Source organism: Hylobates moloch, unplaced genomic scaffold (genome assembly GCF_009828535.3).
Source record: "Hylobates moloch isolate HMO894 unplaced genomic scaffold, HMol_V3 SCAFFOLD_14, whole genome shotgun sequence".
In the NCBI taxonomy this organism is placed as follows: domain Eukaryota; kingdom Metazoa; phylum Chordata; class Mammalia; order Primates; family Hylobatidae; genus Hylobates; species Hylobates moloch.
Window position 1 is genome coordinate 45352717 of NW_026652289.1, and position 118661 is coordinate 45471377.

At 46.3% G+C, this 118661-nt stretch overlaps 1 protein-coding gene and 1 long non-coding RNA gene across 3 annotated transcripts; one reads left to right on the plus strand and one right to left on the minus strand.

Moving 5' to 3' along the window:
- Positions 1-8518: 8518 nt before the first annotated feature.
- HOMER2 (homer scaffold protein 2) lies at positions 8519-108753 on the minus strand. Of its 2 annotated transcripts, none has more exons than XM_032176104.2 (9): positions 108561-108753; positions 46342-46498; positions 34666-34797; positions 23603-23695; positions 18538-18644; positions 14120-14276; positions 11613-11723; positions 10621-10701; positions 8519-9435 (listed from the first exon to the last, which is right to left on the minus strand). In XM_032176104.2, the coding sequence occupies exons 1-9, from the start codon at positions 108563-108565 to the stop codon at positions 9247-9249; spliced, it is 1032 nt and encodes a 343-aa protein (XP_032031995.1). In that variant the 5' UTR covers positions 108566-108753; the 3' UTR covers positions 8519-9246. The 2 variants fall into 2 exon arrangements, with proteins under 2 accessions (XP_032031995.1, XP_058283317.1); XM_058427334.1 differs by lacking the exon at positions 108561-108753 and adding an exon at positions 108041-108163.
- On the plus strand, positions 46450-67806 carry LOC131381125 (uncharacterized). Its single transcript, XR_009209608.1, has 3 exons — positions 46450-46519; positions 53269-53315; positions 66289-67806. It is a non-coding gene; the product is annotated as an uncharacterized LOC131381125 (long non-coding RNA).
- Positions 108754-118661: the final 9908 nt, after the last annotated feature.

Below are 118661 nucleotides of genomic sequence, written 5' to 3' on the forward strand. Positions count from 1 at the left end.
TTTTTTTTTTTTTTTTTTTTTTTGAGAAAGGGTCTTGCTCTGTGTCCCAGGCATGCTCCTGGCTCACTGCAGCTTCGGCCTCCAGGGCTCAAGTGATCCTACTGCTTCAGCCTCCTGAGTAGCTGGGACTACAGGCGCACACCACCATGCCTAGCTAATTTTTGGTAGAGACTATGTTGCCCAGGCTGATTGTGAACTCCTGGGCTCAAGCGATCCTCCTGCCTCAGCCTCCCGAAGTGCTGGGATGTATAGGCATGAGCCACTGTGCTTAGCCAGGAAAATTTAAATTGCCAAAAACTTACAGAATAGAAATAAAGTTTGAAGAAAATAATGAGCATGAAAAAAATGGAAAAAAAACAAAAAAACAAAAAACCATATTTCCTAAAAAGGCACTAGATTTGGACAGTTTCATACATGTTATAAAAACTTCAAAGAGCAAAAAATTCTAAATGTTTAAATGTTTCCAGGGCATAGAAAAACAGAGCTTCCCATGTTCTTTTTAATTTTTTTAAGAAGCTAACAAACACCAATAACTGACAAAGAAAGCAGAAAAAAAAATACACAACTATTCATCTTATTTAGGTATGAAAAATTCCATAATAAAATGAGAAAACCAAATCCAAAAGAATTTCACAATTTAAAGCTCTTATTTTTATTATACAAGTAATACACGATCTTTGTAGAAAAATTAGAAAGTACAGGTAAGAAACACAAAAATCTACTGTGGACCAACCAATCATAAATAACCACTGTTAACATTGAAAGGAGATGTATATTAAAAGAACAATATACTATGACTACATCAGATTTTTGTAGAAATGCAGAGATGTCTTAACATTAGCAAATCTATTAAAATGATTCATCTAAAGTCATAATAGAGAAAAGCCAGTTGATCATCTTGACAGATGTGGAAAAAAGCCATTTAATAAAACCCCAACATCCATTACTGATAATATTTTCATCAAACTAGAAATAGAGGGCATAAGCTTAATGTATAATTGAAATATTAAGATTATTTTACACTAAGAGTCAAATTTATAGTTTTGGAGAAACACTCTTCTAAGTAAAAAATATATATATATATATAAAATAATGTATAATATCAGCACAATTATGTAAGTGTATTTTAACATAGTTCTAAAAGTACCGGTCAATGTGATGAGTTGAGAAAGTGAAATAAGATTACAAATATGGGAATAAAATTATCAACCTACCCAGAACTATTACCCAACTGAAAAAGGCAAAAGAAATTAACAACAGCAAAACCTTTAGAATAATTCAGTAACTGGCTAGTTACAAAATAAATAACGAATCGCCAAGTTAAACTATTATACAACCACACACTACTCTCTTATGCAGAGGTAAGAATGAGGTAGATTGATGTGTACTGACATAGGAAGATCTATTACAAAGAGAAAAATGCTAACAGCAGAAGGGTTGTCTTTTATGGTCAAAGAGCTAAAACACACTTTAGGAAAAAATTGATGAATATCCATCAACTGTTGACTGTTTTTCTTGGGGGAAAGAGATTTTAATTATGGGGGACTTTAATTTTCTACATTATGTTTTTAAATAATGTTTACACTTAACATAAGTTTTATTTAATGTTTTAAGTCATAAAAGCGATAGATTTAATTTTCATTTTTTAAAGTGGTGGGAAAAGATCTCATTTACAATAGTAACCACACTAAAAAAATCACCTATACTAGAAAAGATAGGCTGAGAGACATAAAACATTATAAATTTACTGAAATGAAAGGTTAAATATTATAAAGATGTTAGTCCTCTTGTGTAAAATATGTAAATTTTACTCAATCCAATTTCTAATTTTTCTAAATGTTACAAAATTATCTCAAATTTCTTTTGGAAGGTTGTTTTTTTTTTTTTTTTGAGACAGAGTCTCACTCCGTCGCCCAGGCTGGAGTGCAGTGGTGCTATCTCAGCTCACTGCAACCTCCGCCTCCTGGGTTCACTGCCTCAGCCTCCCAAGTAGCTGAGATTACAGGTGCCCATCACCACAGCCAACTAATTTTTTTTTTTTTTTTTTTGGTATTTTTAGTAGAGACGGGGTTTCGCCATGTTGTCCAGGCTGGTCTCGAACTCCTGACCTCAGGTGATCCATCCACCTTGGCCTCCCAAAGTACTGGGATTACGGGCGTGAGCCACTGTGCCCGGCATGCACAATATACTAGGCAAGTTTTTAAAAAGTTTAATGGAGATGTTTAGTCCAAAACTATGGCGATCCAAACAATGTGGTACCAGTGCTAGAATGTGCAGGAAGATAACAACCCATAATAAAGAGTTCATAGCACACTCGAGGCCAGGGTGCTTATCCTGGCACCCAACAGAAGGGCTAGGTGTATGGTAAAAATGGGATTTCATATAGAATACAGAAAGGATAGACTTCCCAATAAACAGTGTTGGGGTAATTTAAAAAATACATTCCAGATAGATCAGAGGTTTTTAAAATTTTTTTAGAGACAGGGTCTTGCTCTGTTCCCCAGGCTGGAGTGCGCCGGTGCCATCAAAGCTCACTGTAACCTCAAATGCCTGGACTCAAGTGATCCTCCCACCTTGGCGACCCAAAGTATTGAGATTACAGGCATGAGTCACCACGCCCAGCCAGATCAGAGATTCAACTGTTTAGAAAGAAATAATAAAAGTACAAGAATAAGACAGTGGTGAATATTTATACAACCTTGCAATCAGAATTGGAAAGACCTCGCCGGGCTTGGTGGCTCACACCTGCAATCCCAGCACTTTGGGAGGCCGAGGTGTGTGGATTGCCTGAGCTCAAGTTCGAGACCAGCCTAGGCAACATGGCGAAACCCATCTCTACTAAAAATACAAAAAGTTACCTGGGCATGGTGACATGCACTTGTAGTCCCAGCTACTTGGGAGGCTGAGACACGAGAATTGCTTGAACCCGGGAGGCGCAGGTTGCAGTGAGCCGAGATCACGCCACAGCACTCCAGCCTGGGGGCCAGGTTGGACCCCGTCTCAAAAAAAAAAAAAAAAAAAAAGAATTGGAAAGACCTGCCTAAGCATGACAGCGTGGGTAGCAACCATTTAAAAAAAAAAAAAAGTAACAGATAAACTTGACTAAAAGGTGTTTTTTTAATGTCTAAACATTTTTAAAAAGCCATACATGCAACTTAAAATTTTGTTTTACAATGTTTATGAAACAAACCTCTTAGAAATCAATGATACTGCTGAACACCTTAAAGGGTTACATTTTAACCCAAAAAAATGTTTTTTAGCTCTCTGTTCCCAGGGTAACTCCAGTGTTAAAGAGGAAGCAGTACACACTCACACACTGTGGGAGTATAATTGGGGCTGTCTTTCTGGAAGGCAATTTGAGGCAATACATATTAAAAGTCCTAAAAATGTGCATACTTTTTTATTGTTGCAACAGGGTATGTTATGCTGCAGTTAACCAATTAACCCTGAAATCCCAGTGGTTAACACCTAAGGTTTATTTTTTTTATTCATGCTACATGTCCATGCAGGATGGCAGGTTAGGGTAACATGAAGGGAGAAGGGGGCTGTTCCACATAGTCACTCAGGGATCCAGGCTTGACAGAGGCTCTGTCCCTGGGACATCAGCATTTGCTGAGGGAAGGGAAGACAGACACTGCGGAACTACTCATGGGCATTTCAGTCTCTGCCTGGAGCTTCATATGTCACCTCTGCTCACATTTCATTGGCCAGAATTAGTCACAGGACCCTGAATAGAGTACAAGGGGGATGGAGGGTGAAGTCCTGTATGCCTCAGAAGGAAAGGAGCCACAGATAGGGAGGCACGTACTTTTGAGCCAGTAATAACTTCAGAAAATTACCCTAAGTCAATATTCTGAAAAGTTCGCAAGGATGTTAGAAGAACTTATGTCCTTGACTACAACAGTAAAAAAATTGGAAACAACCTAAGTATCCAAGGTACAACCTACATAGAGGTTAAAAATAATGTAATTACATATTTACTGATATAGAAATCTATTCACAATATAGCGTTAAAAGGGATAAAAGTTATAAAACAGTATGTATAATATGATTATATTTCATGGAAAAAGTAATAAAACACACACAGATGCATAGAAAAAAAGTCTGAAAAGATAAAAACCAAAATGTTAACAGTGGTTATAATTAGATGGTGTAATAACAGGTGATTGGTTTTTTTCCCACTCATCTGGAATTTCTTTAAAAAAAAGTATTATTTATGTACCAAAAAAGCATTTAAAAAGGGAAACAAAAAAACAGTACTCTTGGGAGAGTTCACTTATCCACTCCACTCTTCTCATTAAACTCTTATATTTGACGCAAGGAATGTCTTCTTGCCTGTCACATCATAAGACGCTGCTCTCACAACTGATGTAAAGTTGGGACTTCCTATTAAAAGCAGTACAAGAGGGTAAAAACAATAGCACAGCCCCACAACTGTGAATCATCAGTCCTGCCCATCACTCGCCAAAACATACACCACTTGGGACTCTGCCATGGTTTGTGGGCTCCTGCCAGGTGCCCTGGGGGTCTCTGGGGCCCAGAGACCCTTTGCCGCAAGACTCTGCACTGTCAAAGAGAGTAGGGCACTGTACAATTCCACTTCAAACAAAAGATCCACAAACTCTTCTTCCGGTAAATGGATTCCAGAACATAGAACATCACCACCAGAAATAGAAAATAAAGTCTCCTCTTAGGTATACATATTTTTCATTAAAAACTCTTCCTTAGTGTTTCTCCCACTTCCCCTTTTGCCGTTTCTTCACAAACACACACATACACATGCGTGCGCACACACACAGTCCTAAGTTCACTAGAACATTTCATCCAGCTCAAAATTCTTACCAAAGCCACCTTCCTGCCTGGGTAGTGTTTAAAGCCAAACTAGAAAACCCATATTCTTGAGATCGGTACATGGAAGAGGCATGTAAGTAACACACATTTCTAGACTAGACAGGAGTCCCTCTCCATGCCGAAACCCCCATCATCTCCAGAATATATACTGTTTCTTTGGGGAAGCCATGTACTCAGAAGTTAGGGTCCTTTGAAGGCATGCATATCATTTAAAAATATACATGGACATTGATCTTGCAAGCTTCTAGCTTGCAAGTGCTTCAAAATCTAGTGATGTCTCAAGGCAATGAATGAATTTAGCTTCTAGAAGGATGAATGGAACAAACAATCCACTTCTGGATATTAGCAAAGACCAGTGGCTGGCTCCCTCTTTTGAGTGCCTGTGCTAAGTCACATCACGTCTGCCTTCTTCCCAAAGGTGCACCTGGCCACACGTGAGGTCCCACCATAAGGTCCCCAGCACGTCCTGTGGTTGGCTCTCATCCAAAATTGTCCCTGGTTTCTACAGAGAAGGAGACTTTTCTAAAGAAAAAGAGCCCTGTTAAAATAGGCAGATCATGATGTTTCTGGGAGGCATATTCACTGTCTTATGTTCCACCCTTTTCTTGATGTTTTGCATCAAATGTAGTCCACAGCAGGCAGGCACCTGTCCACCACCATGAAGGCTGTGCTCATGGGGCCTGCAGGCTGGAGACCAACTGCCCTCTGTGCACAGTCTTCCTGGGTGTTGATCAGGTCCCATTCAAGCTGCTCCCACCACTTAGCAAGGCTGCTCCCTCCCCAGAAAGCCAGAAAGGAGTGCATCTCCAGGAAGGGGCGGGCAGTGGACAGGCCATCCCTAGCCAGAACTCTGTTTCCATTCCTGAGATCTTAGGGCCTCCCACTTGTTTTGAACATACTGCTCTGCCTCCACTAAAGCCATCAATAAAGAACTCAGGGTGTGTTTGTTTTCCATAGAACTGGCCTCACAGGCAGAGGCATCATTTTCACCAACTTTCTTGGAAAGGTTCCTGCCAAACCAGAATCATTCCAAAGTGGAACTTACCGTTTATAACGAACATTCCTAAATGTCATTCGGATTCACATCTTTGTAAACTGTCCTTTGCTGTGGACACATATTAAAATAATATAATTGTAATATGCTTTTATCAGGATATAAGAGAATTATTTTCTCTTGGCACCCACAGGTCACCAAAGGGACTAGAGTGGCATGGCTCAAAAGATACTGCCTCAAGGTCCAGGAGACCTGGATGCAGAGTCCACGCTGCTGGTCACTGCTGGGTGACCCTGGGCATGTCACTTTCTCTGTCTCTACTTCCCATCTGTAAAATGCAGGTGACAGTCTCTGCCTTGTTCTCTCACCCAATTAAAGTCTAATGTGATGGCAGGCAGGAGAAATGAAACTGAGGGGCCACACAAGTTCGAGGTCTTGTGTGGATACTGGTTCTCTTTCCCTCCAAGGCCTGACCACACTGTCCCAACCTGTTGCTCTGGTGGTTTTACGTTCCCCGGGCGGCATTAGGAAGGCTTCCTTGCCACTCCCAACTTTAAAATGCATCCAGCTGGGGGTCTTGACTGGAATGAAAGGTTATTTTTAAAGATCCTCTTGGTTAAAGGGTTCCAAGTTTTAGTTGATCTCTTTTAGACACCAGGTTTCATGGAGGCAGAAGGAAAGCTTATCAAGGTATAGCAGCCAGTCTTGGAAACACCAAAATCAGGAGACCTCGTTTGCAAACTGAAAATGCAGTCCTGGCCCTGCAGCTTCCAGGCAGCACAAGCGGCTGCGATGCTCACGAGTGAATGGCTTACGTTCTGCCTGAGTCTGGCATAAGGTTATGACAACAGTACTGAGACTGGGCTGGATGTCAAAATAAACGAGGGCATGTCACACCAGCTCAAGGGAACACCGTCCAGGTTGCTCCAGGGCCATTATTTTAAAAGCAAGTCAATGAAAAGACACTAAGATGTTCAGAGAAAAGCAGAAGGAATGGAAAGTTCAGTGCTTTTATAAAAGCTGTTGTGCTTTCATGGCCAAGCCCAACCTACCTTTCCCTTTAAGGGAGTCCCTACTACTCTTAGCTCCGGGCCACAGCAGCTGTAGAGCTGGACACACAGCAGGAGGAATCCAAGTTCCTCACCTGCTGCCCACAGGATGCTCACCACACTGTTCAGTGGTTGGTGAGCTGGGATCATGGGTCTCGACTGCACAGCAGCCCACTGTGGAAATGGCTCTTCCAACATTTTCTACACCTCCACTTCTGGGGTTTTCTAAAGTCACTGCTATCAGAATGCACAAGTGGCTTTAGTAACTATTCTATGCATATGTCACCTGAGCATTCTCTTGTCAGTCAAGAGGGCTCTTTCTAGATTCATAAGTCACCTGATAGAGGCAGAGGTCATCTGAAGACCCAAGTGGAAGGTGTTTGGAACCCAGTGTCTGCTGCTCCCAGGCAGCCACACACCCAGCCTGCTGCTGGGCAGACCAGACTGGCTTGAGAATCCCCTTATCCTGCTGCTGGGCCACGGGCTGACTCATAGCCAGCTCGGCTCTCTGATCTCCTGGTGCAGCCAGTAGGGAGCTGCTACCAACTGTCCTGAGAGCCATCGGGAGCTCTGGGAAAAGGGCAGGGCCAGCAGCAGACTAGCCCGAATCACAAAGATGGCTGGCCACGCTTTCCACCTCCTGTCTGCCAAGAGCCCTGTGTACTCAACCAAAGCCCCCACTCACCCTGCGGGAGCTCCTCTAAAAGTGCCTTGGTGCTCCAGATCCCCAGCCTTCCCTTCTATCCACATCCCAAACAAGACTCCCCAACTCAGAGAGGTGTTTCCGTGAGGGGAAGGGAAGGAGAGCAGGAGGACTCATGTGTTCACCCTGGGGCCCAGGACACCTGCGTGCAGACCCCATCTCCCTCCTTCCTTGGTTTGTTTGCTCATTAATCCAAATTCAGCAGGGAGAAACTCTAACCGTGTCCATGGGAGAAGGTTTCTAGAAGGAGTAGTCCTCTTAGGTGGTTCTCAAAGGGGTAAGGGGGCACCAAAGCCTCCCCCTTGCTCAAGGCATTTAGAGATGTGTGGGGCCAGGGATTCAAGACATATTGCCACACACGGGCAATCTGCCAGGGCAGGATGCCAACAGCACCCACAGGCCCGCTGGCCCCACTGAGCAGCTCTGTGAGAGAGGAGAGGTTTATGGCTGCAGTCCCTTCCCTAGGAGAAACTGAGAAAAGCAGGAGGCAGAGCTGGGTGGAACACATCTGTCATGAGGGCCAAGGCTTGTCGGCTGAGCCGCTCTCTCCTCCCCACCCCGAAATGCCTGCGATTTCTTCCCAGTTGTCCAGACCCACAAAATAATCCTACCCTAGGTCCCAAGCCCTGGCCAGCCCCTATACCTGGAATCCCTGGGTCACCATTCCTAGGGGAGAAGGTGATTCAAGGGTCTGGAGAGCCCCAGGGGCAGAGCATCACGGATGGGCTCCAGGGGCCTGAGACCAGCTCCTGCTACTTCCCCTTCTCCCTCCCTGCCCCAGGGCCACCCGAGCCCCAGCTTGGGTTTGACCGGACAGTGGCATTCATGTCTGATAACTACCCAGCACAGCAAAGATGGTGCATCATTCGATAGGGTCCCAGCTCTGCTGTGGGATTTGATTAAAACACTAAATTCTGTGTACACATTTAATTGAACAAATATTTATTAAGCACCTACTTTGTGCCAGACATTGTGCTAGGCACCCTCACTGTGTGCTGTTCCCACAGCACAATCATCTGCTCAGAAATTAAAACCAAGAAAAGGAACACTGTTGCAACCATACAAACTGGGGGGCAGGGGGGCAGTATCGTGGATGCAGGCAACTCCCGGGCCAGAAAATGCACCCACCAGAAGCTTGTTTTCCATCTCTCAGTAAGTTTCCACTAAACAGTTGTTTTAAAGCCTCTCAATGTTGACAGAGAGGAATGTTGTTCTCTCTGTGCCCCCCGGGGCTGGTGCCTGGTGGACATTCAAATACTCTGAATGTTATTTGATAAAAGGAGCCTGATGGCTTGGTGTAAAGAATATCAATATTTGGATTAGAAAATGCGTGTTTTCAGTTCATATGGTTGCAACAGCCCTTATGAAAGATATAAACATCCCTGCCCTGACTGCATAAATGTTGAAGGTAGACCTAGTTCTGGATTCCTGAGTCAGAATCTTCCAGTTGTCCACAACCTCACAAGGCCAGAGAAGCGAGAGGAGATTTCTATTCTGGAAAGGTGTGAGTGGACGGCACAACTGGTTTGGAAACACGACAAACTGCGCCTGCGTTTACAGAAGCAATGCACACAGAAGAATGTCCTAGAGCTATCTGGTCTCGCACACACGCTTGGGACTCACGGGCAGGGCCTGGGCCTCAGCCAGCCCTAGTTATCGGTGCCCAGCTTGGAGAGGCCTCGGCGGAAGTCATGCAGGTCGTCAATCTTCCCGTCCAGCACCTCCAGGAAGCTCTTCAACTCCACCTTCAGGTGGCGCTGTCGGTATTTGCTCTCCTCTATGTCTGTCTTTAAGGAACGCACTTTGTCTTCCAGGTTTTGATTGTCTCTCTCTGCCGCCTGGCAAAGCAAAAGGGAGAAGGGTCTGGAAAACTGAGTGACGAGAGTCATCCTTCAAAACCTGCTACAGCTGAACCAACCATTCTCCATCCAACCTGAGGGCCTCGGCCAGGGCTTAAGCTGCCTAGAGACATGCTACCCCAGCACAGAAGCCTGTGACAAGACATCAGAAGGGAAGCAGCAGGCACTTCAGTGACCTCCTGCTTTCCTGCCTGCTCTCGCACAGAGGGACCAACACCCGGCCTGAAAACCCAAGACCCAACAAAGCAGGCAGAACGCAGAGTCCTGCCTGAGGGAGACCTCACACGGGGCCCAGCACGGAAAGTCTGAAATCCCCGTCTGCGTGGCTAGCAGAGATCACATTTCAGTTCCATCCTAAGAGACAGAACAGATGGGAGAGTGGCTCGTTCCCCTGGTCCCACAGAGAGGCGTGGCCTCCTCAGCCCCAGGCCAGCCTCTGGCCCTCGGAGAGGAAGGACTGGCCATGCCAATGACTCAGGGACAGCCAGTCTGTGCACCCTCTGATGCTGTTACCATGGAGATGTTCTGTGGCGCTGGGCCCCACAAGCCTACAGAGGCACATCTAGGTAAATCACAAGCAGGTTCCCAAAGACAGGACAGCTGTGAGTCCTTAAATGAGCCATAAGCCTTGAACTCTTCATATCAAATAAGAGCTTTATGTTGAGGGAATAAACGGAGACTTTTCTGAACATGTGCACAGGAACCAGTTACCAATTCCAGGGTCATGTAACTGCATGAAGCGCCGTGTGTGTATCAGAGGACCTGTAGGGAAGAGGCCCTCCAAGGTGGAGGAAGCCCTGAAAATCCTCATTTTAGTGATCAGAAATCTGAGGATACGGAGGAAGGCCTGCCGGCACTGGCAGGGGAGTGGCTGAGGTGGCCCCACACCCTGACCCTGGGCTCTCAGGCCACCCACCCTGCTCCTCACCCCCACCGGGGTTCTGCAAGGAAACAGTTGTCTACACTGTGGTGATGCACAGGAACCTTCATAGAACTGGAAAAACCAAAAGACAAACGCTGCTGAGTCTGCCCCGAGGGCAGGGGTGGATGCGGTGCCATCTGGCATGCAGTTAGTGTGAAAGTGATAGGAAGCAGGAAAATGAGTACCATGACATTTGTGCCTTCTCGTCTGAGCCAGGACGGCTGTGCCTCCCACCCACGTACCTCTAGCTTCTCAGAGACATATTCACACTCTGACATGAGCTGAGGTATGATTTCACTTTGTTTTCGGAGATCTTTCAGCTCCTACGTGAAAGAAATTTGAGACAGAACATGAAAGCAAGTCAGATAAAATATATTCTTGAAAATCACCAACGTGTGCACGCTCGCGGAAGTAGCTTTGGGAACCTGTCCTGTTTGCATAGACAGTGATAGTGACCACGCGAATACTTCATCTCAGGGAATTTCAAGGGCGAAGTGTGTCACACGCCTTGTCACACACACCACACATCACAAGGCAGATGTTTTTCCGATTTCTGTTTTACAAGTGGAGGAAGTGAGACCTAGAGAGTTTGGTAACATGCGCACGGCCTCCAACATGTGTGCACTTAACTGTCTGCCCCCTAGAAAATAAATGACTGTAGGCCAGGCATGGTGGCGGCGAGTGCAGGTGGCTGGCGCCGGCAGCTGGGCTGAGGTGTGGTGGGCACATGTGTGTGGTGCTCTCATGGCGTGTGTCTACAGTCCCAGCTACACAGGAGGCTGACGTGGGCGGAATGCTTCAGCCCAGTTCAAGACCAGCCTGGGCAACATAGTGAGACTCCATCTTAAATAAAATAAATACATTTTAAATTTTTTTTAAAAAGAAAATAAGTGGTTACATCATGGGTCTCTAGTGGCATTAATTTGGCAGCAAAACAGCAAAACTCAACTTCTGAGGACAGACGACAAACGCATCTCAGTGTCTTGTGAAATGTTGAACTCCCTTGTGGATCTGCACAACCAGCTATAGAATAGGGGTAACGGGGAGGCGGCAGAGGTCATGGGGAGGCCTTTGCTCCAGCCTGTCTGCACCTTGCTGTGGCTCCCAGCTCTCTCTCCATGCTGCTATCCAGGCAGCTGCCAGGGCCAGTCACAGGCCCCAAGACACCTGCTGTGTGCCACCCCGCAAGGCCAAGAGGACGCCAAGGGGCCCTGCTCGGAGCACCATTACTCACTGTCTCCTTTTCTCGGAGCTCTGCCTCCAGCTCCTCAATCCTCCTCTTCAGCTGCGTGTTCTTCTCCTTCTCTCTGTTGATCTCACTGCATTGTTCTTCCAGCTCATCAATCTTCAATATACACCACACAGGAAAGCAGGGATGCCAGCTTACGTTAGTCATTAAGCAAGAGATCACCACAGCTACGCTTCTATTTTCTTTTAAAATAAATCCTAAACTAATCCACTTACAAGTTTTTCTTTGTGGCTATGAACAAACCCCATGCAGCTCCATCATGGGGCTGCCTGCGCCGCTTGCATGGGACCTGCTTTGCACATGATGCCTTACAGAGGCATCTTACCAGCAGAGCCAAATAAGTAATAAAGCCTGCCTTCAAGATGCTCTGGGCTTCTGGTTTCCTCTCATGGCCGTGAAGAATAGATACAGATTTGCTTTAAGGACCCATCACAAGCAACGGCCAAGCGTTCCCTGAATTGACCTGCTTTTCCCCAGAATAATTGTTACACCACTGTAATCATGTCCTGCATTATTCTGTTTCATCTCAATGGTTTAAGCCAGCAGGGTAGAAAATCAAGCAACCTCATGGTACAGTGGCTGCTGAAAAGGGAAGCAATGACATTTCGAACATTATAAATCAAGGTGACCTTCCCCTGGGGATGCACGTGGAAGGGGCCTGGCCTGTGGGCCTCTTCCCCAAGGCTGAATGGCAAATCCCTACATCGCATATTTCCCTCCTTCCCAAGGCTGACCCCACAAAACAGTTACCTGTGTGGAACAGGGGTGCAAGGGCCTGGTACTCTCACACTGCCATTGAATGCTGGGGGCCAAAACGTGTGTGCAGAGTGGACAGCAGGCGTGGACCCCACATGCAATACAAAAGCACTGTAGTGATGAAGTCCCCCAGAACAGGCAGGAGCAGTCCTTCATATGAAGGGCACCGAGGACACTTCCCAGAGGCAGCCTGCACCAAGCCTTGGGGTCCGAACTCCCAGCCCCTGCTGCTGCTGGAAACCACACCAACTTCCGCCTCCAACCCTGGGAGGCAAGCTTGTGACATGTCGACCCAGGGAGGTCGACACGCCTCCAAGGGAGCGAGTTGTGCATGATGCTCTTCCTCCACTCCCCCCGCACTGCTGCTGGCTATCAGACTGAGACCAAAGTGAGAAACTCAGCTCTTTTCTTGAAAATGCAAGAAAGGGCAATCGATCCCTCTGGCAGGCAGATCTGCCAGGCCTCAGGTGGGAATGTGCAAAGTCAGCAACTGGCCTGGTGCCCAACCGTCAGCACTGAGATGAAAAAATGACACAAGACACTTTTATGTGGCATTAGCATGAAAGTAAGACAGTGTGACAGAGGGCTGGGATGCAGGGGCCCTCCAGGTTGGGCAGGGCAGGGCAGAAAAGGGGGTCAAGGGGGAGTGAACACCAATCTAAATGGGACCTGTCCCCCTAAAACCCTGCACTGACAGAGCATACTCCAAAGCCTATGTGTTTACAGTGGGAGGATTAACCACCATCAAAACAAGGTTAGCAGAGAAAACTCAAGACCTCAATGGGGGGTCTCTGGCCACCCCAAAAGCACCTTATGAACTAGAGTGTGACTAATGACAGGGAAGCTTACAGGTGCATTTTCAAACAAATCAAAATGCCAGGATGTCAAGGTCAGAGAGTAGAGGGCGTACAACAGGTCAGCACCTGTCTACCCTCCTCACACCTCAAGCACCGTAATTCTTTTCTCAACTCCAAATTTACATGTTTAGAAACAATAATGTGAATGGAAGCAGGACTTCCAAGCAGGCGCAGCTCACCATCTCCCAAGTCTGTTTCTCACCTACCCTCTGGGTCCCCTTCCTCCACGGAGGGTCACTGAACCACAGAAATGCTGAGGGAGGGCACTCTGCGAGAGACAGGGCTGACACCTCCAGTTTGTCTTCTCCTCAGTAAGAGGAATTATAAAACTTGGTTCAGAAAAGGTAACGAGTCTGGCCAGGTGCAATGGTTCACACCTGTAAATCCTGGCACTTTGGGAGGCTGAGGGGGGTGGATCACCTGAGGCCAGGAGTTTGAGACCAGCCTGGCCAACATGGTGAAACCCTGTCTCTACTAAAAATACAAAAATTAGCCAGGCACGGAGGCAGGCGCCTCTAATCCCAGCTACCTGGGAGACTGAGGCAAGAGAATCACTTGAACCTGGGAGACAGGAGGCTACAGTGAGCTGAGATCGCGCCACTGCACTCCAGCCTGGGTGACAGAGTGAGACTCCATCTCAAAAAAAAAAAGAAAGAAAATAAAACCAGAAAAGGTAATGGGTCAGTTATGTACGTGGTTAAATTCCTACTAAGAAAGGCAAGGAGGGGGAGGGACGTTCCCATGGGAGAGGCAGCAAGTCTTTCTCTGGCCATGGGGATAAGGGCAAAGTTGGGGGTGGAGAAAAAGGGTTGTGGGTGCCCCCATCTCCCACTGCCCACACCAGCTGGCCTCGGGGCTCACTGCACCCACCGCACCCACCTTGTTGCGGAGCCGGTCGTTCTCGTCGCGGCAGATGGAGAACTGCCTCTTCCACTGCTCCACACTGGCTGCCGACTCCTGCAGCGCTGTGGTCAGCCGGGCATTGCTCTCCCGAAGGGTCTGCAGCTCGATCTCCCATTTCTTCACGTTGGCTGCGCTGCAGGACGGGGATGGGCGGTGACAACAGGGTGGGTGCTGTCCCATCTGGCTGCGCCTCCGCCCGCCTGGGGAAGGGGACTCCGCCACCCCTCAGCACACCCCTGGGGGGGTCCACGCCCTCTCCCCACAGTGAGCTGGCAGGTGGGTCTGGCTGCCCTGATCCAGGGCCAGGAGGGACTGGCCCCTCTCTCTGGTGTGAACATGTCATCCTGTGGTCTATTTTCTTAAAGAATCACCTTAGAAGAGAACACAATTCTTGGGCCGGAAGCGGTGGCTCACGCCTGTAATCCTAACACTTTCGGAGGCCAAGGCGGGTGGCTCCCTAGGTCAAGAGATCGAGACCATCCTGGCCAACATGGTGAAAATCTGTCTCTACTAAAAATACAAAAAAATTAGCTGGGCATGGTGGCGGGCGCCTGTAGTCCCAGCTACTCAGGAGGCTGAGGCAGGAGAATCGCTTGAACCCGGTAGGTGGAGGTTGCAGTGAGCCGAGATCACGCCACTGCACTCCAGCCTGGCAACAGAGCGAGACTCCATCTCAAAAAAAAAAAAAAAAAAAGGAAAGAAAACAAAACACAATTCTTCATGAATGAAGAGACAAAGCAGCTAGGCATGAGGGCTGCAGGGCAGGCAAGGCCCACCCCCTCCTCCTTACTGGCTACCCTGCTCCCTCCTGAAAGGAGTTTCATGGTGGACCGGGTGACCTTCAAGAATCGTATGAAAGCCATGGACACCTCCAGGACGCTGGGTTTAAACAAGCAAGAAGCCAACAGCTTGGCTCAGGGCAATAATGGTCCCACTGTAACCTGTGCCTCCTCAGAGCCTTTGAAGGAATCCAGATCTGAGGGTCTGGGGCTTGGAGACAGGAGACAGTGACTGGGAATCAGTGCCCTGGGGGCACAACAGGGGTTCTGAAGGGAGCCCTGGCTGGCCCATATCCCCCCTGGGGTGTGAGGAGACCAGGTATCTGAGGGACACCTCTGCTGTCACCACAAAGGCCTCATGTTTCATCTGATTCTACGTGCTTGGTGAGGAGGATGTTTAAAACAAAACCAAACTGGAATCAGGTTCCCCTCATTGTTCTCTTCTGACCCTCCTTCAATGTCCTTGCTAGGGAGCCCACACATCTGTGGCGCTGAATGTGACTGGAGGTGACAGGGCAGAGCTGCACGTGACAAGCCCATGGGGAGGTTCTGCCTGGCTGAGAGTGCTCTTTCTAAAGGCTCTCCCTAATTTTTTAAGTAAATACAATGGGGTGTCCAAACAGATGTGTTATCTTTTATCCCACAACCTCGAGGACCTCGAGGACTTGGAAAATATGTACTTTCACTTTCAAACACCACTGACTGAAGAAATAATAAAATGTTCTTATCTGGTGAATTCTAGAGTTGATGACTGAGAGTTTAAACTAATTTAGGGAAATAGCTTCCTGCCCATTCTTGTAGTACCTCACTTGCTCATTAAACTCGGATTTGAAAACATTTATTTTTAGGGGTGAAACATTTTCACCCAGGCAGCCCACTGTGACTTAAACAACCAAAAATAACTCTCAGTTGGGTGTGGTGGCTCACACCTATAATCCCAGCACTTTGGGAGGCCAAGAAGGGAGGATAACTTGGTAAGCCCGGGAGTTTGAGACCAGCCTGGGCAATATAGCAAGACCTCATCTCTACAAAAATAAAAATAAAAATAAAAATCAGCCAGGTGTGGCAGCGTGCACCTGTAGTCCCAGCTACTTGGGAGGCTGAGGCAGGGGGATCACTTGTGCCCAGGAGTTCAAGGCTGTAGTAAGCTATGATCACACCACTGCACTACAGCTGGGGTCACAGAGACTCTGCCTCAAAAAATAAATAAATAAATAAATAAAGCTCTCACAGTTGCCTGATGAGTAAGAAAAGAGACTGGTCACAGTTCTGTCCTTTGAAGTACCTGACAAAGAGTCACAGTCCAGAGGCAGGTGGTTGGAGCTGAGGGTCACATGTGCTTTCTGGAATTCCTAGGTCAGATCACAGCTGGGACAGCTGAGCTGGAGAGGTGGGTGCCAACTCTGTGGCAGCTCTAGCTGTGGAAGGGAACAGGCTGCCTCTGGTAGGCTCCTGAAGACACTGTGAGTGCAGCCTTGAGTGGAACACGGGCCGACTGAGGTGATGGAAAGTTTACCAGCCATGTGACCTTGGGCAAGGAGTCACTTTGTCACTTGGAATTCAGTTTCCTCATCTGTAAAATGGGGGGAATTTCAAAATGACAGCTTCTCTTATGGACCGAATGCTTGAGACCTCCCTAAATTCATATGTTGAAACCCTACCCCTAATGTGATGGTCTTAGGAGGCTGGGGGTGGGGGGCGGTGGGTGTTGAGAGGTGACTAGGATTAGGTGAGGGCGTGAGGATGGAATCCTTATGAATGGGATCCAGGTCTTTACAAGAGTCCTCAGAGAGCTCACCTCCTCTCCCCACCTGTGAAGACACAGGGAGAAGACTGTGGTCTCTGAACCAGGAAGCAGGCCCTCACCAACACCAAATCTGCCAGTGCCTTAATCTTGGACTTTCTAGCCTCCAGAACTGTGAGAAATAAAGGTTTGTTGTTTAAGCCACCCAGTTCATGGTATTTTGTTATAGCAGCCTGAGCTAAAACAGCTTCTAAGATGATACAGCTTTTTTTTTTTTTTTTTTTGAGATGGAGTCTTGCTCTGTCGACCAGGCTGGAGTGCAGTGGCATGATCTTGGCTCACTGCAAGCTCCGCCTCCCGGGTTCAAGTGATTCTCCTGCCTCAGCCTTCTGAGTAGCTGGGATTACAGGCATGTAACACTGTGCCCGGCTAATTTTTATATTTTTAGTAGAGATGGGGTTTCACCATGTTGCCCAGGCTGGTCTCAAACTCCTGACCTCAAGTGATCCACCCACCTCAGCCTCCCAAAGCATTGGGATTATAGGCATGTACCACCACGCCCGGCCAATACAGATCTTAAATGGGCAACTCTGAGGAGAGGGGCTTCTTGGTCTCAGGGAGACTGGGGAAAGCCTGCTGAACCCCTACCCCTGGCCAGCAGAAAGCGCTGGGTGTGCTCATGGCACCGCCCTACACCACGAAGCCCAGCCCAGCCTGTGGGGAATGCTCCACATTCTCAAGATACAAAATCATAAGCACGGCTCATCCAGTAAATTAAAATCTTACTGATATCATTATGGGGATTGTGTTACATTTATAGATCAATTTAGGAGAAACTGATACTTTTAAAATATCAAGGCTTTTTGCCACTTCCCAACAGAATGTCTATTTATTAAACAATTATTTTATAAACCTTGAAATCATTTTAAAGTTTGCTTCACATAGATCTTGTATATTTAAGTTTATTTCTATATAGTTTATGGTTCTAGTTCATATTGTAAAGGATCTCTTCTTCAAATATATATTCCACATGACTTTTTTATATATAGGTGACTGAGTTTTGTATGATTTCATATTTTAATAGTTTATGTTTTCACATGCGTTTCTCAGATGTTGAAAATTCTTTTTTTTTTTTTTTTTTTTTTGGGACAAGAGTCTCACTCTGTCATCCAGGCTGGAGTGTGGTGGTGCAATCTCAGCTCACTGCAGCCTCTGCCACCTCCCAGGCTCAAGCAATCCTCCCAACTGAGCCTCCAGAGTAGCTAGGACTACAGGTAAACACCAACATAGCTCGCTAGTTTTTAAAATATTTTTTCTAGAGACAGGATTTCATCATGTTCCCCAGGCTGGTCTCGAACTCCTAGGCTCAAGTGATCCGCCTGCCTTGGCCTCTCAAAGTGTTGGGATTACAGGCAGGAGCCACCATGCCTGGCCAAGAGTCAATGTTATAGATAAATAAATGATAAATTTGGCTCCTCAAAAACAAAACAAAGCACAAGCACAGGGGTGCATCCACACACACACCCGCTCTCCACACGTGTACACTCAATCACACACACTCTAACACACACACTCTGATACTACCACATTCACGCACATTCGCCCTCTCTCCACACACTTACATACTCACCATCTCTCTCACACGTACACACTGTCTATTTCCCACACACACACAAAGGGATGCTGATGTGGTTGGCCAGAGCAGGACCACAAAGCCAGCTGGCCTTCCTTTCACCAGGAGACAAGAGTGGATGCTCCAAGCAGGTCCCAGTTTTCTCTCCCAATTTCCTGAAACCCTGTCCAGCAAGAAAGGCTTCTAGGGAAGTGCTGAAGGTGGAGAAAATAGGATCTGGACTTTAAAACAGCCTTACCTCTGCGTCAAGGCAATCTTCAGCTTGTCATTCTCAGACTTCAGGTGTGTGTTGGCTGGACCGGCGTGAGAGGCCTTTTCATCGTCCGTCCCATTGACACTGGATGCCTGAGTAGAAGATGGGGTTTCACACCCAGATTCCTGGCCAAAGTGAATTATCTTCACACATTATTGCTTGTCCGCACATCGGCAGCAAGTTAGGCATAATAAGAAACTATTTACGAGTGTGGAAGAACCAACTCATCCAACCAGAATGCAGCAAAGACAAACAAGTTTTGTTTTGTTTTTTTTAAATAAACAAAAAAGAAAACAAAACCTAACAAAGACTATCAAGACAAAGAAAAAGGCACTGAAGAGACCACGTGGAGTTCATAAAGTCTGTGTGCTTTACTGACAAGGGAACACCTGGGCCAGTGCTCAGAGCCTTTTTACTTATGCCTTATGGAGAAACCTACCAAACTTGGGAGACCTGGTCTCCTGAAATACCACAGGGCAGAAGCCACAAGGGAGGAGGGACTGTTAGAAACAAGGAATGAAAAAGCACATATTAGAAAAGAAGACAACTTAAATATCTTGGGGCTATGGAGAGTTAGATCAACACATTCATTAAAGAAACAAGAACCAGGTCCTGATGTTTCCCTCCCCCACTACTTAGTGTTGTTATAAATATGTTCAAGTGTTTTCTGTAAGTCATACCACGTAGAGGTGAAATCTCATCTGGTGCTAGATAAGACCTTAGAAAGATCTTATTTAGCCTCAAATAAGCACATGGACAAAGGAAGAAACTAGAAGAGAATGGTGTATAAATCCAAGTTTCAATTTCTGAATTAAAAAAAAAAATGCTGTGAACAAAATTCAAATGAAACAAAAACCCAGGGGTGGGGAGGGGGTGGGAATATATGCAGCAGTACATATGAAAAACAAAATGTTGGCTGGGTGTGGTGGCTCACGCCTGTAATCCCAGCACTTTGGGAGGCTGAGGCAGGCAGATCACCTGAGGCCGGGAGTTTGACACCAGCCTGGCCAACATGGTGAAACCCTGTCTCTACTAAAAATACAAAAGTTAGCTAGGTGTGGTGGCATGCACCTGTAGTCACAGCTACTCGGGAGGCTGAGGCAGGACCCGGGAGGTGGAGGTTGCAGTGAGCTGAGATCGTGCCACTGCACTCCAGCCTGGGCAACAAGAGGGAAACTCTATCTCAAAAGAAAAAAAAGAAAAAAAATGTTGATATCTTTCCTATATTGACAAGCTCTTAGAGTCCTCATCTTTTAGAGCTACATGCTGAAATATTTATGGATGAAATGAAACATCTGGGATTTGCTTTAAAATATTGGGGGGGGGGGTGGAAAATGAGTAGGTGCATAGATTAAACAACTGGTCATAATTTCCTAATTGTTAAAGCTGACCTATGGGTACAGGAAGGTCCATTATACAATTATGCCTAGATTTGCATATGTTCAAAATTTTTTGTGTTTAAAAATAAAGCTCTTGAAAATCAATACCATAAAAGATGAACACCTTAACTTAAAAAGGGGGTAGGTAATTGATATTTACAAAAGAAGAAAAGCATACAATCGATAAACATAAAAATATTTAATCTCACTAGTAAAGAAATACAAAATGAAGGCCAGGCGTGGTGGCTCACACCTGTAATCCCAGCACTTTGGGAGGCCAAGATAGGCAGATCACTTGAGGTCAAGAGTTCAAGACTAGCCTGGCCAATATGGTGAAACCCTGTCTCTACTAAAATTACAAAAATTGGGCGCCTGTAATCCCAGCTAATGGGGAAGCTGAGGCAGGAGGATCCCTTGAACCTGGGTGGCAGAGGTTGCGGTGAGCCGAGATCACGCCACTGCACTCCAGCCTAGGTGAGACAGCGAGACTCTGTCTCAAAGACAGAAGATGAGAGAGAAAGAGAGAGAGAGAGAGAAAGGAAAGAAAGAAAACAAAAGAGAAAAAAGAAAAGAAAGACTTTTCATCTGTCAAATTAACAAAGCTTTGCTGATGAGGGCGAGGGAAGAAAAAGCCTTATTCACTGCAGGTGGGAATTAGAATGGTATATTTCTGCAGGCTAAGTTTGTGGTATGCATCAAAAGCTTTAAGAACATCTACACCTTTAACCCAGTATCTCCATTTCAAGAAGTTATGCAGGAACCACCAAATGCACAAAGATATGCAAGAACAGTCATCACAGTGTTATTTATATTAGTGAAAAATTAGAAATGTAGATGTCCCAAATTATAGGTTAACCGAATAAGCTGTGATACCAACACTAGAATGCTGTCCAGTCATTAAAACAGTTTTGAAAATGAATAATCATGACATAAAGTTAAAAGGTATAATATAAAATATATACTGGAAAACTATGTTAGAAAGATACACACCAAAACACTAACAAAATATCTTCAAGTGGTGAGAAGATAGATGATTTTTATTTCCTTCTTTATAGTATGGTACATTTTTCCTTTATACAATAAACATGTATTGCATTTATAGTCACAAAACAGCCCCACATTAAGCGTTTTTGTAATTAGGCTGCTTAAATATCCAACTATTTTGAAAACTTAATCAAAGTGTTCATACTCTAAGAGATTCAGGAAACCAAGTAGTTGTGTGATTACTAATTTTAAAAAACATACAAGGGCCGGGTGCAGTGGCTCACGCCTGTAATCCCAGCACTATGGGAGGCGGAGGCAGGCAGATCACCTGACATAAGTTTGAGATCAGCCTGGGCCAACATGGTGAAACCCCATCTCTACTAAAAATACAAAAAAATTAGCCGGGTGTGGTGGCACATGCTCGTAATCCCAGCTAGAGAGGCTGAGGCAGGAGAATCCCTTGAACTTGGAAGGCAGAGGTTGCAGTAAGTAGAGGTTACAGCAAGCTGAGACTGCACCACTGCACTCCAGCCTGGGCAACAGATTGAGTCTCTGTCTTAAAAAAAACAAAACAAAACAAAACAAAAAACAGTTTTTCTCTTTTTTTTTTTTTTTTAATAGAGATGGGGTTTCGCCATATTCCTAGGCTGGTCTCGAACTCATGAGCTCAGGTGATCCACTGGCCTCGGCTTCCCAAAGTGCTGAGATTACAGGTGTGAGCCACCGTACCCAGCCTTAAAAAAATACATACAATAACCTCTATACCTGGGGAAGTATCAGGAAGGGTAAATACAGCTAAAGATTAGAAACAAAAAGTCATTCCTAAGTAATACATACACATTAAATAACATCTTATTAGGTATACATGTATTTTTAAGGTTTAAAATACTTAGCTTATGCCTGTAGTCCCAGCTACTTGGGAGGCCAAGGCAGGGGGACTACTTGAGCCCAGGGGCAGCATAGCAAGACTCCGTCTCAAATAAATAAAACAAACTTTTGAGAGGGGGTAAACATTAAAACAAAATCTTATCTAGAGAAATTCAGATATTAAACTCAAAGATATCACTGTACTATGCGGTATTCTGAAAAAGATAGTATATTAGAAACTTTCTAGACCATGGACAATTTCAGATGCTGAATTTCACAGATCCTCAGAGATTAATCAAATAATGGTATCACTTAGATTATATTAAAGATTATTTAGAAAGATTCGGGAAAGTTCCTGTCTACCTGAAATCGAATTCACGTGCATTTCCATAGGTCCGTGTGGGCATATTTTATATGATGAGGCCAGAACAAGGTATTGGGAAGATAACTCAAGGCAGACATAGGTTCTGCCTTTGTGAAACATCCTGAGCCACACCAAATCTCCTGTCCCAAGGGTCGGCCACAGCGCTGACAAACCCAAGGTCCCTCTCAGCATTCTCTCCCCTCCTCTCTGAGCACCGACATATTGGGCATACTCCCTCCTGGGGTTCAGCGATGCTGGAATTTCTTCCTCCCTGTCTTCTTTGCTGGCTCCCATTTCATAACTGGGCCTATTTCCCAGGGCTCCAGCGTCTGCCCTCCTCTCTCCACTGCTTCTTTGTGCACCAGAGGCTGCAGCTACTGCCCCTGTGAGGCTGACAGTCAAGTCTAGACCATCGATCTTGACTGCTCAAGATGCCCAGGCCTCCTGGTTCTCTTCCTGCATGCTGTCCTCATTTACAACCCCCTCCCCAGGCTTCCCTGGCCCAGCTATTCTCTCCTTCACAGCCCCCTCGACAATCTTTCTGCCCTCAGTCCCTCCCTGCCTGCCTTACCATCTGCAAGCAAGCCGACCCTTTCAGGTGAAATCCAAATCAACAGGCACAACACACTTCCAGCGTCCACCAACTACTCAAGAATAATTAAACAAATAGCTAATAAATAATAAATTACCCAGTAATGAAGAATTCTAGGTCTTCACAGTATCTACAAGCACATCCCCACGCCTCCCACAGCATGCCTTAGCCACCACCAGGCAGACTCCTGGCTATCTTGCTAGTACATCACACTTACCACTGGCCCTAAGTCTTCTCTCCTGAAGTCTCCCTTTCCCTGGCTTTCTACATATAACCCTGTCACTAGGTCAAGACTCCCCCCACCACCACATATACTAATCTAGACATCAGGAAAGTGGGTGTGTTGATTTCAGGTCAAAATAGGTCCTTTTCAGTCAATCATCACACTTTAGACAGACTATTCAATTCCTGGCCAAGCCAGATCTCCTCTGTTAAGACAGAGCTGTTGGAATAACATCTTCTACCTGACCTCTGTTAAAACCGGAGATGAACCCAAGGGCTGTCTGACATCAAGTCTCTCTCTTGTGGGCACAAGGTACCCTACATAGAAACTCACCTCCCAGCACAGCCAGGAGACATGCTGCCTCGCCACTGGCATTTAAACAGTGACCACAGAATGTCTCTCTGGGGCCAGGATGTGCATTAACTCGAATCTCATCAACCATTTTCTGTCAGAAATACAGTACCACATCCTAAAAAATTCAAGAGTCTCATAAAAACATGTCACTGTGATCAGGCTAATAGTTGAAAAAGCCTTCAAAATGACCTATTGTCAAAATTCCCTATTTCTGGCCAGAAGTGACAAGGAACAAAGAGTCCCTATCACCAACCCCCTGGGATTTACTTCATAGACAAATGTCTTACTTGGGAATGATTACTTGAGGTCTCGATTTTCTCCTGCGTCTTGTCTTTGGCTATCTTGGCAGCTTCTTTCACCTCCTGGAATTTCTCTGCAAACTGAACATGAAGAATAGTTATTAAGGCTTTTATTAACCTCACTCATGGCTGGTATTCAGAACCCACCTTTATTTATTTTGCATCCATTTTAGGCCCATACATTCTGTATAAATCCAGAAGAATTTTACTTGCTATTAAATGAATATAAGGATGTATATTCCAGTAAACAGCACTGGGCAAGGTCAGTTCTGAACCCATATCTAAGCCACTGAAGCTAGTTTGATGGTGATGTATTAAATATAAACTAATACAAAAATAGCAAATGAAATTTGGCTATACCACAAAAGAAATCCACGGAAAACTTCATAATCCATACCGAAAAGATCCAAAACGTCTTAGTGTAATTTTTTGTAGATGAATACTAAGTATTTAGGAGTGAAATGTCTTGATGCTTACAGTTTAAAGTACTTCAAAAACAATAAAAGAGATGAAGAAATGTGGTAAAATGTTAACAACTATTAAATCTAGGTGATGTGTATATGGATGTTCGTTATACTATGCCCTCTACTTTTTATTAATATCTTAATAGTTCCATAATAAAATAATTCTTCAAGTCCTGGGACAATCATATCACTCACTAGCATATTGTCACTGACAAGGTGGCCAATTTTAATTAGAAAATTCATCGTTTTAACAGAGAATAGCCTGTGATAATGCTGGTATGTATTACAAAGTAAGAGCTAAATATAGTTGCAGACAAAACAAACAAAAACTATCAAGTTGCAAGGCTACCAACAATTCTGCAGGTTTTATTGAGAACTCACTTCTCAGCACAGGCTATCCTCTGAGTATCTTCACAATGCCAACAACAGTGGTCTACTTTAGGAAACCTTGCCAGATAACAGATGTAGGTGAACCTAGCATGCTAGGGTAAACAGCAAAGGTCAGTCTTTCTGTTCTGGCCTGTGTTGCAGGCCCTGTCAATAAAGCCACAGCTGGGGAGGCTTCATATTTAACTATTGCAATGCTGGCAGAGGAAAATCACATTACCTGTTGCTTAAAACATGAAGTCCGGCAGGGATGAACAAAGCCTCCCTCACCTTTTCTTTTTGGGGACCTCTTAAGGAAAAACATCATTATCATGAACTCCTTTGTGGCAGGGTCCACATCTTTCCTCTTTGCACCCTCCTCCCACACCTGGCAGAAAGCAGGGACAGTACAAATAAGTTTGTTCAGTGAATAAACAAGTTCTAGGCTTGCACAGCCCTGTTCACTTTAGGAAAAAAAATCATGTAAAAGACTTGGTTCCTGTCTTCAAAGGAGCTCCAAGTCTACCTAACAAAAAGATTTTGTTTACATTCAAACACGTGAGAATCAAAAAGAAAATTTCAGACAGTAAGCTTAAAATATAATGAGATAGGATAAGCCCTATGATATGGTTTAGCTGTGTCCCCAAGCTTTGGCAGGATCCCCATGCTGTGTGCAGTCTACAGACTTGGTGATCTGCATCCCAGCTCCTCCAGCTGTGACTAGGAGGGGCCAACGGACAGCTCGGGCCATGGCTTCAAAGGGTGCAAGCCCAAAGCCTTGGCAGCTTCCACATGGTGTTGGGCCTGCAGGTACACAGAAGTCAAGAATTGAGGTTTGGGAACCTCTGCCTAGATTTCAGAGGATGTATGGAAATGTCCGGATGTCCAGGCAGAAGTTTGCTACAGGGGTGGGGCTCTCATGGAGAACTCTGCTAGGGCAGTGCAGAAGGGACATGTGGGGTCGAAGCCCTCCACAGAGTCCCCACTGGGGCACTGTCTAGTGGAGCTGTGAGAAGAGGGCCACCGTCTTCCAGACCCCAGAATGGTAGATCAACCAACAGTTTGCACCATGTGCCTGGATAAAGCCACAGACATTCAATGCCAGCCCGTGAAAGCAGCCAGGAGGGAGGCTGTACCCTGCAAAGCCACAGAGGCAGAGATGCCCAAGACCATAGGAGCCCACCTCTTGCATCAGCGTGACCTAGCTGTGAGACATGGAGTAAAAGGAGATCATTTGGAACTTTAAGATTTGACTGCCCTGCTGGATTTTGGACTTGCATGGGGCCTGCAGCCCCTTTGTTTTGGTCAATTTCTCCCATTTGGAATAGGTGTATTTACCTAATGCCTCTACCCCCATTGTACTTCGGAAGTAACTTTATTTTTTATTTTACTGGCTCACAGGCAGAAGGGACTTGCCTTGTCTCAGATGAGACTGGACTGTGGACTTTTGAGTTAATGCTGAAATGAGTTAAGACCTTGGGAGACTGTTGGGAAGCCATGACTGGTTTTGAAATGTGATGACATGAGATTTGGGAGGGGATGGAAAGATATGGTTTGGCTCTGTGTCTCCACCCAAATCTCATCTTGAATTGTAACTCCCACAATTCCCACATGTCATGGGAAGAACCTGGTGGGAGGTAACCGAATCATCAGGATGGGTCTCTCCCGTGCTGTTCATATGATAGTGAGTAAGTCTCAGGAGATCTGATGGTTTTAAAAACGAGTTTCCCCACATAAGCTCCCTTCTCTCATCTGCCATGTGAGACATGCTTTTCACCTTCCACCATGATTGTGAGGCCTTCCCAGCCACGTGGAACTGTAAGTCCAATAAGCCTGTTTCTTTTGTAAATTGCACAGTCTTGAGTATATCTTCATCAGCAGTGTGAAAATGGACTAATATACCCTATCAGATACATTTTAAATAAATAATCATTTTTAAAGGTGTGGTATTAGTAGATGCATGATGGAACAGAATAAACAGGTGAGAAATGGGCCTCACCTTTTATATAAAAAATTAGCTTATGACTAAGGGGGAAACAGAAATTAATGAGGAAGATTATTCAACATATAACTGAGATAACTTTGGTAGATTGAGGGAAATGAATTTAAATCCCACAAACCTGTAGCATGATAAATTACTGATGAGTTAAAGGGGCAAGAAAAAGAAAATCAGACTTCAAAAAATCAGGATGCTTCTGAAGAAAAAAAAATTCTGGATGCAAACAGAACTGAGCATGTATCAAGCTTCTGCTTGAGAGGTGGGTGGATAATTTTCTAAAGCTGGAAGAAATTTCTTAAAACCCACAAAAGTGACAGACTTCACTACATAATAATTTAAAGCTTTTGAATATAAAAGGAAAAAAAAAACTAAACAAGAAGGGAAACAACAGCCTTGGGAAAATATCTATAGCTAAGCTAGTACAACAGAAAAAGGGCTATTTTCTTTAGTATGGCAAGAGTTTGTACAAACTGAAAAGTATGAAAAGCCCAGTAGATAAATGGCAAAATTCAGGAATAAAAAATGCAATAACAACTTATAGAAAACACCATTCAGCCTTGTTGGAAATGTAAATCAAAATAATGAGGTACTATTGGTTGCCTGTGAAATGAGCAAGCCCTAAAGACAATTAGATTCCCTGTGCTGGCAAGATATTTCTGGTAGTGTTGTGTATTGGTGCAGCCCCACTGAGAAACTATTTGGAAATATGTCTTGTTAGTGAAAAAAAACATTCATACCTACTGACCCAGTGATACTGCTTCCAGGAAACTATTCTGCAAAAGTAATTGAGAATATGGGGGAAAAAAGGCCCTCAATACCAAGATGTTAGTTCCAGCATTGTCTACAAATATGGAACACTGGAAACAACCCAGTGGGCCCTAGGAGAATGACAGAAACTTCCTCTCAAAGCCTCCAGCTAGCAGAAGAAAAGTGCCAGTCATGAGAGCCGCCTAGTAATTGTCCTTTGGTGAAAAATCGCCTCCCTCCAAGTCTTGCATTTTCTAATATTTCCCCCTTATTCTTAAAAAATATATATATATGCTTGTAAATTTGGAAAATACAATTTGGAAAAAAATATTTTTTTCATATGATTGTTGGCTGCATGTATGTCTTCTTTTGAAAAGTGTCTGTTCATGGCCTTTGCTCACTTTTTAATGGTTTTTAAAATTATTGTTGTTGTAAACTTAAGTTCCTTATAGATGCTGGATATTAGACCTTTGCCAAATGCACAGTTTGCAAAAATGTTCTCCCATTCTGTAGGTTGTCTGTTTATTCTTTTGATAGTCTCTTTTGCTGTACAGAAGCTCTTTAGGTTAATTAGATCCCGTTTGTCACTTATAAGTAGGAGCTAAATGATGAGAACACATGGACATATAGAGAGAAACAACACACACAGAGGCCTATTGGAGAGTAGAGGGTGAGAGGAGGGAGATGATCTGGAAAAATATATATTTTTAAACTTTTAAGTTACATAAGGTATATATATATATAACTTATTTATAATATATATGATATATATATATATATATATTTTCCTTTTCAGACTGAATCTTGCTCTATCGCCCATGCTGGAGTACAGTGGTACAATCTTGGCTCACTGCAACATCCACGTCCTGGGCTCAGGTGATTCTCCTGCCTCAGCCTCCTACTGAGTAGCTGGGATTACAGACATGTGCCACCACGCCCAGCTAATTTTGTATTTTTAGTAGAGACGGGGCTTCACCATGTTGGCCAGGCTAGTCTCAAACTCCTGACCTCGGGTGATTCGCCTGTCTCGGCCTCCCAAAGTGCTAGGATTACAGGCATGAGCCACCGTGCCCAACTATATATGTATATATTTAGACCTACGGTCCCATTGAGGTAGGAGGCAGGACTCAACTCTGGACCAGACGGAAGACTGGTTAATGGGCTCACCAGAGCCATGACAGTTTACTCATTCCCTGGCAATGACCTAGAAGTTACCACACTTTTTTTGGAAATGTCTGAATAACCTGCCCCTTAATTTGCACGTAATTAAAAGTAGGTATAAGTGCGACCACAGAACTGCCCCATAGCTGCTCCTCTCGACACACTGCCTACAGGGTAGCCCTGCTCTGCAGGAGCAGCCACAGAGCTATAACACTGCCACCTCAATAAAGCTGTTTTCTTCTACCACCAACTCACCCCACAATTCCCTCCTGGGCAAAGCCAAGAACCCTCCCAGTTGGAGCCCCAATTTATGAGCTCCCCTGCCCTGCAACACCATCATCCAAGATAAGAACAAACCACATAATCTTCTGATATTTTTCTGTCTGTATATATGCATTCATCACCTACATTTCTTTTAAAATAGATTATATATCTCATTTTATGGCCTCTTTTGAAATAAACAATATGATATTAATACTTCCATGCAATTATATGATCTTCTACTAAACATCTTTTTTTTTTTTTTTTTTTGAGACAGAGTCTCACTCTGTCACCCAGGCTGGAGTGTAGTGGCGTGATCTTGCTCACTGCAACCTCTGCCTCCCGGGTTCAAGTGATTATCCTGTTGCAGCCTCCCGAGTAGCTGGGATTATAGGTGCCTGCCACCACACCTGGCTAATTTTTGTATTTTTAGTGGAGACAGGGTTTCACAATGTTGGCCAGGCTGGTCTCGAACTCCTGACCTCAGGTGATCCACCCTCCTGGGCCTCCCAAAATGCTCAGATTACAGGCGTGAGCCATCACGCCCAGCCTCTATTACACATCTTGATCGCTACATATTACCCTGAAGGATACACTGCAGTTTAACCAATTTCCTACTACTGGATGTTAGGGCTTTTAAATTTTTTTTCTGTTATAAATGACACTGCAATCTTTGTACTGATATCCTTATACTCAGTTACAATTGTTTCCTTCGAATAGATTCTTGTCAATGAAATCCACGGATCAAAGGATATTCAAATTGCAAAGGTTTTTAAAATGTATTGCAAAATTCTCACATCTTCATTAAGGTCATTTTTTGGTACTTATGAAAATTGTGGTAATAATTTTAAACAAAATCATTATCATGATAGAAAATGAAACCATTACTGTTTGATTTCATTTGTGGCTTCTTTTGGCCTTAGCCATTGAAGACCTGAGGCAAACACTACTATTTGTTTATTCAAAATCTGTTTCTTTTCCCGTAGCTTAACAGAATCTCAAGTTTTTCTAGAGCAGGAAATTTCCTAGGTGCTAGAGAATGAAAGCTAGTCTAAGCCAATCATGGAAATCTGTTTCCCTGGTTTTTGGTGGGGTGGGGGAATGGGCTAGGGACTCAGCATTGATAATGGGGCCCAAGAAGTCTGCCAGAGCAGGGGGTTGCTGTGGTACCAGCCTCTTCCTCCTCCTTCTCGCCAAGAATGCAGGTGTGATGGGTAGAGCTTGAGAAGCCATCTTATCACCACAAAGGAAAGGCCAATAAAAGAAAAAAGAAACAAATGAAATCCATGCAGATCGTCAGACCCAACATCATGGAGCCACTGTACCAGCAACCACCTGCCTCAGGACTTCTCCTTCAAGTGAGAAGAAATTATCCCATGTATTTAAGCACTGTGATGAGGTTACCTGTTACTTGCAGCCAAAAGCATTCTACCTAAAACATGTCAAAATAATTATTAATATCCTCCATTTTAAAAATTAGCTGTTAAATCAGGACCCAGAAAGGGAGGAGATAAAACAATGTTCTTACAACGATACTGAGTGAATAAAGTGACTATATGGGGACAGATTTGAATTACACATGAAATCACCGAAATGGGTCAAAAGCAAATGCCATGCATGTATTGGCATTTGGCCAGATCAACCACAGTGCACTGGCAATGCCATCCTAGGTCGCTCCCCCTTAAGGGCAGAATGTGTTTCCTTCTGTCTGTAACGAATAAGATGGAACCAAACTTAGAACAGTGACAACTCGAGGTCAAATGCCAGAAAGAAACTAAACTTTAACCACTGGCTCCTTCTTACATTTGTTCCTCCTTCTGTCTCCTTTCATAAGCTCTTCTCTTATCAGCACATGCAAGTCCCTTTTCAATTTCCTTCAGTAGGCTGGGGTTTTATGTCCTCTGCAGTGGGTGGACAGACGAGTCCCAGTTTACTTCTGAGAAAACACAGCTTCTACTATTTTTGGACGGCCTATCTAAAGAGCAGGAAATTGCCCTGTAATAATACTTTTTGGACTGTGGTTGGGAAATAGTCCTTATAATGGAGCAGTTAAGACCAAGGCATCTATTTTCTTTCTGGGGGGTAGAGAGGGAAGTGTATAAAGTGTTCTTAGATGAAAGTGTCCACACTGGTGTTCCTTTCTCTAGCCTAGTTATAGTGCTTGATTACCATTCCCCTACAGGGCTGTGGGTGGCTGTTCTGGGAAGTCAGGAATACTCAGCCTGGCTGTCCCCTCAGCACATGCCTTGGGAGCCCTCGAGGCCAAGTTCCTCTGTGCTAGCTGTCACTTGTTGAGATGGCCAGACTCACTTCATGATAATTTATCAGTGTGTGGTTAATCATTTCCTTCAGAGCAGGGGAAGAAGTTGATTTGAAACATTTGGACAAAGGGGTTATCTGAGGGCTTCTTTGACAAGTCTTTGTGACGATGGAGGTTGTGGGCACAGAGCAGAACTCCAGCACTGCACCAGAGGCTGAGTGGCTTGGGAGGATGGTACACTCCTCCTTAATGATAGGACATTTTCTTCTGTCTGGGAAAAATTAGAGGTGGCCATCCCTGGAAGCTGGCACAGCTCAAGGTCTCTTCAGTTCTCAGAGAGGCACAGAGCATTTAACTTGGACAACGTGTTCTGGTTTTCATGGCGAGTTCTCCCTGCTGTCGATTCTTTTCATAGAAACCTTCCCCCTTCCCACCTAGCTGTTTGGGTTCCTTTAAAGATTGAAGAAATTGTTCCAGGCAGCTGTGAGTGATTCTCTCAAACCATCCTTGGGTTCCGGGAAGAACTTCCAGCCCTGGGAGGGATCAGGAGCACATGACCAGGACGGGCCTGCCAGGGACCACGTCTTGGACAGAAGCACCCAAGCCTATTTGCCTGCATATGAGGCAGGTGTGGGAAGGGGCCACTCGGCTGAGGGGAAGGGAGTTCCCAACACACCCTTCCTCACCAAGCACCACACTTCAGGAGGGAAAGATGTACACCCTCATTACCCCCTCAGACAGAGGTTCCAGCTAATTATTCTTTCAACAAGTCACCATCACATTTGCTTCTGCTTTAAACAAATTCTCTCTGCTCCTCACAGCACCTGTTCCTGTTCCTCTTCCCCGTTTCAGAAAATGGCCTCACCACCCTCCATCCCTCATCACCCCAGAATCTCTTCTTCCTCTTCTGTTCACCCCAGTTTTGCCAATATTTGTGTGTCGGTATTTTTAAAAATTTCTCCAACTCTTAACCCTTCATCAGTTCTACCCTGGACTAAAACAATCTAATCTGACTTGCTGCCAGGAAAAATTCTACCTAAAATGCAAATCTGAGCATTTTCCTTCTGGTCTTAAAATCCTTCTCAGGCCATAGGACAAAGTCCAGAAGCTCTGGCATGACCAATAAAGCCTTCCAAGGCTGGACCTTAGCAGCCTTACCCACCCCGAAAATCCTGGACACTCCATCAACAGTGAACTCTCCACAGCTTCCCTCACACACCTCACAGCGCCACGACTTCCCTCCAGCTGTCCTGTTGTTGGGCAGACGATGGAAAAGGGAAATCCTCCCTGTGGGCAAACCCTGAACATCTCATGGTGCCACATGCACAGCAGAGGTGGCCTGGATTTGACATCTCAGCAGGAATGGTTAAGGGCCTAGCTGCGTGAGGAGGAACCAGGAAGAAACAAGGTGACAAAGAGGTTTCAGAAACAGCAACATCAATGGGTCCAAATGGAACCAGAGCCTGAAAATACTCACGTTCCATTTGCATGCTCTTCAGAGGCCTCTAGAGCAAAAGAGAGTATTTCAAACTAGGTGGCAGGAAGGGCTGTTCTATGGATACCCAGTCATTCACTTTCTCCAGGCAGCCTGGTACTTGCTCAAAAGACTTAAAGACACACTGGCCATGGTGCCAGGGGGAAAGGCACCAAATGGCCTTCAAAATACATACTCCTGCTCTCCACGGCCACCCTGACTCCTGGCCCTGCTGAGCATCCTACTGCCAAAACAGTGACCCACACCAAGCATCACACCTCTAGGCACCAGCCAGCATCCTGGTGAAGGCTGATTCCATTGGGCCCCTTCTTCCAGGGGAAGAGTGATTTATCATCACCAGAATAGACACTGTGGACTGCCATGCCTCTGCTAGCCCTATCAGCCAACGATTTACCCAATACTTTCTATCCCACACGACACTGCTTCAAACCAAGTGAGGCTGCAGAGAACTCACTTCTCTGCATATGAAGTGAAGCAAGAGTCTGATTGCCATAGGATTCTCAGCTCCTCCCAGGTACCATATCAGCAAGAAGCGGCAGGCCTTGCAGAACTGTGCTGCACTCGTGCCTGCTGAACGTCCAGGATCACAGCACACAAGCCCAGGAACTGACGGATTGTGGACGGAGAGGACGTCTCCCATAACTATCTCCAATGACCTGCCCTCGAGATTTTTGCTTTTTGTCCATGTTTCCAGGCCCTGGTGATCTGGAGGTTTTAGCACCCAGGAAAGAATGCTTCTGTGAGACGGCGGCACAAGGATGGATACTCAGAGTGCCTCCAGGCCGTTTTGGGCTTCTCAGGCTTCTAAGGAAACAGAGTCCTCATGGAAGTACCTTGGGATGCAGAGGAGGACAGTCTGTGGGGTATCCCCACTGGGGCGCTCATTTGTGACTGGGTATGGGATGGCCAGATCTGTGCGCTGGGGACCTCCTTAGAAGTGTGTGTACACACACATATGTGAGTATACATACACATGCACACACACTGGACAAAGGAAGGGGACAAGTTAGCAGGCCCCTGCTGTGGGAGGCTTCCTGACTCACCCTGATTTCCCCCTCTTTGAAAATTGTCTTCAATACACACAAGTAACCCAAGCAGTCAAGTCTGTTCTAGGCAACTCTGTCAATTCCCCAAGAATCTGGAAATCTGTGAAGCCCTGGAACAAGGGCCACATCTCTGCATCCTCAGTGCTGAGGATGGTGTCAGCAGAGCAGAGGCTGGGTCAGCACTTGTCCAGCCAGTCAGTCAGATGTTCACAGCAAGGGTCTAGAGAAAAACAATTCTTAGAGCCAAGCTGCCAGAAGCAAGTCTGGCTCTGGCCCTTCCCTGGATTTGCAACTCTCCCCTGCACTCCTTGACAGACTCCAACATTCTTCCAATAAATTTCTTTGACTTGTAAACTAGTCAGTCTTACCTTAAACCAAAATATTCTCAATACTTACAAAGGGCTCTTCTACCACCCTAAAAGGAAATGTAGTCTCTAAAACAGGCTCTCAGCCCCTTTAAACTGCTGAGTAAGGCCTCTCAGAGGCAATCAGTTTATTCCCTCAGTTCTTGAGGTTCTCCAAGTCTGTGGTCAGCCATGATTTGCTCCTCAACACCTCTCTAACCATCCAAGGAGTTTGTCCCAGGCCCCTTGGAGAAGTGACTTGGAGCTACGAATCCTCTCCCTAGAAAAAAAGTAACAAACACACACCACTGTGTGGCATTTTAAGGCACGTGGCAGTCCGAGCTAAGAGCTTCCATTATGCATCACCTTACTCCCCAAGAGCTCCAACCACAGAGTCACTGATGTTGATGGCTGTCAGAGACAAAGTGTGCCTTACTTCAAAAGGGGTAACATGCTTATTTCATCAAGATGCATTCTTGGCGGCAGGAACACAGTCTCTTCCTTGGAAGTCCTATAGTAACAACCCTCCGATAACTGTCCCTCACACAGGAAGGTCACCTAATCCTCAGAGTCCTGAAAACCCAATGGATCTGGTTTTGGCACACAAGCCAGTGCTCAGTCTGTGCACTGATACCGCCGGGCACAGGGAGCAGTGCCTGACACCTGGAGGGGAAGATGGACTGGCCACACTGCAACTTCAGGCCCCAAAGCAGCATTTGTTAGATACAAATTTCCCTTCCCCAGATGACTTCAGTGAACCTGGTATTTCAAAAGGGCCTCTGCTTTGGCGGCCCCGTGATGCCAGGAGGAGTGAAACCAAAGACCAGGGCACATCCCTTGGCGGGCAATCGCTGATGAGAATGGTATCTGATGCGGGACTTACTGCACTGTGGATAGGACCACGTTACCTTTGTCAGCTGCTGCTCAGAGGAAAACCCCAAACCAAACACCGTGTTGGCTCTGCTGTCGGCCCACTGCCCAAACTTCTGTGACGTTTTGGTGAAGGTCATATTCGGTGTGATTGTGCTGTTTATGATCACCTGCAGAAAAACAGCCCGAAGAGTGAAAATTTAAACGTTGAATGAGACAAAGTCATTCCTTAGAAAGTCTTCTGTTGGCAAAGCCAGTGCTTCAAGCCTGCATCCCCTGCCCTGTTAAATTTGGTCCCGAATTCTCCTGGAACAACCCATGCTGAGTCAGATACACAACCATGAAAAGGGGCAACTTCAGAGACTTAACAGTCAGTCTAAAATAAGATCTTACACATTATCCGTGGGAGAAAGTCTCTCCTAAACAAAGAATAGTTTCCCGAACCGCTATTTATTTCCCCAAAGCTGCCACACATCAGAGTGCCCTTAATGGCTAGCCATGTCCCACATTCTCAGAAGAACTGCACTATGTCGCTTTATGAGTCACCTGGAGCCCCAGTGTCCAACTCAAACAATTGAAAATCTCTATAACCAATTGAGGCCTGCTCCTTCCCAACAGGAAGGAGCAGGTACAGTCCAATTAGGATAATTTGTGGAGGGTTAATTGACAAACTAATTATACAGATGTGAGTGGGGTACAGGGAATCTGTAAGGATGGTGCAGCAGCCTGGTGCTAGCTGTCACCACTCCTTGGCCTAAAAGAATGAGTGGATGGAGAGGCTACAGACCCTGGGAGGGGGAGGGGTCACATAGAGCAAGCTACCTTGAAAAGAGAGGTTACCTTCTGTTGGGGGACATAGCACATGGCGACCTCACAGGAGTGGGGAACTGGGGGAGCAAACACCCTCGCCTCTCTCCCTTTGATCTCCACTTGCCATTGGATAAACCCAGCTAGAAGCCAGAGGGCTTGGGAGCCCACTGATGTCTGCAAGTTAGCCCCTCAGGGACCAGAGCAGTGTCAAGAAGGGTAGAGGATGAATCTGAGGTGGAAGGGTAAGAAGATAATATCTAGCACATAGTACATTTATTCATTCAAACATTTATTGAACATTTACTATACACCAGACATTCTGCTAATCAAAGATGCAAAGATGAACGAGTCAAGGTTCCTGGTCTTTCAATGGCAAGTAGTCAGGAAGAGGGCAAAGACATCAAACAATTGATAAGGGTTATAAAATATCAACAATGGCTTACTCAGTAGAAATCACTGGAAGCCCTAAGACTCTAAGAAACACTCAGGAAAAATACTCTTGAAAATAAAGGATTACTGGGCGTCTATGTAAGGGCAGGGTGGCAATAACCACTGGCTGCTTCCCCATCAGATGATCTGAACAGGGAATAAGAGCAATCTAAGTAAATATTCTAAAGAGTGAACCTACCAGCAATTTTACTTACTAAGGTTGTTTATTCTCAATGGTCAACTCAGAACACTTTCCTTGTAACTGATAAAACAGAGAAGAGAAAAAAGTTTGAATGGCATAGGGCTTGCTTTCTGTGGTAGGAACCTGGTCTGCTAAAGGACAGACCTTCCAGATACAAACTCTTGCCTTAACTAAAGGGATCTAGACAGTAAGTGACAGCTGTCAGTAGTAACAGAAGTATCATTGCTATTGCTAGATCTACATTTATCTATCAGACTATTGAGTTTGCTGATAAGCCACTGGCTCAAGAGAAAACCTTAGCTTAGCTGGTAAAATAATTTTTAGAATACTAACAACAGCAATTACTATTTGTTGAACACTTATTGAATGCCTCATTTATATTAGTTTACTTAAACCTTACAACGAGCCTATGCATATGACTATTCCTTCGTTTCACAGAAGTAACTGAGATTTGGGAAAGTTTTTTTGTTTGTTTGATTTTTTTGAGATGGAGTCTTGCTCTGTCACCCAGGTTGGAGTACAATGGCATGATCAAGGCTCACTGCAACCTCCGCCTCCTAGGTTCAAGCGATTCTCCTGCCTCAGTCTCCTGAGTAGCTGGGATTACAGGTGCCCGCCACCACGCCTGGCTATTTTTTGTATTTTTAGTAGAGAAGGGGCTTCATCATGTTGGCCAGGCTGGTCTCAAACTCCTGACCTCAGGTGATCTGCCCACCTTGGCCTCCCAAAGTGCTGGGATTACAGGTGTGAGCCACCGCACCTGGCCAACATTTGGGAAAGGTTAAACTAACTTGCTTAAGGTAACACATTAAAGCTGGCCAGTAGGAGACTCTAGAGATAAACACCCAGTTGTCTGACTCCAAGACTTGTCCTATAAACTTCTATATCATGTTGCTTCTCATTTTATACACGATGAAGGAAACAAACATTACTGCCCCTCTTCTTTTCCCCATCTATGAAGTACTGATGTTCATGTGCTACGGTCCAGCTGACTTTTCCTTTCTTTATAATAACCCTTCCATAATGCCAATGTCCACGTGAGTTAGGACATTTTACCAAATGTTTTCCATCTGGAAAACTGAATGCAACATGAGAAGTCAAGAGATCTGCCTACTGTCACTGGACACTATCGAGAGATGGGGGCAGGGAAGCAGGGCGTGGAAAATGCAGATCTAAACTACTGGCAAGTGTAAGGGAAAGCTATGGGACCTTGGAGGGTGGGGGGATTCTGGCTCAGCCCCAAGCAGGGCAGATATGGTGGAACCAAGGCAGACCTAAGGAAGGTGTGTGGCCGGGAGCTGGATCAGGATGGATCACGTGACCCCAGAAAGACAACCCTGGTCATCTCTCAATTACCAGAATCCTGGGAGGACAAAGCAACGACTACATCCACTCAGAAACTGGATTCATTTTAAATCTTGCTGCTACCTCACTGCAGGCCTATGCCCCCTAGGTCAGTCACCACACCCCAAGTCCCCTTGAAAGGCAGTGGAAAGAGGCTGGCCAGAGTATAGGACATGGCTCTTAAGCTCACCCCAAACAGGCTGTCCCAGAGGCAGTCAAGCTGGAATAACAATGGTGACACCCTCTGCTATTTCTTTAAAACTTAGTATCTAGGGCACTTTTTCACAGTCTTTAATCCCCATTTTTTTCAGATGGTGAAACTGAGGCTTAAAAGGTAAAGGGACCTGTTCAAGGTCACAAAACTAATAAGTGGCTAAAAAGAATATAATGTATGTCTTACTTACAAAGCAACAACGGACTGATTTCAAGAGCTAAGTCTATTTATGACGGCTGGAGGTTCATTCACCTTCTTAAATCTGTAGACTCATCAGTTTTTAGAAAATTCTCATTCTCTCCATGAATATTGCTTCCGCTCTATTCTCTCTCCTTGCTTCTACTTCTGGGACTCCAATTACAGACATGCTAGGCCTTTCATTTTTCTTTGAGATAGGGTCTTGCTCTGTTGCCCAGGCTAGAGTGAAGTGGCACAAACATGGCTCACTGCAGCCTCCACCTCCTGGGCTAAAATGATCCTCCCGTCTCAGCCTCCCATGTAGCTGGGATTACAGGTGTGCACCACCATGCCCAGCTAATTTTTGTATTTTTTGTACAGATGGGGTTTCACCATGTTGCCCTGACTGGTCTCAAACTCCTGGACTCAACCAATCCATCTGCCTCAGCCTTCTGAAATGCTGGGATTATAGACAGGAGCCACCATGCTGGCCATGCCTGATATTTTTTACACTCATCAATTATTTTTCCCTGATTCTTGGTTCTCTCTGATTCTATTTGGGTATTTTCTATTAATCTGCTTGCCAGGTCACTAATCCTGGCCACTGATGTCTCCAATCTGCTGTTAAATCTATCCATTGTTATCTTAATTTCAGACATTGTTGTTTTTTAGTTCTAGAATGTCCATTTGGCTCTTTCAAAAAAAATTCTAAGACTCTGGGAGTATTCTCCTTCCTTTCAACCTATTTTGTCCGTTTTCCCTCTGTTTCCTTGAATATATTAATCATAGTTTGCAGGCTCATGCCTGTAATCCCAGCACTTTGGGAGGCAAAGGCAGATGGATTGCTCGAGCCCAGGAGTTCAAGACCAGCCTGGACAACATGGCAAAACCCCATCTCGACTAAAAATACAAAAATTAGCAGGGCATGGTGGTGTGCACCTATAGTCCCAGCTACTCAGGGGGCTGAGGCAGGAGGATCACCTGGGGCTTGGGAGGTCAAGGCTGCAGTGAGCCGTGATCGCGCCACTGTACTCCAGCCTGGGTGACAAAAGTGAGACCCTACCTCTAAGAAAAAAGAAAGAAAGAAAATAAAGAAATCATAGTTTGCAATAGCATTGTCTTAAAAAAATGTGCATACCTTAATTTTAAAATATTTTATTGCTAAAAAATGCTAAGGACCTCTGAACCTTCAGCAAATTGTAATCTTTTTGCTGATGGAGGGACTTGTGTCGATCCTGATGGTTGCTGACTGATCAGGGTGGTGGTTGCTGAAGGGTGGAGTCATTGTGTCAATTTCTTAAAATAAAACAATATTTGCTGCATTGGTTGATTTTTCCTTTCACAAAAGATTTCTCTGTAGCATGCAATGCTGCTTGACAGCATTTTACCTACGGTAGAACTTGCAAAAACAATGTCCACTACCAACAGAATAGATAAACACACTGTAGTATTTCCATACAATGAAATACTAATCCAGCAGGAAAATTAACCAAGGCTAACCAAATTGATCAGCATGGATGAATCACAAAAATTTAACTTTAAAAATTTAAATTAAAAAAAAAAGGAAGTTACAAAAGAACACATACATTATGAGTCTCTAGTATGATTCTATTCATATAAAGGTCAAAAACAGGTAAAACTGAGTAACGGGCCGGGCGCGGTGGCTCATGCTTGTAATCCCAGCACTTTGGGAGGCCGAGGCAGGTGGATCACGAGGTCAGGAGATCGAGACCACGGTGAAACCCCGTCTCTACTAAAAATACAAAAAAAAAAATTAGCCGGGCGTGGTGGCGGGTGCCTGTAGTCCCAGCTACTCGGGAGGCTGAGGTAGGAGAATGGCGTGAACCCGGGAGGCGGAGCTTGAAGTGAGCCGAGATAGCGCCACTGCACTCCAGCCTGGGCGACAGAGCAAGACTCCGTCTCAAAAAAAAAAAAAAAACAAAACTGAATAACAGATTATTTAGGGCAGGGGTCAGCAAACTATAACCCTCAGGCCAAGTCTAGCCTATGGCCTATTTTTGTCATTAAAGTTTTATTGGAAGACAGCCATGCCCATTCATTTACATATTGGTCTATGGCTGTTTTCTGGCTACAAAAGAGTCAAATATCTGCAGCAGAGACTGTACAACCTGAATAAAAAACTTTTTAAAAAATTACTCTCTGACCCTTAGAGAAAAAGTTTGCTAACTTCTGGATTAGCGATATATACACATGTGGCAAAACTATGCAGGAAAGCAAGGGAATGCTTACTACACTCTTAACAGAGAGTGGTGATCTCTTGAGGAGTGGATGGGAGAGCATCTCATTAGGGAAAGGCCCATTGAAGGACTTCTGGAGTATTAATGAAAGATGTACTTCCACTGGGTGGTGGGTACATATGGGTTTGCTTTATTATTAGACATTGAATGGTACCTATTAATACCAATGGTTAAAAATAAAGTCTACAAACCCATAACAAAGTTGTCAGGGAGGCTAATCTTCAGAGTGGGCAGAGGCTTATGAAAACAGCAGGTAGTACCATTCCCGCCCATGGAGACACTGGAAAATTGTGTTAGGGACGGAGGAGGTTGCTGGACCTGTGGGTTCTGGCATCAGAGGAGATGCGAGACTTGAGTAAACTGAGGGATGAGACGTAAAGGGGTCACTGGGTGGAGAGTGTCATCTGGTGGAAGAAAAGAAGAGGCCCAGGGCAGAAGGCTGACTTAAGGAAGCAACCAAGGAAGAGCAGGTGAAGGAGTTGGCAGTACACCTGCCACAGGTGGCCAGGAACCAAGGAAGAATTCAGCCCTGGGAGCCAAGGGTGAGCATGTGAAGGATGACGGCACAGCTGAGTGCCCTCAATGCAGCAGAATGACTTAGCAGAATGAGAACTGTTTCCCCCTGGAGAGAGGGGAGAACGGATCTGGGGGAAGGAACCAAAGCCCAGAAGGGAGAAGCGGCTGTGCTAAAGCACCCCAGGCATAAGCTTCATACGGGCTCCTATCTCTGTGTACACCTTCTTTTTGCATGAGTCATCTCTAAAACTTTCACAGAGAAAGAAGCCATCCTAGTAAAAGACCCAGTCCTGCAGATCGGTGGGACCAAGTTGTCACAAAATGCACAAAACACACGTAATCAAGAGCTGCTTGGAAGCAGCAAAATGCTAAGCTCCTCCTGTCTCTAGTCTCACCTGCTCTGGATTTCAGAGGAAGCTGCTCATGAAACAGGCCCATCAGATTCCCTTCATGAAAAGTCTTTCCCAAATCCAGGGAGATGAAGTTGGATGAACCTGGGAGTTTTCCACAAGAGACTGGGACTGAGTTACAGCAATAAAAAGACATGTTGCCTGCTCCAAGAGTAGTTATTAACAGGTGCTTTTTAAAAATTTAAAACAACAACAACAAATCACAGACAGCGAAGAAAAGAAACATTCACTGAAAACCCACTGTGTGCTTGGAACCTTCCTTATGCTTGCTCCCTTAACAGAAGGTGCTCTATATTTATTCAAAGGAGTGAATTCTAATGATGAGTGGACGAGCAGAGCCTGAATGTGTTCCTGAAAGTAACTTTACACTCCCAAAAGAAAATACCAAATAAGTCAGAGTTTTGGATGCTGGTATCCTCCAAACCATCACGATCAGGCAGCACTCGCAACACAACAGGTGTGGCTAAATATTTGTAGAATGGATGACCTCTAAGGTCTCTTCCAATACAGGTTTCTGTGATCCTATAAATAACTGAGAACCAAGGGCAGCAGAGTCATCCAGAGCTCCCAGGAGAAGCACCTGCTTCAGGCAAGTCTTGTCCACAGGCAGGCAGTTTCTCATAAGGATGGCAGTGATTAACTCAGTCTGCAAAGAGTGCCAACAGCACAATGAAATCAAGTGCTGTGATGGCTCAATTAACCAATGCTCTGAAAATGGAGTTTCTTTATAATGGAGCTGGCCATTCTGCCTAAAAACTCACCATAAATCACATGCCTATTGGCATGTGCCACATGGTTTATAGCAGTGCTCTGAGAAGCTGGGAGTGGGGAGATGCCCTCATGTGGCTCCCATCTGTCCAGTGTCTATAAACAGGGACAACCCAAGGTTTGGATCCTTGGGTCCCTCCTTGGCAGTGACCCTTCCCCTGCCTGCTGTCCTTCTGTGGACACAGCATACCTGCCACAGGCCTGGAGAGAAGGTGGCCAGGCCTGAGCTCATCATCCATTCATCCCCCCACCCCCTTCTATGGCGTTGCCCACCCTGGCTTGGTGCTGGAACTCCAACGATGAGCCAGGCATGGCTGCCATCCTCAAAGACCTCATAGTCTCCTGGCAGCCCCAACACTGACATGGATCCACATAATCCCCTAGAGCTTGGGCAATGCTGAGGCAACACACTGAAGCTTTCCCACCCACTCATGTCTTTAGACAACAGCTGGAACTGACACATGAAATATTGTCCCAGGGAAGAAGGAAATGTCTTCACGTTTTAAGAATAAAGAACAGGTCTGAGTACAGATCTTCCTGTGATGAGTAGCACCAACTGCTTCCAGAGGGAGCAGAGGCTGTCCATGCATCCCTCCCCAGGTAGAGCGTGACACATGCTTGGACAGGGCAGAGGAGCTGGCTGTGCCTAGCATGGAATGACAGCTGCTAAAGCTGCTGGCCACAGCTTTCCTTCTCAAGGAGCCTGTGCTCTTTGGCTGCCCACAGTTTATACAGAAGCTGAATCTGATGTGGCCTTTGCTCAGAATGACCTCTGAGTCCATTCTACACCAGCCCCTTCTTACTGAAACACATCCACTCCTTCCCTGGGGAGGAGTGGAGGCGGCTTCCCCTTCTAGCCCACAACAGCCTCCTGCTTTGAGAGGGCGGATGGCCCAGAAGTACCACTCGGAAGCTCAAAGTAATAAACTTGATGTGGCCCAGCCAACAGAGAGAGGCAGGACTCAGGCACTAGACCTGCCCAAGGTCACAGAGATGCAGCCCATGAGCTAAGACACAGCCCCAAAAGCTAAACGCATCTGACCACCTGTCATCATGGTTCAGATCAACATTTGGGATCAAAGGCCTAAAACAAAGTGGGGCTGACCCAGTGTGGTAGAACACAATGAGGACATCAGAAAGTGTTCATACTCCCCCAGCCCAGGTGCATCCATGCCTAAGTGGTCTGAGGTGCCACGACATGCATGAGGCCTGGGATGTGCGGCTGGGCAGGGAGCAGGGCTCCAGGCTTGGGTAGCCAGTGAACATGGAACCAGAATAGATGCTTAGGAATAAGAACAGAAGTGGAACCAGGCCGACTGAACAGAGATAGGGGTGAGGGTGGGCAAGAGCAACAGACAAGAGCCCATAAGGAGAAGGCACTGGTATCAGCACAGATGCCCAGCAGTCAGCTCAACACACTGCACCTGATTCCAGTCTGCAGACAGCAGGCGATCCATCTGGAGTATTCAGGCAGGATCGAGACTGGGCTCAGGGAGATGAGGACCTTAGTGATGGGTGGGGAAGGGGCAAGCTGCGGGGGACCAGGCAGCAGCAACAGTTGCTATCACTCTAGGGTTCTCTCTCCATGCCCACCCGACTTGTGGAGCAGCTGAAGGCACAGGGTCTGATCTAGACCTGGGCTGCTGGGTTTACAGGTTGCTGCCTGCCGGGTCGAGAGAGGGCCCAGCAGGGCTGAGTTTGCATTGGGACCACTTTCTAGTGCAGTGTGGTCAGGTTCTCCAGACAGGATACGTGCTCCCATCCCCAATCCCTGAATGCCAACTATAGTAATTAAAAAACTGAGGTCCATCCTTACTCCCCACTTCCTGGGGCCTTCTGTTCCCTCATGAGAGGCTTCCTTTTGCAGAACGAGGCTCTGTCATGGATCTCTGGTGCCACAGCACTAAGGCAGGAACATGAGGTGGCGGCAGGGCGTGGTGGCTCACACCTGTAATCCCAGCACTTTGGGAGGCTGAGGGGTAGATCACTTCAGGCCAGGAGTTTGAGACCAGCCTGCCCAACACGGCAAAACCTGTCTCTATTAAAAATACATAAATTATCCAGACATAGTGGTGGGTACCTGTAATCCCACCTACTTGGATGGCTGAGGTGGGAGAATCCCTTGATCCTGGGAGGTGGAGGCTGCAGTGAGCTGAGATCGTGCCACTGCACTCCAGCCTAGGCGACAAAGTTAGACCCTGTCTCAAAAAAAAAACAAAAAAACAAAAAACCAGGTGACTGGGCACCATAGAAAGGGTAGTCCAAGATCCTCTGGCTGGCTTTGAATTCCAGCAGCACCCCATGGCCTAGGTTTTGGATTCCCAGCCTGTAAGTGAGTCTATAGCTTGACCCCATGGCCTAGATTTTGGATTCCCAGCCTGTAAGCGAGTCTATAGCTTGATGACTCCCCCACACTGAGCCTGGACTAGCGCTGTGCCACAGCCAGGGGCTTAGCCCACCCTCCCACACCCATCTGATTTCTCATAACTGTCATATTTGGCTCGAACCCCACCACATTGTCCAGCCTTCAGGAACTGCAGAGCCATAAAGACACAGTGGCTGACACTTTGACAAATCACTAAAAGCTCAGCTAATAGGACTAAAGCACTTGCTCTAAGAAAGTCATTTTATCTATATTTAAGCCCGATATATCCTTGGATAACTGAACTGACAAAAGTACAAACCCATCGAAGGATGGCAGATGAACCAACAGAATCTATAGATAAAAGAAAGCAGGTCAGCTTGATTCACCACTGCTGTCAGAACATCCTGGAAAGAGTCCAGGCGATTCCAGCACAGAAGCGCAGAGGAGAGAAGTGGTAATTACAACTGTGGCATCACTATGTCTCTCAGAAGGAAAAAAATAAAGGCACCTTTCAGATGTTCCCCCATCAAACACGAGGTGCCTACCTACTACGTGCCAGGCACTAGCACACTTCCTTACTGCTCACTAGATCCTGGGATGCGCTATCATCCTACTATCATCCTGCTTGCTTAGGCAGAAAGACCAGTTCCTTCATCTCTGAAGTGGAGGGAGATAACACACTACCCGCCTGATATGTGTCAGGAAACTCTCCTCTACCAACCAGGAGAAGCCTGCTGCAACCTGACAAACCAGGAACTGGTGTGCAACTAACTAGGCACCGGCCCCAGCCTACCAAGCCTCCCCAGAGGCGTGAACCTGGGCCAGGTCATTACCTCTCCTTAGACCTCAGCTGTAAAATGAGGACTTCTGGGGTCCCTTCCTGAGGAAGAATGGCTGTGGCAACTGGAAAGGAGAGCAAGAGGATACCAGGGTCAAGCCACCTTTATCTGCAGTTGCCAAAGTGCAGAGAAGGGGCACAAAGCAGTCACTTAGAGAACATGGGCTGAAGTGCCCTGATCTCCTGAAGAGATCAGGAGGCACCAGCAGGCTCTCGTGCCTTCCCTGGAGGCTTCCCCACGCCTTCTGCTTGTGGAGTGCAGGGAGAAGCCTCTACCCAGGGCCCATTCTATTGCCCAGCCCCCAACTCCCCTGCTTCCTGTTGCATAGGAAGGCTGACCTAGAGGCAGAAGTCAGACTAGACTGCAGGTGGGAGATGGGGCAGCTACTGCAGGAGTCCAGGCGGAACTGTGATAGGACAAGAGTTACGGTCTTAAAACAGCAGGCACGAGTGGGTGACACTTCAAAGGCAGATTCACTCGACAAACTTAAAGAGGAAGGACTCTGTGTTTCGCTGTATTAGCCCGAATGATTGGGGAATAAAAATGGAGAGGTGGTTTAGAGGACAAAAAGGGGAATTCAGCTTTAGATACACTGAATTCCAGGTGGCAGCAGATAATCCACGTAAAAAATGTACAGCAGGATGAAGACAGAAAGACCATAAACCAGCAGGTCTATTTTTTTTTTTTTTTTTTTAAAGACTTAGTGCTACTTCTGCTGGTATCCCTTCTTAATTCTGTTCCCATGATAATGTGGCAAAAATATCATGGGAGACAGAATAACAAAAATATATATGTATTTTAAGAAATACTCCAAAACCACTTAATAAAATTCAACTCCTATGCCTAATAACACCAAAACCCGACTAGACAGAATACCCAATGCCAGCAAGGGTGCAATAACAGACACTCTCATACAGGCTGGAGGAACGAACCCTTCTGGAAAACAACCTGGCAATATGCGTCAAGAGCCATAAAGTATTAATATCTTGCCCCATAATATTCTAGGAATCTATCCTAAGGACTATTCAAAAGAAAGCAATGGTATGTGAACAATTGAGGATATTTGGTACATGAAGATGCTCATTATCTATAATAGCAAAACATTGGAAGCCACTTAAATATCCAACCACGGGGGGAAATTAAGAGCATTATAGGCTGTCGGTAGAATTATTATACAGGCATTAAAATGTTAGTTATGAAGACAGTGGTAACAGAGAAATCTTTTTCTTCCCCATTTACCATAAGTTTAAATGAAAAAAGAACAGAATATGTTATACAGACATTATAACAATAACTTATGTGTTAAGATGGCAGGATTTTGGGTGCATCTTGGATGAAAAATAAGCAACTAAGAGTGCTAAAATCAGCTGAGGGAGTGGTACCTTGGCTCCGTCCACACTGATGATCCGATAGCTGTTCCTTGTGACATCATAGAAGTAGGAAACAGTGACCGCCTGCTTACTCGCAGGCATCCAGTTCTTCTTGGTGTTGGGGTCAATCTGGAAGACATGCGCTCGGGTGGTGAAGATGGGCTGTTCTCTGCAATAAGAGAGTGGGCGTGTGAGTTGAGAGAACATGACTTAATGTATAATTTATGATTTCTAGGCCACCTACTGCCCCAAAAGATTTTAAATAGCTTATAGGGAAACATACATATGCATGAAGACAATTAAAATAAAAGCAAAGAGAGGAAAAAAAAAAGAGACACCAGTGAGTAGTTTTTGCAAACCACATTCCACTTAGCTGTTATCCCCGAAGACTGCAGGGCAATTGGTGTAATGAACAATTTGCTTAAAAGGCAACTCCTTGTTCAGTGTTTTTGAATCCCTGTCAAGTGTCCTATACTTTTTCTGACATCCTGTTGTCATTTTTAGGATTTTGGAACCAATTCATTTTTTAGAATTTTGTGACAAATTTTGGGGGATTCTGCAACAATTTTAGGATTTTCCAATCCATTTGCAGCTTAATGTTATATTTCTATTAAGTACTTCTCAAATTTGCAGTAATTTATGAATGATATAATTTTATCTTTTTTTTTTTTTTTTTGGATATGGAGTCTCGCTCTGTTGCCCAGGCTGGAGCGCAGTGGCATGATCTCGGCTCACTGCAATCTCCGCCTCCCGGGTTCAAGCGATTCTCCTGCCTCAGCTTCCTGAGTAGCTGGGATTACAGGCGTGAGCCACTGTGCTTGGCTAATTTTTGTATTTATAGTAGAGACGCAGTTTCACTATGTTGGCCAGGCTGGTCTCAAACTCCTGACCTCGTGATCCACCTGCTTCGGCCTCCCAAAGTGCTAGGATTATAGATGTGAGCCACCGTGCCTGGCTTTTTTTTTTTTTTTTTTTTTTAAGAGACAGTGTCTCACTGCTGCCCAGGCTGAAGCGTAGTGATGCAATCATAGCTCACTGCAGCCTGATCTCCGAGGCTCAAACAATTCTCCTGCCTCAGCCTCCCAAGCAGCTAGGACTACAGGCATGTGACACCACACTTGGCTAATTTTGCGGGGAGGTGGTGGGTAGAGACAGGGTCTCTCTGTGTTGCCCAGGCTAGTCTTAAACTCCTGATCTCAAGTGATTCTCCCACATTAGCCTCTCAAAGTGCTGGGATATAATCCCAGCATGAGCCATTATAGGGCATGAACCACCGCACCTGGTAATGTGATAGAATTATTTTTTATCTCTGTATCTCTTCAGTCTACTTCTGGAACCATTCAACAACCTGACCAAACCTTCAAATTTGATGTTTCCAACTCATAAACCTTTTGAGTTTTATGTAGAATTCATCAAATCCATCCCTTCTGCTATTCTTGCCTCTATATTGTTGCTTTTTCACTCCACATGCCTAAAGCACTTTATGTGATTCACCAAATTTGCAAATTATCTATGTTTCTTTCTGTTGAGTGGGGAATTAGGTTTTGACAATAAGCATTTAGAAATAAGGCAGATGAATAAAAACTGTAATGGATTTCACTGTATTTCATATTTTAAGCTATCTACTTCCTAAAGTAAAGCAAAATGACACAGACTTATCACAAAATATATTTATTTTTGAAGAAAGTATCTTTACACAAACTGGCTCAAAAATCCTTTAAGTGTTCAAAATAAGATACAAATAGAAAAGAAGCCATCAACGTGTAAAAATAGTCCCACTGTTGCGGATCACGAGGTCAGGAGATTGAGACCATCCTGGCTAACACGGTGAAACCCCATCTCTACTAAAAATACAAAAAATTAGCTGGGTGTGGTGGTGGGCGCCTGTAGTCCCAGCTACTCGGGAGGCTGAGGCAGAAGAATGGCATGAACCCAGGAGGCAGAGCTTGCAGTGAGCTGAGATTGCACCGCTGCACTCCAGCCTGGGCGACAGAGCAAGACTCCATTTCAAAAAAAAAAAAAAAGTCCCATTGTTTATAAAATGCTACAGATTTAATAAGTACTTATTAGAGACACAAAATTAAATCAAAACGTAACTTAGACAATTTTTTAAATCTTTATAATGTCAAAAGAGATAACATAAAAGAGACATAGACAAGATACAAAAAAAAAAAAAAACAAAACAAAGGGAAAAGAATTTTAAGTGTTCCAGTCTCTAGATGGAATGATTTTAGGCGAAGCAGTCTTTGAATCCATCCTGACTGTAGAATACTCATTATTAAAATTTTAAGAATGCTCTTGAGAAACTTTTCCTAGAAAACCAATTTGCCATTTGAGCCTCATATAAGGGCTACTGAGTAACACAAGCAGCATCAACCATCAACTGTGGTTTTGAAGAAATGCAGCAATCTTCTTTATGCCTGTTTCTCCACGGGCATGCTATTAATGCTGCTTCAATGCAGCTGTCTACAGAGGCCAGCATTCCAGAACAGAGACTAGCAGCATTCCTTCCTCCCTGAAACTTCCCTTCTAGGTCCCCTGGAGCAGGACAAGTGCCTCTGGGGCTGTGGATTACTAGGGCATTTTTATTCCCTCAACAGAGCCCAAGTTCACCCACACACTCGATGCTAAACCAACACCCTTCCAGCAGCTGGGTGACAGCTGTTAGAAACAAAAGGAAGATTCTCACTGTAATTTCCCGCATCTGTTGTCAAGAGAGGCCAGCCGACGGAGAGTGTGTGCCTATCAATGCAAGCCCTCATATCCCATCCACATGATATAATCCAGTCTGTCGTCTGGATCACCCAGCTGTGCCACTCTCAGCCCAGCACCGTATTTTGCTAATCATCTAAGTACAACACCATAAAGGAAAACACTTCCTCACACAGTATTCTCCTGCATGTGAAAGGAAGGAGCGATTTAAAGGGCAGTAACCACAGAACATTTTTTGAAGAATCAAATTATGCTACAATCTCTTCCTCATTGTCAGAGCACTAAATGGGCTGGGCTGGGGGCCCACGGGTTAGAGAAGGCCTTCCTGGGAAGGGACCCAGACTTTCAGATCTTCCCCCCTATTCCCTACACCAGAAAAGAGGGATTGGGTCTGGGTTTGGGCATGCTTAGACGAGTGTTCCCTAAATCTCCATGACAGGAATTAGCTGGTACACTTACTAAAAATACATGTTCCCAGGCCCCATCCTAGCCCCCCCTTGAACATGGCTCTCCAAGGAAGGGCCCAAGGGGCTCCATTTTTAAGAACTCCAGGTGATTTTTACTTTCAAGGAAGCTGGGGAGACATTCACATTAGATATAATCAGATGATCTAAAAAAGAAAAAAAGAAGTGGCCCCTAGAGCCAGCATCTCTACTCCAGAACAACACTGGTGACTGAATGACACAGGAAGACTCCAGAAAGTTCTCCCACAGCTGTAGAGGGGGCTGGAGGTGGGGCAACAGGAGGACCAAGAACAGGGTCTCTGGATGCAAAGGATGGGGGTAAGGGGCAAGGGGAGGCAGAGCTGTTCTGGTCAGGAAGGAGGGTGGAGATGAGTGCGGCCTGTGGTGGCCCAGCAGTGGCCTTCCGCAAGCACTCTCTGTCCCTGAGGCCTACAGGAGGGAGGAAGTGAGGAAAGCAAAGTGGAGAGATGGAGGGGAAGGCACAGGGAGCCGAGAAGATGGCAGAGCTTCCTGACCAGGCACAGGCACAGCAGCCAGCTGTCTGCTCGGCATGATCCGGGTCAAAGTGAGCAGACAAGAAGGGCTCCATCTCCAAATCTGCCTGCTCAGCTCTGTGGATGGACTGAAATCATGGTGGACTGCCCTCGGGACCCCCAAGTAGAAATGCAAGGATGTTGGGAGAACACAATGGCTCACCTGGCCACACTCTTGGTCACCATGGTCAGGCTCACTGCAGGGCAAGTGGCTGCTCCAGTGTGGGGGGAGGCACAGAGACCTGGGAGGGGTACTGCAGGGCATCCTGGCAGCTCCATTCTGAGGTAGTCACCATGGCAGGAAGCTATGGCCCTCCAGAGGCCAAAGACCTGCATTCCTCATCCTTGAGCCCCTGGGGAAATGGGAGGATTGCACGGCCAGTCTGGCAGGAAACTACCCGCCACTCTGGGATTTCACATGAATAACCAAGTCTGGGGGCACTAGGGAGTTCCATGCTATTCTTCTACAATCCAAAAAGTCTAATGATATTTCAAAAAAAGGCAAAAAAGAAAGGCAAGGAGAAGAAAAGCTCGTAGCTGACCTTTACTGAGTGTTTACCATTCTGCTAGGCTCGCTCTCTACTTTGAAATTGCAACAATCCTACAGGGAAGGGGCTGAACAGGTGGGGAAACGAACTCAGAGAGGCCAGGTAACCTGACTTGGGTCATGCGGTACATGACAGGTCTGAGATTTGATGTCATTTCTTTTTTTTTTTTTAGATGAAGTCTTGCTCTGTTGCCCAGGCTGGAGTGTAGTGGCATGATCTTGGCTCACTGCAAACTCCACCTCCTGGGTTTAAGCAATTCTCTGCCTCAGCCTCCCAAGTAGCTGGGATTACAGGCGCCTGCCACCACGCCCGGCTAATTTTTGTATTTTTAGTAGAGACAGGGTTTCACCATCTTGGCCAGGCTGGTCTTGAACTCCTGACCTCATGAGCCACCCGCCTCGGCCTCCCAAAGTGTTGGGATTACAGGCGTGAGCCACTGCACCCAGCGATTTGATGTTATTTCTAAGTGACATGGAAATCCTCCCTCTTAACCATTAAGTTATTCTCTCTTCCTATAATAATAGCTGTCTGTAGTAGGCAGCTTCGGATGTGGCTCCCGGTGACCCCCACCTCCTAGTGTTCATGCCCTTATGGAATCCCTTCCTCTTGAGTGTGGGTGAGACCTGTGACTTGCTTTTAACCAACAGAATATGGCAAAGGTGATGGGATGTCATTTGTGTAATTAAGTCACATAGGATTATGACGTCTGTCTCCTACCAGACTCTCTCAATAAATTACCTTATTGGTTTTGATGAAGCAAGCTGCCATATTAGGGAGATCCACCTTACAAGGAACTGAGGAAAGACTCCAGCCAACTGCCAGACAGGAACTGAGGCCCTTAGTCCAACTCCCTTGGAGGAATGGAAATTCAGCCAACAACCACATGAGCTTGGAAGCAGATCTTTCCATATATGAGCCTTCAGATGAGACTCGAACCCTGGTCAACACCTTGATTACAGCCTTGCAAGAGACCCTGAAGCAAAGGGCCCAACTAAGCTATACCGGACTCCAGACACACAGAAATGTGGTTTAAGATGCTATGTATGTGACAGTTTATTACGTAGCAATAGAAGAGACACTGTCCTTCACAGAAAGCTTACTACACACCAAGCAAACCGTACATATTCTCATTTAATCCTCCCAACAGGGCTGTGAGCAGGCAGGGCTATCCACACAGAAAATCAAGGGTCACATGATCACTTCAGGCAAACTGAACAACAAATCTTAACACCTTTATGGGCAAAATCCAAATACAGACCTCACCACAAAATTCAGAAAAGCAGACCCTGACTTTGAAAGAGTATTCTGCTTCACTTGAGAAAGCAAAAGAGCTAGAAGTAGGACACAGAAGTCATTTCCTCCAGTGTGCAAATCAATATAAACAGACAGATGTAAGAGAATCAGAACTTTCCAACCTGCGTTTCCTTCCCAGCAGGGAAAAGCTGGAGAGAGTGTATCAGAGGACAGAAATTACCTTCATATCCAAATTTATTCTCCTTCCTTTGATGTTCGATGTTCAATGTTCAGAGAGTAAATTTCAAATATACTTTCATTCCTTCTTCAGTGCTTTAAATAGAAAGCAGATGTTTCCGGATGGCAAAACGCTTCTTTAGACAGACAATATAACCTATCATTCCTTGCATAGTCTCTTTAGAGCTGAACAAACACCAATTGCTGTTCATTGAACACATTCTAGAACCTGACAGTAATTGTTCCCAAGAATAATTAGATACTCTGTGCAACATATGTATGTTTGGAATATGAAAACCACTCGGCAAAGAGGCCACTCCTGCTTTGAACAATTTCTAGCTCCATGTGAAATAATTCTGCAAAGAATTAGCATGACTACTTTTTGCAAAGAAACAAGAGAGAGAGAGAAATGATGTTTTAACTTATAATTCTTCACTTGCAATGCTTAGCTCCACACTTCTTCTCACATAAACCTACAAAATATCAAAACTCTTATTTTTCCTACTTCCATTTGATTTGAATTAAAACAAACCCTTCAGACATTATTTTACAGTATTACAAAGTCTCGTAAGGTACCCTAATTAGTTTATATCTGTCTTGAGTCTTAAACCCCTCCAAACACCATCTACTACACCAACCGACAGGTCTTCCTCTAGTCCAGATGGGTCACGCTCTGCCTGCCCAGCTGCAAAGGCTTCCCTGGCTCTGTCCCCAACAGGACCAGCTCCCAGTGCTTTGCATGAATTACAGGCTGGCCCCTGACCACCTGGCCCTGCCCTCTCACCAGAAGGGCTTCTGCCGCTTTCCTTCTAGAACTTCTGAATCATCTGTACTTTCACACATCCCAGCCAAAGCATGTGCCCATCACTGGACCCAACACATCCTCGCCTGACTGTTCCTTCATGTACTGTCATAGCATCTTGTGAAGTCTGATTTGTGCTCTGAAGACCCAGGCCCTTGACTGGTCACCCATCACAAGGGACTGGAAGCATGGGCTCATCTGGCCCCTGACCCACACTCTAGGTGGTCAACAGGCTATGCCAGCCAGCAGGGCCAAATCCTCAGAACCCAGGACAGAGAAATGAAGGAAAAAGGAGATGTGGACAGAAATTTTTTCTTGTACATCCTCCCGTGCAAAGAATCTAACTTATAAGCATATTGGAGTTCTACTTTTATACAAAATCCACACAATAACGTTATTGTTATTTGCAGATAATAGAATTGCACATAGAGAACACCCAAGAAAATCAACTGAAAAAGTGAGTATAGTAATTAAAATTCAGTATGGTGGCTAGGTATAAAATCACTAATAAATAAAATCAGTAGCCTTCCTAAATACACAAACAACCAGATAGAAAATATAACAGATTGTCTGGCTGGGCAAGGTGGTTCATGCCTGTAATCCCAGCACTTTAAGAGGCCAAGGTGGGCGGATCACTTGAGGTCAGGAGTTCGAGACCAGCCTGGCCAACATGGCAAAACACATCTCTACTAAAAATATAAAAATTAGCTGCGTGTGGTGGTGGGCACCTGTAATCCCAGCTACTTGGGAGGCTGAGGCAGGAGAATCGCTTGAACCAGGGAGGCGGCGGTTGCAGGGAGCCGAGATTATGCAACTGCACTTCAGCCTGGGCGACACAGTAGGTGAGACTCCGTCTCAAAATAAAAAATATGTAATAATAGATTGCCAAAAATCCCATTTACAGTAGCAACCAAAAGGATACAATTTCTTGGAATCTATTTAGGAAGCATGCAAGATCTATGTTTAGAAAATAAAAGTAAGCCAGGTACAATGGTGTGCCCCTATAGTCCCAGCCACTCAGGAGGCTGAGGCAGAAGTATGGCTTGAGACCAGGCTCTAGTACATACTAGAATTGGGCCTATGAATTTCTAATGCATTCCAGCCTGGGCAACACAGCAAGACCCATTTTTTAAAAAACCCAAATAAATAAATAAAATAAGAACAAAAACTTCTGAGGCACACAGAAGAAAACTTTAATAAGACATATTCTTAAATGGGAAAGCCAACACAAAGCTGTCAATTATCCCCAAATTAATATATAAATCTAACATAATAAAAATAGTATTATTTTTAGAACTAGACAGGGTTATTCATATGGAAAACTCTATGTGAGGACAGCCAAAATATTCTGAAAATGAAAAGCAATTAAGAGTTTTAGCCATCTCAGATATTGAAATATATTATTATAAAGTTACAGCAAACAAGGTGGAAGGTCTTAGCAAATAAGTAGACAAATAATGGAAGAGCACAGAGTCCAGAAATAGAAGCCCAAAGAGGTGAGTGCATGACACAGGCAGTATTGCTCATTAGTGGAGACACAGAAATCCTGTTACAACAATGCACAACTACCTAGGAAGAGTCTGCAACTGCCGGACCTTAGCCAGATGTCTGTCTCCTTGCCTGGTCTGAGCCCCTTCAAGGAGGTCACAGCTGCCCCATTCTATTAAAGTTATTTTCTTCCTGCCCCCAAACTGCCCAATTAACAAACCTGATAAATTAGTGATCTGATAGAAGAAAATACTTGTCACAAATCCTCCTAGTCCTCTGACTAGGAATTCCCTTTTTGGGTCACATTTACACCAGGGAATGGATAAGGCAAGTGCCCCTGATGAATGCTGACAGGCTTTATTAATGACACTACCTTATTTCCTAGAGTGTCTGACAGTTTTTAAGGAGCTTTGAACATACATTCTCCTATTGGTCCTCCTGAGATGTGAGTTTGACTAAGTTCTGGGGCTGGTTCACAGGCTGAGGGCTGCCCCAGAGGAGCCATCAGATCCATTCCCATGTGCTTTGGAAAAGGGTCCCGATTCTCCAAAAGGGCTGGATGGGCCCAGGGCAGTGGGTGAGGACCTGGATAGCCAGGAGGGAGACAGGCAGAGTTGTGGAGAAGCAAAGCTGAGATGGAAAGCAAATATGGGCATGGGAGTGCAGAGGGGGAAGGGAAGGCTTCTCTGAGGATGCAGGATAGGTGAACATTATGGCGGCAGGGCTGAGTGAAGTGAAGGGGAAGTCTAGGACAGGGACAGAAGTGAAAATAAAACTCACTAGCAACATAGCAATGCCATCCTATGTTCAAACAGCACCCCTGAACCCCTGCACAGAAACCCCTCTCCCACCTCTACACATATATCTCCCTCCACCTCAGCCCAGAGCCCAGCAAATCTGCTAGGTTTAGCAGATAAGGGAGGAAACAGCTATTCAGGCACCAGAGGTGCACTCAGAGATCAGCAAGGGCCACTGTGTGGCACAGCAAGCAGGTGATAGGAGATGAGGTCTCAGGGAGGGCCAAAACCAGATAGCCATGGAGCCTGAGCACCAGGCTAAGGAAATCAGTCTTTATCTCGGAGCCAGCATCTCCCTAATGTGCTCTGTGGAGCTATTTTCTCTTTCAAATACATTCCAAAAAACATACATGTAGGAAAAACATTAAAAGCATTTGGATAGTCATTCTCATAATTATGTGCTATCACCTTCAAGAAGTGTTCTCAAGCCAAGGCTGCCAGGAAATAGCTTGGGGTCTGCATAATATACAGGTATCTGTCGTGTTAGCCACAACACAGGTGTATTCTTGCACTGACAAACCAGCCACTGCATGGATGGTTACTTTCTATTCACAGTATGTTGTCTACAGAAGGAATCTTGTCTCAAGATTTCAACATATATTTGTGATTTTATTCTGTAGATGGTATGGTTAACATTTATCCTATAAAAATTCACCCCGCCAGAATCTATCATGAACAAAGGAAGTTTTAAACAAAAAGCAGTTTATGATTCACATATGAACTCCACAAGCCAAGAATTGGAAAACATCCAAACATCCAAGTGATTTTTTTTTTTTTTTTTTTTTGAGACCGAGTCTCTCTCTGTCACCCAGGCTGGAATGCAGTGGTGCAATCTCGCCTCACTGCAACCTCTGCCTCCCAGGTTCAAGTGATTCTCCTGCCTCAGCTTCCTGAGTAGCTGTGACTACAGGCACCTGCCACCACGCCTGGCTAATTTTTGTATTTTTAGTAGAGACAGGGTTTCACCATATTGGCCAGGCTGGTTTCAAACTCCTGACCTTGTGATCTGCCCGCCTCGGCCTCCCAAAGTGCTGGGATTACAGGCATGAGCCACTGTGCCCAGCCAATATCCAAGTGATTTCTAAAAAACCAGGTGGTATGCTGCCCAAGTCACAAGGATTGATGATTTCTGAGACAGTTTAATTCAAGAGAGCACAAAATCTTGCCGAAGGAACAGTTTGTGTTCTTCCTTTTGCTATAACACATCTGTGTGCAAAGATTTTCATATTACACTGTAATGAAACAAATTATGGAAGACGTCATGCCATACCTGATATGAGGGTATGACTTGGAAACATTATTCTTAATATTGACTAGATACGGTTTTTTTTTAAAGGACTGGAAAAATAATGTTCTCAATTTTAAATACTGAAGGCTTTTATATTCATCTACAATACAAATGAAATTAGATGTCTACTTATATACTTTGTTCTTAAGCTGAAAATAATTTTGGTTTATTCTGTTACAAAGCATTCACATACAAATGTGAATAATCTCCCGGCAATTAATTCATCTGTGAGACCATATCTTGCTGTCCACCTAAGAGTCTGTTATATTTTATGATCGGTTGATCTTCCACTAGTGTTTCAAAATGTAAATTGTTCCATAGTAAAATAAACTTAGAAAATGCTGAGCAAAGGAGTGGCACAATCAGAACTACAATTTAGAGGGATCACTGTGGCACTTCTATTGAAGATGGGCTGAAGGGAGAAGAGACCGGAAGCTATTACTGAGGCACTTCGCAATCATCCAGGCACCTGGAGATGAGGGCCTGGCCTAGAGCGGTAGGGACTGAAGGAAGGGAGTGGGTTCCTGAGATTTCAAAATGGCGTCGGGACAATTTCCAGTTTCCAGTCCAGCACGTGAAAAGCTTGGAAGTCGCCACTCCATTTTAACAAGTAAAAGGCTGGGTGCAGTGGCTCTCGCCTGTAATCTCAACACTTTGGGAGACCAAGGCGGGCGGATGACCTGAGGTCGGGAGTTTGAGACCAGTCTGACAAACATGGAGAAACCCTGTCTCTACTAAAAATACAAAAAAATTAGCCAGGCGTGGTGGCGCATGCTTGTAATCCCAGCTACTCGGGAGGCTGAGGCAGGAGAATCGCTTGAACTCGGGAGGCAGAGAGGTTGCTGTGGGCCGAGATTGCGCCATTGCACTCCAGCCTGGGCAACAAGAGCGAAACTCCGTCTAAACACACACACACCCCTACACCCACACCAAGTAAAAAGCTGAACAAGACACACCCCTACACCCACACCAAGTAAAAAGCTGAACAAGACTGGGCGCAGTGGCTCACGCCTTGTAATCCCAGCACTTTACGAGGCCAGGGCGCGCAGATGGCTTGAGGCCAGGAATTCGAGACGAGCCCGCATAACATGGTGAAACCCCATCTCTACTAGAAATAGAAAAATTAGCTGGGGGGCTGGGCGTGGTGGCTCATGCCTGTAATCCCAACACTTTGGGAGGCCAAGGCGGGCAGATCAGTTGAAGCCAGGAGTTCGAGACTAAGCTGGCCAACACAGCAAAACCCCGTTTCTACTAAAACTACAAAAATTAGCCTGGCGTGGTGGCCCACACCTGTAATCTCAGCTCCTCGGGAGGCTGAGGTGGGAGTATCGCTTGGGCCTGGGAGGTGGAGGCTGCAGTGAGCCAAGATCACACCACTGCACTCCAGACTAGGCGACAGAGTGAGACTGGCTCAAAACAAAAAAACAAAAAACACGGAAAAATCAACACCTCTTCTCCGCTCTGTCACAGGGCAAACCACTGCCCCCAGAATTGGAGAGACAAGCAGGTACCGAGAATCACAACTTACCAGAGCAGAAAGCCATAAGCAGAGACCTCTGTGGAAATGAGTCCCAGGGCAGGAAAACCTGAACTATAATTGGGGAATTGCTGATGACTCAGTGTGGGGCAGGTCTCAAGAGTTAAAAACTCCAGAGGGACCCAATCAAAGGGCGGCCTGCCCACTGTCTTGTTTTACTTCCAGGAGTTTTACCAGGTTTTCACAGTGAGCATCAGAGAAAAATCCCCTCATGCTTGAGGCAAGGGGAGGGGAATGCAGCCATTTTAAAATACACCAGAGCACCTGTTCTTCCTAACAAGGCCTGCCCTCAGGAGAAACTAATTTACCAGGGCCCAATCAGCTGGGGTACTATCAGCACCCAACTAAGCTAGAGGAAGGGAAATACCCAACTCCAGCCCCCTTCAACCATCCTGTCCTACCTAAGCGGAGAAAAAATAATTGAGAAGCATTGGTAAAGTTCACAGTCCAGGTGCACAAACTCACCTAAAGACTGAGACATAGTCATAGGGCTATGGAATGCTTCCCCTCCCCCAGACCTTACCACCACATTACTAAAGGCCTATTTATGCAGTTCCCTTCACCCAGGAGAGCATGTGTACCTTTCACCAAAAAATTACAAAGCACATCAAAAGTAAAAAAAATAAAATAAAAAAGTAGTTTGAAGAGACTGAACAAGTATGAGAACCGGTGTCGTAATATGGCAGGCACGCTGGAATTATTGGACCAGGAATTTTTTTAAATGATGATTAATATGCTAAGGGCTTTGGTGGAAAAAGTAGACAGCATGTAAGAACAGATGGATAATGTAAGGAGATGGAAATTCTAAGAAAGAATCAAACAGAAATGCTACAGATTAAAAACACTGTAACAGAACGAAGAGTGCCTTTGATGCATTCATTAGTAGACAGGACAGGGCTGAGCAAAGAATCTCTCTCAGTCTTCAAGGCAGCCTTAAACTGCTTTTGGAAGGCTCAGGGATTGGAAGTTCTGAAACTTTCAAAACTAAAAAGCAAAGAGAAAAGACTGAAAAAAAAAAAACCCACAAAAAAAACAGAATAGCCAAGAACTGAGGGAAAACTGGAAAAGGTATAAGATAGACATAATAAAAATACTAGAAGAAGAGGGAAAGTAAAATCAGAAGCAACATTTGAAGCAATAATGACTAAGAATTTCCCCCAAATTAACGTCAGACACCAAACCACAGGTCCAGGAAGCTCAGAAAACACCCCGCAGGATAAATGCCAAGAAAAACTATACCCTAGGCATATCACATTCAAACTTCAGAAAATCAAAAATAAATTTAAAATCTTGAAAAAAGCCACCAGAGGAAAGAAACACCTTACCTACAAAAGAACAAAGATAAGAATGACATCTAACTTCTCAGAAGCCCTGCAAGTGAGAAGAATGGAGTAAAATATATAGTGTTAAGAGAAAAAAGCATGCATCAACCTAGAATTTTGTACTCTGAGGAATTATTGTTTAAAAGTGAAGGAGAAATAAGGACTCTCAGACATATAAAAATGGATGCAGTTTGTTGCCAATAGACCTGCCTTACAAGAAATGTTAAGTGTTTCAGACAGAAGGAAAATGAGATAGGACAGAAACTTGAATCTACATAAAGAGCATCAGAGAATGAATAAGTGAAGGTAGCATAAAAACTTTTTTGTTATTCTTAATTGATCTAACAGATAACAGTATGACCAAAATAATAATATATTTGAATATGTATGTATATATATGCTTATATGTAAATGAAATGAATGACAGGATGAGATAAGCGATGGGATGGAGGAGTAAGGATTAATGTTATTATAAATTACTTGTACTACCCATGAAGCAATATAGTGTTATCTGAAAGTGAGCTTGGATTCATTATAAATGTATACTGCAAACTCTATGGCAGCCAGTAAAAAAGCGTAAAAAAAGAAGTATAATTGATATGTTAAGAAAGGAGAAAAAATAGAATCATATGAAATGCTCAATTACAACTACAGAAGGCAGAAAAAGTGTAGAAGAAAAAATTGGAACAAAGAACATGGGCAACAAATAGAAAACAGTAACAAATATGACAGATATTAATCCAATGATATCAAATCACCTTAAATGTCAATGTTCTAAACACACAAAAGACAAGAGATTGTTAGAGTGGGTTAAAAAATAAGGCCTGACTACAAGAAACCCACTTTTTTTTTTTTTTTTGAGACAGAGTTTTGCTCTTGTTGCCCAGGCTGGAGTGCAATGGCTCAATCTCAGCTCACCGCAACCTCTGCCTCCTGGGTTCAAGTGATTCTCCTGCCTCAGCCTCCCAAGTAGCTGGGATTACAGCCATGGGCCACCACGCCCAGCTAATTTTTTGTATTTTTAGTAAAGACAGAGTTTCTCCATGTTGGTCAGGCTGGTCTTGAACTCCCGACCTCAAATGATCCGTCCACCTCGGCCTCCCAAAGTGCTAGATTACAGGCATGAGCCACCGCACCCGGCCACAAGAAACCCACTTTAAATATACAGACACAAATAGATTAAAAGTAAAGGGATGGAAAAACATACACCATATAACACTAGTCAAAAGACAGCAGGAGTAGCTCTATCACTTTCAGACAGAGCAGACTTAAGAGCAAGGAAAGTTATAAGAGATAAAGAGAGTCATTACCTAATAATAAAGGGGCCAATACTAAAGGAAGACATAACCTTAATGTGTATGTGCCTAACAGCAAAGTGTCAAAATACATGCCAAAACTGACAGAACTACAAGAAAAAAATTAATGAATCCAGTATTATAGTTGGAAATATCAACATCCTTCAGTTAGAGATGGACAGATCCGAGGCCGGGCGTGGTGGCTCATGCCTATAATCCCAGCACTTCGGGAGGCCAAGGAGGGTGGATAACTGGAGAGTCGGGAGTTTGAGACTAGGCTGGCCAACATGGTGAAACTCTGTCTCTACTAAAAATACAAAAAACTAGCTGGGCATGGTGGCGAGGGCCTGCAGTCCCAACTAATCAGGAGGCTGAGGCATGAGAATCATTTGAACCCAGGAGGCAGAGGTTGCAGTGAGCCAAGACTGCGCCACTGCACTCCAGCCTGGGCGACAGAGCCAGACCCTATCTAAAAAGAAGAAAGGGAAAGGAAAGGGAGAGAAAGGAAGGGAGAGAAAGGGAGAAAGGGACAGATTCAAAGAAGCAGAAAATCAGTACATAGTTGAACTCAACAACATGACATCAACCAATGAGGTATAACTGGCACCTACAGACTATTCATCTAACAAGAGTAGACTGCATGTTCTTTTTCAGAGTGACATGGAACATTCAAGATAGACCACATTCTGGGCCATAAAACACACCCCAACAAATTTAGAAGAATAGAAATTACATAATGTCTGTTTTCATGCCACAATGGAATTAAACTAGAAATCAATAATAGGAGTGGCCAAAAAGTAGAAACAACTCAAATGTTCATCAACAGATGAATGGATAACAAAATGTGGTGTATCTATATAATAGAGTATTATTTGGCAATAAAAAAGAAATAAAATACTGATACAGGCTGTAACAGGGATGAACCTTGAAAACATTGTGCTCAGTGAAAGACGGCAGTCACAAAAGGCCAGACATTCTATGATTCCATTTATATGAAATGTCCAGAATAGGCAAAAAACCTACTGAGACAAAGTAGATGAGTGGTTGTCCAAGGATAGGAAGCCAGGGTAGAGGAAATTGGGAGTGACTGCTAATGGATTCTGACTTTCTTTCAGGGGGAATGAAAGTGTTCTATAAAATTAGATTGTGGTGGTGGTTCTAAAGTCTCTGATTACAGTAGAAAAAAAAATCAATGAATGTATACTTTATACAAGTGAATTGTATATTACGTGAATTATATCTCAATAAAGCTGTATTAAACTTATAGGAGGCCATCGATTCAGACTGAGCTTCTGCACTCAGTCCCAACAGACCAAACCAAAATGGAGTCACTTATACTAAAGTTCCAGGTGACCATGTCAAAACTAAGTGGTTTATCTGGTCTTTCAAGAAATCAGGACAGATAACAGCCAAATCCACACACAGGCCAGTTTTATCTGACATGATAAGGAGGCTCCCTCCACTTTAACCTTTATAGGGACAGTAACTTTGAAACAACCATCTTTTTGTTCTTTCTTGTTTCTGCTTTCTTCAGCCCTTTTCTGTCCATACATACTCAATGTCCACATTGTAGGATGGAATTCTCTGAATCTCTTCTGATTCTGAGGGCTGCCCAATTCAGTAATTGTTCCATTAAATTTATTTTGTCTTAAGTTTTTCTTTTAGTCAGCTGTTTTGCTGTGTTTTTTTTTTTTTTAAAAAGAAAGATCAAACATGGAGGACGAAGGAGAAAAAAAGACTCAGTGACTCTAAATTGTCTGGCTTGGGCAACTGAGAGGAGATTTTAGTCATGCTGGGTGTGCCTTGCCTGTGAACCAACTGGAAGAGATGTTGGGGAGTGAGTGGAATTTCTTTTTGGGGTGACTGCAGTGTTAGAAGACAACACCGGGGAGCCCACAGCAGCAGCTGAGAAGAAATCACAGTGGATGAAAACACTCAGGGAGGGTCTGCAGAGAGAAAAGAGGAGAGGAACAACCAAACCAGGGAGGCACCCAGGTCAGGGGCAAGAAAAGGAACTATCTTTGGATGAACACAGGGCGAGGAACACAGTGGGAAAGCCGGGAAAGAGTACTGGAACTCAAAGAAGTTCAGGATCATTCAGGTTGATTGATCGTTCCAAAAAACCATTTGGCTATGTTGGAAGTAAATGCTCGGTGCTGCGAAGTGAAAACAGCACTCAGGCAAAAGTTTTCTCAGCAAGGCAATTTACTTCTATAGAAGGGTGCATCTCACAGATGAAGCAATGGCAAGAGCACACCCGACAAGGGAGGGGAAAGGGGTCTTCTTCCTAACGCAGTTAGTCCCTACTGCTGTGTCTTTCCCCTGTTGGCTAGGGTTGGACTGCACAGTCTAAGCTAATTCCGATTGGCTATTTTAAAGAGGACAGTGGTACAAATTGGAGTGGCAGGGTGAGTAGTTTTGGCGGGAGAGATGGTTACAGAACGGATGACTAAGAACAGAGCAGGTGACTAAGGATGACAAGGTCAGAGCAGGTAATAGAGGCTAGGAGGGAGTCGTTTGCTGAAGCTAGGGGCAAGGAGGTGTAAAGAACAAGGAAGTTAAACTTTAAAATGGAGAACAAAGAACTGGGGAGCTGAACATACTGACATATTGGTTCTTTGAAGAGGAACTCAGAACTCATTGTACTTAACTTTTCCACTCTTGGATTTTAAAGGAAGTTAACAGGCTAAAACCTTTGAAGAGGAATTTTACTGTATCCTACAGCTACATATCATATTAAAAGCTAACTTGTTTCAGCTGGGTGCAGTGGCTCATGCCTGTAATCTCAACACTTTGGGAGGCCGGGACAGACAGATCACCCCAGGTAAGGAGTTTGAGACCAGCCTGGCCAACATGGTGAAACCCCGTCTCTACTAAAAATACAAATTAGTCAGGCGTGGTGGCGTGTGCCTGTAATCTCAGCTACTCAGGAGGCTGAGGCAGGAGAATCACTTGAACCCTGGAGGTGGAGGTTCCAGTGAGCTGAGATCACGCTACTGCACTCCAGCCGGGGCAACAGAGCAAGACTCTGTCTAAAAAAAAAAAAAAAGGCTAACTTGTTTCCCTACCTTTACTGAGAAAGGTAAAGAAAGTGACGGACATCTCAAATACACATTAAAAAGATGATACTGCCAGGTGAAGTGTCAGAGCCCTCACATTGTAAAGTAGTTGACTCGTGGGTTGGTAAGAATTTACTGACAACCATATAGGCTTGAAAAAGTTTTATTACAAAGAAGGAAGGCTGCAGAGGAGTCCAGTGGGGGTGACTCCGTGAGAGGACTGAACGCCTCATGATGGATTCCTTAGGGGTATTTATGGACCTTAAGGCAGGAGCTTGAGGGTAATTTGGACCATACTAGCCACGCAGGTCATGATAAATGATTACATCTGTAGTAATTCTGGTGCCTTAATGTCAGCAAGGGTTGCACAGCACATTTTGGCATGGCAGTCTGGAGATGTATAGAAATCCTAGTGACTTATAAATTTTGGGGGAAAGAAATCTGGAACCCAATGCCTGCTTTAGATAAAAGGGAAGTGCAATTACTTCTAATTTCCCAAATAAGGAGTTTGCCTCCGAAGGCCTGTTTGATAGTCACCAGGTGGTCTTTGCTCCCTTCTAAATTCCTCAGATGGGAGTTTTTGTCTCCGGGGCCTGTTCAATGGTCACCAGGTGATTTTTGTTCTCCTCAGAAACATTCTTCATTTTGTCTCAGCAATGTATGAAAACATTCTTCATTTTGTCTCAGTCTGGTTTCTGTCAAGACTCTTTCTGTCAGGGTCAAAGTTAAACAAGAGGAAGGCTGCTCCACAAAACTTTTCCGTTTCTCTTCTTAAGGAATAAGGGAGGAAGTGGTTCAGGGCTAAGTCCCTTCACGCTGTGTGAGGTAGGGACATTAATATAACCACCTTAAGGGTTTGTTAAGATTAAATGTGATAACATGTGCAGAGAGCCTTTTTGCTATTAATAGCAGCCTGTTAAAGGAATGTTATGTTGATTATAGGTGTAAGATGCCACTGCAGGGAAGAATCCCTTTGCCACCTTAGACAGCTCAACCCGCCCAAAGAGAATCTAGTTCTCTCTCCCTATTACCATCAGCAAATTAAACAAAGAAATCTTCAAAAAGGATAACTGTGCTTTTATAACTTAAGAAAATTGTTCAAAGTTTAAAAACTTAGAAGTCTAGGACTTGTTTTTTTCCTTTACTTGCAAATTAGTTCTAGTTTTGGCAAACTGGTTTTATGGTTCCCAGGTACCTACCCTTTCAGGTTTCCAGGTAGCAGCAAGAAGTACCCTAGTACCACTTCTAGAAGCCAGTCATTGTGAATGTACGGCTACCACTCTGAATTTCGGTTTAGGAAAAAAAAGCTGTTTTTATTTTCCTAGGAATCACTTTAATTTAAAATTAGATTGCATGGTGTAAAGAGCTGGTAACTTGCCAAGTCAATTACAAAAAGTGTAAAACATAAAACCAAAGGTGCAGACATACCTCAAAAGAGGTTTTATGTTTTCATTTACACTATCAGTTGGTCCCTCAGGCTAATGGCTGTATGTGTGTGTTCCAATAAAACTTTATTTACAAAAACAGTTGGCAAGTATAGAGTTGCCAGATTTGGCAGATAAAAAGACAGGACTTTCAGCTAAATTTAAATTTCACGGCCGGGTGCGGTGGTTCACGCCTGTAATTCCAGCACTTTGGGAGGCCGAGACAGGACCTCACCTGAGGTTAGGAGTTCGAGACCAGACTGTCCAACATGGTAAAACCCCATCTCTACAAAAGTACAAAAATTAGCCAGGTATGGTGGCAAGTGCCTGTAATCCCAGCCACTTAGGAGGCTGAGGCAGGAGAATCACTTGAACTCAGGAGGCGGAGGTTGCAGTGAGCCAAGATTGCACCCCTGCACTCCAGCCTGGGCAACAGAGTGAGACTCTGTCCCAAAAAATAAATAAATAAATTTAAATTTCACATAAACAATAATTTTTAAAGTTATTTGTATTGAGATATAATTTGGACACCATAAAATCTACCTTTTTAAAGTCCCCAATTCAGTGGCTTTTTATTCACAGAATTGTGTAACCATCACTACTTAATTTCAGGGCATTTTCGGAGGACCCCACAAACCCCGTACTCATTAGCAATCATTCTTCTCTTCCCCCAGCCCCTAGCAACCACTAATTTACTTTCTGTCTCTATGAATTTGCCTGTTTCAGGTATTTCATATAAATTGAATCACACAATATGTGGCTTTTTATATCTAGCTTTTTAGTGAGCATAATATTTCTGAGGTTGATCCATGTCAACATATATCAGTATTTCATTCTTTTTATGGCTGTATTATAGCCCATTGTATGGATATATCACTTTTTTTTAATCCATTCTTCAGCTGATGGACATTAAGGTTGTTTCCATCTTTTGGCTATTACAAATAATGCTGCTATGAATATCCATATACTATAATTATGTGGACATATGTTTTCTTGGCTCTTGGTATATATACCAAGGTGTATATATATACCTTGGCCTAAGTATATATACCTAGGAGTGGCATTGTTGTCATAGTATAACTCTATGTTTAGCTTTTGAGGAACCGTCAGGCTGGCTTCCAAAGCAGCTGCTCCATTTATGTTCCCACCAGCAATGTATAAGGGTTCCAATTTGTGGACATTCTCACCAACACTTGTTATTGTCTGTCTTTTTGATATAGCCATCCTACTGGGTGTGAAGTGAAGGATGATGGATACCGGGCACATCTCTAAAGGAACAACCGTGTACCTATCTGAAGGCAGCCTATACCCTAAGTAGGCAGACTGTGTGTGTGACTGTTCTGGGCCCCGAATGACTTTCTTGGGTTGCAGCTGCCCAAGGAGGGAACCTCACACACTAGGTTACCTATTTCAGGGTCTCTTAGTAACAGGAAAATTTTAAATAATGCTCTTAGAAGTACTGAAAACACAGAAAACTGGGGTGTGGAGAGACAAGAGGGAGTCAGGTAACAGCGAAGCAAATGGTTTTTATGCGGTGCAGCCTTGGAAGTTACAAGCAAACCTGCAGATAGTGGGCAGGCCATACTTCAAAGACGACGAAGATGTCATACTGGACTCTGCCATTCTCTGCTTTTATGAAGTGCCACGATGGAGTTAAAGCTCAGCATCCCTGTGCCCTGGAGAGGGTGGTTATAGCAGCCACCAGTGCCCAAGGAGAACATCCACTTTTATTACTTTGCCTCCAAGTTAGTCTGATTTTTTTTTTTTTAACAGCAAACATTGCCTGATATAGTCTGATCATCTTGAAGAAGCCTGAGCTACATGGAGAGGGGAGCTCCAGATCCTTCTAGAACTTATCTTCTGCATCTCGAAACCCCATGCAGTTCCTAACCAATGGTGCCTGCCAGCAGGGCCTGAGAGTCTGACCTACTGCCTGCAGCCCAGAGCACACAGCGTGCCTCCCCTATTTCTGCCATTGTTCTTGCTTCTGTAATTTCATCCCAACAGCAGCACTCTATCAGGCCATCTTCCTGAAAGCAACACAAACCCCTGCTTAGAAAAGTGAACTACTGATGGTAGACAGCAGATCACACAGTCAAGCTTTGCATGCCTTAGGAAATGTTCTTGCTGTAGTCCCTCCAGAATCCCCCACTGCCAGTCCCTCATCTTGGCTCCCTGGGAATTCTCAGGTGCCATCTCTTTTCTGGTCATTTATTCAAAACGTGTACAGGGCTGTGGAAAACTGGTGCTTCCTCAAAAAAGTTAAATACAGCATTTCCACGTGGCCCTGCAATTCTTCTAGGTATATACCCAAAAGCATTGAAAGCAAAGACCCAAACAGCTACTTGTATGCCCAGGTTCAAAGCAGCATTATTCACAACAGCCACAAAGTAGAAATGACCCAAAGTCTATCAACAGATAAATGGATAAACAAAATGTGGCATACACATAGAATCGAATAGCCTTAAAAAGGAATGAAAGTCGGCCAGGCGCGGTGGCTTATGCCTGTAATCCCAGCACTTTGGGAGACTGAGGCGGGCAGATCACGAGGTCAGGAGATCGAGACCATCCTGGCTAACATGGTGAAACCCTGTCTCTACTAAAAATACACACACACACACAAATTAGCCAGGCATGGTGGTGGGCACCTGTAGTCCCAGCTACTTGGGAGGCTGAGGCAGGAGAACAGCGTGAACCCAGGAGGCAGAGCTTGCAGTGAGCCAAGATCATGCCACTGTACTCCAGCCCGGGTGGCAGAGTGAGACTCCATCTTAAAAAAAAAAAACAAAAAAAAAAACTTCGCTATATGCTACAACACGGATGAACTTTGTAAATATGTTAAGTGAAATAAACCAGTCACAAAATAAATATTCTATGAGTCCACTTATATGAATCAAATTGTCAAATTCATAGAGACAGAAAGTAGAACAGTGATTACCAGTGGCTGGGGGAGGAGGGAATGGGGAGTTATTGCTTAATGAGTTCAAAGTTTCTGTTTGGGATGATGAAAAGTTCTGGAAATGGAGAGTAGTGATGGCTACACGACACTGTGAATATGCTTAATGCCACTGAACTGTACACTTATAAATGATTTAAGTGGTACATTTTATGTGTGTTTTACTAAACAACCACAAAGTGTGCTGGGAGCAACTCCCGGTGAGGTCGGGGATGGCTTCACAGAGATAATGACGGGGCTGAGTCCTTAGGAGGACAAGGCGAGGAAGAGCAACTGTGAAGAATAGCTCAATGGCACCAAAGAGAAAACTGCAAAGGGTGTGCATTTAAAGGACACATGGAGGTGGGCACAGTGGCTCACACCTGTAATCTTAGCACCTTGGGAAGCCGAAGTGGGAGGAATGCTTGAGGCCAAGAGTTTGAGATCAGCCTGGGCAACATAATGTGACAAAAAATACAAAAACTAGCTGGGTGTGATGGTGTGTTTTGCCTATAGTCCCAGCTACTGGGGAGGCTGAGGCAGAAGGATCGCTTGAGCCCAGGAATTCGAGGCTCAACTGAAAATTTTTTCGATTTTTCTTTTTTTTTTTTTTTTTACAAAGAAGAAGGAGAAGGAAGAGGAAGAAAAAGAAAGTGGGATAAAGGATCAGAAAGGGAGGAAAATAGAAAAAATTAGAGTATGACTCCAGGGTAGACCTGTTTTGTTGTCGCTGGGTTGGCTGGTTAGTTGTATTTTTCATATGTTTCACCATGTTGGCCAGGCTGGTCTCGAACTCCTAGCCTCAAGTGATCAACCCGCCTCGGCCTCCCAGAGTACTGGGACTACAGGCGTGAGCCACCACGTCCAGCCCCCACATTGCTTCTGGCCTCTGTGGTAGACCTCCCAGACCGGGCGGCCGGGCAGAGGCGCTCCCCACATCCCAGACGGGGCGGCCAGGCAGAGGCGCTCCTCACTTCCCAGAAGGGGCGGCCGGGCAGAGGCGCTCCTCACTTCCCAGAAGGGGTGGCCGGGCAGAGGCGCTCCTCACTTCTTCCCAGACGGGGCGGCCGGGCAGAGACGCTCCTCACTTCCTAGATGGGGTGGCGGCCGGGCAGAGGGGCTCCTCACTTCCCAGACGGGGCGGCCGGGCAGAGGCACTCCTCACATCCCAGATGATGGGTGGCCGGGCAGAGGCGCTCCTCACTTATCCCAGACGGGGCGGCCGGGCAGAGACGCTCCTCACTTCCTAGACGGGGTGGCAGCCGGGCAGAGGGGCTCCTCGCTTCCCAGACGGGGCGGCCGGGCAGAAGCGCTCCTCACATCCCAGACGATGGGTGGCCGGGCAGAGGCGCTCCTCACTTCCCAGACGGGGCGGCCGCGCAGAGGCGCTCCTCACCTCCCAGACGGGGCGGCCGCGCAGAGGCGCTCCTCACCTCCCAGACGGGGCGGCCGGGCAGAGGCGCTCCCCACCTCCCAGACGGGGCGGCCAGGCAGAGTCGCTCCGCACATCCCAGACGATGGGCGGCCGGGCAGAGGCGCTCCTCACATCCCAGACGATGGGCGGCCAGGCAGAGACGTTCCTCACTTCCTAGACTGGGTGGCGGCCGGGCAGAGGCGCTCCTCACCTCCCAGACGGGGCGGCCGGGCAGAGGAGCTCCTCATAACCCAGACGATGGGCGGCCAGGCAGAGACGCTCCTCACCTCCCAGACGGGGCGGCGGCCGGGCAGAGGCTGCAATCCCAGCACCCTGGGAGGCCAAGGCAGGCGGCTGGGAGGCGGAGGCTGCAGCGAGCCAAGACCACGCCACCGCACTCCAGCCCGGGCAACACCGAGAACCGAATGAGCGAGCCTCCGTCTGCAGTCCCAGCACCTCGGGAGGCCGAGGCGGGCAGAGCACTGGAGGTCAGGAGCTGGAGACCAGCCTGGCCGACATGGCGAAACCGCGCCTCCAGCCAAAGGCGAAAAACCAGGGAGGGGTGGTGGCGCGCGGCGGCAATCCCAGGCAGCCCGCAGGCCAGGGCAGGAGAATCACGGGAGCCAGACGCAGGGAGTCTGCAGCGAGCCGAGTTTATTCCAGCCTGGGTCACAGAGGGAGGGAGGGAAGCAAGGACGGAAGGAAGGACGGACGGAAGGACGGACGGACGGAAGGAAGGCAGGCAGGCAGGCGATTTTTTTTAATTGAAAAAAAAAATCAACTGCTGAAAGAATTCTGGAGATAGTGATGATGGTTGTAGAACAATGTGAATGCACTTAATGCCCTGAACTCTATACATGTAACATGGCTAAAATGGTAATGTTTATGTTATCATAATATTATGTTATATAAATTTTACCATAATTTTTTTTAAAAGACTGAAAAAAACCCACTGTCTGTCTCTTCTACACCACTGTTGGAGTACTATACCTTGATAGAATTCGCTGGGAGGCAATTTATCATCACACATCAAAAGCCTCAGAACTGCTGGGTGCAGTGGCTCATGCCTGTAATCCAGGCACTTTGGGAGGCTGAGACAAGAGGATCACTTGAGCCTAGGAGTTGAAGACCAGCCTGGGCAACACAGGGAGACCCCTTTGCTACAAAAAACACAAACAAAAAAACAAAATTTGCCAGGCATGGTGGCACGTGCCTGTAGTACCAGCTGCTGGGAGGCTAACGTGGGAGGACTGCCAGGGCCTGGGAGTTCAAGGCTGCAGTGAGCTGCCCTGTCTCAAATAAATAAATAAATAAAGCCTTAGAACTGCATACTCCTCAACCCAACAACTCCACTTCTTGGAATCTATTCAAAAGTGATAAATAAGGATATACAAAGATACTTATGCCAATGGATGGTCACTGAAGAGCTGCTTATTAAAAACAAAAACAAATAAACAAACAAAAATAAACCTGTAAATAAACTAAATGCCCCAAAGTTGAGGATTGGTTAAATTAAGTATGATATATCCGTGAAAAAGTATCACTTGGCATTTCAAAATTATAAGTAAATATTTGTTCACATGGAAAGATGGTCTTCGTTTCTTTATGTATTCTGATTTATTCTATACTTCACTGTTACAAAATAAAGAGACCACCCAGTGTTGCTGAGTCCCAGCCTAGCTACAACTTTCTGTCCCCTTCCCTACCAAATAGAATTAGCCAGACCTTGAAGGACCTGAGTGTCACTTGAAACTTCTTGCCTCAGAGGAAACAAAATAATGGGGGGAAACAAAGAATTCATAGGTTCCAGAATTCCAAAAATATTTAGCCAACACTAGGAGTGTGGAGTGAAAAGAGCGAGTTGCAAAATAGCATCATCCTCTGCTCCCATTCTTATAAATATGTGTACAAATATATATTAACTTAACAAATATTTAATCCACAACTATAAAGGAGAGCTGTGCTGGGTGTCAAGAATATCCCAGGAAATGAGACAGCCACAGCCTCAGAATCCAGTGAGGTTGGTACCTGTCTGTCTGAGCACCTGTGTGTGCATGGGATGGGGTACAAAACGGTGACCCTAAAGCGAGGGTCTTCTGGCAGGATTGAGAATAGGTCTATTGCATGCATGTGACGTGCAGACAGCCCTGGTGCAATGAGAATTCATATCCAGGCAAGAGAGAGGCCAGTGTCTCTTGCTTCCCAATCTAAAGGTCAAGTGCAGAACCAGCTGGACCAAACAGAACAGGCGTGAGGGAGCTCCAAACACCAGGGTCGGCAGAGGGGGAGAGGTTAAGTACTCTCAAGAGCTTTAGATGGCAAAGGGACAAAGATGACACAAGCTGGATGGGGACTTATCACCAAGAGAGCTGAGCCCTGAGTTGCCAGCTGCTTGGCCCAAAGTATGGGCTGCTCTGGAAAGAGCCAGAGCCCTCATTTTTTTTTTTTTTTTTTTTTTGAGACAGAGTTTCACTCTGTTGCCAGACTGGAGTGCAATGGCGCAATCTCAGGTTACTGCACCTCCGCCTCCTGGGTTTAAGTGATTCTCCTGCCTCAGCCTCCCGAGTAGCTGGGATTACAGGCGCACGCCACCACGTCCAGCTAATTTTTGTATTTTCAGTAGAGACAGGGTTTCACCATGTTGGCCAGGATGGCCTCGATCTCTTGACCTTGTGATTCGCCCGCCTCGGCCTCCCAAAGTGCTGGGATTACAGGCGTGAGCCACCACGCCTGGTCCAGAGCCCTCATTTAAAAATTTGTTTGTTTTTCTCTAACTCACAGTTAACCCACTGAACAAGAAGTACCCATTTCTGATTTGTATTTTCCCTATAAATCCCATTATTGAGTTTGCCCTTCTAGGCAGAATTTATGAAAGAGTAATTTATTTCCTAATTTCTTCATTGCTCTAAGTCACATATAACCGCCAAACGGCTTTCTAATCTGCAGGATATCACCAAGGTGGCCTCAAGAATTGATAGGAGTCCAGCCACAAGTGAAGGTATGTTACCAGCTCGAGCAGGCTGAGAGCAGAACAGCTGCCCTTTATCTTGGGGAAATAGCACAGGCACCTGTCCCTCCTCTCCCAGGGCCCCAGGGGGGAATTGCTGGAACAGCCCTTTCCTTCGCACCCAAGGACATGGCACATGATACCAAAGACACATGCAGGAAGGTGCAAGCGGGGAAGATCTGCCCCCGTGGGGACAGCAGCAAACCCCAGTGTATGTGAGAGGGAGAAGTTACGTGTTTAGAATATTATGAGATTGAGGAACTTAAGGGAAGTCTTCAAGGAAGGAAAACTAGTTAAGAAGAATAAACCCATTGTTTTAGAGCCATGGTGAGCTTGCTGTAAACACTTGGAAACAGTGCGCCTCCCACCAGCCCTTCATATGCTGCAGCCCTATGCACACAGTAGGCCCAAAATACTTGCTAGATTATTTAGCTTTAAAATTATATCACATGTGCCCAGCAAGGCAAAACTCGTCTCTATTATTTCCCACAATGTCAAGGGCAAAAGTGAAATCAACCTCATCTGGTCTAACACAGGTGTGGGGGCCCCAAATCCTTATAGTTGAGGGGCAAGACTGCTGCTGAGACCAGAGCCCTGCAAGACTGGGCCAGCCTGCTCCTCAGCTGGACCATCTACTCCGAGGAGCAGCTCGGAGCAGGATCATGGAGAACACCTGGGCAGCAAATGGCCCAGAGGTAACTAGGGCCTAAGAGCAGGCAGCATTGCCCGAGCCACGTTACGCACTCATCAAAGTCCCGGTGTCTTCTCTCATAAGAACGCTTCAAAAATCTAACACTTGACCCTAGGGACACAGAGATACATAGACGCCATCCCTCCCAGACAGCACTCACTGGCAGTGACTCAGGATGAGTACTGGGTGCAGAAACTCCAGCACCTGAGGGTGCAGATACTCAGGCCACGGTGCTCTGGGGTTCAGGTGTCACAGCCAGAGGTCTTTGCCAGAGATCCTCTAGAGCAGGCAGATGCTATTCTCAGGACAGTGTGATCGTGTTGGGACAGTGCCCATGGGACAGGATACCACAGTGCTCAGATTTCTCTCCTACCAGGGCCTCATTTCCGTGTCCTACTTGAGTACCAGGCCCCACCTCAGCAGGTGAGGCCGGGTGGTCTGGTGTGGGCTCATTCCCTTAGTTCTTCTCCATGGGGTTTCCCCTCCACACTCACCTCCACAGCTTTGAGGACATGTCTATGTGATGACACCTGAATATGTACCTCCAGCCCAGATGTCTCTCCTGAACCCCATGCTTGCACCTTACCTCCCTGCTGCTGTTCTCCCTGCACCCCTATTTCAGTGACTCACACCACTGGATCTGTCACTATGGCAGAAACCTGGGAATCTCACACCCAGCACACAGCAGGAACATCTCCCTCGCTGTCCTCTCCTCAGCAGCCCAGGCTGTCAGCCTCCTTCCTAGCAGTGTCCTCCAATGGGCCACAGTTGTGTTGAGCTCAGCCCTGCAAACGGCTGTGCAGTGCACAACTCCGAGTGTCAATCACGAAAGACGTGCAGACTCATTACATCAATTGCCTGGCAGATCACAGATTTCCAGGTGTCTTAAAGAAGCGTTTTTCCTAATTTGTACAAAGATGTCACTTGGGCTGGGAAGAAGTAGCCTGCTGAGAAGGGGATCTCAACCCTCAGGGTGCAGAGCAGGGCCTGGGCCACAGGAGTCCCAGGGCTGGGCACTGTCTTGTCCATTTGTCGAGGTGCTGTAAACATATTTTCCATGTGTCCATGACACTAAAAAGATTGGGAAACAGTGACCTAGATTACACCAATAGCCCCTCTGTGCTTCTGGATCTCTTCTGTTGGCAAAAACAAGCTCAGGTCTCTCCCATTTATACCAGACATGTAAGTTAGCATGCCTGCTCCACCCAACACCCCTCTCTGCCTTCAGGCCTTACTCAGGGAAGTCACAATGGGTTGCTCATCCATACAGGATCAAGGACAGGTTGGCCTGTTGGCCAGACGCCCAGCACAAACAGCTCAGCCCAGTGAGGGAGAGTCATTAGGTAAGCCAATCGACCACCTCCCTGAAGAATTCAGTCATCATTCTTGCACGTGGAGCCCCTTCTCATACATAATCATACATTACTAGTATAATAATTCAAATATCCAACTCTCCCAACAAAGAGGCTTCACGGATCAAACTGACCTCAGGTTCGAGCATTATTTACAAAAAGGTCAACCAGAAATTAATTGGAACGTCCAGTACCAGGAAGAATCAAGTGAATAAATTAACACAATAGAGTACTATGTAACCCTTTTAAAAAAGAACATTCTTATGACTATATAAATATTGTTCCTTGCAGAGGCAAAAAATATGCCAGGATTATAGTTCTTTCTGTACAGTTCCAATGTCAACAGCAGAGTGCTACTCACAGGAAAACATTCCTAGTATCAAGGTCAGAGAGAAGCTTCTTTCTAGCACTCTCCCAGTTGTTCAAAAGCAGGCAGTACTTTTCGTGCGCTTCATATTTGAAACACGACATGCTTGTGATAATTTTTAATTTTTGTGATGTTTTCCTATTGCCTTCTCTATCAAGGAAAGAAACACAGCCCGTCTTCCCATAACCCTAGTATCTTCCAGCTTGTTCACTCTGTCCATTGTCTGGAATCTGCTCCAGTCTCTGTCCTCAAGATATTCTTGGGAGCCAGTAACTTCCAGGTGTAATTTGGAGTGAATGCTTCTGAGGCCCATTCATAGCCATCTGTCCAGAAGTTCTTTTCACTGGACACCCAGAAGCCATCAGTTCTTTCTGCTCACTTCCCCCCTCCATGACCTCCTTCATAGTCTTCGCCATTGTTTTGCTGTTGTAGATCCTCAAGATGAGCGGGAGGTCAACTTTAAGTCCTTGCACATCAGGAATGGCCTTTACTTTCCCCTTTATACTTGATTGGTTTTGGCTGGATGTATCCTAGGGCTGCTGTACCAAATTCCCACAAATTTGGGGGCTTACATGACAGGAATTTATTCTCTCACAGCTCTGGAGGGCAGAAATCCGCAGTCAGTTGACTGGGCTGAAACCAAGGTGCCGCCAGGGCAATGCTCCCTCCAGAGGCTCTAGGGTTGGAAGCTCTAAGGAAGCATCCACTGCCCCACCTTTCCCAGCTTCTAGAGCTGTGTTCCTTGGCTCATGGCCTCCTCCTCCATCTTCAAAGCCTGCAGCAAAGCATCTTCAAAGCTCTCTGCAGAGATTCTCACATCCTCTTCTCTCTTCTGTGTGTAGTAAAATCTCCCTCTGCTACTCTCTTCAGAATACTTGTGATTACACTGGGCCCTGGATAATGCAGGATAACCTCCCCATCTCAAAGTCCTTAACTTATCATATCTGCAAAGACCCTTTAACATATACGGTAACATAGGTTCAGAAATTAGTATCTGATATATCTATGGGAGACATTTTTTAGCCTACCACACTGGGCGTAAAACAATCTTTTTTTTTTTTTTTTTTTTAAGACACAAAGTCTTACTGTGTTGCCCAGGCTAGATTCAAACTCTTGGGCTCAAGCAATCCTCTTACTTCAGCCTCCCTAGGAGCTGCAACTACCACAGCACTCAGCTTAAAACAATTGTTTTAAATGGATTAAAAAAATGATTTTCAGATGGGCATGGTGGCTTACACCTGTAATCCCAGCACTTTGGGAGGCCGAGGTGGGCAGATCACCTGAGGTCAGGAGTTCAAGACCAGGCTGGCCAACATGGGGAAACCCCATCTCTACAAAAAATACAAAAAATTACCCAGGCGTGGTGGCGCACACCTGTAATCCCAGCTAGCTGAGGCACGAAAATCACTTGAACCCGGGAGGCGGAGGTTGCAGTGAGCCAAGATCGCACCACTGCACTCCAGCCTGGAGGACAGAGTGAGACTCCATCTCAAAAAAAAAAAAAAAAAAGGTTTTCCCTCATGTGCCACTGTGCAGGCCTTGCTCCACTCTTCTCCTGTCATCTTTTCTGATGAGAAGCTGCTTCTGCTGGCTCCTCCTCCTCTTCCAGACTCCTTGGTGCTGGAGCACGCCACACTTTCCCCCTTTCCCCACGCTGATCTGAGCTGATACCATGCTTCCAAATACCATCCACCTACCCTGGATGCATGCCAGACCAAGGAAGACTTTATTCTAGAATGCCAACGTCCACACTCCCAGTCTTGGCTCTGCCAGTGGAGTCCACTCGTCCCCCATCCCGCTGATATGCACAGTGTCCTTGTGGCAGGAGTATTACCTGAGACCTCCAATTAAAGCCCCAGCTTCAACACCACTTCTCATTCCTGCCCTTGCTGGACCTGCAGGCTCTGTTCAGAGGGTCTCTGGGGTTGTGCAGGGCAGACTACCCTGACTCCCTGTGGCCCTTCCCCTGTCTCTGGGCTCTGGTCTCCTCTGTACTATATTTCTGACATTGCCTTTCCTCCACTAGCTTTCTATGGTCCAGAAATTTATTGTAATCTCTCAACTACTGGTAATTCCCTCCCATTCATTTTGCTGTCCTGGGATTATGCTTTTCATAATCTCCTTATTATCATTTTAATGGGTTCTGGGGAGAGAAGGTATAAATAAGCACAAGTGCTGAATCCTCCATCTTGAACATTAAGTTAATCTTATTCATTTTTCAGTTATAACTTGCATACGCTTAAAAGATAACAGATATTCTATTCTAAGATCCTTGTCCAAGGGCTCCTATTGGTGGGAGGCTGGAGGTGGGCTTGGCACATTCAGATTTACATCCCAGCTTGTCACACCCACCCCACGTCCAACACTGAAAGACCTTCCTTGTATGAGCACCACTGCCCCGACACAGATCTGCCAGGACACTTTAAGGAACTGGCAAACATATGTGGGGTTTCCTCTTTCCAGGATTTGTTTTAAAGCAAATGAGTTCCATGGCCTTCCCTATAATGCCAGACTACAGGCATTGAGGCATTAAGAGAATGCACAACTCTAAATCAAGAACACTTTTTGCAGGTTCTATCAGCCCAAGAGAACCTTTTTACTCAAAAGTAAAGCCTGCATCACACCTCCCTGCTTTACAAAGGCTCAAGTTTAAAAATAAACATGGGCATTTGAAGGAGCACAAAAATAGTTTGTGTCCGCAGCTTTACAGAGCCCAGCGACACTAGGTATATGCTGGCTCGGAAGAAGCCGAGAGAGGCCACATTCAATAGAAAGTTAGCCCTTGTGAACCTCAAACGAGTGAGACACAAGTGAAGGGAGCCTTTTTTTATGCTTGATTCCCTTGTACTACACAGGGCCAACTGCACTCCATTCAAACCAACCACAGGTGTCCACCTGTCCAGCTATTCATAAACAGGTTGTGAAGGCAGCCTTCTGAGCCAAAATCCAAGTCCTCACTCAGCCTTTGTCTCCACCTAACTTTGTCATCTCCTCCCTATCAATCCCTGCACCCAACCTACAGGCTTAACAGACGTCCCTGCTCACCCCATACCTGTGCTTTCTGAGGAGCCGTGCCTTCCTCCAGAATGCTGCCTGCTCATGTCACCCCTGCACTCAGCCCACCACCCCCAGGTCAGAATCCTACCACCCTTCAGGGCGAAGTGCTAATTGGTCACCTCTTCCATCAGAGCACCTGGCTCCAACACCAGACTGGATTCTCTCCCTGGATACCAGTTCTCTCTATACCTCACTCGTGGCCCTCGTATGTTATTCAGCCTCATCTTTGGGTAGCTAGAGATGTGTTCCCCCCAAATTGGGCTGCAAGTCCCCTTGGGTAGGGATTAGATTTTCATTTCTGGGGCCCCTGTAGTGCCTTGACAAAAGAGGTGCTTGGGCCAGGCGCGGTGGCTCACGCCTGTAATCCCAACACTTTGGGAGGCTGAGGCAGGGGCATCACCTGAGGTCAGGAGTTCGAGGCCAGCCTGGCCAGCATGATGAAACCCCATCTCTACTAAAAATACAAAAAATTAGAGGGGCCTGGTGGCACGTGCCTGCAGTCCTAGCTACTCAGGAGGCTGAGGCATGAGAATTGCTTGAACCTGGGAGGTGGAGGTTGCGGTGAGCTGAGATCACACCATTGCACTCCAGCTTGAGTGACAGAGCGAGAGTCCGCCTCAAAAAAAAAAAAAAAAAAAAGGTGCTTGATGTTGTGGCCAGAGGCTTTGAGTGAACCCCAGTCTCAGAGGGCTCAGAGTGACCAGCTCCTGCCTAGTGGGACCGTGTGTAATTTCAAAAAGCAAACAGCAGCTCTTTGTTGGACAGTACTGGGAGCTGAGAACACACTCTACAGCAGAACCGCTAGATAATGTTTTCCTCCCATGCACACATGCGAGTGTACACATACCCACCCACACTCACGCAGGGGTATGCTGAGGTACACTGACCCTCTCGGCTCCTGGCAGGGCCTGACAGCTGGAGCCCTGGCTTATGGTTGAACTTACCATCAACCTCCTTCATTTTCCCCAGTCGGCTGTACAACTGACCCTTCCCAATGCGCCCTGCCTGGTCTGAAAGAGGCTGTAAAGCACAGCTCTACCAGGGTAAATTTAAGGGTCATGATTACATCTTATGTGCCATGTCTCAGCCACAATTGAGACAGAGCTCGGCACCCAGGAAATGTGTCAACAAAGAGGTGAGAGAGAGGGGTGTAGACATAGAGAGATAGAGAAAGAGAGAACAAGAGGTGATGGGAGCAAGCACCCAGTAAAGTTCTTTGTACACTTCTTTGGGTTTGGAAAGAAAAAGTACAGAGTACTGGTAGGTCTTCAGCACACAGACGTAAACAGCTAACAGAAGACCAGCACGTTCTCCCATCACTCTGGAGTGCTCTGGCTGCTGTGTGGGTAACGGGTTAAGATCAATCAGAGGTGGGGCTATGGTACTGGATCTTCTAGAGTTTATTGTCCCTTTGGAAAAGGTTCAATGCTTGACTTTTAGTAGAATGAGGCTGCCAGCAGGTGTCTAGACAGCTGGGGCCCATGTGTGCTGGCCCCCCCTTTTTTTTTTTTTTTTGAGTCTGGCCCCAGAACAGCCCCTGCTTGTTCCCATGGACCAGGGACATGTCACTTGTCTTCTCCAAAGGGCCAGATGGCTTGTGTGTGTAGACTTCTCCCGACTTCACTTTTATCTTCTTCAAGCTTCCATCCTCAGATTGACATGTTTCCATGCACATTTACATCTTAGGGCTTCAGGGCAATTCACAGTCTGCTCCTAAGAGATCTGTTTTCTAAACACAAAATGCCTTTCCATGGTCATACAGCAATGCTTGCTAAGATCCACTCCCTGCAATCTCAGCAGAACCTTGGAAAAGGTACTTCCTGGAGGTTCTAGTGCTTATTGATCACCTGTTGTGTGCTGGGCATCATGCTGGGCACTGACATACATCTCACCCAATTTTCCCAACCTTGGGAAATCGGCATCTATACTTCGTTTCACAGAGGAAAACAGAAAGGAGAAAAAGATTAAGTAACTTGCCCAAAGCCACACATAGCTACTCAGTGATAGTCACCTAAGCCCAACGTGATGCTCCAGGGTCCCTTTACTTTGTTCCATTGTGCCTATCATCAGTTATTTCCCACACCTTTGTTCTACCCACTCTTCTCCCAGACCACCTCAGCCCTTTTCCTCTCCCCCTACTACTATGTTTAGGCTGAAGCCCTTGAGGTGCTCAGCTGATCTTGGGGTAAACAGGTTCATTCTTATCCATCCCTTACCAAAGCTGTCATCTCAGGCCTTAAGGAATGATTCAGAAATCCCAATCCTCTCATCAATAGGATCTCCACAGCCTTTCCCAAAGTCCCATTCAGCAGAAAGCCCAAAAATACTCCTTAAGTTCCCAAAACCTTCAGGTTTCAGCCCAAGGTTTCACAGCCCCTGAAGGTGCCTCTCAGGCCTGTTTAGACCATGTTCATCAACCAGCCATGGGGTCAGTAAGATGGGGCAGTAGGCAGGACCTGGTGCCTCAACAGCCAGCCCCCTGGGTGGCCACACAGAACCTCCACGTGGTCCCCTGGGTCTCTCTGTAGCCACCAGCTACCACAACAGGTCTCTTCCTCCCATGATAGCAGCCTGAACTGCCTAGGACCATGTGTGTCAGTTTCAGAGGGTGGCATGCATGAAATGAAGATTATAGATGGGCTGGAGTTAGTCTGCACTACCTTGGGAAATCCTCTTTCTCTCAAGCTCCTTGTCCACATTCAGCCCCCAGAACTGTTCAGACAAACTTCCCTTTGGCTGTGTAACCCTTAAGAGTTCCTTCTTCCCTTTGACCTCTAGCCCGACCCACCACCCTCTCAAATGTCACTTCCTCAGGGAAGCCTTTCCAGCCCCTCCATACCAGGTTAGATACCTATTATTTGCTTTCATGGCACCCCATAATTCTCCTTCAGAACATTTTCACAGCTGGACCTCTAGGCTCCTCATTGCCCCTTCCAGATAATTCTTTTCCCCCTCCCTAAAATTCCCCGGCCCTGAATCTCCTGTCATCAGACTCTGTCAACCACCAACCCCCATGATACTCCCCCTCATTTCTCAATGATTTTAGTTCTGGATCACAGTCCCTCTCTCCTACACTAATCTTGTCTTGATTCTTTGTGATTTCGATACACACATAGATGGTTCTTCCAGCTGGGCTCAGTTCTTGACCTTCTCTTCTCTCGCCTCTCCAACTCCCTGTCATAACCTTTCATTACCAGTAAGTCCAACCCATCTATAATCTTCATGTCATATATCCCACTCCCTGACACACACTGTCCTAGTCCACGTGGGCTGCTATCACAAAATACAAGAGGCCGGGTATAGCTTATAAACAACAGAAATTTATTTCTCACAGTTCTGATGGCTTGGAGGTCCAAAGTCAAGGTGCCAGTAGATTTGGTGTCTGGTGAGGGGACACTTTCTGACTCACAGATGGCATACTCTCACTGTATCCTCATGTGATGGAGGCAGCAAGGCAGCTCTCTCAGGCCTCTTTTATAAGGACCCTGCTTTAGTTTGTCTGTCTCCTCCAAAACTCATGTGGAAATTTAATTTCGGACCAGGTGGGGTGGCTTACACTTGTAATCCCAGCACTTTCGGAGGCCGAGGCAGGCAGATCACCTGAACTTAGGAGTTTGAGACCAGCCTGGCCAACATGGTGAAACCTCGTCTCTACTAAAAATACAAAAATTAGCTGGGTATGTTGGCACACGCCTGTAATCCCAGCTACTTGGGAGGCTGAGGCAGGAGAATCACTTGAGCCCAGAAGGTGGAGGTTGCAGTGGGCTGAGATTGTGTCACTGCACTCCAGCCTGGGCAACAGAGCAAGACTCCGTCTTCAAAAAAAAAAAAAAAAAAGAAAGAAAGAAATGTAATTGCCATTGTAACAGTATTAAGAGGTAGAGCCTTGAAGAGGTGATCAGACCATGAGGGCTTCACTCTCATGGGGAGGACTGATGCCATTATACAAGGGTGAGTTCCACCCCTTTTTCTCTCTCTTTGCCCTTTCATTATGTGATGACAAGCAAGACCCTCCCCAAATGCCTGCACCTTGATAGTAAACTACCCAGCCTCCAGAATGGTAAGCCAGTAAATTTCTGTTCATTACAAATTACCCAGACTGTAGTATTCTGTTACAGCAGCACAAAATGGACTAAGACAGGAACTAATCTTATTAATGAGGGCTCTACTCCTATGACCTAATCACCCCAACAAAGGCCCCGCCTCCTAATACCATCACATTTATGATTTGATTTCAACATATGAATCCGTGGGGGACACAAACATTCAAGCTGTAGCACACACGATGCCACACCCAGCCCAGCCCACACTCCTAGTCATCGACACCTGCCTCTGTTGTTTCCCACAACACTTACCACCTTCTAACATGCCATGAAATTTACTTATTTGTTGTTTTCATTTATTGCATGTCTCATTAAAATGTAAGCTTCAAAAGGCAAGAATTCTTGTCCGTCTGGTTCATGGACATCATCACTCCCATGAACAGTGCCTAGCCTACACTAGATACTTAACAAATACTCACTGAATGAGTGAATTATAATTGAGGAATTACTTTTGTAATAATTACTCACCTCTTACCTAGGACGGAGGAGCTTGAAACTCCCAACTTCTATAGCGATAAAGTGTTGCCTGATTGGGAAACCAGTCCTGGAAACCACACTGCAATTTATATATTTTATATTCAATAATTAATTATTTTTATAATATTCAATTCCCATGTTCCTTGCTACACTGTAAGCTCTACAAGGACAGGGGCAAGTACTCAGTAAATATTAGTTAACTGCGTGAATGGAGGAGCAAAGTTAGTATGTAAGAAGTGCACTGCTGGCCGGGCGTAGTGGCTCATGCCTGTAATCCCAGCACTTTGGGAGGCCAAGGTGGGTGGATCACGTGAAGTCATGAATTCAAGATCAGCCTAACCAACACGGTGAAACCCCGTCTCTACTAAATACAAAAAATTAGCCGGGAGTGGCAGTGCATGCCTGTAATCCCAGCTACTTCAGAGGCTGAGGAAGGAGAATTGATTGAACCCGGGAGGCGGAGGTTGCAGTGAGCTGAGATTGTGCCATTGTGCATTCCAGCCTGGACAACAAGAGCGAAAACTCCGTCTCAAAAAGAAACAAAAACAAAACAAAACAAAAAAAGAAGTGCACCACTAGGCTACTTCTGCCCCTCCACGGCAGCGGGCCCAGCCCAACTCTGTATCCTCTCAACCACTACAGTATTGGCAGTGGTTTCTCTGCTAGAAATGCACTGCTGGCCTAAAGACCAGCCAGAAGTGCACTACTGGGCTAAATCTATTGTGTGCAAGGGTAACCTCCACCTGGACTGCTTGGATGTAGCTCTCTTCCCACTGGCGGCCACCGCAACACATGTAACCTAAATAAAGCTGTTGATTCTGATAACCCCAAGCACAAAACATTGGAAGCCTTTAGAACATGAGAGGTCTGAGCACACAGACTGGTTTCTGTTTCCGCCATGCAAATATTTAATTGCATGGATGTAGGGGGAAATGGTTTTTACCTGTTACCAAGAACAGTTCCAAAGACTTCCTAAAAATTTTCATTCTAAAAACAGATTACCTACTCCAGCTCTCTTTTGGTTAGAAAACAAAAGCAAATAAAAAATAAAAACAGATTACCTAGAAGACCAAGACCATGAATAACCAGCAATAAATACTTAACAAGATCCTATCTAGGTTCAGATCATAATTTTAGACTGTAACTTCCTCATCAAGCTGCATTCGTTATTCACTAGGTTAGTTAAGCCTTTAATGGGTAGACTTGCTCCAAGAAAAAGGGCATATAAATAAATCGAACAACTGATTTTTGTAAGATGCATAAAGAACCAAATTTCACTGCTCAAAGTCAGTCTCACCTCTCACCTAGGATAGAGTTTGAAACTCCCAACTTTTATGGAGATAAAATGCTGTTTGATTTGAGAAACCAGTCCTGAAAACCACATCACAAAAGCACCTTCCCTCTCAGATTCCCAACAGATAAATCCTATTACAGCCAGGAGAGCCCCAGCTACAACAAAACAGCTGCAACAACTGGCAAAAAAAATAAAAACTAAAAAAAAAAAAAAAAAAAAAGGCCGGGCGCGGTGGCTCACGCTTGTAATCCCAGCACTTTGGGAGGCCGAGGCAGGCGGATCACGAGGTCAGGAGATCAAGACCACGGTGAAACCCCGTCTCTACTAAAAATACAAAAAATTAGCCGGGCGTGGTGGCGGGCGGCTGTAGTCCCAGCTACTCGGAGAGGCTGAGGCAGGAGAATGGCGTGAACCCGGGAGGCGGAGCTTGCAGTGAGCCGAGATTGCGCCACTGCACTCCAGCCTGGGCGACAGAGCAAGACTCCGTCTCAAAAAAAAAAAAAAAAAAAAAAAGCTGTCATGCATCTTTGAGACAATCGACAACGCAGACGACCATCTAAAGTGTGAATCATTGCTGGGTATGGAAAAGATTCTGATTCAAGGCCAAAAAGAGGGTGAGCATTGTGGGCTTTGGAGAGCTTACAACCCTGCTGTGTGTCAAGATTAGTATCAATACAACCAATCATAGACCCAGCCTAACAGGCTTAATTTATTTGAGATTTAGATTCCTACCATGTAATCTGAATAATACCTTCATAGAAGTGATCATAACATACAATCCAACAGGATCAAAGAACTAAATCATTCTGAGAACCTCTGCTGAAACCTGAGAAAAAGGACCAGGGAGAAGCTGGGAGATAGATGGATGAGAAAGGGAAGACAAGGAAAACGGCTTAGCAGGTTCTGGGCAAAAGAAATCTGTGGGAGGCTGGGCACGGTGGCTCACGCCTGTAATCCCAGCACTTTGGGAGGTCAAGACGGGTGGATTACCTGAGATCAGGAGTTCAAGACCAGCCTGGCCAACACGGAGAAACCCCATCTCTACTAAAAATACAAAAATTAGCCAGGTGTAGTGGTACACACCTGTAATCCCAGCCACTTGGGAGGCTGAGGCAAGAGAATCACTTGAACTTGGGAGGCAGAGATTGCAGTGAGCCGAGATCGCGTCACTGCACACTCCAGCCTGGGTGACAGAGTGAGACTCTATCAAAAACAAACAAACAAACAAACAAAAAAACATCAAGGAAGGACGCCTCGGCTACTAGCCTCCACCCTGTTACAGGTATGCTAACATAGTTTTTTTTTTTTTTTGAGACGGAGTTTCGCTCTTGTTGCCCAGGCTGAAGTATAGTGGCAGGATCTTGGCTCACCTCAACCTCCGCCTGCTGGCTTCAAGTGATTCTCCTACCTCAGCCTCCCGAATAGCTGAGATTACAGGCATGTGCCATCACGCCCGGCTAATTTTGTATTTTTAGTAGAGATGGGGTTTCTCCATGTTGGTCAGGCTGGTCTTGAACTCCCGACCTCAGGTGATCCACCCACCTCGGCCTCCCAAAGTGCTGCGATTACAGGCGTGAGCCACCATGCCCCGCCTAACACAGCTTTTCTAAGGCACATCTCTGCTTTTGGTTTTAGACTTCAAGTTGTACTTTTGAAATAAAGGCTGTTTTTCTCCTGGAACTATAAAAGTCTCACAAAATGTGACCCTCTGGGTGACTTGCCTCACGGTCGGACCACACACATAACCACCAGCTCCACTCTGTGTCCTGGCTGTGTGACCTTAACAAGTCACTCCACCTCTCTCAACTCTAGTTTATCCATCAAATGTGAAGCTTAAATGAAATACCGTATAAAGGGAGTCAATAAGTATTAGTTACTCTGGCAGAACTCACTCTTCCACAGAAACCATGTAAGGTACCACAAGGACCACCTGGCATGACCTGACGTCTGTACAGCATGCCATCCTGCTCCCTCAGAGGTAAGCGTCCTGTGCAATCACAGAGTGCACAGACAGCCAGGAAGCAGCTCTGAGATGCCATCACTGCCCCTGAAGGGAGAGTCTTCTGCCGGTAGATAAAGTAGTCATTTCCCTGCACAGATTCTCCAGAAGTTTCCACCAAGCGTACAGAGAAACCACTGCCAATACTATAGTTGTTGGGAGGATACAGACTTGGGCCTGGCCCACAGTCATCCCACATGGACAGTCATGTGGCAGTGGAGGGGCAAATTAAGGCCAGCTAAGAATTCACAGGTCTGATACAAACAGCTGACAGATGCAGCCTCTCGGCAGAAAACTTGCATTCTGGCTGGGTGTGGTGGCTCACGCCTGTAATCCAAGAACTTTGGGAGGCCGAGGCGGGTAGATCACTTGAGGTCTGGAGTTTGAGACCGGCCTGGCCAACATAGTGAAACCCCGTCTCTACTAAAAATACCAAAGTTAGCCGGGTGTGGTGGTGTGCACCTGTAATCCCAGCTACTTGGGAGGCTGAGGCAGGAGAATCACTTGAACCCAGGAGGCGGAGGTTGCAGTGTGCCCTGTGCACCTCCTGCCCTGTGCACACCCCGCCTGTGAGAGGTGCCCACACAGAGCCGAGATCTAGCCACTGCACTCTAGCCTGGACAACAGAGCAAGACTCTGTATCAAAAAAAAAAAAAAGCTTGCATTCTACCACATGCCACCTTCATCCTCTTTTATGACATTTCCAGGGTTATGCCAATTTCACCAAATGCCTAAAAGGCAGTATTTGAAGCTGCACCAATTTTTGCTATGAGGACGACCTCGTCCAGCACCCACAGAGCTCTGCCCTTGAGAGACAGGCCCCCTGGGGCCACAGTGTGACCAGCCTGGGCTGACACTGCCATTCTTAGTGTATTCCACTTAATTATTTAAGGCATGAGGCATTGTTTCCTTCTCAAGGCAAAGCTTTCAGAACATTTAAAATTCATGGGAGAAGCCAAGGAGTAGCTTTTTTTAGCTCCCTCTCTTGAAGCCAGTGATATGGCTTTCAATCAGGCTGTGGGATTCCAATTCCAGTTTTTCAGAATATTTCATCCTTGGTGAAGCATGCCTGCTTTGAAAAAAAAAAAAAAAAAGGGCCAGGTACAGTGGCTCATGCCTATAATCCCAGCACTTTGGGAGACCGAGGCGGGCAGATCACGAGGTCAGGAGATCGAGACCATCCTGGCTAACACTGTGAAACCCCGTCTCTACTAAAAATACAAAAAATTAGTTGGGTGTGGTGGCATGCACCTGTAGTTCCAGCTACTCAGAAGACTGATGCAGGAGGCCGGGCGTGGTGGCTCACGCTTGTAATCCCAGCACTTTGGGGTGCCGAGGCGGGCGGATCACGAGGTCAGGAGATCGAGACCACGGTGAAACCCCGTCTCTACTAAAAATACAAAAAAATTGGCCGGGCGTGGTGGCGGGCGCCTGTAGTCCCAGCTACTCGGAGAGGCTGAGGCAGGAGAATGGCGTGAACCCGGGAGGCGGAGCTTGCAGTGAGCCGAGATTGCGCCACTGCACTCCAGCCTGGGTGACAGAGCAAGACTCCGTCTCAAAAAAAAAAAAAAAAAAAAAAAAAAAAAAGAAGACTGATGCAGGAGAATCGCTTGAACCCGAAAGGCAGAGGTTGCCATGAGCCGAGATCGCGCCACTGCACTCCAGCATGGGTGACAGAGCGAGACTCCGTCTCAAAAAACAAAACCAAACCAAAACAAAACAAAACAAAACTGACAGAAGAAAAGAAAAGGAGAGGACACTCTCACAAAGTCAAACTCAATTAACCAGCAGTTCTGTCTCACAGGAGTCACTTTAAATTTACTGAATCTGATTCTGTTGGTGCCAAAGAAAGATAGGAGCCCTAACCATCACTAGGAACACACTGGGTGAGGGGAAGACAGGCCTCCTTCCACTACGAGATAAAGCTGTGCTCAAACCCAGGCCTGGGGAGCCTAATTCAGCACTCTTCTCACCCAACTCCATCCATATTATGGAAGACAGCCCAATGCTAGAGACCATCTAGGTGGGCAAGTGAGGGTCTATGAAGGAGAGCTCATTCCCCTGAGTAAGACGTAGGGAAGAGGGCCAGGTGTGGTGGCTCACGCCTGTAATCCCAGCACTTTGGGAGGCCGAGGAAGGTGGATCACTTGAGGTCGGGAGTTTGAGACTAGCCTGGTCAACATGGCAAAACCCTGTCTCTACTAAAAATACAAAAATCAGCCAGGCTCAGTGGTGTGCACCCGTAGTCCCAGCTACTTGGGAGGCTCAGGCAGGAGAATCGCTTGAACCTGGCAGCTGGAGGTTGCAGTGAGCCAAAATCACACTACTACACTCCAGCCTGGGCCTGGGCAACACAGCAAGACTCTGTCTCAAAAAAAAAAAAAGAAAAGAAAAAAAAAGACGCGGGGAAGAGCTACCCACCACACCCCAAGGCAATGCCATACGGAACAGTATTCTCACACCACAGAGGAGTAATTGAGTCCCCAAGACAAGCTGAGGGTGCACTCCCTAAGATGAGAATTAATGCGCTGCCTCCTGAGCCGCACCCCTGAGCCTCCACAAGGGCTTCCTCACTCCCGCAAAGCTCGGCCCTCAAGACACTCTCCCTGAGGATGAGGAAAACCCAGCAATGCTCAAAGCTGTCTACTCCTCAGAACAAGGTTTGGACAAAGCTTTTGGCGGCATCACAGGCCCTCTCCTCCCACCTCCTGCCCTGTGCACACCCCAACTGTGAGAGGTGCTCTTAGGCTCCCTCAGATGCCCACACAGAGCCAAAGCTGGGCTCCCTCCCACTGATCTGAGCCCCGCCAGGTGGGTCCACACAGAGCAAGCTCCCCATCACAAATGGCAGCTGGTAATCTACAGGGGGGCGGCTCTCTCCTCCCCGTGCTCTCACTGTCAGCTCAAGTTGTCCCTTCTCTAGGCTAAGTATGCCCAAGTCCTTTAAACAGGTGGTGCTAACCTCCTTTGGATCAAGGACCCCTTTGAAAATCTGATTAAAAAAAAAAAAAAAAAAACTATGGACACCCTCCCCAGAAAAGCACACACTTATCTACAACTCTCCATAGGATTGGCAGGGGTATTCAGAGACCCCACACCCCACCTTAAGAACCCTTCCTTGAGATAAGGTCTTGCTCTGTCGTCCAGGATGGAGTGCAGTGGTGCAATCATGGCTCACTGCAGCCTCGACCTCCTGGGCTCAAGGAGTTCTCCCGTCTCAGCCTCCTGAGTAGCTGGGACTACAGGTGCATGCCACTACGCCCAGCTAATTAAAAACAAAACAAAACAAAACAAAACAAACGACTGGTAGGGAAGAGGTCTCACTATGTCACCCCAGGCTGATCTCGAACTTGTGGCTTCAAGCAATCCTTCCACCTCAGCCTCCCAAAGTGCTAGGTTTACAGGTGTGAGCCACTGCACCCAGCCAAGAACCCTGCCTTCTCATCATTCTCACAGAAACATGCCCAGACCCCTCCTGCTCTGCATTCTCTCCTCCAAATGTCCTTCCACACATCTATACTCAGGGGACCTCTGGTGCCCAGAACCAAACGCAGGGTTCTAGATGGGAGCGGGGCAGGCCCACTGCCTCCTTTCCTACAGTGCTTTCTCACTTCACTAAGGTCTTCAGAGTTTTAGGCAGCATCCTGGCAACCACATCACCAGGGCTGACTCACAGGGAGCTCACCTTCCACTCGAAATCCCCAAGTCTCTCTCACACTCACAAAAGACCCGCCCCACTCCCCATGCCCAAGACATGAATAGGTGCCATCACTCTACATTGGGAAGGGGTGGACACCACACTTCCCTGCCACCCAGCAACATGCAGGGTCCTCCCTGCCCTGGATGTTCCCAAATCTGAGCCGGTCCTTCCCGCTCCCTATCCTCCCACACTCACGGGAAACCTTCTGGAAATCAGCAGACCTCAGCATCCCTGGCCAGAACACTCCCTTCACTTTCATGCCTTACTGGAAACCAGTGAGTCCCTGAGAGCAACACTCCCCACTGCCCCCTACATATGCAGAACAGAAAGGGAGGGGGAAGGGTATCCTGGTGGCCCCCATCATGCAGTCCCTCTGTGCCCTGGAGGCAAGGTCATTCAGCCACCTGCTCCCACCCACCTTCGCCTGCCTCCACATTATTTTCTGCCACCCACCAAGGACTTCAGCTCCTGGCCCAGCCTTCTCTTCCGCCCACCACCTGTCACCATCCACAGGGATAACCCTCAACACCCTGGACTCAGTTCCTCAGCCTCTTCCACTCCAATGCCTCCTTCCCCATGCTCCTTTAGTGACCCTCACCCACAGTCATACCCTGGAATCCTCCATCACCTTAAAACATGAGCTGCAGATCCCTTGCTTCCCGCCCACACCACCCATCCTCCCAGCTCCCCGCACACGCATTTCCCATCTCGCAGAGACCTCCAGGCCACTGATTTACTTCCCCTCTCCACCAGCCACCTCCTGGCCTCCCTTTCTTCCTGGGAGGGCCCATGTCCATCCCATGGTCTCTCATGGTTACCAATCCCTGGTGGATCCTGCCCCCCAGCCTGGCTGAACCCCAGCCTGACGCCTTCTGCCATCTGCTTCCTCCACGCCCACACCCACGCCACTGGGCAAGGTCAAAACAGGGTGGACAAGTTTCACTTTAAATTCATGTTCTCTGACCTCAAACTGTCACTCTGCAGTGGCCGGCAGGCCTGTGTTTCTCTGATAGGCTTGCCGCCCACTCCCAGACAACAATTTCACATCACCTTCTCCTCCCGCTCTCTGCTGATGACCCTGCCTCATACTTCAGATGGAAAAGAGGAGCCACAGATGGGAACTCTGTCTTCCCACCACACCAATCCCGCCTGCATCTCCGTCACGGTGGCCTCCTTCCCTGGGGCTCTGAACCACAGCCTCTCGTCTTCTCAAGGCCTGGGCTCCTCTGTCCCCTGCCTTCAACTGGGCAGCGCTCCCCTCACACCTCGCCTGCTGCATCTCCTGCCTTCAATGCTTCTCTCCGCACCTGCGGCCTCTCATGCTATGATCCTATTTCTCTGCTCCCTTAACAGTCAACTTCTTCAAAACATGGTCCACACAACCCTGCTCCCCAGCCTCGCACTCACCTTCCAACCCACCTGGCTCCCGGACCCATCTCAACACGGATGGGGCTCAGCAGCGCTCAAACCAATGCCCAAACTCTCTTGCTTGGGACACTTCTCCACTGGCCACCCTGAGGCCACCACACCTCACTGGCCACTTCTCCTCTATCTTCTCTGCTGGCTCCTCCTCCCCTGTGGCCACCTAAAGGATGGGTGTTACACGCTCAATCCTGAGCCCTCTCCTTCTCTGCCTGCCCTCCCTTTCTGGGTGACCTCACTAGCTTTCTCCCAGCTGACCTCTCAGCTGAGCCCCAGATTCATACAATTACCTGCCTCCTCCCCAACTCCACCTCCACTCACCCCCTCAACCTGAACCTGTTGATACTGAATTTGACTCCCACAACCCCATCCTAACTTGCTCCTCTTCCAGGCTTCCCCACATCTCCTAGTGGCATAACCTAAAAACCAAAGGGGTCTTCTTTATTCCCTCCCTCTCCCTCATCCCTTATGCCATATCTCATTCATCTGAAGGTTCTCACAAATCCATCTGCAAGCCTTCTGTAGAACCCACCCACTTCTGTCTCCTCTGCGACCTTCTCAGCCTCAGCCAGCAACTGCTTTGACCTGGAGACCTTCGATGGGTCTCCTTGCTTCCTTCGACTCTTGTCCCCTTCCACTGCATCCCCCACAGAGCAGAAGTGTGCTCTTCTTAAATCTGAAGAAGGATCATGCTGCAGCCATACTAAAACCTTTCACTCTTGGCCGGGCGCGGTGGCTCACGCTTGTAATCCCAGCACTTTGGGAGGCCGAGGCGGGCGGATCACGAGGTCAGGAGATCGAGACCACGGTGAAACCCCGTCTCTACTAAAAATACAAAAAATTAGCCGGGCGTGGTGGCGGGTGCCTGTAGTCGCAGCTACTCGGAGAGGCTGAGGCAGGGGAATGGCGTGAACCCGGGAGGCGGAGCTTGCAGTGAGCCGAGATTGCGCCACTGCACTCCAGCCTGGGTGACAGAGCGAGACTCCGTCTCAAAAAAAAAAAAAAAACTTTCACTCCTATTGAATCATACTGCCCATCAAATAAAACCACCAGTCCACACCTCAGCTCAATTTTGTCCTAGCGCACGTCTTTCTCCAATCTGAGACAGGGTGCCCTCCCCTCACTCGCTGCAATCCTGCCCTGCTGGTCTGACTTCAGTCTCTCAAACATTCCAGACATCCCCTTCCTACTTGCAGTCTTTGCACCTGTTCCTTCCTCCATCTAGAACGCTCTGCTCCCTTTCTGCACCTGCGGTAGCAGCTTAAATGTCACCAACTCTTCAGAGGGGCATCTCACAACCACACATTCTAAAGTCGGTCTCAGCCCTTGCTTCTTTCCCTCTGGCACTAAGCACAACCTGCAGTTATTTTATTTGTGGATCCATTTACAGGTTGTGTTTTCAGGGGAGGGGCCAGGGACAGGTGGAGCTGTCTCCCTCACTAGAATGTAAATTCCACACAGAGAGGGATGGTGTCTGTTTTGCTCACCATTGATTACATGTTGAAATGATACTATTTTTGGTATACTGGATAAAAATTTTAATTTCACTTGTTTCTTGTCACTCTTTTAATGTGGATACTAGAAAACTTAAAATTACGTACATGGTTCTCCTATTTCTTTTTTTTTTTTTTTTTTTTTTTGAGACAGGGTCTTGCTCTGTCGCCCAGACTGGACTGCAGTGGTGCGACCTCAGCTACCTGAAACCTCTGCCTCCCAGGTTCAAGCGATCCTCCCACCTCAACCTCCCAAGTAGCTAGAACTGCAGATGCATGCCACCATGCCTAATTTTTGTGTATATATACATATATATTTTTTTATTTATTTTATTTTATTTTATTTTTTGTAGAGATAGGTTTCTCCATGAACTCCTGAGCTCAAGTGATCTGCCTGCCTTGGCCTCCCAAAGGGCTGGGATTACAGGTGTGAGCCACCATGCCTGGCCAGCTCTCCTATTTCTATTAGACAGAGCCGGTCTGGAAGGCAAGGGTGGGGGAGTCACAGATTACAACTTCATATTATAATTAAATGTTTTATGTGCTAAACAATATAGAGGGGCCTGGACCAAAAATATTGAGGGCACACACAAGACTTAGGTTGGGTTAGGTTATAGCAGGCTTGAAATATCCAACTAATGAGGATGAAATCATGAATCATCACTACTTAGCTCATGTGAAACATCCATGACATGTGCACATGTGAAGGCCAACATTGGGATGACAGAGGATGTGTTTCAACATAGTCATACAGCAAATATCCTGCTGTCCCTCCCAACTCCAATGGGTTCCCAGGCCACTGTGAATGACCCGCAGTCTAGACATTCTTCTCTGCATAAGACTTCATGCTCTCACCTTCAGCTTTCCCCTTCTCAAACTTAGTGAATGAGACTCAATGACAGAAACTCGGATTTTGTTATGGTTTGGTTTCTCTGACTTTGGGCTGCTGCTGGACTGAGTGGGCTGAGGGACAGTGATGTGCAGAAGCAATCAGCCCATATTCCCTGAGTTCCATGAGACACACGTTAAGTCAGAGAGTGGGGAGGGACACAGATAAGCCGCCCCCACACTGCCTCTGCCCTCCAGGTCAGCACATTAATGTTCGTTCCCTCCAAGAGATTATCCGCTCCCATGGAGCAAGAAAACCCACTTCTCACAGAGGTTAATAAACTTACAGATCTCATTACTCAAAGAGGTCATGCTGGTGAGAATTTTAATGCATTTTTCAGAAAGGGTCTGGAAGAATTATTAACAACAGAACAATGACTGGCAACTCAGAGAAGTGAGGGCAAAGAGGTGACCGATGGAGACAGAGCAGGCTCCCCCTCCTCCCACATGGCGTGCCCAGGGCTGTGGATGGCAAAGCACTCCGAGTCCGATCAGGGTGGCCGTCTCTATGCACCCACCTTCTGAGTCTGGGACTGCTTGCATCTGTTCTTACTCCCTGGTTGCCTGGCATGTTGGCACACCATCTACCAGTGGCCACTGGCACCTTTACAAAGTCACAGTCTTCAATCTTCAACCGGTCCCTGAAGGCTGTTCCCTAGTCAGTATTTGCCTCAGCTCACTCCCCGCCCCAACCCTACAATCAGCTTTATCAACCCATTTTCCCTCTTGATCTACCCTCCAGTTCTCAGATCAATCCCTTATTTCACACAGAGAAGAAAATGCCAGCTCAGCTGAGCATGATGGCTCATGCCTATAATCCCAGCACTTTGGGAGGCCGAGGTAGGTGGATCACCTGAGGTCAGGAGTTTGAGACCAGCCTGGCCAACATGGCGAAACCCCGTCTCTACTAAAAAAAAATACAAAAATTAACTGGGCGTGGTGGTACACACCTGTAATCCCAGCTACTCGGGAGGCTGAGACAGGAGAATTGCTTGAACCCAAGAGGCGGAAGTTGCAGTAAGTTGAGATCGCGCCACTGCACTCCAGCCTGGGCGACAGAGCAAAACACCATCTCCCCCCAAAAAAGAAAATGCCAGCTGATCAAGCTCCCATGCCCCTCTTTTGGCTACAGCCTCAAAATGCCTCTATACCTGCACCTTGCCTGGTCTCTGAGGACAATGCACTCCTCTTCAGGTCTTCCTCTAGTTGCCTCCTGCCTCCAACCTCACTGCCTCTCATCCTTCTCTAAGATATTCTATCTCCCCTTTTCTTTACCCTCAGACTCCCAACATCCTCAACTTATGAAACAAACATCAGTGGTCCTTCTACGCGGACTCACTTTCAAGCTACCTTCATCATCAGCTAGACTTCTCCACCAGCTCCTCACATACTCACTTATTAAATGCATTTTGCCTGCAAATGGATTTGTGTTTTCACATTTGGCTGAGGCTGCTCTCAAACTCCCTCAGTGCCCTAACACTCCCGCTCCCACAGGGGTACTTAACAGTCTCAGTTCCCCGCCTCCTCTAAGCTTTCTGAGGCCCCTGACCCTGTTGAGGATGCTTCCCTTTTCAGCCTCCTCTCCCCTGGCTTCTGCAACCCCTCTCTCTTCCAGCCTTCCTCTGAGTCTCATCACCTCTCGGTCTCATTCACCGGCTTCTTTTCCTTCCCTCCAATTGCAGGCCTTGGCCAGAGTTCCATCTTTATCCTTCTTGACTTTCTTTCTCCTTAGGAGGTCAAATCCATCTTAGAGGTGATGGATCCCAAATCTGTATCTCTGACTCTATCTGAACTGCTGAGTGTTAGAGCTGAATTTATACTTGCTATGGATAGCCTGGACAAGTGGAAAGTCACCATATCCGCCCAAAACTAAACTCTCTTTTTCCCCAAAAGAACTGCATCTCCTCTTACGTTCCCAATCTCAGTCAACATCACCACTACCAGCCGCACAGCCTAGAAACATACACATCAATGGTAACTCAGCCTCTCGCAGTCTCTCATCCTAACAACCAAGAGCGGAGTCCATCCACCACATGACTCTCATGGGAGCTTTGGTCTCCAGAAAGTGCATCTTAAGAACCGGAAGTTTGGCCAGGCACGGTGGCTCACGCCTGTAATCCCAGCACTTTGGGAGGGCAAGGTGGGCGGATCACTTGCGGCTAGAAGTTCGGGACCAGCCTGGCCAACACGGCAAAACCCCGTCTCTACTAAAAATACAAAAAAAATTAGCCAGGTGTGGTGGTGCACACCTGTAGTCCCAGCTACTCGGGGGGCTGAGTCAGGAGGATCACTTGAACCTGGGAGGCAGAGGTTGCAGCAAGCCAAGACTGCACCACTGCACTGCAGCCTGGGTGGAAAAGCAAGACTCTGTCTCAACAACAACAAAAAAGAACATGAATTTTGCTCTCAGATATGCTCAAGCTTGGTTTCCAACTCTGCCATGTCCTGACTGACAGCTTTGGTAGGCTACTGAATCTCTTAAGCCCAGTTTCTTCAACTATGAAAATGGGGAGGTTGTCCAAATGTCCATCAATGATAGACTGGATTAAGAAAATGTGGCAAATATACACCATAGAATACTATGCAGCAATAAAAAAGGATGAGTTCATGTCCTTTGTAGGGACACGAAGCTAAAAACCATCATTCTGAGCAAACTATCGCAAGGACAGGAAACCAAACACCGCATGTTCTCACTCATAAGTGGGAACTGAACAATGAGAACACTTGGACACAGGGTGGGGAACATCACACACCGAGGCCTGTTGGGTGGGGGGATGGGGGAGGGATAGCATTAGGATATATATCTAATGTAAATGACGAGTTAATGGGTGCAGTACACCAACATGGCACATATATACATATGTAACAAAGCTGCACATTGTGCACATGTACCCTAGAACTTAGAGTATAATAAAAAAAAAGAAAAAGAAAATGGGGAGGTTGTTGTGAGAGTTAAATGAGATACTGCATAGACAGCACTCTGCATAGTGACTCCAACCTACCAAGTTCTCATTAAATGATAGCTTAATTGTGTCCTCATTTAGCAACTATATATGAAAGTTGCATTTAGCAACTATATATGAAAGAACTGCAAGGCGGGAGGATTGCTCAGGAGATCAAGACCAGCCTGGGCAACATAGTGCAACCCCATCTCTACAAAACATAAAAAATTAGCTTTGCATGGGCTGGGCGTGGTGGGTCACACCTGTAATCCCAGCACTTTGGGAGGTCAGGGCAGGCAGATCACGAGATCAGGAGATTGAGACCATCCTGGCTAACACAGTGAAACCCCATCTCCACTAAAAATACAAAAAATTAGCCAGGCATGGTGGCAGGTGCCTGTAGTCCCAGCTACTCGGGAGGCTGAGGCAGGAGAATGGTGTGAACCTGAGAGGTGGAGCTTGCGGTGAGCTGAGATGTACTCTAGCCTGGGTGACAGAGGGAGACTCCGTCTAAAAAAAAAAAAATTAGCTGTGCATGGTGGCATGTGCCTGCAGCCCCAGCTACTCAGGAGGTTGAGGTGGGAGGATCGCTTGTGCCCAGAGGTTGAGGCTGCAGTGAGCTATGATTGCACTGCACTGGAGTGTACTCCCTGAGTGACAGAGCAAGACCCTGTTCCAAAAAAAAAAAAAAAGATCTAACTCTCACCCCCAGTGAGGAGTCTGGAATCTTCCATATGTTTTTTCTCTTTTACAGTATTACATACAATCCTAGAAGCTGCCTCAGATCCATTACAGAGCAAGGCAAGGTTTACATTATATAAATCTGCTATATCAGCTTTCTCTCTCTATCCCTTCAGTTCTTGCCTGGAGTGTGACCAGTTCCTATGAGGTCTCTTTCCTTCCAATCTCCATACTACCCTTCATTACTATCTCTAAAATAATTTTCCTGGCTGGGTACGGTGACTCACACATGTAATCCCAGCACTTTGGGAGGCCGAAGCAGGCAGATCACTTCAGATCAGGAGTTCAAGACCAGCCTGGCCAACATGGTGAAACCCCCCCTCTACTAAAAATACAAAAATTAGCTGGGTGTGGTGGTACACACCTGTAATCCCAGCTACTCGGGAGGCTGAGGCACAAGAATCGCTTGAACTGGGAGGCGGAGGCTGCAGTGAGCCGAGATCACACCACTGCACTCTAGCCTGGGCGACAGAGTGAGAGTCTGTCTCAAAAAAAAAAAAAAAAAAAAAAAAAAAGTCCTAAAACAAGCATTATTATTCTCTTCAAAACTGAAAATGTTCCCTTACTGCCTACAGACTGAAGTCCATACAGTATAGTGCGTTCCTGCCTCCCACCCCAAGTCACCTTTTCCTCTCCAAGCCCACTGCTTGATGCCCAGGTCATGCCTCATTCTTCAACACCAGGACAAGCTGCTCCCCTGACCTCCAGCCTCACCTATGGCTGGCTCCCTGCCACTCACAGGATTAACTCCCAACACCTTAGCCCAAAGATCTCTCCTTCATGCCTATACCTTCCCAAGTCTTTCTCCACATTCACCTTCTACTCCACATTCTTTTCAATCTCCATGCCTATTATTAATAGCTAATGTAAATCAACATGTGTGTTTCATCCAATCCTTACAACAACCCTACAACACTGGTATAATACTATTATTATTCTCATTTCACAGATGAAGAAATGGAAACTCAAAGAAGGTCAGTACATTGCTCCAGTCACACAGGCAGTGAATGGCCAGGCAAAGACTGGGTCCAAGGTCCCTGTTCTTGACCTGCATACTTTACTACTTCCCTTGGGCAACACTCTCTGCCTAAATGCCCTGTTCCTCATTTTGTCTGCCTGAGAAACTCCTCTTTATCCTTCAAGACTTAGCTTGGATGTCACCTCCTTCAGGAAGTCTTCTCTAACTTCGTACAGAGTTAAGCATCTATCCACATTCATATTTCAATAACAGGCTTATCTCATTGCCCTAATTACCTGCTCACCAGCCATCTCCCTCAGGAAGGCAGGGACTCTGTCTTATGACATGTCTTCCTGGTGTCTAGCCCAGAGAAGGTACTCAACATTCAGGTGAGGTCATTGGCCAAAGGATCAAGAAAGATAAAAGAGCTGACGAACCGATGAAGGGTGATCAAAAAGGAATTCAGATCCACACGAGTAAGGATGGGAGTCCAGAGACGTACAGGGACCCTGAAACTACTGACTAGTCGACATGGCCCCTGGTACAACATCCTCCAATGCCCATCCATTGGGCAGTGTTTACTTGATGTCCAACTTCTCCACTAGCCTGTAAGCATCCTAGAGCCACCGATGTCCATCATTGTGTTCCGAGCACCCACGACAATGCCTGACACAGGTAGGTAACTGTTGAATGAATGAGTGAATGCATACACAAATAATCAATGAAGGGCTCCCTGATCAGCAACACAAATCCCTAGTCTGATGCCACAATGGGGAGAAACCACTTAACTTTGTCCACACTTGCACCTCCCTGTAAAAGCAACTGGTTGGCAGACTGGTTTTCTTGTTGATATACATGGGTCAGCTCACTCTCCTGGCCTTCCTGATCCTCTGGCTGGTGACATTCCTCCACCCACACCACCTGAGAGGCTTAGCAATATGAGGCGACATTTCACAGGGCAAGCCTCAGATTGCCTGAGTCACCTGATGACTGAAAGCCAACTCTGGCACTGCTCAGGACTGGCAGCAGAGTGACTGGGTCGTCTCGAAGGCAGCCGCACAGAGTGGCTGAAGACTCAGAGAGTGCCCAAGGGGATTAAGGATGAGGGAATGGAAGCACATGTCATCCCCAACCACCTAACTCCAGATGGTGCCCAAAGGGCCAACTTCCCACCCAAAGAAGAAATGATAGCAGTGGTAATGATAATGATGATAAACTTGGCCACCATTTATTGAGTATTTATATGTCCAGCACTGTGCTAAATGCTTTATACACATTTTCTATTTAATCACCTCAATCATTTAATAGATGAAGACAGTGAAGCTTAGAGAGAGAAAATATGTCATCTAAGCTCACACAGCCAGTGAGGGTGAGGAAGGCTGGGGCTTGAGCTGTATGTGTTGAACCATCCTTCCCAGCCCCCACAACCAATGGTGCTCCGTGACAATGCAGCTGAGACAGCTGAGTCTACGCTCAGTCCACTTGGAGGAGTTAGAGGGCTCTTCCTCATACCAAGTGAGCTGAAATATGCCTTGATGCCACCTCCACTGGGAGCTCCTTTTCTTTGTCTTTGGAGCATCCTGGAACAGGCTCCATTCCTTTTCCCCATGAGGACCCTCTCTGCCACCAGCTCCCACAGGACACAAGCCAAAACAACTCTTTTTTCCATTTATCTAAAAACTCCAATTAAAAGCTTTCCCAATTAGAGATCCCAAAAGGGATCCATTGCCCAGGCAGTGGGGCTGCAATATTCCTCACTCGTCAGGTCCCTGTGGATACCACCCACCCCACAACCCACAGACAAGATTACCCCCAGAGCAAAAGGAGGACTAAAGGCAGACTGGACTCGGCCTGCCCCTCACTGGTAATCTGGACAGAGATTTCCCCAGGCAGGGCAAAGAAAGGGGCCTCCTAGAGCCCCTGCATAGCTGGGACCCGCCCTCGCTTCAGCCCTCCTTTGACTGGGAGCCACTTGTGTACTCAAGAGCTTCTTTTTAATACACGGCTCTCACCCTGACTCCTCTGGCTGGTGGCAAAGCCTCATCCTAAGCTTGTCTGCACAGGGGTGGGGACTCTACCATCTCCAATTCCTCAGAGGAATAATAATAAGACTATCAACCAGGCTTATGAATAAAAATGTTTTTTTTTTTAAATCTCTCTAGTCTTTGACAAATGTCTAAATGTGTTCCCCACAAGCGTATTTTTATTCTAACAAGCTAATTTGAAATATAATTTAAATAAATTCTACCAGAATGATACCATATGACTAACAGCACCCCGGTGGCAGAACTACTGGAGTCTTCATCATGCATTCAGAGGCTCCCATCCTGCCGTTCTTCCCACACAAAACGCACCCCGCTAGGAAACTGGATCATGATGCCAGCTCTCACCTCTAAACCTATAAATACGACTTGGGGGCAGCCTGTGTGCGCAATACCTAGAAAATGCAGACACATAACAAGCAGTGCTTAAAAGACCAGTGGATCAAAACCAATGCAAATTAGAAGCTTTTTGCCCCAATTCCTCACAATGCTTCTTTTTGCTCAATTTATTTTCACCCTGGAGGAAAAAACAAAGTCTAACTCTCAAGATCTATAAAGTCAGGACACCACAGATTTCTAACATTCAGAAAAATGCCTTTTCTCTATTGTAAATATGCTATTTGACTGCTGTTCACATTTGACAAAGGTGAAGAAAGTTTTTCTTGTCAAATGGAAAAGGGGTCCCTGCCCTCAGCCCCACCCCGTGCATCAAAGAGAAGTTCTTTATCCAAAGGTTTTAGATGTTTGTGCAGGCTGTGGTGACATTTCAGTGGATTTGCCCAGGGTTTTTTTTTTTTTTTAATTTTTAATTTCCCTTCATACTAAAGCAGGAAATATAATGTCCTTCCTTTTGTATACATCCCTGCCAACTGGCTCACTGGGGGAATTCTCTTTGAAGGAGGGGGTGTGATATACACCAAAGAGCCTACAAAGCAGAAGGGGGCCTTCGAGGTATGGGCATGGGTGCTTTCTGCTTGCAAAGAGCCTTCTCATCCAAGTCTTAAAGCAGAATTACTCGGCCCTGATATTTCCAAACAAGGAGAAACAATTTAAGCAGCTGGGTCTCGGTCCACCAACCACCCTTAGCAACAACGATGAATCCTTGATGTTCTTACCAAGATTCACTAAGGAGCCGTGACTCACCCAAATTACACAGGCACTGCAAATTACCCAATGTTAATTGTGATCTTGGTCTCCTCTACCATTTCTTTCCTTCAGTAATTCATTTAAAGCAAACAACTGCTTTAAGAAATTGTTAAAATGTCTTTAAAAAAAAAAAAAGAGCCTGTCTTGTTCCAGAAAGGATTTAAATAGGTTTACAAAGATGTATAAGATTTAGCAAAATGACAAATTAGAAGTAGGTGTGGATTTAAATGATGAGGTATTTTTATAGTTATTGGCATGTAAAGATGTCCACTCAAGATATTTTAAGTTGGAAAAATTGTTACAAGACAGATGTATAAAATGATTACATTTTGTTAAAAATAGACTTGCTCTATGTAGACATACATCTAGACACACACAGACATATATACGTGGAAAAAAGTACAAAGGCAGACATTGAAATGCTGATGGAGGTTATCCCTAAGACGTGGGATGACAAGTAATTTTCACTTCCTTCTTTATGCTGTTATTTTTCAGTATAAACATGTAGTTTTTTTATAATTAGAAAAAAGCAAAGCTATTTTCCCTTTGTTAAAAAAAAAAAAAAAGAAAAAGAAAAAGTGGTAGAATGGCCAGGCGCGGTGGCTGACGCCTGTAATCCCAGCACTTTGGGAGGCCAAGGCGGGCAAATCACAAGGTCAGGAGATCGAGACCATCCTGGCTAACAGGGTGAAATCCCATCTCTACTAAAAATACAAAAAATTAACCGGGCGTGGTGGCAGGCGCCTGTAGTCCCAGCTACTCGGGAGGCTAAGGTAGGAGAATCGCTTGAACCCAAGAGGCGGAGGTTGCAGCAAGCCGAAATCACACCATTGCACTCCAGCATGGGCAACAGAGCGAGACTCTGTCTCAAAAAAATTTAAAAAAAAAAAAGTGGTAGATGATAAAGAGTAAAGACAAAATAAGGGTAGAGCCATCACACTGAGCTAGAAATAAAGGTAATGGATGAGGTCTGATAAATCTGCTAAGGGTCACCACACATTTAACTCTAAGTTCATCAGAAGCCATTCCAGAAAAGAAACCTAATAATTTACACAAATCACTGAGTCTATTCGACAAAAATAAACCATGTGCTCTGCTCAGCATCCCGCTTCAGCAGAATTACTTGGCCCTGATATTTCCAGGGAACTGTGCGAGGAGCAAACATGCCTTTATTCTTTCCTAACAACCCTTGGACCAGAAACTTCAGGGCAGTTTCCAACAAGAATGATGGCATCTTCCCAAAGTAAAAGTCAACCCAAAGACTGGTCTGGCCATTGCTACCTCCCTGACCTCTTCACCTTCGTGCTCTCTCCAGCTCACTCTGCTCCAGCCATACCAGCTTCCTTATTATTTCTTGAACAAGCCAGGCATGCCCCTGCCTCAGGGCCTTTACACCTGCTGTTCACACTATTCACACTGCCAGGAACACTTCCCTCAGACACCTCCATGGCTCACTCTCCTCCTTCTTTCAGCTCTTTAATGCCTCCTTCTCAGTGAAGTCTTCTAACTGGATCCCCATCTAAAATCTCTGTCCTACTGCAACATCCTCTAGTCCCCTTCCTTATCCTATTGCTATCTAATAAACTGTATTTTATTTAAAAAAAACAACAAAGAAAGTCAACCGAAAGAGAATATTCATTCACACCTATTTACACACTCATTCAATATCTACTTATTTAGTGCCTACTCCATTCCAAATTCTGTGTATTCTTCCAGTTCAGACACTAAGGGGGATGGCTGTGTAACCATCAGTGTACCACAGCATCTGTCCTCCCCACAATGTACCATGGCATCTTTCCTCAATTCCCCAAATAGATGGGCACCCCCCACCACCACCTGTGACACCCAATGGACTATAACATTGTGTTTACTCTCACAGCATTTCACATATAAAGCTGGTACTTGTGTATGTAGTTTATCTTCCTTTTTAAAATATAAGCTCCCCAAGGGCAGGAACTAACTAGTGGGTCTGCTCATCTCTGGATCCCTACAGCACTTGCCAACTGCCTTACCAATGTACAGACTGAAGGAACATTAGAAAGTGAAGTTTAACAAACCCGCAGGACCAAGAGAAGACAAACTCACCTCAACATATCTGAGAGACTGTATCTATTGTAGTCAACTCAAACCCCAGAGAACAGCCCTATAATTTGTTGGAACTACAGAGTCTGGTGTGATTCAGGGGGAATGGAAAATTAAAGAAGGAATGAATGAATATCAAAAGAAAGTAAATCGGTATAGAGTACCAAAAGGCAGCCCGAGGTGTTAGATAACCAAGACTGTGGCACCCGTACATGGCAAGGTAATCTTGGCTGAACAAAATAAGTGAGTATAAAATGAAGCCAAACAGTAATACAGTAGATCTTATTTGTAAACACTGACAAAATCAGCTAAAAGTCACAACAGCAGACAAGCTGGCTTTTCTGTTAGTCTTTTGCAGGAGAGTAAAAAGGTAATTTACAACTCCAGTACTCAAATGACAGCAGACAGCCCGAAAATTAACCCACGTCACAATAAAAGCTAAATGGCTTGCTTTAATGTTAAAAGAAAGCTGCATCCAAATGTGATCTCTTTCTCTCTTGGCCCTTGCAACTCCCAATTAAGCAAGCTATATAAAAGTTAACCCAAAAATTATCACAACTTCCAGGCCAGCATCCAAGCAAGGCTGCCCATAACATTCAAGTATTAATTCAATCAAAAATTATTTACTGGAGGCCTATTTGGTGCCAGGCACTGTGCTGGGTGTTGGAATACAATGGTGAAAAAGATAAGGCACTATCCTTTTGGGATGCTACTGGGGGAAGACAGATTATAAATAAGTAAATAACACCTGCATGCTTACAGGCATGCTGTGGTGAGCAATTATAGGAAACAAAGGTAGGGCTGGGGCCCAGTACTTTGGGAGGCTGAGGTGGGCAGATCATTTCAGGCCAAAAGTTTAAGACCAGCCAGGCCAACATGGTAAAACCCCGTCTCTAATAAAAATACAAAAGAATTAGCTGGGTGTGGCTGGGCATGGTGGCTGATGCCTGTAATCCCAGCACTTTGGGAGGCCAAGGCGGGCGAATCATGAGGTCAGGAGATTGAGACCATCCTGGCTAACACGGTGAAACCCTGTCTCTACTAAAAATACAAAAAATTAGCTGGGCATGGTGGCGGGCGCCTGTAGTCCCAGCTACTCGGGAGGCTGAGGCAGGAGAATGGCGTGAACCCAGGAGGCGGAGCTTGCAGTGAGCCAAGATCGCACCACTGCAGTCCAGCCTGGGCGACGGACCGAGACTCCATCTCAAAAAAAAAAAAAAAAAAAAAGAATTAGCTGGGTGTGATGGCACATGCCTATAATCCCAGCTACTCAGGAGGAAGCTAGGGCATGAGAATCACTTGAACCTGGGAGGCAGAGGTTGCAGTGAGCAGAGACCGGCCACTGCACTTCAGCCTGGGTGACAGAGGGATACTCTGTCCCCCTCCCCCCCAAAAAAAAGAAAAAGAAAAAAGAAAAGGGGCTGGGTTAGAGAGTTCTGGAGGTGCGTGCTCTAGACAGGATGGCAGGAAAGACCCTGAATGGGTGACCCAGAGGCCAAAGTCTGAAAGGAAAGAGGAAGGTAAGAGAATTCCAGGCAGAGGAAACAGCAAGTGCAAGGATCTCAGGTAGGGCAAGAAAAGGAAAGGAGATCTACGTTAGCAGAACACAGTGAGAGGCACAGCAGCATGGCAGGGGGCGCTGCGCCAGTGCCTGGTCAGCGGGAGGTATTTAAAAAGGGAATGACATGATCTGATTTATGATTTTAAAAGCTGGTCACTTAGGCTCCTGTGTGAAAAATGGACTGCAGACAACCCAGAGTGGATACTGGGGGGCCTGTTAGGAAGGAGGTGATGGTGGCTAGAGTGGGAACTATGGCTATGGGGTGAGGTGAATGCACTCCAGATATATCCCAGAAGTAGAACGCACAGGACAAACTGATAGCCTGCATGTGAGAGGTGGAGAATAGGACTCAAGGATGACTCTTGGCAAATGAGTGAGTGCATGGTAGGGCCACTGACTGGGATGGGGAAGACGGAAGGAAGGTGAGAACTGGAAGGCATATCAAGAGCTCCATGTATTGACGAGAGTCAGAAGCTCCAAGAAAGATCTGAGCTAGAAATTAAAATGTGGGCATCATGGGCATATTGATGGCATTTGAAGCCATGGGAGGGTGGGGAGGAGTTGCGGGTGGGACAGTATTACCTAGGAAGACAGTGTGGACAGAGAAGAGGAACCAGGACCAGTACCTGGGCAACCCCATGATTAGGAGTAAGAAGAAAAGCAGGAAACAGTGGGGCCAGAGGAGCTGAGAGGGGTGTTGTTTTGAGGAGAGGGAGTGGTCATGTGTGAGGAATGCTGCTGAGAGACAGGTGAAGTGAGGTGAGGCAGAGATCTGGCAACCCCCTGGCCACCCAAGACCCTGGCAGTTTTGGTGCAGAGGTGAGGCAGAAGCAAGACTGTAGAGTATGGAGAGTGAACAAATGGCAGGAGAAAGTGAATGGAGCCAGTGGGTTTGGATGTATCTTCTGATGTGTTTTCAGGTGAAGAAGAGCAAAGAAGTGAAACAGGAGAGGGATGTAGGAGGGAGGGAGAGCTCCTTTTTAAGATGAGAGAAACTAAAGCTATGCTATCCAATATGGTGGCCACTAGCTACATGTGGCTATTTAAATTTAGATTAAGTTAAAAATTCAGGTCCTCAGTCTCAACAACCACATTTCAAGTGTCCAATAACCACATGCGCTGGTGGCTGCCACGCAGATACAAAACATTTCCAGCAGTGCAGAAAGTTCTGTAGGACAGATGTATGCTCCTATACTGATGGAGAAGACCCCGGAGAGAAAGGTGGTTAGGAAGGAGAGACAATCTCTGAAAAGATGGGATGAGGAAGGGATGGAATGGAGGCTACCCCAGAAGAAGGGGCCCCTAGTAGGAAGAGATGAGGGAGTGGTCATCCAGCACAGCAGGCAGGTAGGAAAAGGTAGCAGCAGCTGCATACTAGACTAGGTGGTGGCAAAATGAAGACATTCCCTTGGTCAAAGGTGTCTATCTTGTCAATTGAAAAGGAAGCCAGGGGTGTGCATAAGAAGGGGAGAGGTCTGGAAAGGGGAATAGGTATGAAATTGTTGCCTTAGGGAGTAAGAACACAAACACACTGGAGAGACCACGCTTAACACAGAACACTTCGCAGAAGAGAAGTGGGAAATGGTAGTGAACATTTGAAGGAGGAGAAGCATCTCAAGTGCGGGGGAGGTAAACTCAGATAGTTTGTTATTTTTTTTCCCTTAAATCCTAGTCCTGTCTACACAGCAGAGCCATGATGAAGCTGTAGGATCGCAGCAAGGTTTTCTACTAGCTGCCCTTTCAAAAAGTTCTTCCCCCTCCATCCTACACAACTCTCAGAAAGGATGACATTGGTTCTATTTTCAGTTAAAACGGCTCCCTCCACCCTCCTGTCTGAACTGCTTCCCCAGCCCTTAGTTGCATCTCAATTTACGACCATGGCTTGTATTTTCACTAAATAACAGAAGACATGGATCTATTAAAAATGGCAGAGGTAGGTAGGAGTTACAAACCAGCCTTTACCTACGAGAAGTGAGTAATATATACATTTACTGGATGATGTTAAAATTACATGAAAGACATATTCTGTGTTTAAACAAAATCCCCAAGCGTCTCCTCCCTGCTCCTCCACAAACAAAAATTATTTTTTGACATTTTCTTTAAGGTTTTATGAGTAAACATTTTCATTTCCACAGAACTATTTGATCTCAACCACAGAGTTTCAGTACTTGTTTTTGATCACACAAGTATGGTGGATTGGTTTTGTGTTGGCCAGGGGGAGGGAGGGCCAGAAAGAGAGTTAAAATTACCAGATCCCTTTTATCTTCCATCCCGAGACCTTACATTTGCCAACTCCTTTTTCCCTGTACATTTTTTTAAAGTATGAAATTTGAGAACCTCAAAGGCTCCCACTGCTCAAAGATCAGCCTTTTCACAGTCCACTGAGGACTCACTGGAAATGTTACAGAAATAAGGCCTGCCAACTTGGGTGCCTCTGGGTAAAATCACCCACAGTTGCTGTTCATGTGAAATCTCCTCAATGTAAGCAAACTTCTTCAGCCCTCGCTGCTCATCTCGCCTCCTCCTCTCTGTCACCTACCTCTGTCATGTCCAGTTCATGTTGGCCCACAGCCCTCACACTTCCGTTCCTCAAAATTCCTCTTGGCCTGCCTCTGATCCCCTCACACACTCCGCAGCTCCCATGGCTAAGACTCACCGGGTAAAATGACTCCAGAAACTTACCTGGAGTACGGTGCAAGAAAGCCACTGACCCAGGGGGGCTAAGCCAAGGCACCAAGACATTCTTGCTCCTTCCACTGCACTCTTGCCTTCCCAGGCCCCACCCATCCCAAACAGGAAAGCAAGATCTCTAGACCCTCGGAGCAGAAGCATTTGAGTCCTGCGAAGGGCTGTTGGAAGAATGCTGGGTTCAGCAGCAGGGAACAGAGAGATTTAGGAACTCTGGTTCACTTACCCACCTCCATGCCCACATGTCAGGCAGTGGCAAGGCCACTGCCGACTAAGTGTCCCCCTGCTACACAAATGCTCATCAGCTATACAGCCTGGGGGAAGTCACCGAACCACTTTGGGCCTCAGTTTCCTCATCTGTAAAGTGGACTTAAGTGTCCCCCGAATACGTATGGCAAACCATCAACTTGTGCCCAAATAGGGTGAGCAGATGTAAGGAGTTATTGTGCTATTAGCACAGTGGCTCCCAGACTCACAGAGCCTACTGCTCAGAGAGACGCCGAGGGGAAAGCTTAAATTACTTTATATACTCAGAAGCATTAGTCACTTCGACGGAGTATTTCAACTTCCCTCCTGAGCATCTACTCAGTTGTTTCAAAGACTGAAGCCTCACCTAGGTTCCTTATAGACTTCCACCATCTTCAGCATCTCAAAGCAGATCCAAAGTCCACTATTCCTACGCTGGAGGTTTATTATTATTTGATTATTTCCAGGAAAACTTGGATTTCCATTTTGCTTGTAATAAATCCAAACGTGGAGAACGACAAACTGCTTAGACTCACACAGGCCCTGGAGTTGACTGCGCCCAGGGGCGAAGAGACCGCGGAATGGCCGAGGCAGGAGGCCGGCCAGGGCACCGGTCCCCGTCAGGTGCCCCCGCGCCCGGGCTGTATGGGAGGGGAAGGGCCACGGGCTCCGCGCCAGGCCAGGGTGCCCCTGCTGGGTGTCCGCGCGCCCCGGCGGAGGGCGCGGGTCAGGTGACCCCAGGCTCCCGGGCGCCGAGTGTGCGCTCGCTCCGGCTTGGGGAGGGGGGGGCCGGCCCGCCCGGAGGCTCCGAGCCCGGGGACGAAAGCCGCGGCCCCGCAGTCCCTCCGGAGGGGCGCGCGGAGAGCGCACGGCGCGGGCTCACTCACCCCATCTCCGGCGCTGCTCTGGCGGCCGCTCCGACGGGGCCTCTCGCGCTCGCTCTCCGCCCGCTCGGCAGCCGCTCCCCGTGCGGCACATGCGGCGGCCCGTGCGCGCCCGGCTCAGCCCCGGCGCCGCTCCATTCCGCGGGGCTGCGCGGCTGCCACTGCTGCCGCTACCGCCACCGCCGCCAGGCGCGGGCGGGCGGGGGCTGGGCCGCCGCTGGCTGGGCGGCCGCGCTGGGGCGGTGCCCGCCCCGCCTTCCCCGCCCGGCTCCTTACGTAACCTCGTGGCCCCCGGGCCGCGGCAGCGAGCCAAGAGGCGGGGGGGCGCAGCAGTGTGTGCGCCGTCCCCCGCGCCGCCGCGCAGTCGCCGCTTTTCTCCCGGGCCACCCAGTCCTCGTTGCCGGCCCCGCGTTGGCGCGCCCCCGCCCCACGCCGACCCGGGGGCCTGGCGCAGTGCCACCAACATCCTGCCTGATGGACTGAAAGTCCCATTCACACCTGGTGGGGACTTTAGGGCTACCTTTACTTTGCAGATAAGGGAACCGAGGCCTGGGGAGGGTAAGTGATTTGCCCAAGGTCACACATTCAGATTAGAGTTCGTTCGGGTCTCCAGAGTCTGAGATGGGCATAGCTGTGCTCTTCCTTAAAGCCCACCTTCATCATCCTGCCAGTTGCCCGGCGGAGTGGCCTTAAGGTACCCGCCACCGTGAAATTCTGGAAGCCAGCCAGCGTGGCAGGGAAGATCCTACAGCACGCGGCAGGTGTTCTGGGCTCTTTCCTGGATAAAAATGAGATGACGGCTCCCACCTGAAGGGCCAGTTTTAAGGAAGCTTCATCAAGCTTGGTTTTATCCTTAGAGCGAGGTGAATTAGGTTGGCAAAAGTAGAACTTGAAGAAGAGCAGGCTGTCTTTGTCGCCTTTCTACCTATCAGGTCCTGAGTTTCTACCAAAGGCTGGCACTGGGACTAACCTAACCTTCATCCCCCGGGCCTTCCACAGGATCATCTTCTGCTGAGAACACACTGTCCACATAAGCCTGGCATCTCAGGACAGTAAAAAAGTCAAGGGACAGGTCGGGCGCGATAGCTCACGCCTATAACCCCAGCACTTTGGAAGACCGAGGTGGGTGGCTCATTTGAGGTCAGGAGTTCGCGACCAGCCTGGCCAACATGGTGAAACCCCGCCTCTATTAAAAATACAAAAATTGGCCGGGCGCCGTGGCTCACACCTGTAATCCCAGCACTTTGGGAGGCCGAGGCGGGCGAATCACGAGGTCTGGAGATCAAGGCCATCCTGGCTAACACGGTGAAACCCCGTCTCTACTAAAAATAAAAATAAAAAAATTAGCTGGGCGTGGTGACAGGCGCCTGTAGTCCCAGCTACTCAGGAGGCTGAGGCACAAGAATCGCGTGAACCTGGAAGGCGGAGTTTGCAGTGAGCCGAGATCGCACCACTGCACTCCAGCCTGGGCAACAGAGCAAGACTCCGTCTCAAAAAATAAATAAATTAATTAAATAAATAGCCGGGTGTGGTGGCGTGCACCTGTAGTCCCAGCTACTCCCAGCTACTCGGGAGGCTTGATGCAGGAGAATCGCATGAACCCAGGAGGCAGAGGTTGCAGCGAGCCGAGATCATGCCACTGCATTCCACCCTGGTGAAAAGAGCGAGACTCTGTCTCAAAAAAAAAAAAAAAAAAAGTTTGTGGAAAATAAAATAATCTTGGGAGTTTCCAAATCCTCCATGCATAGTAATCAGCAATATCAGAAAAGTGAGCTTGTAGAACACTGAACAAGTCATTTATCAGGTAATACCTGAGGATTTTGAAGTGTTCGAATAACTTCAAAGGCAAGCCACTGAAATCAGAGTTTTTCTTTCTTTTTTTTTTTTTTTGAGACGGAGTCTCACTCTGCTCAGCCAGGCTAGAGTGCAGTGGCAGTGGCGCGATCTCAGCTCACTGCAACCTCCACCTCCCAGATTCAAGCGATTCTCCTGCCTCAGCCTCCCCAGTAGCTGGGAGTGCAGGTGCATGCCGCCACGCCCAGCTATTTTTTTTTTTTTTTTTTTTTTTTTTGTATTTTTAGTAGAGACAGGGTTTCACCATGTTTCAATCTCCTGACCTTGTGATCCACCCGCCTCGGCCTCCCAGAGTGCTGGGATTACAGGCATAAGCCACCGCGCCCGGCCGAGTTTTTCATTTTTTTTAAACTACAATCCACAGTAAGAAATATATTTTACACTACAACCTGCAACCTGATACATACTTCAGCACATACATACTATGTCTATAGGTATATCGATATAAAATAGAAACAAAAAGTTATATAAAACCATCTTTATCCTCTCACCTGCCAGGCAGGCATTCAGACATCATTCTGTTTTGTTGTTGTTGTTGTTGAGACACAGTCTTGCTCTGTCACCAGGCTGGAGTGCCGTGGCATGATCTCAGGGCACTGCAACCTCCGCCTCCCAGGTTCAAGCAATTCTCCTGCCTCAGCCTCCCAAGTAGCTGGGACTACAGGCATGCGCCACCATGCCCAGCTAATTTTTGTATTTTTAGTAGAGACGGGGTTTCACCATGTTGGCCAGGATGGTCTCCATCTCTTGACCTCGTGATCTGCCCACTTCAGCCTCCCAAAGTGCTGGGATTACAGGCGTGAGCCACCATGCCCGGCCCATTCTGTTTTATTTTTAAAAGCAGTACTGCTCATAACCTACTAAATTGATTTCAAAACCGATAATCTACGTATTTTTACTTTCTTTTTTTTTTTTTTTGAGACGGAGTCTCACTCTGTTGCCCAGGCTGGAGTACAGTGGTGCGATCTTGGCTCACTGCAACTTCTGCCTCCTGGGTTCATGCAATTCTCCTGCCTCAGCCTCCTGAGTAGCTGGGGCTACAAGCGCATGCCACCACACCTGGCTACTTTTTTGTAGTTTTAGTAGAGATGGGGTTTCACCATGTTAGCTAGGATGGTCTCGATCTCCAGACCTCGTGATCTGCCTGCCTCGGCCTCCCAAAGTGCTGGGATTACAGGCATGAGTCACCACGCCCAGCCTGTAGTTTTACTTTCAACAGCAAAATTAGGCTCACCATGTACATGCATAATGTTATTATTAGTGTGCTCAGATTTCTGGTATGGCTGGTCCAGGGACTTCAAACATTTTTTTTTTCTTCTAACCATAAAAGGTCAGTTCTTTCAACTGCATATGAAACAAATGTCTTATTAAAGCCATTAATTAAAGGGATAATTGTCTGGTATTATGCAGCTATTAGATTATATTTGTGAAGCCTGTAGAGTAACATAGAAACATATTTATTCTTTCAATAAATGTTGATCACCTGCTGTGTATCTGGCACTGTGTTGGGCATTAGGGATAAAGTGCTCAGCAAAACAGACAAGTCCTTCTGTCATTGGACTATAAGATTGTGTGAATGGTATTAATCAAATAATCACACAAATATATAAACTATGATCTGTGTGAATAGGAGACCTAACTTAGGTTGAGGAGGGTGGTCAGGAATGGCCTGTTGAAGAGACATTTAAAAAGAGGACTGATGGCTGGGTGTGGTGGCTCATGCCTGTAGTCCCAGCACTTTGGGAGGCCAAAGCAGGCAGATCACTTGAGGCCAGGAGTTCAAGACCAGCCTGGCCAACATGGCAAAACCCCATCTTTACTAAAAATACAAAACCTAGCCAGGCATGGTGGTACACACCTGTAATCCCAGCTACTTAGGAGGCTGAGGCAGGAGAATCACTTGAACCCAGGAGGCAGAGGTTGCAGTGAGCTGAGATTGCACCACTGCACTCCAGCCTGGGCGACAGAGTGAGAGTCCATCTCAAAAAAAAAAAAAGAAGAAGAGGCTTGAAGACAAAGAAGCATCAGTCATGGGGAGCATGAGGGGAGGGTTCCAAGCAGAGGAAACTGCAAAGGCCCTGCGGTGGTAGAGAATCAGGCTGTTTTGAAGAGCTTGGAGAAGGCCAGCGTGGTTAGAGTGCAGTGAGCTTAGCAAAGCATGGGTGAAGTATGCAGGGCCCTTTGGCTGGATTAAGGATTTGCGATTTATTCAAATGCAGTGAGAACCCACTGATGGGTTGGGGAATGCCATGATCTGGTTTATATTGTTAAAATATCACTCACTCCTGGGAGAAGAGGGGATAAGAAGAGGACAAGAGTAAAACATGGAGACTGGTTAAGAGGCTCTACACAAAAGATAAGGGTGGAGATGAAGGGAAGTGGATTACAGATTATAGATATTTTAGAGGTAGACTCAATAGGACTTGGTGGATGGGATGTGTATTAGGATATAAAGTTAAGTTTGTAAAATAATCCGAATTACAGCTGTGCTACGAGTATAATTATGTAAAATTAGAATATATGGAGAAGGCCTGGAGTATAGAAAATGAAAAAGTTTATTAGGATGGCAGAAGGAATACAGGGTAAAGGCATCAGTATTAGACTCAGACCTGCATTAAGTCCTGGCTCTACCATTGACTATCTGTGACCATGGGCAAGTTTTTAACTTCTCTGAGCCTCAGTGCTCTCATCTACGAAGTGGGGCTATCTCTTTGGACTATTAAGAAGAGTGAATGAGGCCAGGTGTGGTGGCACACACCTGTAATCCTAGCACTTTGGGAGGCTGAGCCAGGTAGATCACCTGAGGTCAGGAGTTCAAGACCAGCCTGACCAACGTGGTGAAACCCTGTCTCTACTGAAAATATAAAAATTAGCTAAGCATGGTGGCACATGCCTGTAATCCCAGCTACTCGGGAGGCTGAGGCAGGAGAATCACTTGAACCCAGGAGGCAGAGGTTGCAGTGAGCCAAGATATTGTGTCACTGCACTCTAGCATGGGCAACAGAAGTGAGCCTCCGTCTCAAAAAAAAAAAAAAAAGGAGTGAAGGAGATCATATCTGTAAAGTGCTTAGCTCAGTCCCTAGTATAGTACATCTTCAATACATTACAGGTATTATTATTATTATTACTGGCTATAATGGTGGAACTAGGGTGAAATTTTCATTTATTGTGACTGAATTAATATTGTCAAAATGGTTCTTATATAATCAACATTTTAAAATTTAGTACAGTTTGAGGATTCTCAATCTGCCCCCACCATGGAAACAGCTTGTGTACTTCCTGCCAGATAACACTTTGCCAATCTGTATCTAGAGCCCTCCATAGATTCAGGACCCCTCTACAGGGCACCTAAGGATCAGAGAAGACTATGGGCTGTCTCTTTAAGATGACAACAGATCAGTATGGGACCACCAGCCCTAGCCCCTGCTGTTTCCAATCAGGCCAAGGGCCTGCCCTTAGGAAGGTGAGCTATAAACGATTTCCAACAGTCCCATCTGTCCTCTGCCTCTCCCATCCAGGGGTCTCCTAAGTCTATGTGTCCTGGATGTCTCCAGAGATTTTGATAGCATCTACCCATTTTTATTTATTTATTTATTTATTTATTTATTTATTTAAGACGGAGTCTCACACTGTTGCCCAGGCTGGAGTACAGTGGCGCGATCTCCGCTCACTGCAACCTCTGCCTCCCAGTTCAAGCAATTCTTCTGCCTCAGCCTCCCAAGTAGCTGGGATTAGAGGCATGCGCCACCATGCCCAGCTAATTTTTTGTATTTTTAGTAGAGATGGGGTTTCACCACGTTGGCCAGGCTGGTCTCGAACTCCTGACCTCGTGATCCGCCTGCCTCGGCCTCCCAAAGTGCTGGGATTATAGGCGTGAGCCACTGAGCCCAGCCTACCCATTTATTTAATCTTAACTGAGCACCTATTTTGAGCCAGTCTGTGTCCTTAAACAATAAGCTAAATATAATGTAACCAAGGTATGAATAAGGTACTTCCTGCAGAAGGCTTCAAAAAGGGGATGTGTGAGTTGGGTCCTCAAGGATGTACAGGAGGGAAGATCATTTCTATGTCCAGCAACGAGACCAGCACATGCTGAGGCACGGGGGCATTAAAGGCCATGACTTATGCAGGAAATGACAAGAATGTCCATGTGGTTGGCTCAACAACGTGGTGGCAAGTGGCCAGGAACAAGAGGTAAGTTGGGACCACTCTGCAAAAGACCTCCAGATCATGTTAGGAGTTTGGACTTGATTCTGAGGCCTCAGGGAGTTAGTGGAGGTTTTGAAGTAGGAGGGTGGCATGATCAGACTTGTGTCTTAGCTTCTCTGGCAGCAGACGGGAGAAGGTTGTGGAAAGGCAGGCTGGAGGCAGGAGAAGCTTGTCAGGAAGATCTTAGCAAGACTCCAAGATTGGGGAAGGACAGGAAGTGTCTTAATCAGCCCCCAGAGAGGCTGGGAGCCTGATTAGAGAGAAGAGCCAGGGAGCTCTGGCAATGCAAGGGCCTGGGAAGCTGCAGCTGCTGGGAACGGGGTGGGGAGTCAATCATCAAACAATCCAACAACCTTGAGGAGAGGACTGTGGACCTCACTGGCTGCCTCCCAGCAGAATTCAATTCCAAGAGGCAAAAATAGAAATGACCACACAAATAGCCCAGCCAGCTGCAAGTGCCCCCAGGGGCATCCTGATTATGCTGCCCCATGCTCTGAGCTGTCACACTCATTGTCAACTTTCCCCCTATCAACAGGTGTCTCCTCCACTAGACTATGGTCTTCAAGGGCAGGGTCCCTCCCTGGGGTTTTCTTGTTCGGTTTGGCTCCATCCTCAGGTAAGCTCTCTTCTGGACTCCCATCTCACATTCAAGTCTAGCAAATTCCCAAACAGGTCAAGCCAAAGTCTCCGAAGTAAGCCTCGCTGTGTCTGACTGCCCTGCCTTGGGGCACAGGCCGATTCCTGAGCCCATCACTGTGGCCAGGGGAATGGAATGTCCTGATTGGCTCAGTGTGGGCTGAGGTGTGGAGGCAGCTTCTCACAGAAGGCATGAAGTGGGTGTAGGACTGGGGCGGACACCTAGAGGAAAATCAAGGTAAATAGACTCAGGGTGGTGGCCAAAACATAACACTGCCCACTGTCAGCATATAGTTATATTTGTTTCCCATTGGCACGCACAGAGTGGCTGTTGGATAATAGGTAGTTGAAGGCAGAGCACAGTCATTGCAGGTTAAGCAATTCCTGGAGAAGAACTTGAAAGGGCCGGTCTGGAGAGTGGGCACAGTTCTGAGGATCCAAGGCATAGACGGTGGAAGTATACGCATTAAACCAGTCATTCTCAACCTTGGCTGAACATTAAAATCACCTCTGGAGGCTTGACAAAATACTAGTGCCAGGGCCCCACCTCCAGAAAGAATGATTTAATTGGTTTGGGTGGTGCCCAGGCATCGGTAATCCTTTAAACTGATTATGATTCTGATGCGCAGCTAGGGTTGAGAACCACTGCCCAAGTCTTGGTGTTCAAAGAGAAGTAGGTGTGATACCCAGAGCCCCAAGAGTTTAGGAACTGGTGGAACAAAAAGGAGGACAGCCAGCTCACTGGCTGGGCTTGTATGAGATTTAGGGTACCAGAGAAGAACTAAGAAATCCAAAGAATATTTAAGGCCAGGGAGGTGCAGTACCTCCTGTGAACACATAGCAGAAGGAATTAATTCTGAAGTCGCCTAACTTTCTCTGAGAGAGCCTGGAGTTCTAAGGATTATTTGCCTCTGATTGGCAACAGCAGAACGAGAAGGTGCCTGTGTTTATATCTGGAAAGTTAGCATGGGTCAGGTTCAGATGGATGAGGCTGGAATTGACAGCCATGCCTGAGGGAGACTCAGAAACACTAGGGATGAGTTAAGAAAATGGTGGAGTCATATATAGCTGAGGCTTCCAACCGGAGAAGTTGGGTAGAGGGTGATACCTCTCAAGAGGGGGAGAAGCAGCAGCAGCAAGTCAGAGAAGTGAGATAATGAGTGCAATTTTGGACATGCTGAGATGCAGGAATCTGAGGAACAAATAAGAGGAGATGTCCAGTGGGCAGTTAGATATTATAGGTACACAGCTTGGAAGGGAGACTTGGGAGCCATCAGCAAGTCAGTATCTGAACCTGGGAAGTGTGTGTTGAACAAACAGAGGTGGGGCTGAGGGAGACATTGAAGGAATCACCAGGGAGGAAAGTGAGCCTGTGAGGATGAAAAAGTGGCCGTTAGTATCCAAGGGGCCATTCTGTTCTAATGTGGATCAATCCCCCTTGAGCATGATTTCACTGAATTAAATATCAACTTTTAAAAAAACGAGATAACTCCTTGCCAGTATACTAACAGCAAACAAAAACAAACAAAAAGCAATTAATACAAAATAGAAATAAGTGGGTTTTCAATTCAAATGTAGCAAATATTTACTGAACACCTACTATGCGCCAGCCTAGCTGCAGATGGTGTGGCTGGCACGGTTAGCTTATCAGGCACCCGGCCCCACTCCTACTCTCTTCTCCAGCCCCATCTGGGAGGCTTCGGTAGTTCTGGTTCCCAGAATCTTTGCTTCAGCTGATCCACCAGTTGTTCTATGTGAGGTCTTCTGCAAATCTGGGGTCCTCATAGTGAGGAACACCTTTGCGGGAAGCTACCTTCACCTCAGCTGCCCAGCAGGATTTAGACTTTGTCTGTTCCACAAAGCCCTGGCCTGTGCTGGGCTCCCTGTAAGAGCTGGCTTCTGCTCCAAGGTCCACCTCCAGCTCTTTCCCAGCTCCTGTGTAGGGCAGAGATGCCTTATCTGGCTGTTGGCCCCAAATGAGCAGACCAGTAAGATGGCATTTCCACCATCTCTCCAACTGCTTGCCCCGCAGGGTCTCCAGGAGTTTCCTTTCTGTCACTTCTGAGCTACAATACCACAACAGTTTCCAGAAAGTCACTTAGAATCAAGACAATATGCTTCTACTCACACAAAGCAAGAGGCCGGTTAATCTCTTACAGTCCCCACTTACTCATATAGATTTCCTCTTTCACCATTTTCTTTGGGTTCCTCATCCCCTCATCTACCCAGCAAACACTTCTCGTGCACAGGTTGGGGGGTACTATGAGGGCTGCCTCTGTAACAGAGCCCTCCTTTTAGAAATTTGCTTTCAATTACATACGACTGATTGTTCTCTTGGCACATGCCATCTCTCCATTTGCATAATTCTCCAATCTACTGATTCTTTACCTTCTTCAAAACCATCACAAAAGCTGAGTGTTAATCTACTTTACTCAAGTATCCCTTTAAATTCTTGTGCTTCACTGGTTTATCACTTTGTAAAAATGCCTTCCTCAGTTGGTTGTTGGATATACTGTCTCCTAAACAAGTTTTTTTTTTAATTGTGGTAAAATATACATAACAATAAAACTTACCATTTTAATCCTTTTTAAGTGTAGATTTAAGTGGCACTAAGTGTATTCACATTATTGTGCAATCCTCACCACTATCAATCTCCAGAACTTTTCCATTATCCCAAACCAACACAAGTTTTTGTTTTTGTTTTTGTTTTTGTTTTGTTTGTTTTGTTTTGTTTTTTTTTTTGAGACGGAGTCTCGCTCTGTCCCCCAGGTTGGAGTGCAGTGGCGCAATCTCGGCTCACTGCAAGCTCCGCCTCCCGGGTTCACGCCATTCTCCTGCCTCAGCCTCTCCGAGTAGCTGGGACTACAGGCGCCCGCCACCAAGCCCGGCTAATTTTTTGTATTTTTAGTAGAGACAGGATTTCACCGTGGTCTCGATCTCCTGACCTCGTGATCCGCCCGCCTCGGCCTCCCAAAGTGCTGGGATTACAAGCGTGAGCCACCGCGCCCGGCCGTTTGTTGTTATTGTTGTTGTTGTTGTTGTTTTGAGATAGAGTCGCCCAGCTTGGAGTGCAGAGGCGCGATCTTGGCTCACTGCAACCTCTGCCTCCCTGGTTCAAGCGATTCTCCTGCCTCAGCCTCCCGAGTAGCTGGGATTACAGGTGCCTGCCACCAAGCCTGGCTAATTTTTGTATTTTTAGTAGAGATGGGGTTTCACCATGTTGGCCAGGCTGGTCTCCAACCCCTGACCTCAGGTGATCCACCCACCTCGGCCTCCCAAAGTGCTGGGATTACAGATGTGAGCCACTGCACCCGGCCCACACAAACTTTTAAAAAATGTCCAGGCCGGGCGCGGTGGCTCACGCCTGTAATCCCAGCACTTTGGGAGGCCGAGGCGGGTGGATCA

Coding starts and splice junctions, on each gene's coding strand:
- HOMER2 (XM_058427334.1), bottom strand. CDS start 108,075: ATGCTGAAGATGGTGGAAGTCTATAAGGAACCTAG. Junction 23,696..34,665: donor CTGAGCAGCAGCTGACAAAG/GTAACGTGGTCC, acceptor CTTCATGTTCAG/TTTGCAGAGAAATTCCAGGA. Junction 10,702..11,612: donor AGCTCCGAGAAAAGGAGACA/GTGAGTAATGGT, acceptor TCTTTCACGTAG/GAGCTGAAAGATCTCCGAAA.